Source organism: Pinus tabuliformis, chromosome 1_2 (genome assembly GCF_031772625.1).
Source record: "Pinus tabuliformis cultivar Carrire ecotype Pingquan chromosome 1_2, CPIR1, whole genome shotgun sequence".
NCBI lineage: Eukaryota > Viridiplantae > Streptophyta > Pinopsida > Pinales > Pinaceae > Pinus > Pinus tabuliformis.
Window position 1 is genome coordinate 101,555,050 of NC_142298.1, and position 144,179 is coordinate 101,699,228.

General features: G+C 38.0%; 1 protein-coding gene and 1 pseudogene across 1 annotated transcript; both read right to left on the reverse strand.

Moving 5' to 3' along the window:
- Positions 1 to 28,219: 28,219 nt before the first annotated feature.
- Positions 28,220 to 105,534, reverse strand: LOC149204690 (glutathione S-transferase U17-like; annotated as a pseudogene).
- A 24,920-nt stretch (positions 105,535 to 130,454) lies between these two features.
- On the reverse strand, positions 130,455 to 131,305 carry LOC149204691 (glutathione S-transferase U17-like). The gene is made up of 2 exons (XM_089393351.1): positions 130,967 to 131,305; positions 130,455 to 130,835 (listed from the first exon to the last, which is right to left on the reverse strand). The coding sequence occupies exons 1-2, from the start codon at positions 131,303 to 131,305 to the stop codon at positions 130,455 to 130,457; spliced, it is 720 nt and encodes a 239-aa protein (XP_089249477.1).
- Positions 131,306 to 144,179: the final 12,874 nt, after the last annotated feature.

A 144,179-nucleotide genomic window follows, 5' to 3' on the forward strand; every position in this document is an offset into this window, starting at 1 on the left:
CCTGCATAGCGCTGACCAACGTCACTTTCTTTATATTTTCATCCGTAACTCCTTGCGCTTCCCATATAGCTTTTATCACAAACCAAAACGGGTTTGTATCTTCACTTCCTACTCCCTTTAACACTGGTATCTTTATTGCGCTTACCATATTTACTCACGGTGGTGGCGGAGGTGGTATGGGTGAAGATAGGGGTGAAAACAATGAAACTGGCAGCGGTGTGGGAGGGGGTGGTATGCACAGAATCCTCTGCCTTATCAAATTGATCACACTTCTTGGTGAGACCTTCGGGAGCTCTTCTTTGCCCCCTCACAGAGGTGAAATCAAGGGGCTAGTTTCTAGCTCTACACTACCTTCGCTTCTGTAGGTTCTCCCATTTCGCGTAGCCCCAAACATCAATTTATTCGCATAACCCACTTTTCACACAGTAGCATTTTAATCCAAGTGTCCAAATATTTAACGTACTTACCTCGCTGTCCTTTGAGAAAGCGTTTTTCTGCCTCGCTATAGCTCACTGATGTATCCACCGCAAACTTTGTGATGAATCCTCCTATAATTCGATTGAGTTGGTGATCAACAACCATGTGATCTTATCCTCTAATGTTTCCAATCTGCGGACCAATTCTGGATTCCACACAATAGGTCTATCAAGCTTGTGCCTTCCTTGGCTATCCTCTAGCTTCGCGATCCACTCGTATAGCTCAGTAGGGAAGGATGCAAAGAAAATTTCGTGGATCTCTATGTATAACTAGCAGTCTAACCACTCTTCTTTTGATAGTCTCGGATTCTTGTTTTCCTGCTCCACCAACTCGTGACTCTTTCTATCCAACCAATCTTCAATTCCTTTCTTTTTTGGATTCCAGTGATACGACATCAGACATCTCTATGTAGTTCCTAGTCCGAGCAACAAAACCATTTTTTGGCTTATTGGGGCCTGACCGAGGTTCAGAGTTAATTTAGCAAAACAAATCCCTGTACTACTGGCCATTTCGGTAACAGTCCGCCGAGTGCAAACGGAGGTCTCACCCGAAGCAGTATGGGGGGGTACTGGAACCAGGTTTCTGCACCCTAGAGATGTCTGAGGGGTTGATTTGGTCCAACTGCTAGTCCCTACATGCAGGTTGCTTCCCGTACTTCCCTGGCCTTTGTGCCCTGATAGATTCGCCTTCTCGTAGCCCTAACCAGGGGCTGTGGGGCTTCTGCACAGTTGGAGCAGCATTATGTACTATTTCCCTAAGTCGCACTTGAGATCTTACTTATCTTCTTAGACCCGTAGTATCTTCGCATAAACAAAAGCCTTATGTTATATTTATTTATACATTACATGCATATAAGTTCGCACAATAAATAAACAGTAAACTTACAAATTACACCCAATAATACATATGGAAGGAAACGACATACAGAAATATGATAACTTATGTTTATTAATTCTTTCCACGGTTACAAATTCGACCTGCCCTACGCACTCAACTGTAGACTACTAGGCCTCTGCACACATAGCTACAGAGCCTTCTCCTACTCTATGACCCAAGACACACTTTACACTTCGATTCAAGCTCTTAGACTCATCATGATTTTATCCTTAACTTTGCTATTTGCTATCTTCTACACTTAGAGCCTCGCTCTATTTATACAATCCCACGGTCCGCAGACCATGGGTAGGTCTATCAAGCCGACATTACATTACAAAAACAAGGGTGGACAACCCTGTGACTCTATTATGACTTCGTGCTTCGCGCCCATAAATTGCAGAGTCTTTACAATGGACTTGGTCAAAACATGGGATTTAAGCCCCAAAACATGTCGTGGGGAGATTCCATGCCCAACAGAAGGTGTAGGTGTATGTGGTGGAAGTGGAGGTGGAGGTGGAGGTGGAGGTAAAGGCGTAGGTGTGTGCGGGGGAGGTGGAGGTGGAGGTAAAGGCATAGGTGTATGCGGTGGAGGTGGAAGTGGAGGTGGAGTGGGTGGATGAGGCATTCGCGGGATACCCTGACTTACCAACTACAACACACTTCACGGTGTATTTAGAATAGTTCCTTCATCATTTCTTGAAGAGGATCCCAATAGCGGACTATATTTAGAGCATGATTCTTGGTTCCTTCTGAAGGGTTTTCTGCTTCACGTAGTCCCAAACATCAAGGTAATGACATAACCTTTTTTTTCACACAAAAAAATCATAATCCAAGTTTTCAGAGATTTTAAATACATATGTCATAGTCCCTTAAAGGGCCTACACTATTCTTCTCTATAAATGATGGTGGTATCAATCGCTAACTCAGTGAAAAATCCTCCTATGATACGATCAATCTAGTGATCAAAAACCTGCCGCAATGTTATTTTCTGAAGCTTCCAAGAGCCTCGCCACCTCTAGAGTCCACACAATACGGCCAACACGTATCCAAGTACCCTGATTGTCCACTAATTTAGACAGTCACTCATGCAGTTCATAGGGAGGAAACGAAAAAAGGTTTTGGTTTCATTTGGGTACAGGTATCTATTTAACCACTATTTCTTGGATAATCACAGATTTCTGTTCTCCTGATCTGCGAACGCGTGTTCCTTTCTATTGAGCCACTTTTCCATTTACCTCTTAGTAGGGAACCACTTATTCTACATCACACATTCCTTAGATAGATCCTGGTCACAACAACGAAACCTTTGTTGGCTAGATGGGGCCTAACCTAGGTTGATCTTTAACTATGCCAACCAACAAAACCCTAATTGTTGGCCCTTTTGGAAACAACCTGCATAGCGCATGTTGCACTCTCACCCAAAGCAGTATTGGGGGATGCTACAACCAAATTTCTACATCTAGAGGCCTGTGTGATGGTTTCCTGAAGTTCTTATAGCCTCGATATGCCTTTGTGTAGATCTAACCCTTCCAATGGACAACTACTGCAAATCTAACTAAATGTCCTTCAGATCTTTGCGAAGGTACTTAATTGTACTTATCATGCATAAATATTACAGATCTACCAGTTCCACACAATAAATAAGCATTAATTCATATGAAATAGATTACAGAGTGAAGATATATAAACTTAGCAGAAGTAAATAAAAGAACACAAATGCATCAATTTTGGCCCAAAACAATCTTTATTAAGTATAAACATTCAGATACAGACTATTTATCCCTATGCACCTAGCTATAGGGTCCTGCACACTCAACTACAGACTTACCAAGGTCTCCGTGCATTCAGCTGCAAGATCCTTCCCTTTTTTCCCAAGTACAGGAAACATACCTTTCCTTCCTTATAACCTTGCCCTTACAATGATTCTTCACAAAAATTTATCTTATAGACTTGCTAGGACTCAAATACTTATCGCATTTTCTTTACAATACCATGGTCTGTCGACCATGGGCGGGTCTCAAAACATCTCTATCACCTACCCACCTAAGGGACTAAATCCCCTTTGACTCTACTTAACTTCACGCTCCGCTTTCCACATTTTGTGGAGACATTACCTTTGCTACGAAAATATATTACAAAAATGACTCAAAACTCGACAAAACTGACACCAGGGACCCCATCCCAGCATGAGTCACAACACTGATCATTATACGTTTTTTTTCTCAGACATAGTTTTTGATCTATAAATTGCCATAGATATTCCACTAGACAGTTCGTCACAACAGATATGATAATATTATATTAAAAATATGAGATTCTACACTCTTACAATTTTATTTAAATTATAGATCTGTAGATTTTACTGTAATTAGTACATGCATGTAAAAGGAACTTAAGAATAAAAGTAGAGAAAGACAATAATCTCACACACACATAAGACACAAGATATGTTCCCTGGGAAACCATTTCGGGAGAAAACCCAACTGGAAGGTGAGGTCGCTTCGCTCTCTTTCTCTGTCTGGAAATATGGTTGCAAGTATGTCAAAGAAGTAACACATGTGGCCCAGGGGCTACTAGAGTGCATAGATCCTCTCGGTATTCTCTACCTCCTATCTCTCCTATCTATCATTTCTCATCTATGGAAAAAAATTCTCTTGAAAGAATGGAATGTCTCCTCCTCCTAGTGGCCCAATTATAACACAACCCGATAGCCTATTAGTGGTTAAGTTTGACTACATAAACTCTTAACTAGAGTTACAAAATAGAATCTTCTAGAGCCTTATACAATGTAATCACGTGGCTAGCTCCTTTTCCATGAATAATTGGGGCTGACATGGCATCCCCCCCCCAAAGTATAGGTGTGAAAAAAAGAAGGTCAACTTATGAGTGGCATAACTTTTGCATACGCACTCCAATTGAGGCACTTCTTGTGTTGTTATAAAGATATGTGTGTGTAAAATAGTGTGAAAATGTGTTTTACTTGATAAACAATGCTTTACCCCCAAAAAACATTGTTTGATGCCTCAAAATTGTCGTGGAAGGTCTTAGACCCAGTTTCTCCAAACTGGGTCCTGCCGGTAAAAATAGTCCTGTGAGCTAATTCCTCCACTTTTTCCACTCCAAATGCATCGAGATGAATTAAAAACAATATAATGTTCCAATTCATATCACACCTCCCCATTTTGGGAGGATTTTGGTCCCCTAAATCTTTTACTAAATGAGGTGAGGAAATTTTTCCTCCACCTTCTCTCTGAGGTACCATTTAGCTTTGCTTGGAAGTTGTCCCTTCAACCTAATCTACCAAAGGTCATGCTACCCTTGTCTTGTAGTTATGGACCTCCTATGAAAAACTGTATCTTCAGTCATTTTTTCCTAAGCATATGTTGTCAAATCCTCCACAGAAGGTAGGACTTGTTCCTCTTCCTGATATAGCATGGAAGGCTCATAGAGTTTCAAATTCTCTACATTCACAACTGAGTAAATGTGCATATATGGTGGTAAAATAAGTCGATAAGAATTATCACCCACCTTTTCCAATATCTCAAAGGGACCATAACTTAGAGCCTTCATTTTCTTACTAGGCCCCTGTAGCCTCTCCTTGTTCAATTGTACCAATACTCTGTCTCCTACCTTGAATGATTTATCTGTTTTATATGTTGATCATGCCTGACCTTATACTTCTCCTGCAACTTCTACAATTTTTCTTGTACCTGTAGATGGATGATCTTCTCTATAAAAAAATTCAACCCACAAAGCATCTTCTGTAAGATCTTCCCTCACTCATCCTTGCTACACATATGTAATATCCAAAGGTGATGGTGGAAAATATAGAAAACAAGTCTCAAATGGGAAGTTTCCTGTAGAAGTGTGGACTGTTCTGTTATAATAATCTTGTATATATACCATGTTTTCATCCCAAGTATTTGGATGCTTATGGTTTTATCCCCTTGAAATTTGCACCAAATTCATGTTGACTACTTCTGTCTACCCATTTGTATATGGATGGAATGTTGTAGATATTTTCAACTGTGTGTCCATCTTCTCCCAAAATGTATTCTAGAATGCACTAAGAAAACTTGTGTCCCTATCTGAAATGATGCTCCTTGGTATCCCAAAGTGCACCCAAACCTATCCAAAGAACAAGTTTTTTGTTTCTTGTCCACTAGTGGTCTTTTTATAGGGCATCAAAACACACATCTTGTTAAACCTGTTAGCTACCATGAACTGGTAGTCATGTCCCTTCCTGAGTGTTGGTAAACCTCCCACAAAGTTCATGGAAATTGTTACCCAAGGATCAGTAGGTAGAGTTAATGGATGATATAGAACCTGTTTCATATTGCTAGGCTTATTGGTATAACAAAGTATGAATCCTCGTATGAACCTATCTACCTAATATTACATCTTGGGCTAATACACATACCTCTGCAATTTAGCCATGGTCTTTCCTACAACAAAGTGCGCTGCAACCTTGGAGGTGTGAGCCTCTCTAATCAGTTGCAAATGATCAGCTTTAGGAACACATACCTTATCCAGCCTCCACAGCAACCCATCTTGGATATGGTAGCCAATGGTGTTGTCACCCTCGTGTACATGACTTTGACTCTACAACTACTAATACACCTCCTTGAAGTCCTCATCTTTTGAATATGCCTCTCTATATGCATCATGGGTGAATGGCTCCATGTGCATAAGAGTCCCCATAGTTGTAATATTTGATGTAGGTGGCCTTGAAAGCATATCAACCAACTATTTTGTGTTTCCCTTCTTATACTTGATCATTAAATGAAACTATTGTAAAAACCCCATCCACTTGTAATGCCTGGTTTGTTGTAGGTTACTCCCAGCGTGCAAGTACTGTAATGACTGGCGATCTATGTGGATTATTTTCTCCTTTCCCATCAGATAGTGCTTCCACTTCTTCATAGCTTGCACCATGGCATACAGATCCTTATCATAGTTAGGGTAGTTAAGAGCTGCCTTATGAAATACTTTAGAATGGTAGAAAATGTGCCTTCCTCCCTGCATTAATATAGGTCCCATATCATACTCACTCCCATCTCTCTCCATTTCAAAGGGTCACTGCAAGTTTGGTAATGCCAGAACTGGTGCTTGACTGATCTTCTGCTTCAGCTCCTCCAAAGCCTTTTGTCGACTTCTTCCTCACTGAAAAGTCTTTCCACTTGCTGTTATGGCGTGGAGCGGTGTTTCTACGGCTGAAAATGAGTCTATGAATTTCCTTAGGTACTTTGTTGCCCCAATGAAACTCATAACCTCATAAAAATTAGTAGGCACTAGCCATTTCACAATGACCTCCATCTTGGAAGGATCTATCTTCAACTCTCCTACACCAATCACATAGCCCAGATACACCAAAGACTGCTACAGAAACTCACACTTCTTGAGATTTTCTAGCAGCTGGTGCTTCTTCAATGTTTCCAACACCTATGTCAAGTGTGAAATATGATCCTCCCAGGTAGCACTATATACTAGTATATCATCCAGATAGACAATAACAAATGAATCTATAAAAGGGCACAATATATCATTCATTAATCTCATAAACATAGCTCGTGCATTACATTGGCCAAATGCATAACTAACCACTCATATAAACATTTCCTGGTTTTGAAGGTGAAATTCCATGTATCTTCTTCCTTGAATCGAATGTGGTGATATCCAAACTTCAAGTTCATCTTGGTGAAATGCTTTGCTTGATGCAACTCATCTAACATATCGTCTATCTCGGGTAGGGGGTATTTGTTCTTGAGCATGATTTTATTCAACGCCCTATAATCTATACACATCCACCAAGTCACATCCTTCTTTGGCACAATGATGATGGGTGACCCAAATGGTGATGTACTTGGTTGAATGACACCATGTTCCAACAGTTTCTGCAACTATCTCTTCACCTCACTTGCTTCTATAATAGACTTCTTGTACAACCCAATAGTTGGCAATGGGGAGTCTAGCAATAAATGGATCTTATACTCCACTTCTCTCTTAGGTGGTAACCCTTTTAGGTGGTAACCCTTTAGGTTCTTGGAACACATCATTGTATTTATGTAAAAACTCCTATAATTGTTGTTTATGTTTCTTAGTACACCCCTCCAGGGATGCCTTGACTCTTATTGATTCCTCTTTAGAATGAATTTCTCTTAAAAACAATAAAACATACTCCTTGCTGGAACTCATAAATTTTCTTGGCTTGGTTGGCAATTACTAGTGAAATGTTTTACTTTCCTTTGTGTTCATTGATGATGAACAATTTTCCATCCTTGATGAGCTAGTATTGGTTAGATCTCCTCATAAATATTGCAACACACATGTAAATGTATGGACTCCCAAACACGACTCTAGATACATCAAGGGGAACCACATCCAAATCTACTTCATCAATAAAATCAACACTGATAGGAAATCTAATTTTCCACTATTTTGTTACCTTATGTTGGCATTATGGCACAGGTTTGGAGCTATGGCACAGGTGTTGTCCTTGATGGCAACTCTCTCTGGTGACAGATCTCAGTTCAGGCTTTCAGAATGAAGGAAAAGACATATACACATGTTCACCTAGACTAAGGCACATATACACACGTGTTAGACGTTACAAAGGCGCGTATGTGTATACACGAACTTTCACGCAAGTAAAAGCGCGTATATGTTGCATAACTTACTTTTGGTCTGTGGTAGTTAGTCCTTGGTATTTGAACCTATGGTTTTGGACCATGGTATCTCGGCAGAAGTGTTGATCCCAAGTATTGGGTTCATGGTATTGTTTTATTATGGTTTTGGACCGTGGTATTGTGAAAGGCCTAAGACTATAAAAGGGGAAGGAGATCATTTGGCAAAAGGATCATCTGAATTAATCGAATATCTAATAAGTGCTAGATCTGAAATATTGGTGATTATGGTTATGGTGTAGATATGAATCTGAATGAAGGAGGAACCTTAGCGCAAAGAGAAGGATAAGTTATATTGATGGGTCATATTCTTTTGGCTTGAATGATAGTATCTTTGTATGATTTTGATCTGTTATATGTGGCGCATGCTTGATCTATAATAATCTGGGTTAATTAGTGTCTAAATATTTGAAAGAGTGAATTATCCTTTATAGATCTGTACACAGGTTCAGTGAAGCGAAGGCGCTTATACACGCTGGTTCAGTGAATAAAAACAACGTATATGCAGGTTTCTCCAAACACAGAAGCGTATGCACGCAGGTTTTAGATTATTGAAGTAGCGTATATCTTTTGAGTTGTGATCTAGCTGCCTCTGTTTATTTCTGCAGTGTTCTGGGTTCAGAATTGGTGTGTGGTTACAGTACAACGGTCATAGAAGTGTTTATTTTGATTCAGTTCTAATTGGTGAAAAGGAGATTGCTTGATGCAGAAATTCTTGATGATTGATTGATGTTCATGGATCCAGTCTGCAAATTTATGAAACGTGGTCCTTGGAAGAAAGAGAAGTTTGTAGCCTTCTGTAGGCCAGCACCTACATACTAGTATCTTGGCTAGTGCAAGAGCTAAGGGGGTTGTAGCTCCCTTGCAGGAGAAGCTGGAAAACGAGAGAGGGTTGTAGCTCTCTGCAGGTTGCAGCCTGCGTACTAGTAAAGGACTGCACCAGTACATTGTAAAAATAAGTTTCTAATTAAAATAAGATAGAGACGAATTGCAGCAGGTGGTTTTCACCCACATTGGGTTTCCACCTTATATCTTGTGTGTGATTGTCTTTTGCTCTATTTTACTATTTCTGGTTACTGGTAATTTGATTCTGATACACAGATTAACAATCAACCTTTGATAGATAAAGTAAATTATAAGTTTGCATTGTATATGCAGGTTTCCTTCTACATAGTTGCGTATATACGCGAGTTAAATTAACTGAAGTAGCGTATATTATCTGGATTTGAAAAAGGGAATATTTGACTTGATAATACTGATTCACCCCCCCCCTCCCCTCCCCCCTCTAAGTATTATTTCCAACAATTGGTATCAGAGCAGGTCCTTCTGAAGAAGCTTGATCACTTGAAGGAAGATCCATCATCATGAGAAACTACGATAGAGAAGTGTCTATCAGGCCACCGATTTTTGATGGGACAAACTTCATATATTAGAAGGTAAGAGTTACTTCCTATCTTCAATCTCTTGGTACAGAAGTTTGGGATATCATAGATACAGGGTACACTTTTCCATCAGCAACTCCTACAGATCCTGCTGAGAAGAAGAAATATGAAACAAATGCAAAGGCTGTCAATACCCTATTAGGATGTCTATCTCAATCAGAATTCGTCAAGGTTATGCAGTATAAATCTGCAAAAGAAATATGGGACAAGATTGTTCTGAGCTATGAAGGAGATGAACAGGTAAAACGAGCAAAACTTCAAACTCTCAGAATCCAGTATGAAAATCTTAGAATGCACAGTGATGAAAGTGTGGCTAACTATTTCCTACGTGTAGATGAGATTGTTAATTGTATGAAAAATTTGGGTGAAGAAATAAAAGAGGCTATTGTGGTTGAAAAGGTCTTAAGATCTTTGTCCCCTAGGTTTGAATCTAAAGTTTCTGCAATAGAAGAAAAAGAGAATCTACGAAACCTTACCATGTCTCAGCTGCACGGAATTCTAACTGCTTATGAAATGAGGAAAGGAGGACCATCAGACAGGAGAGAAGCTGCCTTCAGGTCTTCAGGCAAAGGAGATTACTATGAGTCAGGACACATGTCAGAAGAAGAGGAGGAATCAAATTTTTTCAAGAACCTTCAATGGGGTGCTGGAAGATTCAGAGGTAAGTTACCTTTCAAATGCTTTGCTTGTGGAAGAGTCAGTCACTATGCTGCCAAATGTCCTCATAAGGATAAGATTGACAAGGGGAAGGAACCTGTTAGATGGAACAAGAAACAGAATGCAAATAAGAAAAGCTATTACACTCATGAAGATAGTGATGGACTTTCAAATAGTGATGAAGATGAACGAGGTAATAATTATAAAATTTTAATGGCTTTTGAAGATGATGATTACATGGATGCTATAGATGAAGAAGGTCTTTATGAAGAGATTTCTAAACTCAAAATTTGTTTAGAAGAGAAAAATGTGATTATTGATTCTCTGCAATGTCAACTGGCTGAAAGGGAAAAACATCATGAAAAATTGGAATGTGAAATTTTGGGGCTTAGAAGAGAGATTGAGAAAACTAAAGCTCTTAATCTTAGATTTGTTAAAGGTTCTGAAACTCTAGATGAGATTATCAATGTGCAGCGTTCCCCACTAATCAAGACAGGTCTAGGATACAATGAAGAAGCATCTCAAGTGTAGAAACCATCCACATCAAAATGTTATCTTGATGCAGCAAGGAGGAATGAGCAAAAGCCCAATGGAGATCACTAGGTAAAACAAGGATGATTTACATCAAGAATAAACAAAGACTACCAGGTAAATAAGGGGCAATCCATCTTAAGGATGAACAAAAGCTACAACCAGTCACAGGTAAAATCTTCTCAATTTGCCTCAAGAATGGATGACAATAGAAACTACAATCATTTGGGTGGTAGATTTGATAATCGCAGGAGTTTCTTCAATGGCCAATGTTTCTCTTGCCATAACTTTGGCCACAAAGCAGCTCAATGTGTTTCCTATAAGACAATCATGACTAGAGAAGCTCAAAAACAAAGAAGTATGACTGGAATCACGAAAAGGACCTATAATAACTTTTCCGCCCTTGAAAATTAAATTGAATGTTCTATTTGTAATAACTTCGGTCATGAAGATTCTGAATGCAGGAGAAGGTTTCGGAAGACAACTCAGAAGGAACAAACCTCAAGTACCAGAACATGGAGAATGAAGGAACCGCAACCAGAAAGATGTGGGATAGCTTTATATGCAGAAGGACAGGAAATCAATGGTACATTGACAGTGGATGTTCGAAGCATATGACAGGTGATAAGGAAAAACTTCAATCATGCAGTGCTTTAGAAAAGGGAAAGAAAGTTTCTTTTGGAAATGATACCCCTGCAGTCATAAAAGGAAAAGGCACTGTTCAGTTGAAAGAAAAAGTAAAAACTGGAAATGTTTTGTATGTTGATGGCTTGAAGCATAATCTACTGAGTGTTAGTCAGATGTGCAATCAAGGAATTGAGGTAATATTTCGATCAAATGGATGTAGTGTTCATGATCTTGATACAGGAAAAATAGTGATCAAAGTCATAAGAACTCCAAATAATTTATACATATTTGAAGAAGGACAACAACAATGCTATTTGAGCAAAAATGATGAACACTGGTTATGGAACCAGAGGTTGGGGCATCTAAGCTTTTCACAGATAAGGAAAGCATGCAAGTACCAGGCAGTTCGTGGTCTTCCAGACATCAGAATTCCAGACAATACAATATGCAAATCATGTCAGTTTGGTAAGCAAACCAGAACTAACTTCCCTGAGAAGGAAGGATCAGCTAGCAGGCCTCTTGAACTAGTCCATAAAGATGTATGTGGTCCATATAGGAAAAGGTCACCTCGAGGAGAAGAATACTTTATATTATTCATTGACGACTTCTCCAGGATGGTTTGGATAGGACTTATGAAGCACAAAGACGAAGCCTTCGAAAAATTCAAATCTTTCAAAGCCTTGGTTGAAAACAAATCAGATCACAAAATCAAGTGCCTCAGGTTTGATAGAGGTGGGGAGTTTACCTCAAATGAATTTTTCTATTTTTGTGAAGAACATGGAATAAGAAGGGAATTCTCTACAGCAAGGACTCCTCAGCAAAATGGAGTAGTGGAAAGGATGAACAGAATGGTTCAACAAATGGCTCGTGCTATGCTTGATGAGTTTGGAACTCCCGCAACCTTCTGGGGTGAAGCTGCATTTGCTGCGATTGTTATTCTCAACAAAACAAATGTCCAGGTGAACAGAACTGAAACTCCTCATGAGCTCTGGTATGGTGAGACTCCTTCGGTAAAACATTTCAAAATATTTGGAAGCAAATGCTATATTAAGAATAATGATGAACATCTTGGAAAGTTTGAACCTAGAGCAGATGAAGGCATTCTCCTTGGTTATTCTCCCCACAACAAAGCATATAAGTGTTACAATAAAAGACTTGGAAGAATTGTTGGCAACATTGATGTAGTGGTTGATGAAGAAGGAAACATTCCTAGGCAAGTAAATTATGAAAATATCGAAGAAGATGAAGACCATAATCAAATCAGACCGATGATGAAGAAGAACCTCAAGAGGCACCAAAAGAACAGATAAGGATAGAAGAGAAGACTCCATCCAGGTACGTTAAAAATAATCATCCAGAATCTCAAATTTTGGGGCAAAAAGAGGCAGGTGTACAAACACGAAGAACAATTGCAGAAGCCTAAAGCTATTTGGCATTGCTCTCCTCCACTGAACCACAAAATGTAAAAGAGGCATGCAAAGATGAATGTTGGGTCAAGGCAATGGATGAAGAAATTGAGCATATTGAAAAGAATAACACTTGAGAGTTGGTTCCTAGACCAAAAGATAAGAATGTCATAGGGACAAAATGGATCTTCAAAAATAAGTTGAATGAAAATGGGGAAGTGATTAGAAACAAGGCCAAACTTTTCTATAAAGGGTATGCTCAACAAGAAGGAATAGGCTTTGAAGAAACTTTTGCTCCCGTTGGTAGACTTGAGGCCATCCGAATGTTCCTTGCTCTCTCAAGATTTCAGAAGTTCAAAGTATTTCAAATGGACGTGAAATCAACCTTTCTGAATGGAGACTTAGAAGAAGTGTACATTGAGCAACCAGATGGTTTTATTCTTGGGAATGATCCAAATCTTGTTTGCAGACTAAAAAAGGCTCTCTATGGTCTTAAACAAGCTCCAAGGGCTTGGTACTACCATTTGGACAAATATCTTCAACAACAAGGTTTTTCAAAAGGATCAGCAGATAGCAATCTTTATATAAAAATTTAAAATGACAAATTGCTAATACTTGTTGTGTATGTAGATGATATTATCTTTGGCAGCAATGAAGAAGCTATGAGTCAAAGATTTGCCTTAGTGATGTAGAAAGAATTCGAAATGTCCTTGCTTGGAGAACTGACATATTTTCTTAGATTGCAAATCCAACAAAATGAAGGCGGTATCTTTTTGTATCAAACCAAGTATCTCAAGCAGATCTTGAAGAAATATGGCATGGAAGATGCAAAACCAGTATGTACCCCTATGGTTACAGGATGCAGCCTCAGTGCAAATGATGAATCAGTAGCAGTGCATCAACCAACCTATAGATCCATGATTGGAATTCTACTTTATTTGACAGGTACCTGAACAGACATCATGCATGCAGTGGGAATAGTTGGAAGATTTTAGGCAAATCCAAAGGAAACTCATCTTCAGGCATTGAAGAGAATTTTCAAGTATCTTCAAGGAACTCAAAACTATGGCTTATGGTATCCTAGAGATACAGATCTCACTCTTCATGCTTATACAGATGCAGATTGGGCTGGAAGCGTGGATGACAAAAAGAGCACAAGTGGTGGTGCATTCTTTATGGGTTCCAGATTAGTATCCTAGTTCAGCAAGAAACAGAGTTCGATTGCGTTATCTACAGCTGAAGCGGAATATGTGGCTGCAACATCTTGCTGCACTCAACTCCTTTGGATGATGCATACCTTGCAGGATTTTCAAATCACTTGTACACCGCCTATCTCCATCTTATGTGATAATACAAGTGCAATTAGCATTTCAAAGAACCGAGTCATGCATTCAAAGACCAAGCACATACCGATCAAGTATCACTTTCTCCGGGAACAAGTGTTGGAACAAAAGGTCAAATTGGAGTATGTTCCTTCTAAGGAACAAGTTGCTAATATTGTCACCAAACCACTGCCCAGGGAAACTTTTGAATACCTCAGACAGAAGCTGGGAGTAGTTGATGCATCATCTTGCTGTTAAATATTGTCTGTTCAGAGAAAATGGGTGTACGCGAGTTTCCTGAGGAGGATCCGCGTACATACACCGTTTTGTGTAGAGACTGTCATGTATATGGAGGCTTGATGGATTTCAGTAGGGATAGGCTCTGGTTGAAGATAGTCTGATATGGGTTTGACAGAGACCATCTGGCATAGGTTCAGGGGGAGCTAATAAACTTCTAATGATGCATTGTTGGCATTATCTTTGAAGCTTTTGGTTCTAGTACATAGCTGTTGTTGGTTTCAGGTGGAACAAAGGCAGAAGGAGAACAGAAGGAAATCTTGGTTGCTGATCTGAATGGTGATTGACAGATGTTGCTGCTATCAGTTATTGGTGACTTTCATAAGTCTTGCTCTAGATATTTCGTCTCTATGTCATGTATCTCTTTTATGGTGTCAAAGTCATGTAATGGCCTATTTTGGTTTCCCCACTATGCTTGGGATGAATATGTAATGTACTTGGTTGTCATATGTAAATTTCTGATGTATCCCCACTTGGTTGGGTGATGGATGTATGTATTGAGTCTTTTTGTGATAGGAAGGTCTTTTATGATGCATAAGTCATGGTTTTTCTTGAAGAACACCTTTTTGCAGATCTTGCCTACAGTCACGGGGAGCATGGTCAGCTCAGTAGGGCTGAAATTTCAGCATGTACTTAGGGGGAGCACAACCCTTTGCCCTTGATGACAAAGGGGGAGAATGACTTTGAGAATCTTGGGGTTGCCATCAAGTCCAAAGGGGGAGATTGTTGGCATTATGGCACATGTTTGGAGCTATGGCACAAGTGTTGTCCTTGATGGCAACTCTCTCTGGTGACAGATCTCAATTTAGGCTTTCAGAATGAAGGAAAATACATATACGCATGTTCACGTAGACTAAGGCACGTAGACACATGTGTTAGACATTACAAAGGCACGTATGCGTATACATGCACTTTCACGCAAGGAAAAGCACGTATATGTTGGAGAACTTACTTTTGGTCTGTGGTAGTTAGTCCTTGGTATTTGAACCTATGGTTTTGGACCATGGTATCTCGGTAGAAGTGTTGATCCCAAGTATTGGGTCCATGGTATTGTTTTATTATGGTTTTGGACCGTGGTATTGTGAAAGGCCTAAGACTATAAAAGGGGAAGGAGATCATTTGGCAAAGGATCATCTGAATTAATTGAATATCTAATAAGTGCTAGCTCTGAAATATTGGTGATTAGGGTTATGGTGCAGATCTGAATCTAAATGAAGGAGGAACCTTAGCGCAAAGAGAAGGATAAGTTCTATTGATGGGTCATAATATTTTGGCTTGAATGATAGTATCTTTGTATGATTTTGATCTGTTATATGTGGCGCATGCTTGATTTATAATAATCTGGGTTAATTAGTGTCTGAATATTTGAAAGAGTGAATTATCCTTTATAGATCTGTATGCAGGTTCAGTGAAGCGAAGGCGCGTATACACGCTGGTTCAGTGAATAAAAACAGCGTATACGCAGGTTTCTCCAAACACAGAAGCATATGCACGCATGTTTTAGATTATTGAATTAGCGTACATCTTTTGAGTTGTGATCTAGCTGCCTCTGTTTATTGTTGCAGTATTCTGGGTTCAGAATTGGTGTGTGGTTACAGTACAGCGGTCAGAGAAGTGTTTATTTTGATTCAGTTCTAATTGGTGAAAAGGAGATTGTTTGATGCAGAAATTTTTGATGATTGATTGATGTTCATGGATCCAGTCTGAAAATTTATGAAACGTGGTCCCTGGAAGAAAGAGAAGTTTGTAGCCTTCTGTAGGCCAGCACCTACGTACTAGTATCTTGGCTAGTGCAAGAGCTAAGGGGGTTGTAGCTCCCTTCTAGGAGAAGCTGGAAAACGAGAGAGGGTTGTAGCTCTTTGGAGGTTGCAGCCTGAATACTGGTAAAGGACTGCACTAGTACATTGTAAAAAGAAGTTTCTAATTAAAAGAAGATAGAGACAAATTGTAGTAGGTGGTTTTCACCCACATTGGGTTTCCACCTTATATCTTGTGTTCTTGTGTGTGATTGTCTTTTTCTCTCTTTTACTGTTTCTAGTTACTAGTTATTTGATTCTGATACACAGATTAACAATCAACATCTGATAGATAAAGTAAATTATAAGTTTGCATTGTATACATGGGTTTCCTTCTACATAGTTGCATATATACGTGGGTTTAATTAACTGAAGTAGCGTATATTATCTGGATTTGAAAAAGGGAATATTTGACTTGATAATACTGATTCACCCCCCTAGTATTATTTCCAACACCTTCAGCTCTACATCCTTATTTGCCCATCCCGATGGATATGCATTTGGTTGATCACAAAATTCCAACTCTAACTTCTTGACCAGATTTTCTTCATGATATTAGCCTGTAATCTTGAGTCAAACAGAGCATCAATCTTTGTTTTCTTGACCTATACCATTATATGGAAGAGTTTGGTCATTTATTTCTCTTCCTATTGCTGAAACTACTCAGATTCACCTCCTTCCACGTTGATGTACAAACGATATTCTCATTCACGTCCAAGATGCTTTCAACTTGGTTGCTCAAATTAGAGGCCATGAGATTCTTCTTCTTATTCTCTTTCTTCTTGTTCTTTTGGTTTAGCTCTGGATGCAACTTCCAACACTTCTCCTTTGTATAGCCATCAATGTTACATTGGTTGCAGTGGCTTCTAAGATCTTTGCACTAGTTTGTTGTGGTTGCCATCTTTTTATATATTTCCCCCTTTTTACTTCTTTTTCCCCTCCTTAGAATCTTAATGTTTCTCCTTCTGCTTCAAGCCACTTGATTGCGCTCTTTTCAGTCCTATGTTCTCTAGGTATTGTGCCTATACACAAGCCTCGTACATTGATTTGGGATTGAACAACATCACTTTCTCACGCAGATGGAGGTGCATAACCCTCAAATACTTGAAGAGTACATCTAGTTTCTTTGGAGGGACACCTAGCATTATAGCCATCTTTCTAAATTATTTGGTGTACTCCCAAACGGTTTGGCTCGGCTTTTACCTGAAGTAATTTCACTGGATCCACTGGTCCTCTACATTTCGAATGGGATAAAAATTTGAATTAATGAGGGTTTTGAAATCCTCCCACTTAGTCACTGGACTTTCTCCCTCCAACCTCTGGGTTTACATGTGGCTCTCCCACAAAGTCAGTGCATGGGCATCCAATTTTAGCCACACGAATGAGATCTTCTTCCCTTCCTTGATATGATGGAAACTGAAATAAACTTCTAGTTGTTGCAACTAATGGTTCAACTTCATAGCGTCGATATCACCAGGGTATGACTTGATATCAAATTTTTCTTCCACTTTAAACAAGGATTTATTCATGGCACTCAAACTGGGTTGACATTTTTCAGGTTCTTTCTTCAGCTGGTTCTCCGTGTCTTCTCGATATCCTGACTCCCCATTCTCATTTTTCCTCTACACTCGAACCCCCATCTTCATAAAATATTCCCATATTATTTCTTAGGGCCTCTATGAGGAGGTTTAAATTGTGGTTTATATCCAAACCTTGTTGTTCTAGCCACGAAAACAACACCTCTAAAGGATCACGAGGTTCATTACAAATTTGTTTCCCATGATTAGGGTTTTATTATATTTGGCCACACCGATGTAGATTCCTACAATATCCATAAAATACCCAAAGAAACCTAGCTCTGATACTAGATGATCTGTAAACTGGCATGGATATTCCATTGGACAATTCGTCACAACAGATCTGATAATATTATATTTAAAATCTCAAATTCTACACTTAGAGTTCTATTTAATTTCTAAATTTGTAGATTTTAACGTAATTAGTGCATGCATGTAAAAGGAAATTAAGAAGAAAAGTAGAGAACATAAAATAATCTCACACACATATAAGATGCAAGATATTCTCTTTGGGAAACCCTCTCGGGAGAAAACCCAGATGGAAGGTGAGGTCGCTTCGCTCTCTTTCTCTGTATGGAAATATGGTTGCATGTACAAAGAAGTAATTCTTGTGGCCTATGGGATGCTATAGTGCAAAACTCCTCTCTATTTGCTCTACCTCCTATCTCTCCTAACTGTCTTTTCTCAGCTATGGAACAAAATTCTCTCGAAAGAATGGAATGCTTCTTCCTCCTAGTGGCTCGGTTATAACACAACTTGATAGCCTACTAGTGGTTATGTTTGACTACATCAACACTTAACTAGAGTTACAAAATAGACTCTTCTAATGTCTTATACATCATAATCATGTGGCTAGCCCATTTTCCATGAATAATGGGGGCTTACATGGCATCCCCTTGAACTATAGGTGTGAAAACATGAAGGTCAACTTATGAGTGGCATAACTTTTGCATATGGACTCTAATCGACGCGCTTCTTGCATGGTTTGAAAGGTCTATGTGTCTATAATAGCATGAAAAGGATCACACTAAAGAATAAAATTTTACCCCCAAAAAACATTTTTGATTCCTCAAAAATCTCCTTGAAGGTTTCAAACCCCGTTTCGTAAAACTAGGTCGCGCCGGTAAAAATTGTCCCCTGAGCTGATTCCTCCACATTTTCCATTCCAAATGCATTGAGATGGACTAAAAAAATATATTGATCGAATTTGGATCAGTTTTTGTCCCCTTAGATGTGATTACTATTTCCCTAGTTTGTTAATATTTCTATTTCTTTAGGGTAATGAATATCTTAAGCCTTCTTTCGATATGATGGTTGGACAAGGAAATTTCCTAACACTTACCATAGGGGGTTTTTTAATAAAAAATCATTATCGGGATTCTAAAGTTCCTTAATTTTTTCAATTTCCCTGATTTTGTAAGAAATATATAACATTACTCATGATGCATTCCATCTATATCACCACTTCAGGAGCTTTCCTTCACTTCTAATTTCCAATGACTACGTTCTTTTTGAAAATATAATTTTTGGAGACAAAATTAGTGAACTAAAAAGGTATTTATAATAATACTTCTAACACCATCCCTAACTCTAAGGAGTTGATATGCCACCCCATTCACTAAGTAATATTTTATGATTACCAAGAATCATAACAAGCAAAGTGAAAATCAAACAGAGGATAAGAGGTCTCATCACGAGCCAAACTAGCATGACCATAGGATCTAGTAGAGTGACATTACCACTTCTGGTCACGAAACCAACGTAATGGCCTTTGTTCTTCGGGTCAAAGGGAAAGAGGTATCATCAAGAGCCAACTTTTTCACCTCATTAGCTCCGTGAATGGCATTGTTATTATCTAGTTACCGCAATTACCTTATGTAGATGTTTCATAAAAAAAAGGCTTATAATGCTTTCCTAGTAAATGGGATAATGGCATCTCAATGGGTTAAAAGGAAACCGTGTTGAGGTGATGGACGCCTGCTGGTAGCAGAGGACATGCATGTGGTATTAAAGTAAATTTAAATATTACAATTTAAGTTGGCTATTTTGTCTCCTCAAAATTAATAAAGGAAGATCGCTAGATTTATTACGGAACTTAATAAAACCCTCATAGAAAAATGGTGATGTTGGTTGATCATGAGAAACTAATTATAATCGTGCATATCAGGGATAATTTTTTTTTGGAAATTTAGTATTCTCATCGATTTATTTTCTTTTTCTCTCTAACAAATCTCCTTAGGGGACTATTGTTTCCACCCTTATATCATTCCTAAAAATATCTGCATGCCATTTACTTCGTTACCATACCACCTATTTTTTAGGTAAAATTGGCTCAGGATAGAGTCAAGGTTGACTAGGTTAAATAGTGATGGTTTTGGGGCACATGGTGTTGTGCACTCATAGTATTCTACCCATGGTATTATATGTAATGGAGCTTATAAAACGCTGGAAGGACTTCATTGTAATGCAAGGCCTGGAGGTGAGTGATGAAGGCTCACTTGGCTGAATTGGCCAGGGTGTTGGCCAAGGATAATGAAATTTAATTATGGTTGGGTTTTTCCCCGGATTTGGGGTTTTCCCGGATAAACATTTGTGTTTATGTGTTTATGGTTATTGCTGGTTATTTTTATATTTATTCCTCTCAGTAATTCTCTGTAATTATTTATGTTATGCAGTAAATATCTTAACACTATTATAATAATTAGCCTCATCATTAGACCTCATAATTAATAAATGGATTAATGATTGTCTCACGTGCCATAAGTATCCCTCATCCTCCATTTTTATTTCTGACGGTTATCACTATGCACCTAATTGATACCACCTTACCTCTTAACCGTGCCAAATCTGCCAACCTATTAAAAGATTTATTGATAACCATGGGCGTCCTTCAACTCTATTAGGGGGGTTAGGAGGAACTGATACATGATTTGTTATCCAAATTTCAAAAAATATCATTCCATGTTATTGTTTCTAAGTCCATATATTTTGTGCAGTATTACTATATTTTAAATTATGTTGTTTCCAATTGCAAAATTGCTTCTTCTTAAACAAAAGACAATGGGTGGCAATTGGGTATGTGATGAACCCATTTAGTTACATGCCACAGAATAAGCGTGCGACATTTTTGTTTAACCACGATGGTTAGAATATTTCAGACGATTACACGGCTTTGATAACAAAATAGCATGGGAATTGACATAGAATTTTGATAATTATGTAGGAATGGTAAAAAACATAAAAGCACGTCCCATGATCTGATGCCCTCAATATTATTATAAATACGACTATGAATTATCAAAGGTAGGTAAGTATGTGGCATTTTAGGAACACAAATGTAGGAATTCAAACATAGAGAAGAGGAGTCTTATGAAGCTTACTCCTTAACTTCCTTGCATCCTAGTCATTTGTTTACTTGAGGTCATGCAAAAAGGTCAGTTGTGGGGTGATGTTGGGCCTCATAATTTTTATAATTTCCATACCTTATTTCTTAATGCTTGTATTATTTTCCTAAGTCTTTCCTGCATTTACGTCATGATAATCTAGGTAATATCGATTCTATAATAATTTAATGTATTTCTATTATTCTATTTCCTTTATGAACTGACTTGATCACAAAAGCGGTATTTACTCACGTTTGGATGCCTATTTTGAACAAGAATATATTGATGAGATGGAACTTGATGTTGTTCCTTGGATTGAACATAGAAAATTGGATAGTTTGATGTTGTTGATTTTGTTTGGAGTAAATCGGTTAAATATAAGCTTTTGACTTGGTAATCTAGAAATATTAGGATTTCTTGTAACCTAAAAAATAGATTTCTTGTTCTTATCTTCTACAGTCATAGGATAAAAACTAGGAATTGATCCTTGAGAGAGGTTGTTTAACTGTAATATCTTTGACATAAGTTGTGAACCTGAGAATACATTGATTGTAATTGATCCTCTGTAATTCAACGAAATATTTTATCATTCAAAGTTAATATATTGTGTTGATTTCTTTTACAAGACAATTCAATTCGAGTGATTTGGGCTCAATCCTTGAGGCAAAAATGTCTTCATATGTATAATTAAATATTCATTCTTTTCTTTCACATCAACTGCTTTTTTTTGTAATCGTTTTCAATTTATAATTTCCATTTGGTTAAGTAATTTTCAGATCACATGTTCTATTATAAATAGAAATTACAGTTGTTACAGAGTGGATTTTCTTTATCTCGTTCAATTGGGATTATTGTTACTTCATTGTTGTTTCTTGGAAATTATCATAGGAATATTATTTTTGTGCTTGAATACCTTACTGTAGTGCTATTTTCCCATTTTATAGTTGTTGTTCCTTAGGTAATAGCTCAATGTTTAATAGTCTTTATTTGTTGTTTCCTAGAAAAAGTATTTAGGATCATATGCTTTGAATGGTTTGGTTTAGTTGGAAGCATAAGTTCTTAATTTTTTTATGGATTCTTTCTTTTATCGTTGAAGGTTCTCTTTCTAGTAGGGTAATAGTAAATAGTTATACCAACATTTCTCTTGCATAAACATTTTCAATAACCTTGAAATAGAAATACAAGACCTTGGGTTGAAAATATAATGTGCAATGGTTATTTTGTCCTTTGAAGGACAATTAATTGGATCAATAGTCCCCAACACCTCTATGAAATGTGAGATGTGCTCCTCCTAGCTAGAACTGTATACCAATATATCATCTAAACAAACAATAGCAAATGAATCTATAAATGGTGCAATATATGATTCATTAACCTCATAAACGCAGTTGGTCAATGCATAGGTCATATGGCACGAATAACAAATCATGCAAACCTTTCTTCATTTTGAAGGTGGTCTTCTAGGTATACTCTTCTCTGAATTGAACCTAGTGATATCCAGAATTTAAGTCTACCTTGGTGAAGTTTTTTGCTTGCTACAACTGATCCAACTAATCATCTATTCTAGGTAGGGGTACATGTTCTTAAGTGTGATTTTGTTGAATGCCCTATAACCAATAAAATTCCTCCAAGTCCCCCTTTTTTTTGGCATAATGATGATGGGTGACCCACAAGGATGATGTACTTAGTGGAATGACACCCTGTTCTAGTAGTTCTCCACATTCTCACCTCACTTTCTTCTATACCAGGTTGCTTGTAAAACACAATTTTTGGGAATGGGGAGTCCAAAATAGTTGGATCTCATATTCTACTTTGCTCTTGGGTGATAACCCTCTAGGATCCCGAAGTACATATGTGTATTCTTGTAGAAATTCTTCTAGTTGCTATCTTTGTTTCTTAGTACGCTGCTCTAGGGACACCTTGCTTCTTACTAACACTTCTATAGACTGGCTTTCTCTTAAAAACATTAAAACCTACTTCCTACTATAACAACTAATCAGTTTCTTAGATTGGTTGGAACTTACGAGTGAAATTTTTTACTTGTTTTTGTGCGTGTTGATGGTGAATGATTTTCCATCCTCTATGAGTTAGTATTGGTTGGCTCTTCACATGAAGATTAGATCATGCATATACATATATGTAATTCCAAACACCATTACACATACATTAAGGGAAATTACATCTAGTTCTACTTTATCAATAAAATCAATTCTCATAGCAAATCTAATTTTGTACTATTTTTTAACATTTAACTTTGCATCCTTATTTACCCAACAAAATGGATATGGCCATGGATGATCTCAAGATTTGAATACTTATTTCTTGACAAGCTCTGCTCCAATTAAATTCACTAATGATCCTGAGCCAAATTAAATATCAATCTTTGTCTTTTTGACTTGTATATTTATGTGGAAGAGTTTACCAATTTCTCTCTCTTCCTCTTGCTAAAGGGTACTAAGATTCACCTCCTTTTGCACTGATGTATATACAATATTCTCATCCACATCCAATATTCTTTCAACTTGGTTTTTTGAATCAATGGCCATGAGATTCTTCTTCTTATTTTATTTCATTTTATTTTTGGAGTTAAGCATTGGATGCAACATCCAACACTTTTCCTCTATATGGCCATCAATGTTGCAGTGGTTTTAGTGGTTGTTGGGATATTTTCATTAGTGTGTTGTGGATATCATATTTTTATCTCTTCCCCATTAACATTTCTTCCTCCACTCCTTATATGTTCCCTGTCGCTCCTTCTACTCTAATCCACTTGATTGTCCTTTCTCGAGACCTATGTTCTCTAGGTATTATGCCTATATGCAAACCACATCTACCGATATGGGCTTGAACATCATGAGATGATTCCACTGATAGTTATGTACACTTGCCAAATTCTTGAGGAGTATATCTAGGTTCATTGGGGAGGTATCTAGCATTATGGACATCTTTTTAAACTCTGTAGTGTACTCCTTTACACTACTTGCCTACTTATGCCTAAAGTAATTCCACCAAATCCACTAGTCCTCTGCATAACCAATAAGGTAAAATTATGATGAGGGTTTTAAAGTCCATATCTCCCTCTAAGTTCAATATCCCCATGTGTTTATCCAACTAGTTCAGAGCATGGCCCTCTAATTTCAATTGCAAAAATGAAATCTTTTGTTCTCACTCAATATGTTGAACACTAAAATACACTTCTAATTATTGAAACCATTTATTTAGATTGAAAGCATTGATATCACCTTGATAAAGCTTGATATTGACCTTCACTTCCATTTTGAATAGGGAATCTAAATGGTTCATAGCACTCAAACTGGGTTGACCTCTTTTGGGTCCCTTTTTTGGCTAGTTCTTTGTTTATTCTCAATATCTTGATCTCCCCTCTAATATGTCCTCTGCATTAGAACCCCCATCTTCTATGAATAGCTTCAGCTACTTTTTGAGCGTTGACATGAGGATATTCATATTGTGTCTTATATCTACAACTTGTGCTTCCAACTGTGAAAACCTTTCCTTTATAAGATCATGACAGTTATTCATTGATTCGTCAATCATGACTAGTTTTTTCTGAATTATGGGTTGATATAGATCCCTTGATAATATCCGAAATATACCTAAATAATCCTACTTTGATGCCAATATCATCCATAAACTGTCATGGATATTCCACTCAACAATTTTTCACAACAAATTTGATAAAAATATATTTAAAAATATGAAACCTTGCACTATTATGGTTTTATTTATCTTTAGATATCTGGATTTGTAGAATACTATTATTTGTGTATGTATTCAATTAAAATGATCCATAAAATAGACACCGGTGAAATAAAATCTCAAAAACCATGAGTGTGCACAAGATATAACCTAGGATGTCCTTTTGGGAGAAACCCCAGCTGGAAGACACTTCGACAAATCCTTGTGATTAGCTCCCTTGTTTCCTCCCTTTTTTGCTTCCAAGGACTATTTTAGTCTATTTTTATACAGTTTTTTGAAAAAGTCAGTGTTATTTATCGAGATGGTACAATTTAGTAAATAACAGTGTCATAAATATCGACAAAAGTAGCACCGAAAATAGCACCAAAAATAACGCCAAAAATAACACTAGAAATTAGCATTGGAAGTAGCATCATAAATAGCTTTGGAAATAGCGCCATGAATTTTCCCAGAAATAACACTAGTGATCGCATTGAGTTTAGCTCCTTTTTTTGCACCTACATTACCTCCTTGGTTAGCTCCCTATTTAGCATCAATAATTTTCATTTTCAAGGTGTTTTTTGCACAAAAAAAATTGGCTTTTATTGGCTTTTACCACCATTTTTAAAGAATGTTGAAAATTTACTCCGAAAAAAAAAGTCTTGATGCAACATCAACACTTTTTGTTTTTGAGCTGCCTTTTCATGTTTTTGGGTTTTTTTTTTTGCTAGAGTTGTTGTTTTGAGGTAATAGTTCAAGTTTCATCAGTAACTTTGTTTTTATTTTTTGTGCACCCTTTTTTTTTTAATGGGATTTAGCCCACATCGAACAAGTAAAAAACTTTGTTTGTGTTTATATATATCAATACATGGTAAACATGTCAATAGGTTGTGCACAATTGTGGGCTTCTCCCTTGGTTTGTGCATTCTATGTTGGCTTTTATTTGGCTGGTGACTTTGGTTGATGGGCTTCGATGATATGTATAACATATATGGTATAGAACATAACTTGGAGATTGGGTCACGGGCTCAATATTTAAATAAAAATTACACCCTTGTTATGACACCGCAACCACGAAGATGTTGAAAAATAAAACTTTGACTAAATTTTTGCCAATAAGCCCAAGAGGCTTATGAAAACCAATTTTTTTAACAAATTTTATAAAACTTGTTATATGCCCAAGAATCTAGCTAGTAAACAAATTGACAAATTTTGAAGAATTTTGTAACATTTTAAAGGGCCCAAAAGATGTTACAACACTCCCTTTGGTCATTGATGGGTTAAGACAAATAGATTGTAGGGTCCCCTTGGGGGTGACAAATCCATGATAGAGATACAATTTTGTAGCATAATACAAAATTCAAAATTTTGAGACTGGTGTCAACACTAAGGTGTCTAGGCCAATATTCCAAACTCTTATATTAATTCCAGCACATAGTCTCTCATTCTCCCAAATTTTCACAACACATGGAAATGTACCCCCTTTTATTCTTGGCAACCCTAAGTTCCATGTTTTTGAGTTGTAACCTCTCGTACTCTTTTCTCTAACATTTTCTACAATAGTGATATATTTTATTAATTAGTTTTTATTTATGTATTACACTGTAATCTAAATGGCATTTTATCGTCATAGGCTCTGCAACCCAAATATATAACATAAAATTAAAACCAAAACATATCAGTTTAGTGGCATAAGCATCACATACACATTTACATTTACAACTTTTGGATCAACCTGGGGGTATTATAAACAAAGAGACCATGCTTGAGTTTAGAAAATAAACTGAGACTAGGTGCAATCCTATAAAGTCAAAGACTAATTGGTTGGATATGCTGTAAACTTTAACTTTTATGGACTAATTCATGGGGCATTAATGTGGACATGCAATGAAATAATGTACTGACATATATGTTTTAAGTTTTTGGTTGTGACAAGATTGTAATAGTGGACATGGTACATGTAAAATGTAGTGGAACCAACACAATACAAACATCTTAAGTCCTATATTTATAGAGACGAATTAGGTAACCTCAATAAATTTTATTAGTACTAATTTGTTTCATTGCTTAATAATCATTTAGTATGATATAAATCTGAATAATACAAAATAATTTAAAAATACAAATTATAATATAAATAATTTTATTTATTTATTTTTTATGTAAATTAATTTAAATTCTAAGAATATTATTAAGTTATTAAAACTTTTCACAAGCACTACCACCACTATCATCATGCTCATTCTTATGGTTATAGTTGATGTGATTGTCTTCATTATTATCATCATTATACTCTTCATCATCATTATTACCACCACCATCATCATCATTATTACCATCATTATACTCTTCATCATCATTATTACCACGACCATCATCATCACTATTACGATCATTATCATCTTCATCATCATTATTGCCATCATTATCCTCCTCCTCATCATCATTACCACCACCATCATCATCATATTTTAGAACCTTTTATATCTTAAAAATACAATACACACATAAATACATTTAAAATTAAATCTATAAATAATATTAAATAATTAAAAATAGCATAGTCTAAACAAGCTATGATTTTGCTAAGGAAAAGAATGGTTTTCCCAACACAATTTTAATCTAGTGGATTTTTTTGGGAAATACAGGTTATGGCTCTCAAGTTTTAGATTTAGGCACTACAAGTTTCAGATTTAGCTGCTACAGGGGTTCTTGAGAGTTTTTTATTTTTTGAAAAAAAAATCACTGGATTCTAACTAGAAATTTTCTTTCTAGGCGAAATTGTCATCTTCTTAGACAAATCCAAAAATTTATGTATTTTTTTATTTTATTTAATACTTAATCTCACTTATAAATCATAAATAAGGTGTATTCTAAGTTATAGAGGAAATGGTCTCTTTTTAGGGCATTTTCTCTAGTTAATTTTAACCAAAAATTGACAAATGTTTAAAAACTTGAGTTTAGGTTGTTTAATCCAATGCCCCATGGGTTCTTCAAGTGTTGAGTGTATTTATGCTTTAAAAAATCTTAATGTGTTAAAAATCACAATCTTTCTTGAAATTCTCGTGAAAAAACTATTTTATCTATAAATGAAACTATGCCCCATAAATAACATACATTGAATAGAGGAATGCTAGGTATAATATCGGTGAGATTCACCAAAACATTATTCACACTAATTAACATAAAACAGCTATACTTCAAAACAGCTATACTTCAAGACCAGTTGAATAAAATGACAAAGACTACAAATAGCACGCCTCTTAAATATAATCTCTGTGTCTGTCCTCAGTTTATAAGGTCGGCTAATTAACGTAAAACATCTAGTCTTCATTCAAGATTTCAGGAGCTAAATCTCACCCAATTAATAAAATCTATCAATAATACCCATCTTAAATATAATCTATCTCTCTGTCCGTCCTCATTTTATAAGGAGGGCATGGTTTGCCCTAATTAGCAGTAGATGGAGATATCATACTGGTTGTCCGAGCGGATGAATATTCCGCGTGCTTGAAGGGATCGGGCATCACTTCTTTCACACCATCGGATTTGCAGAATCGGTCCATCCATGCGTTCAACAACGGCATTTTCTTTGGATGTATTAAAATGGTTACAGTAGCCTTCTCGACGCCATTTAATAAAACGTCGACGTACCACCCAACGCGATGTCAATCAAGCCGATCTCATCTCCTCCAAAATCCGCTTTTCCTGCGAAGCAGCGGTTGGTTCGCAGAGCTTCCTCTATCAAAAGAAAGTTTGTAACACTATCTTCCACTGCTTTCTGTAGCTGCTCGCCTTGGCCAAAGAGAGCTGCTCGCAGACATGGAAAAAGCTGAGCGCACGCACAACAATTATGAGGATATTGGTGACGAAATATTAAAAACAAAATTGGAAATTTGGAAGACCATGTCACGAGATATCGGATCAGCTCAATAATAAGGTTTGCCTTGGTGATATAAAAAAGAAATATTTAATAATAATAGTTAGATTTTAAATTGTTGAATGAGAATTTTTTGAAAAGCTATTTATTTTTACACAAATTATCATATGGAATCTCTATTGATTTGAATTTAATTAGTAGAATATATTTGTTAAAAATATGAATTATTAATTATTAATTTTATTGGAAAGATACCTTGGTATCAGAAACAAAAAGGTTTTGAATTTTTTTTTAAATGAAGATTTGGTAAAATTAGAAATAAAATACATATTAAATTTATAAAAAGGAGATAAAGAAAAAACAAATATAAAATATAATGATGAAAAAATTGAAAAATAAATTATATTTATTAATTTGAATTATTTAAAAAATGGATAATACGAACTTGCTAAAAACATTGAATAATATGAAATAAAAGAAGATTTATTATGAAGTCAATATGAAATAATATGAAATTACAGCTTTATGCTTTAATAAACATTATTTTTATTAATAATTACTCTTGATCGGGTGGATTAGTTTTCTTATCAATATATTTATTACTATTAAATTATTTAATAATTTTAAGTCTAATAAAAAGTTATAAATTAAATAAAGTATTCTAACTAATTTCCAACGGTTTATCAGCGATTTTGAAACATGATGCATCTTTCTTATTTATACATGAAGATGTATGATTTTCTCACCTTAACTGTTGTGGGGAAAAATGCCTATGCAGGACGATCCTATCCACTTAAGGTGTGACAGTGCCTTAGCAACAAACAGAAACAGCTATTCTAGTATTCTTCCTTTATGAATTAAGAATGAAGAGAGATGGATGGACTAACCGGTGTCTTCCGTTTGTCCCTCGATCCGGTTTCTCTTCTCTTTGAGAGTTCCCAGCTACTTGCCTTCTCGCTCGCCCAGCTTCAACAGGTTCCTGCAAAATCACAAGAAGGGAACACTACACAAAGACATAGATTCATATTCATAACTAGTTTAGGATTAGAAATAAACTAAACATACTAATGCAATCATACATCAAAGATACATCAGTATATAGGAGAAACCAAGATAGCTTTATTGATGAATAACAAGGTTCAGGAAGAGATACAACCAAGAGAGTTCCAATCCAGCATCTACCTCCCAACGAATGAAATCCTTTCTTCACCTCCATTCAAAGCATTAAGCACCCAATGATTCCAATCTCAAACAAACAGCAATTCTTTGCAATAACAAAATTTCAGCCTCTGAATTGATCCTGGATTGACTTGTTTTTGAGCAGTTTCTGGTGGAGAACTTCTGTGAATTGCTGTGGTTTGTTAGCCTTGTTCCTCTAGGGGTAGGAACAACATGTTTAGGGACTTTGGATCCCTTGGATTATGGACATTTCATGCTTATAGCTGTAAGGCACAAAAATGTCTATAACAGTTGCCCCCTAAAGTATGAGGCCGTTTATCGGGTGAAATGCTTTATTAGGAGGATCCGAAGTTCTTTCAATGCTGGGAGGAGACCTGTAATACAATACAATACAATACATTATTTTCATACTTTTTTCACGATCTAGCTGAGGCGGGCATTCCCATGCTCAGCTTTATAAATTCATTTTCATGTACATATAACAGACAATCGTCTGATGATAGACTGATGATTCTGATAGAGCCATCATCCTTTTGGTAAGATGATTATCTGTGCTGTAAAGCTGTACATTTCTATGTCTTTATTTTCTGAATATATATTGCAGCCCGGATGGATGAAACTAGATCTGGGGTCTTCAATCTCGTCCGATCTTCACTCTAAGTACAAGTCGATCCATGTGAGAATTGCTCTGAAGTCGAACATGGAAAGACATCGCTTGATTACCAGTCAATGATGTAAACTGTTAACAAGCGCGAGAGGAATCACCGATAATGAAGATGACCCTCAAGGTACTGCAGTACAATTCACGTGGTGTGAATAGAGGACTTGGTGTCGAACACCACGCAAAATCTTTCGGTCGAAGGTCATTGATGTGTACCTGTCGCCGGTAGTGAGAAACTTGCCATTGAGGCATGCAAGCTTCAAAGTACTGAAGGGGGTGTTCCTAGATCAACTTCTTGGATAATGAGCTGATGTCGACAAGAAGTGATCCGTCAAAGGAGGGCCTTAATGAATCCCACATCAATGACACGGAACGGAGCTAATGATTTTGATGGAGGTGAAAACAATCTGATGACATATGATTCAGGGTGACAGTCATGAAAGAGTATAATGTATGGTAGTGGATGGGACACAGGTGACTTCTCTGAACGACTTCTTTTGAACATATGGCGACACTTATGTGATGGATCGGTAGCATTACCCCAAATATGGATGGTATGGCAAGACCATGGTGATGTGACCGGTGAATGAAACAACCCAACCCGATTGTGGTACGGAGGAAAAGTGTCATGTTCAAGAGCGACTTGCTACCATCAAAGTTTTCTTGAGTTTCTCCCAATTTTTCCCCAGTCATTGCTGACCAGTACCTCTTTATTTTTGTCAAGCTTGAGGAGGATAACATATGCTTGTTCTATAAGTTGCCCTTCGGGCAAGCCCATCGCTATGTTTTAACGAGCCTAGCGATAGTGAAACTCGTTCTCGTCTAAAGACAAGTTTTTCGCTATTTCATGCATTTAACGAGTCTAACGACAAGGATAACTCGGTCCTTTTCATCTTTAAAGAGTCTGAAAAGGTACATAAAGTTAACTCCAAAAGTCCTTTTTCGTCATCTAATCCCTTAAGTCTGGAAAAGTATAAAACAATATAGAAGGGATGGATTTTCGATATCTTTAACGAGCCGAATAAAACAAGCGCTCGATCTTTTTGTGCAATAATCCCTCAGGTCCAAAAAGATTAAAATCTAGAGGAGGGATAGCTCTTTCGGTCACTTTATCGAGCTGGAAGGCCAAAACTCGGAAATCTTTTCATATTTCACGAGTCAGATGAAAAGAGCTTAAAGAAGACTCGTCTTTTGAGGAACGAGTGATAAAAAGGGTAGCAGCTGATTCCAGGGAAGGATTGGAATTTCCAAATCATGGCAGTTTCACAAGGATGGCTAGTGAAATCACTCTTCGCAGCTGTTCCTCAAAATGGGTAAACAATCATATGGAGGTGAATGATCGACCAATGGAAAAGTGGAGGTGATGGACAAACACGACCAAGGCTTTAATGGCTGATGATATTACATTCACGGTGGTTATTTACTGGAATAGTTCATTTTTTAACGAGCTTAAATGCGGGTGGAAACATTTGCTCGATCTTATGTTTATTTTTTAACGAGCATGAACTATGCGCTAAAACTGCTCGGATCTTGCGTTTATTTTTTAACGAGCATGAACTGTGTGCTAAAACTGCTCGATTAATCCAGTCATATGATAAGAATGTCTCATTAAGATTCTATTTTTTATGGAGCTTCATCTTACAAAGCTTTGCTCCGCATCCTTTCTTTATAAAAGTTAGGAAACGACTAATCCAAAAAACAGATAAATAACCGTTCTTTTCTTGCACTCCAAAAGGTTTGCATGCCCCCAGGCATAAAACAGAGTTTCAAGGTTACCCCTACTTCATCTTCCGCCAAAACATTTGTTTTACCGAGAGAGGCCTACCTCTTACAGGTTATCCAAAGATTGTTCTATTTGCACCCCAAACAAAACACTTCTTCAGCGATGTCTACCGAAATAGACAAAGGTGAGCGCCAAACACATAACTTTGACAAGAGAATCTTATTCTAGAATAACCCCTCTTCCAACCACGGACGGGGTACAGACTAGTCATATTCTCCCACGGAAACCTACTCTATACCCAAAGTTTTCCTGCCGAAGCAGACCAGGACGCATGCTCCCTGGGTTCCAGTCATATCCTTCCGGATTACTCGCGCTCATCGGGAGGACGGACTATGGGTTGAGACATTTCTTGAGCGAAGAGACCATTTAGGGATGGTATATGACTATTTGCGATGCGTGATCCGGGGAATGAAAGTTGATCCATGAGCTTGACCATTCTTCCTTCGTGCGGAAAACACATTACTCTAAAGAGTGAGGAGACGATGGCTCCCATGCAATATATATAGTCTCGTCCAAGGAGTAGGTTATAATCCAAGGGTCCTTGAATGACCATCATGTTCATTTGAACGGTCTTCCCTTTCAATGTGATAGGCACATTGGGGAGGATCCCTAAAGGTCGACTGGTTCCTTTATCGAAGCCTGCTAGATTTCTCATTTCAGGCAAAAGCGCTGACAAACCAAGCGCTTTCCAAGCAATAGAGGAAAGGATACTCACAGATGCCCCCTCATCAATGATGGTGCCAGCCATTACCATTCTGTATATTTGAACGATAATTCTGAATGGTATGCTTGCTGGTAAGCGGGGTCTGCCTAGTTGATTCCAGTCAAAGGATACAACTAGGTTTCTTGATGGTGGGACCGAATATACGGCCGGGTATGACTCTGACGAAGTTCGTTCCTGCGATAAAGGAATGGGCAAATTGCTCCCTTGTTCGTCGGAGTCTGTGTTGATGAAGAGAATTTGGATGGTGTCGTCTTTATTCTCTTCTGTGATGGTATCATTCGAAGATAGAACCTCTAAAGGCAAGACTAGGTCAACTGCCGCTTCGACCTTTTGACTTTCGTCAGGCATGGATTCGGACGGTTCATCCTCAATGATAGGTGCTTTGGCTGACCACCTGAGTGGGCCAGCCGGGTTCTCATCTGGTGAAGGACTTGGCAGGAGTTTTTGATATCCAGGAGGAAGTAGCGCTGGTAAAACCGGGCGATCTTCCAAAACTCTTTTAGCCTCATCTAAGAAGGGACAACAGTGGATGGCATGGTCGCCTTCACATAGTTTGCAGGGAAATCTAGCTTTCCCTCTCTGTCCTGTGGCTTCACTTTCACTAGTTGACGGTGTGCTGTCGACATGGCTATCAGAGGTTGACGCCACCGAATTGTGCAGGCGGGGAGACCAGTCCCTTAGTATTCGAGGGATGCAAGGACAATCTCTATGAAAGTGGTCTCCCTTGCATATGACACATGGCGATTTAGGCCTGGTCAGTGCGGTGTGTGGATTTTCGTTATATGCCATTCGTTTGCCCCCAGTCGCTTTTGGCTCCTTCTTCTTTTTCTCTTTCTTCTTCTTTTCCTTCTTCTCCTTAGGAGCTTGGCTTTTAGCTTTGCCAGCTCCATCACGCGAAGAGGAAGGAGGAGAGGAAGAGTTAGAGGAAGTGGAAGGCTGGTGGGCAACTCTAGACCGATCTAACTGCTGATTCGATTGTTCAGGAGTAGTGGTGTTTTGAACAACATTATTTGAGAAGAGCCAGACAGGCAAGCCGATTGTCAGTCCTGGAAGCGACAATGTGGCCATATGGGGCGCTCCAACGTCTCCCCAAGAGGAGAAGGGACTAGGACTTCCACCAAGGGGAATTCCTTGGTTGGAGGGCTCCATTTTCCCAACTGAAAGATCAACGCGGGAATAAGGGTGATTTATTATTCCGTTAAAATAAATTTTAATGATGCTTTAGACACAACTTGTTTTTTCAATTTTAAAGAGTTGAGAAAAAACAAAAGATGACTCTAGTCGCCTTCGATGTTTTAACGAGCCCGAAGTGACAAATGCTCGGATGGACTTTTTCTGTTATAGAGTCTGAAAAAGGCCAAAAGGAACTACTCTGGAGATCTAGGTAGAGGGTGTGCCAAATCAATCACAAAACTGCAGAATACGTTTTACGGTACGGCAGTCAATCTTCCCGAATGCTGTGTTCAGTGCATTGCGATCAGTAGGGCGGTCGACACGGCTTCCTAAGGATAAAGGTTTTAAGCCTATAGGGGTCTCCCAATATATACGCGACGGTACGTGGGAGCACAATCTGTACTGGCACTTTTGGTCCCTCAGGAGGAATCACCCAACCATCAGCGAGGCCAACAGATACCAGGTTTTACGACGCTGGAACACGTCTCTAGCCTAGACCTCTATGTTGTGCGTTATGTTACAAAGCGTTATTAAGTTCATTCAGTTTATTTTATGTTGATCTTTCTTAGAAGTTTGCCTTTTGAGGTTCACCACGAGATGTAGATACAACTCCTAAATGCAATCTAAAAGATGATAAGCAAATTTTATCTCTTTTTCAACAATGAAAATCCTAGCTACAAAGGGAAAAGAAAGATACCATCTTTTCTCAAAGAGCAATCAACACACTCTAAATGCACTTTTCCTAAATCAAGCATGCAAACTATCAAGATGCAAATGCACAATGCAGGTGTTTGTTTTCCGCTCTCTTAATATTGATGCCTAAAAAGAAAGATTTTTGTACAACTTTGAATTTGCTTTTAAATGACAAATACAAACAAGTTTACTTTTTCGAAATCAGAAAGGGTAGAAGAGAATACAACACTTTACGACTTTCGAAATGAACACTTGTTTCGACACTTAAAAGAGACAAACTCAAACCAAAAACAAAAGTAAACGTATAATTAACTGCAAACAGCCAATGAACTCTCTCCTAAGATCACAATCAACAGATCTGAATCAAGGGCTACAGGATGACTATTTCACTCTTGCAAAGGAAAACTGTAAATGACGCCACAAGCACATAAAAACACTCACAGTCTTTTTGTACAAAAGGAGGCGGAATTTAAGCAGAGAAAAGGAGTTATCAGACAGGTACCTATGCTAGTTACAAGCTGTAGAAATCAGAGATCAAAACAAGGCAAAACAGAGCAGAGAACCCCAGCTGCACAAGGGCTAAGCTGGATCAGCGCACCTGTATAATAGAGAAACTGAATTGCAACGCAGGTAGCCTTCACGGGAATTGCGTTGAAATGCAGAGTCTCTTCACAGAGCCTGCGCTGGAGCAGAAACGAGAGTTCTTCTCTGGGTTCTGGGTCACGGTTTGCTGATTAATCTACGGTTTCATGCCAAATAAAAGCAACAAGCAAGGTACAATCAAAGGGATGATTTGAAGGAGGGCTAAGATCTATCACAAAGGATCATCAAATCATTTGTGAGTCCATTGTTCAGATCATAGACAAATCCAGTGATTGGATCAAAGCAGCAGCTGTCTACTTTGCATCTGAAAATAGTAGATGCAGTTTGATTGCTGCTCTTGAGTCTATGAAACAAACAATGATAGAGACACAAATAAAATGACTAAACAGATCTCCCCAGTGGAGTCGCCAATTTGTTGTGGAGAAAAATGCCTATGCAGGACGATCCTATCCACCTAAGGTGTGACAGTGCCTTAGCAACAAACAGAAACAGCTATTCTAGTATTCTTCCTTTATGAATTAAGAATGAAGAGAGATGGATGGACTAACAGGTGTCTTCCGTTTGTCCATCGATCTGGTTTCTCTTCTCTTTGAGAGTTCCCAGCTACTTGCCTTCTCGCTCGCCCAGCTTCAACAGGTTCCTGCAAAATCACAAGAAGGGAACACTACACAAAGACATAGATTCAAATTCATAACTAGTTCAGGATTAGAAATAAACTAAACATACTAATGCAATCATACATCAAAGATACATCAGTATATAGGAGAAACCAAGATAGCTTTATTGATGAATAACAAGGTTCAGGAGGAGATACAACCAAGAGAGTTCCAATCCAGCATCTACCTCCCAGCGAATGAAATCCTTTCTTCACCTCCCTTCAAAGCATTAAGCACCCAATGATTCCAATCTCAAACCAACAACAATTCTTTGCAATAACAAAATTCCAGCCTCTGAATTGATCCTGAATTGACTTGTTTTTGAGCAGTTTCTGGTGGAGAACTTCTGTGAATTGCTATGGTTTGTTAGCCTTGTTCCTCTAGGGGTAGGAACAACATGTTTAGGGACTTTGGATCCCTTGGATTATGGACATTTCATGCTTATAGCTGTAAGGCATAAAAATGTCTATAACATTAACATTTATCTACCAAAGAAGATGTTGGAAAAAGTGAAGAAGTGATTTTCAAAAATATAAATAAAATTATATTTTCAATTTAAAATAAAACAAGCCTAATATAGTAACCAGTCCTACCCCCTTAGTTTAAATATAGCTAAATTACATTAAAAATATTGAATTCAAATGACTATTAAGGTTTACAATTCCATCAATTTGAGTTTTAGTGATCGTAAAGTCCTATTAAAGAGCAAGGCCTTGATTTCAATGCCTATACAAACACAGCTTTAAAAAACTATAATATGTTATACTTGTATTTACTTTTGAACTACATTAGTTGTCCAAATCAAAATTGTGTGTGCAAGTAAAAAATTATATATCTTATTTCTTAAAATTTGAAATAAAATATTCAATAATTTTTTTAAATATAATTATTAGATTATAAAAATACGTATATTTTATTTTTAAAATTTGAATTTATATTTAAAAAAATAATAATCACACTAATTTATTATTTAGTTTATAAAAATTACTATATTTTAATTTATTAAAATTTGAATTTAAATTTAACCCCAATAAAATTATATATATATATAATATTAAAATTATAATTAAAATATTTAATTATAATTATTAGTTAATAAAAAATATTGATATGATCATAATGAGGACATCGTATTAATAAAAGGTAATGATTACAATATCAATGTTTACCATGTATTGTGCAATAAGATGTTCTAACTTTAAGCCAATAATAACAGAGATAAATACTAATAATTATTTGTAGAAAATAGAAAATTTATTTATATAGTTAAACTTTGTTAAATCAAACTAAATTTAGTATATTTGAGCTAACTAATTAAAGGTCAATGCAATACCATACAGAAGGATAATAAGTAAATTTTTATTTAAGGTTAAAAATATACTAATAATGTCACCTGAATTAAAATTTTCAAAAGAGAACCCAAAAAATTTGGACGGAAAAGAATAGTCCACTCCAACACATGACTAAGGGGACACTAACTATAGGCATAATTCCAAAAGATGCTATAATGTCAACAAAGAGTGAATACATATTATATCTTGGGAAGGAAAATTTAATGCAATATATGAAAACATAGAATATAAATGTTTAGAAAGTCAAAATAAGGAAGAAAACAAATGATTAGAATTAAATTTTCAATTTAAAATAAAACAAGTGTTACATAGTAGCTCATTAGTTTAAATATAATTAAATTAGAGTTAAATATAATAAATTATGGATTTGAGACTTTTGCAATCTGCATTTTGTGTGATTATGTCTTTCGGATCCATCGCATTTTGTTGTTTTATGTATCGACGTTTCGAACCATCCTCTGTGGTTCATCATCAAGATTAGATATGTGAAGAAGTCAAAGAAATCATTTTCTGACTTCTTCACATATCTAATCCTGATGATGAACCACAGAGGATGGTTTGAAACGTCGATACATAAAACAACAAAATGCGATGGATCTGGAAGACATAATCACATATAATAAATGAGCTAAGTTTGTTTAAGGTTAAAGACCAATTTCTCCAATATTTACTTTTTAATACATTTATATTAATTTCAAATAAATATATATTTGGTAAAATAGTTTGATTAAATAAACATTTTTCTCTATAGGGAGATTAGATTATTATTTTAATTGTTTTATAAATTTCACAAATTCTTTGCATTCCATGAAATGTATTGTTGTATACTACAATAAGAAACACATTTTTTCCCACACTCCATCAACAATACTCTTGTAAAAAATGAAAATGAAATTGTAAATCAACTACCAATTATGAGATGAAACTGTTGTTCTAACTTTCAAATATAAAACCTCATTATAATGGGCAACACAAAATATTTAATTACACTAAAAAATTGTATCATCATATAATAAAAGTAGGTATACTATGTTAAAGCTAAAACAATTGCTTAATTCAAAATAATATATAATAATAAATCCTGAGAAAGTATATGGTTCCTCTAGATTTCACACCTATACTTTCCTCACATGCCATGTTGATAAGAGATGATGAGAGGGGTGTCTGAGTTCTTCAAGCTTCCCGTTGATAGTCCTCTCATTATTACCCATGAAAATAATGGCAAGAGTTATCCAGCATGTTACGCGACAGTTATTGCATAGGGGTTGTATATGTCCACCGTTGGATAATCTACTTGCTTAAATCCAACTATGGGCATATAAAACCCCGGCGCATTAACTATCACGCGACATGCTAAATAAGTCTTGCGTGAAAATAATGGCTTTGCTCATCGTACTAAACATAGTTGCAAACCAATAATCCGATCGAAATCGAAATAAGACTCAACCCATCTAAATGAATCAAAGCCTAGATAAATAGAATTTTTAAATTTTGAATAGATAAATAGAATTTTTAAATTTTGAAAAATATTTTTATTTTTTTCTAAAGTCGACTTCACAAATTCTTTGTCTAATTTTTGGTTAATAGTAAAATAATTTATTGGTCAATGCATAACAAATAGCTTGCATAACAAATAACTTATACCCTCGTGCGATAGGGATAATAAGTATAATTTGATTTTATTTAATGTTAGAAGTATACTAATAATGTCACCCGCATTAAAAATTTCAAAAGAGAACCAAGAATTTTGAAAGGAAGAGAAGAGTCCACTCCAAGACATGACTAAGAGGCCACTACATATGCATAATTCCTATGTTATAATGTCAACAAAAAATGAATACATATGATATCTAGGGAAGGAAGATTTAATGTAACATACGAAACCAGAGGATATGAATGTTTACAAAGTCAAAATGAGAGAAGAATGTGTTTTGCAAACACGTGAGCGAAAACACAAACCACAAGCCGAGGCACCATAAGTCGCGAAGCCAGAACAATGAAGCCAGGAGACATTAGAAGTTTCCTATGATATACCTTGAACCACCACCCATCCAAATGAAGATTTGAATGTTTTCCAAGGCATAATAAAGGTAAAACCACGTGTTGGCTATTGTTGCCTGCTTTACACCAATTTTTCTAATACGACTGATGGATTATGGAATGGGACTATGAACCCTTTAAATGTTTCCATCATAGGACTATGGAACATTGCATATATATCGACGGTTAAGCTCCTGCCAAAGCCAAAAATGAAGGCACAAATGAGTAGACCTATTAAAGTAGTATGAAGGCACAAATGAGTGGACCTATTATACATGACAATCAATTCAGTAGATGGACTATTAAATGTAAAGCAAGCCAGCCAACCAAGGAGTGCATATCATTGGTGAAAATGACCGACATAGCTACCTGATAATAACATATTTATACATGGAGAAAGATTAACATTATTGCTTCCTACAAACAAAGACATATCTAAGGGACAACTCCATCAAGACATATCTAAGGGACAACTCCATCGCCGACTCACATTGTGCTTTGCCATATCTAAGGGACGACTCCATCAAGACATATCTAAGGGACAACTCCATCGTCGACTGACATTGTGCTTTGCCATCCGCGTGAGGTCATCTGAATCATAATTCACAACCATCATTAGTCTGCAAGGTGAATAGTATAACCACCCTAGGTCTGTAAATCACTCACATAAGGATTTAACAAGTTGTATGTTTTCTCAAGCGAAAACTTTTGGCAGGTCAGGTGGCATGTGATTCCAAATTGTTCCATCATGGTAATGACATATAGCTGGAACCATCACCTGTCATGGGGAATTATTTAAAGTAATTAAAAATATAAATTAAATATTAATACATTAGTATCAAATAAAATCAATAACATGATTAGAAGTACATGCAGGTTGTTGAGTGAGATTTGTTGAGATTGTGAATAGAACTCTAAGCACAAATAACCAATGTATATATATCTTAATTCTTGATTTATCAATTTTAAAGGTGCTAAACACATTTTTAGTAAAATTTGATGAAAAGTTTGCACCAATTTTATTTTGTGGATGTTTCATAGATCTGGAATTAAGATGAATCTAAGATGATTTAATTTATATAAATAAAATGTAAAAATTAAAACGATATAATGTTCATATTTAAATATATGGTTCAAATATGATATCATGTATTCTAAAGGAAATTTTATTCCTACCTTAAAAATTTGTTGCACAGGTTTAATAAGGTGTAATTGAAATTTGAAAAGAATACAACACAATTCAAATGTCGTAGTTTTATATGGATTATGTGTTAGCTATAATTTTGTATTTTCTAATATTTACATCGAAGGTGTTCCCTCTACTAGGTTGGGCTGGAAAAAAATTGTTCGTGTTAGCCAATCCCAACGTCCCATTTTTTTCCTTCTTCGTCGAGTGAAAATCTAATAGGTGGAAAGGGTTCTGAAGCATTTTTTCTTTTTCGCCAGCCCCTTCACCTAGTATATTGTTCAAGTCTCATTTAATTTTTTGGAGGCAGCGACAATGATGAATAGGAGTTCCAATAATGGTTGGTCATGAAACAAAGATGTGCTTGTATTAGCGATCCTACTTTCTTGAAACAAACTACCTATTGCTACATAAAGGAAAGAATGAACATCCTCTTTGCACGTGAGTTGTTCCTACTAGTCAAATATCGAACCCACAAAAGGAGAGAAAGAAGAGTTTCTTCTAAAATACTATTCCAATTCAAAACATAGGTCGCATATACAAAGAGTCCTACCCAAACAAAGCCAGTACAAGATGATGATTCATTCTAAAATCTGATTTCAGGTAGAAGTCAAGTTATCTAATTGGCACACCCTAACCCATCAAAGGGATTCAATGATCCAAAATGAATCCAAAAAAAAAACCCTCTAAGTCTTCAAAAATAAAAAACTATCGCAAAAGGATGAACTTATAAAAATAGCGAATTACACTATCGGGCCTGAAAAACATGAAGAAACAGTGAAAAGCAGAGTTTATCGGAGGCTTGAACAACGATGCACAGGAGCCGTCGGATCTGGCCGATCATGGCAAGCAGAGGCTATCGGCGGAAATCATGTGAAAGTTGTGATAGCGATCAGCGCAGGTCAGCGAGGACTGTCGATCAAGCGTTGATCCAGATTTAAACAGGAACGCAACAAATTACAGAGATAACCATATACACAAAGATGCAGCGGAAATAATACTTCATTTCATTAATGGAAAATACTGAAATATGCTTACAATCAGAAATGGAAATAAACCAGCTAGGGCGATGGTAGCTTATCTCTGAGAAGAGATGTGATGGCTACATGCCTCTGAACTGTGTTACAATGAGGCTCGAAGGCCTATTTATTGTTGAGAAACAATGAAAAACCCTTAACATTCCAAAACCTAACGCTAGGAGATGAAACGCCAAATTGTGGGCCCCGTTTGGGGTAAATTGGTACATCAACTTCCCGGGGTCGTAACTTTGGCATATGATCTCCGTTTGACGCGTACAATAGCTCATTAGAAAGATCTATCCGAGCACTAATGGACCCATGTTACCCCCGGATTCCCCAAAAAACGTCGTTTAGGGCCTCAAAACGGCTCCAGAAGTTCAGGACCCGAAAAACTGCTAAAAATAGTAAGTTGTGCTACAATTAAGGAAACTGAAAATGCTGAGAAAGACAATGGTGGGGGTCTAGGTGGACTTGGCAGGTGGCCACCAATATCCACCTGGATCATTCCTCCCCCCTTAGGAAGCAATGGTCTCCATTGCGTTGAGCTCCTCCATGAGATGAGGAAACTTCTGCTGAACTTGTTCCCTGGTGAGCCACTTGCCCTGCTGAAGGAGTTGGCCTGCTTTGACAACTCGATACAGTTGGATATTCTGTTGACGAGTCTTCTTGATCTGTGTGTCCATGATCTGATCAGTTGCAGCTTGTTCCATGCAATCTGGATTTAATTCTGTGGGTTTGAGCTGTTCTGCAATGTCGGATGTGTCTAGCAATGGTGGAAAGTATGGTCGAAGGCGGTCCACATTGAACACTGGGTGTAGGCCAAGGAATGGGGGAATGCTGAGCTCAAATGCATTGTCTCCCACAGCCTTAGTAATGGTGTAAGGACCATATCGGAGTGGTCTCAATTTCCGATAGGCTCCAGTAAGGCGTTCCTTTTGCAAATGCAACCAGACTTTGTCGCCCACCTAAAACTTGTGTGGCACCTGATGTTGATCATGTCGCTGCTTGTACTTGGCATTTGATTTCTCAAGAATGTCATGGACCTGCTGGCGAATATGTTGGATGCGCTCAATGAAGCTGGTGGCCTTATCTGTTTCAGACTGGACATGAGCTGAATTCATGTGAGTAGCTGCAAGTGGCATGTCCACATCAATGGGGCATAGTGGCTGGAATCCCAAACCCACCTGAAAAGGGCTATGGCCAGTGGAGCTGTGAAGAGCTCGGTTGTAGCTGTGCTGAACATAGGGGAGGCTCTCGTCCCATGTGCGTGGATGCTTTGAGTTATACATGCGCAGAATGTGCACAATCATCCTATTGACAACCTCTGTCTGGCCATCAGTTTGAGGATGGAAGGCTGTGGACTTGTGAGTTTGGTGTCCAGCATTGACCAGAGACTGGACCAAAATGTGCTGAGAAACCGACTGTCCCGATCTTAGATGATAGACTGTGGGATCCCAAAGTGCACCCACACTCGTTCAAAGAAGAGTTTAGCAGTGGCTTCTGCTGTGATATTCTTCTTGCAGGCCACAATAATGGCCATCTTCGAGAACCTGTCGACGACCACAAAAACACAGTCATTTCCATGCTTAGTGGAAGGAAGGCCTGACATGTAATCCATGGAGATGGATTCCCAAGGTCGACTAGGGGTAGGCAACGGGGTATAGAGGCCATGCTTCTTAATGGTCGGTTTGGCAATGGCACAGGCAGTACATGATCGGATGTACTTCCCAACATCCTGTCGAAGATTCGGCCAATAGAAATAATTTTGCAGTACTGCCACCGTTTTCTCGACCCCGAAATGCCCAGCAACCCGACTGTAGTGTGCTTCCCAAATCATCTTGGCACGCTCGCTTGAAGGAACACAAAGGTGACCGAGGTGGCATAATAGGGCATCCTGGAGGTGAAAATCTGCAACATGCCGACCCTCCAAGAGTGTCTGGTAGGTGTGGCCGAATTCTGGGTCGCTTTTGTAGAGAAGTGGCCAATCAGAAGTCTCGTGCCCACAAGAGTTGAGCACGGTGGATAGCGCCATGATCGGTGGTCGACTGAGGCAATCTGCAACATTATTGGTGCTGCCCTTTTTATACTTGATATTCAAGTGAAACTGTTGCAGGTATGTAGACCACTTCTGATGGCGATCATTCTGCAATTTCCCTTGGGTTTGTATGAACTGCAGGGGTCGGTGGTCTGTGTGGATGACCGTTTCCTTCCCCAAAATGTAATACTTCCATTGTCGGCAAGCCTGTACAATGGAATACATCTCTTTATCATAAGTGGGGTACTTCCGGACTGTGTCTGAAAGTGTTTCACTGTGATATGCCACTGGATGTCCATGTTGAGGGACTGCCCCAATAGCATAGTCAGAGGCATCTGTCTCGACCTCAAATGGTTGTTGTAAATTTGGTAACGCGAGCACTGGTGCCGTGTAGAGGCAATCCTTCAACTCCCTGAATGCCTTCTGTTGAGATTCAGACCAAAAGAATTTTGCTTTCGCCCCTCCCTTGGTGACTTGACTCAAGGGCCAAGAAATATGAGAAAACCCCAACACAAACCTGCGGTAGAAGTTGGCAAGACCTAGAAAGCTGCGGAGCTCTATTAGAGTGGTTGGAGAGGGCCAATCCCGAATGACTTGGACCTTGGCTGGATCGACATGCACCCCCTGTTCATCAATGATGTATCCCAGATACTGAACCTGGGTCATGCCAAAAGTGCATTTCTCCAAATTGGCACATAACTTGTGTTGCCGCAGTGTTTGGAGAACCTGTCGGATGTGGTGGAGGTGCTCTTTCCAACTCTGGCTGAAGATCAGAATGTCATCCAAGTATACTACTACAAAGGAGTTGGTGAATGGCCGCAAGATGTCATCCATTAGCCTCATAAAGGTTGCAGGAGCATTCGTCAATCCGAAAGGCAGACCAACCATTCGAAGATGCCCTCCTTGGATTTGAAGGCAGTCTTCCACACATCGGAGGGTTCGATTGGTACCTGGTGATATCTTGACTTCAGATTGATCTTGCTGAAATATTTCGCCCCCTTTAGTTGGTCTAGGAGGCCATCAATCTGCGGGATCGGGTACCTATTACGGACAGTGATCTTGTTCAGCGCCCGATAGTCAATACAGAGTCTCCACGTCCCATCCTTCTTCTGTACCAACACGATCGGGCTCCCACAGGGCGATGAACTCGGACGGATGTGACCTTTCTGCAAGAGCTCCTGAATCTGCCTCTTGATTTCATTGTTCTCCAGAACGGAGCGCTGATAAATTGGTCCATTGGGCAGCGGCGCACCTGGGGTTAGATCGATGGAGTGCTTGACTTGACAGTGCAGAGGAACCCCTGCCGGGGAGGTGAAGATGTCCTCGTACTCCTCCGCAATCTTGTCCATCTGTAGTTGTCGTGCAGAGGGACCCCGTTTGGAGGCCGCGGCCACTATCTTCTTCTTTCCTTGAGAGCGTATCATCAGGAAAACAAATTTCCTGGTTTTGGAAATGATCTTACTGCATTGTTTTGCAGTAATCAAAGAGATGGCGGCAGGTGGTGCTACCTCTGGTATCCTGAACAACTTATTTCCCAATGTAATAATAACAGCACGGGGCCTTGATTCATACATAGCATGTCTCTTCCACAAGTATGGTTGTCCTAGTAATACAACACAAACTTCAAGGGGAGCAATGTCACACAATACCTCATCCGTGAAGGGCTTGATGTTGTATGGAAGGCGACACTGCTGGCTCACGCGAAGATATCGTCCTTGGTGAAGCCACCTAATGGTGTATGGTTGTGGATGTGCTGTGGTCGGTAAGCCCAACCGCTTCACAACCTCTGCCGAAATGAGGTTCTTTTGACTCCCGCTATCAATAATGAACTGTATCGGGGAGCCCTTTACCCACATCTGGGAGTGGAAGAGACGCTCCTCCTCCTCTGGATCTTCGGGTTCATTTTTCTGGATCTTTGCGGTAGCAACAGTGGCGCTGGGATCCGCATCAATGATCTGCTTCCCTTTTTCATACCCCTTATCGGGTTCTGACTCAGAGTCGGAACATGCATCTGATTCTGAAACCTTTAGCTCGGCCACCATTGACTGCTTGGCCCGACACTCACTTGTGTTGTGAGTGGAGCTCTTATGGAACTCGCACCATTTTCCAGTGTCCTTTCTCGGCTTCGCGGCGCTATTCTTTGCTTGCAGCTTCGGCTGGTTGTCTTGGGCTGTCTCGCCTTGGCTTTGTCCTTTGTTCTGTGGTTTAGGGGCACCTTTCCCCTGCTTTGGATTCGCAGATCCAAAGTCTCGCTTCTTTTTTTTAAACTTATGTTCGACCTTGACGACATATCGGTACGCTGCGCCGAGCGAGGGGATGTTTAGGAATTGTATTTCTTCCTGGATGTACTTGTGCAGGCAGCCACGGTATTTGAGTATCAAGTGTTGCTCCGAATCCTTGATACCCAACTTTGTGCGAAGGGTATGGAAAAGATTGGTGAACTCCGGCACGTCTTGGTCCCTTCCCTGCCGCAGCATGGTCCACTTTATGTATTCATCCTCATAGCTTCCGACAGGGTAGTACTGCTCCTTGACGGCATCCCGGAACGAATCCCTGGTGGGTGCGGCTGAAAATAGTGAGTCAATACTTTCATCCTTCTGCTCGCAGTAGGTTTCCCACGAGTCCTTGACGTGGGGGGCGGCTTTGAGAAGAGCAAAAACAATCTTTTCCTGACTCGAAAATTCATGAACAGAAAAATAACCCTCTAGCAGATTTAACCATTTATCTACGGCATCTACGTCTATCTGACCCTCGAATATGGGGATTTCAAAATTAACTTGTACCTTAAAGGGTGTGGTGTTTCCAGAGTAGCTGCTGGAAGCTGATGCGTCACTTTTGGGTAGCAGCTGAAGGATCTGGGCAAAGCTGTCCATCATCGCGTTCCGTTGTCGCTCGAGGGCTTCTTCGAGCAAGATTTTGATGGGATCTCCTGCCCCCTCGTCTTTCTTCTCGTCCGCCATGGGAGTCCGTCGGGATTTGCGAGGCTGGTCTTGCAAAGGTTCAACCAGTTCAAGCCCTAACTCCTTATATCCCGACCTTGTTGGGGACATGCAAAGAAAAACAGAGAAAAAGCAGACCGCTCTGATACCACTGATCCGGATTTAAACAGGAACGCCACAAATTACAGAGATAACCATATACACAAAGATGCAGTGGAAATAATACTTCATTTCATTAATGGAAAATACTGAAATATGCTTACAATCAGAAATGGAAATAAACCAGCTAGGGCGATGGTAGCTTATCTCTGAGAAGAGATGTGATGGCTACATGCCTCTGAATTGTGTTACAATGAGGCTCGAAGGCCTATTTATTGTTGAGAAACAATGAAAAACCCTTAACATTCCAAAACCTAACCCTAGGAGATGAAACGCCAAACTGTGGGCCCCGTTTGGGGTAAATTGGTACATCAACTTCCCGGGGTCGTAACTTTGGCATATGATCTTCGTTTGACGCGTACAATAGCTCATTAGAAAGATCTATCCGAGCACTATCATTGTTGGAACGGGCAACATCGGTCCCATTCCATGGACCCATGTTGCCCCCGGATTCCCCAAAAAACGTCGTTTAGGGCCTCAAAACGGCTTCGGAAGTTCAGGACCCGAAAAACTGCTAAAAATAGTAAGTTGTGCTACAATTAAGGAAACTTAAAATGCTGAGAAAGACAATGGTGGGGGTCCAGGTGGACTTGGCAGGTGGCCACCAATATCCACCTGGATCAAGCGTGTAGATCGACGGCCCAGGTTAACTCGTAATATCACATTGGCAAAATACAAAGGAGCACTTACCAAAGGCCCAGGGACTATGTGATGTGCGATTGTGATATTGCAATATCGCATCAGAGCAATGCAAAGGAGCGGGGCCGATACAAATGCAACTGCGATGGCCGGACCCGATAGGATTATGGATGAAATTTCATATGTTTTGAGTTCTGGAAAACGGGTTTTTCTGTGTATTTCACATTTTCGTTAAATAAACAAAATCCAAAGGAAACGTGCCTGTGCGATGAATCTGGACCTAAAAGGGTCTGTAGATGCAACTGTATACTATTTAAAGTCTGCCATAAAGCCCTTCATTGATATTTTAGTGTTTTAATGTATTTTAAAAAACCAAAGGAAAACCACGGCACATGGGCACTTGCGACTTGTGATAGAGATTAAAGGCGGACCCGATAAGAGTCTAGGGTGGATTCAATGATTTTTGAAGTTCGATAGAAAGCGTTTTTGTGGGTTTTTCTCATGTTTTAGTGTATTTCTCTGTGTAAACAGAGAATGACTATTCTGGGGATTTCAAAGGTGTTGATGGTCCATTTCGTTACAAAACAAGTGGCCACCATATCCAAAGATGTTTAACAGTGATTGTTTAATTCTTAGAGGGAATTTTGGTGGACAGAGGCCAAGAGCCAGAGAGTCGAAAAGAGGAAACGAACAAACAACGTCAATTGGCTTAAAAGCCATGGAATGATAGAGATAGAAGCAGGTAGTGCTGAGATGGAGCAAAGACAAAGACAAAGAGTGAGAGGGAGAGTCTGTGTACTCAGAGAAGCTTGAGGGATTCAAGAAAACTCCTAATGTTTTGTATCTGTTGTGTTGAGACTCAATTTGAGTTCACATTTTGTAAAACTCTGATCTTGAAGGCATAATAGACAGGTCACCACTAAAGGCTAGACCAGGAGATGTAGCCCAAGAGTTTTGGGTGAACTCCATACTAAACTTGATGTGTTATGTGTGTTTTTCTATTATGTTTCTCTAACTGCTCATTGTCTATATTATTCGCAATCTTATTGATCCGTTGCACTAAGTAATATAGGCAATTCCATGCACTTGAGTCTGTAATACCTTAAAAGTAATCTAAGATCTCATTTTCAGATCAAGTGGTATCAGAGCTTTAGGTTTGCTTAGGTTAGACAAGCTTGTGCTAGATTGTTGAATGCTAACTAGGTCAAAGCTCAAACTAGGAAAAGGAGAACCTGTTGAGGCTGATCTAGAAATGGGAAGAGTCTATCCTAGGAGGAAAATGGTAGAACAAGTCCCATTGGAATCAGAATCTTAGTTCATGGACAGTTTCATGACCATGAGAGCCACGGTGGAAGAGATGTATCGAGAATTCAAGAAAAGTTGAGGTGAAAGTACTTCAACCCCAAAACAAGACAAGGGAGCAAAGGAACCTTCTCTAGATGTCCCAAAGGGCAAAGGGAAAGGGGAAAATATTCCTCCATCATCTCCTCCACCACCACCTCCATCATCCTCATCTCCTAGCCCTAAAAAGAAAAAGAAGAAATCATATTTGATTAAATTAGATGTAAAGTTTGATTTGCCAATCTATGATGGAGAATTAAATGCAGAAAATCTAGATAACTGGATTAGACAGATTGATGTATATTGCAGGGTGTAGAACATTGATTCAGAAAGGAGAAAAATTTAGTTGGCTAGCCTTCGCCTTGGAGGAACTGCACTAGTGTAGTGGGGAGGCAGGACACAAGGTGATTTGAAGAAACATGGTAAAATTCTTTCTACCTGGAATGAATTTGTTTTTGCCATTAAAAGAAAATTCTATCCACTAGCTTATATGCAGCAAGAAATGATGAGTTGGAAAACTCTTCGCCAATTAAAGGGCCAAAGTGTACAAAGCTATACCAAGGAATTTAGAAAAAGAGCTTTAACTCTAGACATTTCTTTAGACTCACTTGAAACTTTATTGAATTATATAGGTGGTCTGCATAGCTATTTGAGGCACACCATTCTCATGTTTAACCCCACTAGCCTAGATGATGTATCAGTTTAGGCTACACATCTAGAGGCTAGAGGCAAGAATGTGAATATAGAGATTAGGGGATCTTCAAACCCTCTGTAAGCAAGAACAAGGAAAAGAAGAAGCTGAAATGAAAAGAGAGGAAGGCAAATGTTGTACAAAAAGACAAAACTTCATGCACCCACTGCAAGAAGGATGGGCACAATGATGAACACTGCTGGTCTTTGCATCCGGAGCTGAAACCCAAGAAGTTGGGTGGTAAGAAGAAGAAGACTGCTGCTGCTATTCAGAAAGACTTGGGGTTAGACTCAGGTGATGAAACAACAATCACAACTACATGTATAAATGGTAAAAATTCTAAAGCATCTACAAGTAATTCTGCACAACCTATTGATAATGAAGATAATGAGAGGAAAAGACACCAGCTTTTTAATATTAGATTTATTTCCAAGCATCAAAAGATTTATACTTTATTTAATAGTGGATCACAAGTAAACTTGATTTGTGAAGCAATTGTAAAGAAATTGGGATTACTAACAACACCTCACAAGAAGCCATATCCATTAGGTTGGGTATGCGATAAAGCAAAGCTACAAGTGACTAGACAATGTAACCTTATGTTTGCTATTGGGTCAACATTTGTAGATGACGTTGAGTTAGATATAGTTCCCTTCGATATATGTGGTATTGTTTTAGGAAGTCCTTACTTGTATGATAGAAAAGCCATTTTCTATAGAGCTGAAAATAAGTATCGACTCACTAATGATGGAATAGAATATATTGTAAGAGCTCATAAACTCAAAAATAATTACTCTCTCATAAACTCAGGGTAGATGAAAAGAATTGTAAATTCATGCAAACAATTTTTACTAATGGTTGTAAAGGAAAATAACCCTAATAAAACCAATGTATTTGAGGGCTGTGATGCTAAAAAGAAAGTTGATTTAGATAAAGTTGTTTCAGAATATGATATCCTATCTCAAGAACCTAAATGTCTGCCACCCAAAAGGGAAATAGTACATGATATTCATTTGCAGCAAGAAGCTCCATTACCTAACATCGGAATGTACAGGTTATCCGCTTTAGAGAATGCAGAGATCAAGAACTAGGTACAAGAGCTACTCGAGAAAGGGTTCGTAAGACCAAGCACATCACCATGTAGATCTCCAATTGTGTTGGTGAGGAATAAAGATGGTTTGTGGAGGATGTGCATTGATTATAGAGCACTGAATAAAATAACGATCAAGAATCACTATCCTCTTCCTCACATTGATGATCTATTAGATCAACTGAAAGAAGCAGTTTACTTTTCCAAGTTGGACTTGTGTAGTGGCTATCATCGGGTCAGAGTAGCAGAACAAGATGCATGGAAGACTGCTTTCAAAACAAAGAAAGGGCTATATGAATGGCTGGTTATGCCTTTTGGCTTAACTAATGCTCCTGCTACTTTCATGAGAGTTATGAATGATGTACTCAGGCCTTTTATTGATGATTTTGTAATTGTATAATTAGATGAAATTCTTATTTTCAGTAAAACATGGGAAGAACATTTGAAGCATGTGAAGCAGAATTCAGATGTTTTAGAAAGAGAAAATCTCTATGTGAAGTTATCAAAATGTGAATTTGGAAAAACATCTTTAAATTATTTGGGTCATATTGTAGGGGGTGGTGAATTGAAGATAGATCGCTCTAAGGTTGAAGTCATTGTAAACTGGCCTAAAGCCAAATCTGCTACAGAAGTTAGGAGCTTCCTAGGAGCACCACAATATTGGAGAAAGTTTATTACTAACTTTTCCGTGATTACAGCTCCCTTACATACTTTAACAATATTGAATAAAGTGTTTTAGTGGGGAGGCAAGCAGCAGAAAGCCTTCGACACCTTAAAAGAAAAAATTAGTACAGTGCCAGTACTAGCACTGCCAGATCTTCAACGACCATTTGAGATTGAAATAAATGCCAGTGACTATGCCATGGGAGCAGTGTTGATGCAACATGGTAAACCCATATACTATCATTCTGAGAAATTTAATTCTGCAGTGGTTAATTATCCCACATATGATAAAGAATTGTATGCATTAGTACAGAGTGTGAAAAAGTGGAAACATTACATAATGGGCAAAGAAACAATTATACATATAGATCATCAATGAATTCAATATTTGCACTCACAAACTAAATTGCAGCAATCAAGACACTATAGGTGGATGGATTTTCTACAGCAGTTTCATCTTGTCATCAGATATAGGAAGGGCATACACAATAAGGTTGCAAATATGCTATCAAGACCAATCATAAATGCATCTACTATACTTAAGCATAACTCAGTAATGCATGAAAGCTACATTGGACAATATGCTCAAGATGTAGATTTTAAAGATGTATATGCAACTTTAAGTCATGGAAAACAAGTAGAAGAATTGGATTGTTATGTTAACGACCAACTCTTGTATCATTTCAGAAAGTTATGCATTCCACAAATTGAAATCTTGAGTTAACATAATCTGAGAAGCACATACTTCTCTTATATCAGGTCATTTTGGTGTAAGTAAAACAGTTGCACAGCTGCAAAGGTTCTGTTATTGGCCGAGAATGCATGAAACAGTTTCTAGATATATTAAAGGGTGTACTATGTGTGCTAAAAGCAAACCCAGCAATAGAAAATTAGTCTTGTACACTCCACTTCCAGTTCCTTATTGTACTTGGGAAAGTGTTTCCATGGACTTTATTGGGGAATTGCCAAAATCTAGAAAAGGTCATGACTATTTATATGTTATTGTGGACACGTTCAACAAAATGTGTATTTTAATACCTTGTAACAAGAAGATTACAACTGAACAAACAACGAAGTTGTTATTTCAGCATTTATGGATTCATTTTAGGTTACCCACTTCCATTGTATCTGATCGAGATTCCCGATTTGTTGGGATGTTTTGGTCAAGTCTGTGGGAATTGATGGACACCAGACTAAAGAAGAGCACAACCTTTCATCCACAAACAGATGGCCAAACAGAGGTGGCCAACAGGACAGTGATCTAGTTGCTCAAGGGCTATTGCAGCAAGCATCCCAATATTTGGGATGAACATTGTGTTATGCGCAACATGCTTACAACCATGCCAAGCACTCTTCTACACAGAGATCTCCTTTTGAGACTTGTTTTGGTTTTACACCAAAGTATCCCTTGGATTTTGTCTTTGGAAAAGACATAGCCATTGATGGACACAGTGATGTGGACAAAGCAACCAAGTCCATTGAACAGATCCAAGAAATTCACCAGGCAGTACAGGAAAAACTGGAAAGAAGCTAGGCCAAGTACAACGCAAGGTATGAAATGCATCAAATTGAGCATAGCTTCCAAGTTGGTGATCAAGTCTTGTTGTACATTAGCAAGGACAAAATGCAAGGTGAAGGTAAGAAACTAAAGCCAATAAGTATGGGCCTTTCAAGATACTTGAGAAAATTGGTGAAAACTCTTTTCACCTTGATTTTCCAGCTTACATGGACATCTATTCAGTGGTTAATGCAGAAAACTTGAGACTGTTTGAACCTTCATTGATTGAAGATCCTGAAGAGCAAAGTCAGTTTCCTTCTATTGATGATTTGTTGCCTGAATATCTTAATGATTTTAAGGAAGACACAGTTTTGGACAAGAAGTTGAGAACTACGTGCAGAGGGGATCTTGAGTACCTCAGAATCGGACTCAAAGGTTCAAAACCAAGCAGTGCATGATGGATAGAGATTGGACAAGTGAGGAAGTTGTATCCTCACTTGATCGATGCTTAAAAGCCAACTTTTGGTGGTCCAAAATCTTTTTCAATGGGAAGGTGTGATCCAAAATGGATCCAAAAAAAAAGAACCCTCTAAGTCTTCAAAATCAAAAACTATCGCAAAAGGATGAACTTATAAAAATGGCGAATTACACTATCGGGCCTGAAAAACATGAAGAAATAGTGAAAAACGGAGTTTATTGGAGGCTTGAACGACGATGCATAGGAGCCGTCAAATATGGCCGATCAACGGTCCAGATTTGATCGGCATATCGCCATCGGAGTGGCAAGCGGAGGTTATCGGAGGCAATCATGTGAAAGTTGTGACAGTAATCAGCACGAGTCAACGAGGATCATTGATCAAGCGCACAGATCGACGGCCCAAGTTAACTCACAATATCGCATTGGAAAAATACAATGGAGTTCTTACCAAAGGCCCGAGGCCTATGCAATGTGCGACTGTGATATTGCAATATCACATCGGAGCAATGCAAAGGAGCGGGGCTGATACAAATGCGACTACGATGGGTGCACCCGATAGGATTATGGATGAAATTTCATATGTTTTGAGTTCTAGAAAACGGGTTTTTCTGTGTATTTCACATTTTCGTTAAATAAAAAGAATGCAAAGGAAACACGCCCGATGCGATGAATCTAGACCTGAAAGGGTTTATAGATGCAGATGTATACTATTTGAAGTCCGCCATAAAGCCCTTCGTCAGGATTTCAGTGTTTTAATGTATTTTGCAAATACAAAGGAAAACCATGGCACATGGGCACTTGCGACTTGTGATAGTGATTAAAGGCGGACCCGATAAGAGTCTAGGGTGGATTCAATGATTTTTTAAGTCTGATAGAAAGAGTTTTTGCAGATTTTTCCCGTGTTTTAGTGTATTTCTCTGTGTAAACAGAGAACAACTATTCTAGGGATTTCAAAGGTGCCAATGGTCCATTCTGTTACAAAACAGGTGGCCACCATACCCAAAGACGTTTAACAGTGATTGTTTAATGCTCAGAGGCAATTTGGGTAGATAGAGGCTGGGAGCTAGAGAGCCCAGAAAAGGAAATGATCAGACAACACCGATTGGCTTAAAAGCCACGTAATGATAGAGACAGAAACAGGCAGTGCTGAGACAAAGCAAATACAAAGACAGAGAGTGAGAGGGAGAGTTTGTGTATTCAGAGAGGCTTCAGGGATTCAAGCAAAATCCTTATGTTTTGTATCTGTTGTGTTGAGACTCAATTTGAGCTCACATTTTGTAAAACTTTGCTTTTGAAGACATAATAGAGAGGTTACCACTAAAGGATGGACCAGGAGACGTAGCCCAAGAGTTTTGGGTGAACTCCATATTAAACTTGTTGTGTTATGTGTGTTTGTCTATTATGTTTCTCTAACTATTCATTGTCTATATTATTTGCAATCTTATCGATCCGTTGCACTAAGTAATATAGGAAAATCCATGCACATGAGTCTATAATACCTTAAAAGTAATCTAAGATCTCATTTTCAAATCATTCAAAGGGTTGCTTTCATGCTCTGTTATCAATAACATGAAGCTCCAACTAGATTTCCCACTACTTGTTTAGCGAGTCCTGCTTCCCTACCTCGAAAGATCATTACACGCCAATGTGTCTTGATGAGTGATGTGCATTCCAATAAATATTTTGTTGATGTTTATTTCATCCACTTACGCAACCCAAATAATTGCATATTTGGTAGAGGACATTAAATTCATTCATTGGTGCTATATATACATATCAAAAATTTGGTAAAATAATGTGTACTAATCTAAAGGCCATTTATACGAAAGCATCACAATAGGAAACCGAAAAAAAATGTACCATCACAACAAGAAAACAATTGTTTTTTAATAGGAAAGCCATTGAAATTGACAATGAAAAACCACATAACTCGTAGAAGGAAACACACATGCATCATTGATATTACGCTCCCAACATACCTATGAAAAAAATGGTTACCTGTAAAAAAAACCTATAAAATTGGTGCAAATAAGTCAAAAAATGATCCGAAAGGGAATGGAACTATGAAAAGGTCGTACCCATGAACACACCTCTACACATAAGCTAGTTTCTTGCAAAAGAATGGAAAACTGGTCTCATTGAAAAATTATCCTAAAGGGAATTCAACTCTACAAGAATCATACCCTTTTTTGAGATAAATATCCAACACTTTAAACAAGATATAAGCTTCAAGAGTTACTCCCCGTCACCAACTTTGGGCATTTAATTTGAAAATCATATGAAAGCTAAATTCACAAGATCAAGGAAAACCCTCCAACACACATTCTTTAGGAACTTCTAAATTCTTAGTAAAGTTTGAATAGAACTCCAACTAACAAGAAGAAATACTAATTATTTTCTTTTTAAGTTAAAATCTCGTTCAAAAAGCATTAGAGATCAGATAACATTAACCACAAGTTGCACAAGAATTTTCTTTTGGATCATAATTTACTCATAAACCTAAGAATGCAATTTTCTCTTCCAATCTACCACACCTTAAGGAAAACAATGTTATATTTAATTATTTTCACTCTCAACTACATCATTTCCATGGATAACGTTCCTTCCAGCCTCTACAACAATGTCACTGCCAATAGTTATGGGTTCAAATGTTGTAGGATTTGTAGCTCCAATGATTTTCCTACTAGTTGAAACAACACCTTTCCCCTCCCAAACCATAGCTACAATAGGGCCAGATTATGTGCTCTACTAATCCAAAAAAAAGGTCTTTGAATAAAAATCCTTATAGTGTTTCTGTGTAAATTATCTCTCTACAACCACCATCTTCAGACCTTTCAAAATAAATCCTTTCTTCTCAAACCTATATATAATTTCTCCCACCACTCCACGTTGCATGATGTCAAGCTTGATCATAATGAATCTTTGCTCCATAATGAATATGCGAAGAGTTAAAACAATAAGAAAGTACTAGGATTCTCGTCACGGACAAGGATATAGTTCACATTGACAAGCAATTAGAATGCTACAAGATCAGACCTAGGAGAACTAACTGGGATAATTTGATGAACTAATTAATGACTCTAACAAAAATTTTGGGAAATTATAATGAAATGACACCTAAATAAGGGGATTTCTGACATGTCATCTGTATCTTGCGTGTCTAAGGAATGTAGTCTATCAAAAAATAAAAAATGTGTCACTTTGCAGTATAATGTGGAAAAATCTTACTATGCCAAGGTTGTGTTATGGTTGGTTTTGGAATGATCAAACCAAGATTGTGATACATAAAAATGTATGTGTTGCTTGTCTTCCCTTCCCTTCTAATGGATCTACCCTAATGGATTGAATTGATCTAATTATTCCCATTTAGGTAACACCTTAGAGTTTACTCGGAAGGGAAGTAATAGGATAGTTAGAGGATCTCCTTAGTTGGGATGGACTGTTGGTTGTACAACATTTTCATTATTTATTCTTCTGTCTAAAGGAAGAATGTGGAAATATAATCTCACTTGCATTTGACCTAAATGGCTTCGCTTAATGATAAATCCCCATCACCTCGTGCCCATCCCCTACTTTCCATGCTAGTGATTTGTTAACTAATCCTTCGGGATTATGTTTGTATAATAGTAATTAGTTGATAGCTTTAATTTTTTATTAATAACTTATCGAGACAAAATTGTCTCGTACCTACCTTATATTTGTTTATATGAAATTTTCATCATGAATTCAACCGATTTCCATTATGGAGTTTATTCACGAGCTTGTCTATAGTGGTATCAGAGCATCGATGAAGTTATAAACTCCAGACTTGCTTTTTATAAGTTTGTTTTTACTGAGGAGGTGTTTTTTGAAGTCCCAAGAATTGGAGCTTTGAAGTCTAATAGGAGATCCCACCACAAGGTACTAGACGATTCAGAAAAATTTATTGGTTGTGGTGTTTGTTGTAAGGTGCCTATATACTATTTATCTAGATGAATCACATAAAAAGTTATGCCCAAAAGTGATGCAAACTCTTGTTCCTTCTTTCACCTTCTCTCTTAAATTATGGTTTTCTATCTACAAATTGTAATACCAAAAAAAATATGATGCATTAAATTGTTTGCTTAATCGATGAATAAAAGTTGTATGGAAGGTTTTTTTGGACTTTGTGGCATTTACGCTCACCAACCTAGCCTCTCCTTGGAATCATTTCCAATTTCTTTCTACATTGAATTTAAATCCTCTCTTCCATTTATTTTTTGTACTGAATTATTAATTATTTATGGCACACCCGGTTGAAATGAGTGATAGATTACCTAGATTATATGCAACATGTGTGTGTGTGTTGTCGTTCGGTTCATTATTCAAGAAGTCGATGCCACAAGGATGCGAAGTCATTAATATGGGTGGACCAAGTCTCAACATTTAACCTCACCAGCAACTGGTCGAAACATTTTTTAGGTCTTATACATTTTGGATATATACCTTCTCTGTGCCAACAAAATCAGTGTGTCTTTTGTAGAAATTCCCACTGTAGATCAACATATTATGCAATATACTAAAACAAAATAGAAGATCTACTTCTACAACAAAACTTTGCAGAAGCTTAATCAAATATGAGCAAGATCAAATAGAACACATATAACTGAGAACGAGAATTCAATCATACATGAAAACATAAGAATAACCCGAGGAAAGCCTCAGCCTAAAACCCTAATCTCTGTATTGTCATACAGGTGGAAATATGTTCAGATTACAAAAATAATAATCTCTCATGCTATCTTTCTCTCTCTGCAAGCAACCAATACTGCTCACAAATTGAATAGACACAAGATATACCTACCCACAGCCCTCCAAGTCTCCTATTTCCTTGCGTTGTTTCTCCTTGGGTCCAATGCTGCCACCTGTGTGAATTCACCTCTCACACAACTCACCAAACTTAGAAGTAACTGTGCAATCCTAAAGGAGATGAATTCCTTCTGCATGCAAGAGATATTCGTAATGGAATATTCCTGCAACTAACAGTACATTGTCCCTCCATCTGATCTCAACTGGGTCTCTGACTAAACTGACATGCATGAGTTATTTATGAGAGAATATTCAGTTATCTGAAGTGCAGCAGTTACATGCATGCATGCATTAACTACCTGAACTCACAATTAGTTCAACAAACTATTTGAACTAATATAACTAGACTTAACTCAGTTAACTGAGCTAACTAATTACAACTCAAATTACAACTCATCCTTATCTCTTTAACTGATGGATAAATTCCTCAATCAATGAAGAAACTGTTGCATGTCTTCATATAGACTTCATGTTTGATTTTCTACAACTAATTGACTCAAGATGAATTAATTAATTATTTTACAAACAACTGGTAAGATCAAATTCAAATTTTACTTCTCTATTTTAGTTCAGGGACTAAAATAGGAAGGTATCCCAAAATTCTATTTATAGCAGTGCTAAATTTAGCACTTCTATATTTAGCATTTCTTGTTGCTATTTTCAACACTCCCTCTCAACAAGAAAGGGATTATCAGTAACCCCAATCCTGTCTCTGTGGAGCTCGAACTTGAATTTTCACAATGACTTCATCAAAATATCTGCATCCTGTTCCTTGGTCGAAACATACAACAACAACATAATCCTCTTGAGCACACAGTCTCGAAGATGGTAATACAGGATATCAATTTGCTTGGACCTGTCATGAAAAACTGGATTCTCAGAGAGTTTGATACAACCTTGATTATCACAGTAGATCATGGTTGGATCCATCCTATGACCAAACAATACCAATAGAATCTTCTACATCCAAATGGCCTCACATGCAGCCTGACTAGCAACCATGTATTCAGCCTCTGCTGAGATAAGTGCAACTGATATCTGTTTCCTACTGTACCATGAAACTGTAGCTGAACCAAGGTTGGAGATTCCTCCAGAAGTGCTCTTCCAGTTTGATGGACTCCCTGCCCAATCCACATTTGTGAAGCCCTAAAGCTTCACTCCCTCTTTCCCTCTGTAACACAATCCGAACTGAGATGTGCCTCTAAGGAATCTCAGCACATGCTTCACTACCTTCCAAAACAGCTTGGTAGGCTGAACCATAGCTTGACTCAACTGGTTCACCACAAAGCATAATTCGGGTTGTGTGTTCACCGGATACATAAGTGAACCCACCAGCTGCTGATAAATAGTTGCAGCTACTACCTCACCTGAAGTAGCATCCTCCTTCCTCCAGTTCCCAACTAGAGGAGTCTTCATGGGCTTGCACTTCTCCATGTGAAAGCGCCTGAGTATCTCATTGTTATACTTTCCTTGAGACAAAAATATTTCACCATCTTTCTGCCACACCTCCATGCTTAGAAAGTAGGGCATAAGACCCATGTCTTTCATTTCAAACTCTCTTGCAAGGCCCTCCTTGCAAGACTGGATCAACTAATCATCACCTGTCAAAATCAGATCATCAACATAAAGAACAATGATCAATGGCTTAACTTCTACCATGATGTGGTAAAGGTTCACATTTGCTTCACTCTTGTTGAAGCCCAACCCGGTGAAATAGCTGTCGATCCTGGTGTACCAAGCACGGGGTGCTTGCTTCAGCCCATATGTTATAGACATTTTTGGGCACTACAACCCCAAGCATCAAATGTCCATAAACCAAGGGCTTCTAAGTCCCTAAAAGTGTTGTTCTAACCCCTAAAGGAACAAGGTCAGCAGATTACAACTTCTCCCTGAAGTTCTCCGTAAAAAACTGCTCAGAATTGGTCAAAACAGGATCATTTCAGCTGCTCCACTGGCTAAGTGCGTTGCATCTCACCTAAGTACACTGTGTGGGTGCGTTGCATTTCAAAAATCCCTTCTATGGGGTACGATGGGCGAGAAATGACAAATGGAAGTGTCATTCCACGAGGTGGAGAGGCAATGGAAGCTTCCAGAAACTTCTCCTGTGACACTTGCCTCTCTGAATTCGACCAAGGATGAGTAAGAGATCATCAATCTCCAAGTGGAAGCAAGAACTATCAGAGGGAAGACACTAATCAAATCATAAGCTGACTCATCTCCATTACAGATATCTATATATGGATCCCTCATCCCAGAGATCCAGAGGCTGGAATTTTGCATATTGTAAGGAATTGTTGTTGGTTTCTTGAGACAAACATCAGATTGTTGGGTGATCTAAGCTCTGTATGAGGTGAAGAGGGGCTTCCTTGCTGAGAGGTTGATGTTGGGTTAGAATAACTGGTTGTAACTCCTCTTGGCTCTTTCTTGTTTATCAATAAAAGCTATTCTAGTTTTCCTCCATACTCTTGTGTCATTGATGTTTGTTGCATTTGTATGGTCAATTTACATCTGATCCTAGATTGTTTATGATTATAGATCCATGTATTTGTATACTGCTATGCTACTGTGATCTTACAGGTACTTTGTGAAGCTGGGCGTGCAAGGGAACAAGTAGCGAAAGACTATCAAGGAAGGGAGGAATCAAATCAGGAGATTAGCGCAAGACAAAGGTTGGTCTTCTTGTTCCTATCTATCTATAATTCATAAAGGAAAAACGAAAGTAGCTTTACTCTATTTGTTTCTAAGGCAGTTGTCACACCTTAGTGGGATAAGCAGTTCTGAGTAGACACTTTTCCCTGTAACAAAATGGCGACTCCGCTGGGGACGAATTAGTTTGTTTTTTTATCTTCTTGTTGTCTATTTCATAAACTTACAGGTAGCATTCGAACTGCATTTGCCATAGCAAATGAAAAGTAGATAAATTCTAATTCCGTCCATCTACGGGATCTGTTTATGATTTAAACAAGTGATTCACAAACTCTCTGATTGCCCTTGTGATAGCTCTTAGATCCTCCTTAGATCTACCCCTGATTGTTGCATTACTGATTACCTTTTGCTCGGCCAAAACCCATGAACTGAACTGCAAACTGTGGCCCAGGACCTGAACAGAGTCTCGTTTCTGGCCCAACTCAAGTACTGTTCAGAGAATCTGAACTTCAACGCACTTCCCAAGTGGAGAAGGTGTGGTGCATTTCAAATTCCCTGTGTTATAGGTGCGCTGATCAGACTAGGCTTTGTGAAGTTTTGGTTTCTGTTATTCAATCTTTCCAGTTCTATTCCTGAATTTTGCTGCCTGTGATTAGTATATGTCTGTTTGAAACCCCTTTTCCTTGCTGTTATTCCGCCTCCTTTGTACAAAAGAACTATAAATGTTTTTGTGTGTTTGTTGGGTCATTTTCAGTTCTCCTCTGCAAAAGTAACATAATCGTACTGTTGTCCTTTGATTTGAAACTGTCGCAAGTGTCGATTTCGATCATAGGAAAGAGTTTGATTGTTGTTGATGGTCAATTATCCTGTTACTATTGTTTTTGGTCTAAATTTGTAATTTTTCTATTGTCAAAAACAAGTATTCATTTCAAAATCGTAAGGTGTTGTGATCGTCTCCATTTTTTATTTTGAAAGGAAACTTGTTGATATTTGTCGCTTGAAAAGAAATTCAGATTTGTGCATCAACTTTCTTCTTATCATTCATATACTAAGAAAGTCGAAAACAAATACATGCATGTGCATTTGCATATAGACAGTCTGATTGGTTTGATTTAGGAAAGTGAATTTAGAGTGTGCTCTTTGCTCTTTGTGAAAAGATTCTGTCTTTCTTTCCTTAGTAGCTAGGATTTTCATTGCGCAAAGAAGATAAAAAGATTGTTTATCATCTTGGATTGCATTTTAGGAATTACATCTACATCTCGCAGTGAACCTGAAAGGCAAACTTCATAAACAATATCAACTATAAAATAAATTCAATGAATCTAACAATGCTTTGGAACTTAACGCACAACATTTAGAAGTCTAGGCTAGAGACGTATTTCGGCGTCGCAAAGCCTGGTAACTGTTGTTCTCACTGATGGTTGGGTGATTCCTCCACTTTGAGACGATAAGTGCCAGTACGGACTTGTGCTCCCACGTACCGTCAAGTATATTTTGGGAGACCACAATAGGCTTAATCCTTTATCCATAAGAAGCCGTGTCTGCCGCCTTATTTATCGCAATGCACTGAACACAGCATTCGGGAAGATTGACTGCCGTACCGTAAAAAGTATTCTGCAGTTTTGCGATTGGTTTGGTAATCCCTCTACCTATATTTCCAGAGTAGTCCCTTTCATTCCTTTTCAGACTCTTTAACAGAAAAGGTCCATCTGAGCACTTGTCACTTTAGGCTCATTAAAAATCGAAGGAGACTAGAGTCACCTTTTGTTTTTTCTCAACTCTTAAAAATTGAAAAAACAAGTTGTGTCAAAGCGTCTAAAATTTATTTTAAACGGAATATTCATTACCCTTTCCTACGTTGATCTTGGGTTGAGAAAATGGAATCCACCAACCAAGGAATTCCCTTTGGAGGAAATCCTAGTCCCTTCTCCTCTTGGGGAGATGTTGGTGCACCCCATATGGCCACATTGTCGCTTCCAGGACTGACAATTGGCTTGCCTGTATGGCTCTTCTCAACCTCTGTCGTTCAGAACACCACAATTCTTGAACAATCGAATCAGCAACTAGACGAGTCTAGAGTTACCCACCAACCTTCTACTTCCTCTAATTCTTCCTCTCCTCCTTCCTCTTCGCTTGATGGGGCTGGTAAAGCCAAAAGTCAAGTACCCGAGAAGAAGAAGGAAAAGAAGAAGAAAGAGAAGAAGAAGAAGGAGCCAAAAGCGAATGGGGGCAAACGAGCATCGTCTAGCGAAAATCCACACACTGCACCGACCAGGCCTAAATCGCCATGTGTCATTTTCAAAGGAGACCACTATCACAGAGGTTGTCCTTGCATCCCTCGGATCTTAAGGGACTGGTCTCCTCGTTTGCACAACCCGGTGTCGTCAACCTCTGATGATCATGTTGAAAACACACCGTCGATTAGTGAAAGTGAAGCCCCAGGACAAAAAGGAAAATATAGATTTCCTTGTGAACTGTGCGAAGGCGATCATGCCGTCCACCATTGTCCCTTCTTAGACGAGGCTAAAAGAGTTTTGGACGATCGTCCGGTTTCACCGTTGCGACTTCCTCCTGGATATAAAAACTCTTGCCGAGTCCGTCACTAGTTGAAAATCTGGCTGGCCTGCTCAAGTGGTCGGCTGAAGCATCTATCATTGAAGATAAACCATCTGAACCCATACCAGACGAAAGTCAAAAGGTCGAGGCGGCAGTTGACCCAGTCTTGCCTTCAGAGGTTCCATATTCATATGATATAGCCACCAAAGAGAATAAGGATGACACCGTCCAAATTCTTTTCATAAGCACAGACTCCAATGAACATGGGGCCAATTTACCCGTTCCTTTACTGCAGGAAGGAAGTTCGTCAGGGTCATACCCGGCCGTCTATTCGGTCCCACCTCCAAGCAACCTAGTTGTCTCCTTTGATTGGAATCAACTAGGCAGACCCCGTTTACCAGCTAGTGTACCATTCTGAATCATTGTTCAAATATATAGAATGGTTATGGCTGGTACCATCATAGATGAAGGGGCTTCTGTGAGTATCCTTTCCTCGACTGCTTGGAAAGCGCTTGGTTCGCCATCGCTTTTTCCTGAGATGAGAAATCTAACAGGCTTTGATAAAGGAACCAGTCGACCGTTAGGGATCCTTCCCAATGTGCCCATAACATTGAGGGGGAAAAATGTTCAAATGAACGTAATGGTAGTTCAAGGACCCCTGGATTATAATCTACTCCTTGGATGAGACTATATTTATTGCATGGGAGCGATTGTCTCCTCACTCTTTAGAGTAATGTGTTTTCCGCACGAAGGAAGAGTGGTCAAGCTCGTAGACCAGCTTTCATTCCCCAGTTCACGCATAGCAAATAGTCATATACCATCCCTGAATGGTATTTTCACACAAGAAATGTCTCAATCGCCAGTCTGCCCACCCGATGAGCGCGAGTGATTCGGGGGGACATGACTGAAACCCAGGGGGCATGCACCTTGGTCTGCTTCGGCAGGAAAAATTCAGGTATAGGGTAGGTTTCCGCGAGAGATATATGACTGGTCTGTACTCTCATCCGTGATTGGAAGAGGGAGTTATTCTGGAACAAGATTCTCTTGTCAAAGTTACGTGAGTGGAGTAGCCTCCTCCACTCACATTTGTCTATTTCGGTAGACATCGCCGAAGAAGTGTTTTGTTTGCGCTGTGAATAGAACAATCTCTGGGTAGCCTGAAAGAGGTATACCTTTCCTGATAAAACAAATGTTTTGTCAGTTTGAACAAAAGGTGGCCTTGAAACTTAATTTTATACCTGGGGGCATGCAAACCTTTTGACATGCAAGCAAAGAGCGATCATTTATCTATTTTTTGGATTGGTCATTTCCTAACTTACATAAAGAAAGGATGTGGGGCAAAACTCTAAAAATTGCCGTTTTAAATGGGACATTCTTATTACACGACTGGATTAATCGAGCAGTGTTACCGCAAGGTTCAAGCTCGTTAAAAAATAAACCCGCATCGAGCAGTTTTAGCGCATAGTTCAAGCTCGTTAAAAAATAAACATAAGCCATGAGAAAATGTTTCCCCTCGCGTTTAAGCTCATTAAAAAATGAACTATTCCCCGGTAAATAACCATCGTGAATGTAGTACTTCAGCCATTAAATCCTTGGTTGTGTTTGCACCGTCACCTCCACTTTTGCATTGGCCGATCATTTACCACCATTTGATCGTTTACCCCTTTTGGGGAATAGCTGCGAAGAGTGATCTCACTAGCCATCCTTGTAACACTGCCATGATTGGAAAATTCCAAACCTTACCAGGAATCAGTTACTACCCATTTTATCACTCGTTCCTCAAAAGATGAGTCTCCTTTAATCTCTTTTCAACTGACTCGTAAAATATGAAAAGATTGCCAAGCCATTGGCCTCTCCAGCTTGTTAAAGGGACTGGAAGTGCCATCCCTCCTCTAAATTTTAATCTTTTTGGACCTGAGGGATTATTACACAAAAAGATCGAGCGCTTGTTTTGTTCGGCTCATTAAAAGTATCGAAAATTCATCCCTTCTGTATTTTTTTGTACTTTTTCAGACTTAAGGGATTAGATGAAAAAAAAGGAATTTTGGAGTTTCCTTTACGTTCCTTTTCAGACTCTCTAAAATTGAAAAGGACCGAGTTATCTTTGTCGTTAAACTCGTTAAAATTTTAATAGCGACAAACTTGTCTATAGATGAGAACAAGTTTCACTATCGCTAGGCTCGTTAAAACATAGAGATGGGTTTGCCTGAAGGGAGAATTATAGAACAAGCATATGTTATCCTCCTCAAGCTTGATAAAAATAAAGAGGTACTGGTCAGCAATGACTGGGGAAAAATTGGGAAGAAAACTTGAAGAAACTTTGTTGGTAGCAAGTCGCTCTTGAACATGACACTTTCACTCCACATCCAAGTCGGGTTGGGTTGTTTCATTCACCGGTCACATCACCATGGTCCCATCATACCATCCACATTTGGGGTTAATGCTACCAATCCATCACGTCAGTGTCACCGATATGTTCAAGAGAAGTCATTCAGAGAATTCACCTGTGTCTCACCAACTACAATACATTTATACTCCATTCTTTCATGACCGCCACCCTGAACCTTGTATCACCAGATCGTTTTCACCTCCATTAAAATCATTTTCTCCGTTCCGTGTCATTGATGTGGGATTCATTAAGGCCCTCCTATGATGGATCACTTCTTGTCGACATCAGCTCATTATCCAAGAAGTTGATCTAGGAACACCCCATTCAGTACTTTGAAGCTTGCATGCCTCAATGGCAAGTTTCTCACTTCCGGCGACAGGTTTACATCAATGACCTTCGACCGAAAGATTTTGCGTGGTGTTCGACGCCAAGTAATTTATTCACACCACGTGAATTGTACTGCAGTACCTTGAGGGTCATTATCATTATCGGTGATTCCTCTCGCGCTTGTTAATAGCTTATATCATTGGCTGGTAATCAAGCGATGTCTTTCGATGTTCGACTTCAGAACATTTCTCACATGGATAGACTTGTACTTTGAGTGAAGATCGAACAATATTGAAGACCCTGGATCTAGTTTCATCCATCTGGGCTGCGATATAAATTCAGGGAAATAAAAACATCAAATGTACATCATTGCTGCACAGATAATCATCTAATCAAAGGGATGATGGCTCTATCAGAATCATCAGTCTACACTCAGACGATTGTCTGTCCTATGTACATGAAAATGAATTTATAAAGCTGAGCATGGGAATGCCCGCCTCAGCTAGATCATGAAAATATTATGAAGATAATGTATTGTATTGTATCTTATTACAGGTCTCCTCCCAGCTTGAAAGAACTTTGGATCCTCATAATAAAGCATTTCACCCGACATCAAAAGATTAACGACCTCATGCTTTAGGGGACAACTGTTATAGACATTTTTGGGCACTACAACCCCAATCATCAAATGTCCATAAACCAAGGGCTCCTAAGTCCCTAAAAGTGTTGTTCTAACCCCTAAAGGAACAAGGTCAGCAGATTACAGCTTCTCCCAGAAGTTCTCCATGAAAAACTGCTCAGAATTGGTCAAAACAGGATCATTTCAGCTGCTCCACTGGCTAAGTGCGTTGCATCACACCTAACTACACTATGTGGGTGCGTTGCATTTCAAAAATCCCTTCTATGGGGTGTGATGGGCGAGAAATGACAAATGGCAGTGTCATTCTGCGAGGTGGAGAGGCAATGGAAGCTTCCAGAAATTTCTCCTGTGACACTTGCCTCTCTGAATTCGACCAAGGATGAGTAAGAGATCATCAATCTCCAAGTGGAAGCAAGAACTATCAGAGCGAAGACACTAATCAAATCATGAGATGACTCATCTCCGTTATAGATATATATATATATGGATCCCTCATCCTAGAGATCCAGAGGCTGGAATTTTGCATATTGTAAGGAATTGCTATTGGTTTCTTGAGACAAATATCAGATTGTTGGGTGATCTAAGCTTTGTATGAGGTGAAGAGGCGATTCCTTGCTGAGAGGTTGATGCTGGGTCAGAACAACTGGTTGTAACTCCTCTTGGCTCTTTCTTGTTTATCAATAAAAGCTATTCTAGTTTTCCTCCATACTCTTGTGTCATTGATGTTTGTTGAATTTGTATGGTCAATTTACATCTGATCCTAGATTGTTTATGATTATAGATCCATGTATTTGTATACTGCTATGCTACTGTGATCTTACAGGTACTTTGTGAAGCTGGGCGTGCAAGGGAACAAGTAGCGAAAGACTATCAAGGAAGAGAGGAATCAAATCAGGAGATTAGCGCAAGACAGAGGTTGGTCTTCTTGTTCCTCTCTATCTATAATTCATAAAGGAAAAACGAAAGTAGCTTTACTCTGTTTGTTTCTAAGGCAGCTGTCACACCTTAGTGGGATAAGCAGTTCTGAGTAGACACTTTTCCCTGTAACACCATACAAAGCCCTCTTGATTCGGCACACATGCGACTCACAATCGAAGGTCTCAAAACCCTCTGGCTGCTCAATGTACACCTCCTCCTCAATCTTCCCATTGAGGAATGTTGTCTTCATGTCCATCTGATGGATCTTCCAACCCATCTGAGCTGATAGTGCCAACATCAATCAGATAGATGAGTACCTTGCTACAGGTGCAAAGGTCTCATCGTTGTTGATCCCCTAGACCTGTGAGAAACCATGGGCAACAAAACTTCCCTTATGTTTCTCAATACTGCCATCAGTTCCCTGCTTTACCTTTTAAAGCCATCTAGAACCCACCACTGACTTACCTTGAGGACTTGGGACAACATCCCACACACTATTCTGAATGATAGAGTTGTACTCCTATACCATTGCATCAAACCAGACTGGTTGCTGCACTGCCTCCTCGAATGAAGAAGGCTCAGACTCTACACAATCCCCAACCAAGTCCATGTAACCAATGTACTGCTCAGGCGACCTCCTCTATCTGCACCGAGAAGATGATTGTCCCACATTCTCCTAAGCATCTAGCATCAACCTGTTAGCTTCCCTTGAGTGTTTCTGCCCATCTCTGGAAGTCTCACCATGAGTGGATGTCTCCACTCCCATATCCTCTGCATGCGGCTACTCTGCATCAATCTAAGGCTCCTCCTCCTTAGGAACTGAAAGTTCCTCCTTTGCATGCAACTTGAGGTCCCTCTTAAGTGATACTCGCATGGTTTTCTGCTTGTCGAAATTCAGATCCCTGCATACCTGTTATGAAATCAGCTCAAGAAAAGATAGAAAAGATAGATCAACGCCTTAGAATTCAGCCTCTTCGAGGGGGCAACCTCCTTTACATTACATAAATGAACAATTCTTGGATGATACAAATGAAAAGACCTCCTTTCTATATATAGGTGTCTAAGGGGTCATAACATAATCAGAGCCGACATAACAATAATATTGTAAGGGCACAATAATAACAATAGTGGGCTTCTATGTGGCACAATAACAATAATATGGGCACTACATGGGTACATCAATATAATAAGTGGGTTGTACTAATAACAATAAGGGGTTACACTAGTAGTATAGGGGCCTAACATGCCCCTCTCCTTCAAAAAGCGTTGTCCTCAATGCTTGAGTAGTTCTTGATGCTTCTGTATAAAATTCTTATCCTCCCATGTGGAATCTTCAGCGGGTAAGTTATTCCACTTGATGAGATACTCTGAAATTGATCGATTTCGTAGCTGTCAAGTTCTTGTTTCTATGACTACTTCAAGTTCCAATATGATTTTTCCTTCCTCTTCAATTTCTGGTAATATTGTTTGAATTGGGATCTTTTGTAACTTTTGAATAAGTTGCCACACTTCTTCGTCCTTCTTCCATTCATCCCTTTCTTCTTTTATCCAATCAGGTTGGATAATAGAAATAGCACAAAACAATGCTTCCGCAGCCTCATCCTTGAAGAGTCTTCCCATTTGGTAAGATCGCCATTTTTTAAGTGCATGCAGTATTTTCAACATTTCCTTCTCATAATTAGCTTGCTTAAGATGTAGCAGTTAAAATACCCAATCACCTACATCAAAACATTTTTCACTACGATGTTGATCTACCAGTTGTTTCATTTGATTTTGCACTAAAGTGGCGTTATCCTTTAAAAGTTGGAGAACTTTTGTGGATGCTCGATGTGATATTTCTCTGCTTGAACCTTTTTCTTCTTGATATATCCTTCTATCTCTAGAGTTTGAGGAGTGGTAATTTCTTCCAATCCTTTACAAGATATGGTCGGATTCATTTCTTGATGCTTGATGTGATCTTTCACTTCTTGAACATTTTTCTTCTTTATATGTCCTTCTATCTTGATAGTTTGAGGAGTGGTAATTTCGACCAATGAATTAGAAGATATGGTTGGATTCATTTCTTTTTTCTCAATGTGATCTTTCACTTCTTGCACCTTTTTCTTCTTGGTATGTCCTTCTATCTTGAGAGTTTGAGGAGTGGTAATTCTTGCCAATGCTTTACAAGATATGGTCTGGTTCATTTCTTCTTTCTCTGGGGTGGGGTCCTGGTGTATATCATCTTCTTTTGATGTTTCTTGATCCTTTTCTTCCTCCTCTTCATATTCTATGTAAAATAATTTCTTCTCGGCAAACTTATGATCTTTAGTGCATTTGCTATCACAATTGTAACAAAGCCCTTTTTCTCTTTTTTCTTCCAAATGTTGTGGTGTAACCCTTGTAGGTTGTGGAAGGTTGGGAGAAACAACACTTCCATATTTATAGTTGTGAGGGGTATGCTTCCTGGTTTCCATAATTTTTCTTTCCAGTATGTCACAGAGCCCTTTTACTCTTTCCAATTGTTGTGGTGTTACTCTAAAGAAGGTGTTTCTCTTTGTATCCTCATAATGTGCTATCATTTCCTCTGTGAAAACTGACCACGTAACAAGTTTTTTACGAGAACAAAGCCCTTCATACCATAAAAATTGATCCGGTTCTAAATATGAAGATGCAATACATACCTTTTGTAACAGTGGTACACCATGTAGATCAAAATATTGCTCCATTTGAAGTATCCAATTTACCGGATCCTTGCCATCAAACTTCCTCATCTTGCTTTTTCTTGATTTGAGGAGCTCGATCTTGAAACGACTTTAACTCTGTACTTTCAGATCTTTAAGTTCTAAAATTGTGACCTATAGTAGCCCTCCGTGTCCTCTTTCCAATGCCACTAGTATGATCCAAATTGGATTCTCCAAGAAAGAGTTATGCACAATCTCCCAAGATGACCTGATTATAGACTAGTTTAGTAGAGCGAACTTGTACGACACGCCATGAATCACTGTTTCGACCTTTGGATATGAAAAATACATACAAGAAACTAAAGTCCGTCCTCTTTCTATCAATCCAATCCCCAGAGAGAAAGTTATGATGATTTTTCCCAGGTGACCTGTTTGGAATGTAATTCAGGAGTTTGCAAAAAGACCAACTTCCTCAAATCCTATCTCCGCAAATATAATGCAAAAATCTCTGAAATTTGGATCCGAGGTTCAACGCGATTTCTTCTAAAATGGGGTTTTTTTGCAACTTCTGGAACGTTGCAGAAAAAAAGGTTATAGCGAAAATTCCACGATGACTTGTTTTGAGTAGCGAAAACCTAGAATACAAAGCTCTGATACCAAATGTTATGAAACCAGCTCAAGAAAAGATAGAAAAGATAGATCAACGCCTTAGAATTCAACCTCTTCGAGGGGGAAACCTCCTTTAAATTACATAAATGAACAATTCTTGGATGATACAAATGAAAAGACCTCCTTTCTATATATAGGTGTCTAAGGGGTCATAACATAATCAGAGCCGACATAACAATATTAATGTAAGGGCACAATAATAACAATAGTGGGCTTCTATGTGGCACAATAACAACAATATGGGCACTACATGGGTACATCAATATAATAAGTGGGTTGTACTAGTAACAATAAGGGGTTACACTAGTAGTATAGTGGCCTAACAATACCACTATCCTATGACTTGTTGGCAGGTACACGCGATAGTTGTGGGATGTATCCATGTACCCCACAAGTATCCTCAACTCAGCTGTTGGATCTAGCTTCTTCCAGGCATCTTTGGTCACATGACAATAAATTGATGATCCAAAGATTTGAAAGTGACTCACATCTAGTCGCTTCCCAGGAAAGGCCTCCATAGGTGTCTTCATTCCCAGTATATGGTGCGAGCTTCTGTTTTGCAAGTATACTGTTGTATTGCATGCCTTAGCCCACAAATGCAGTGGTAGGCTTTGGTCATGTGATCTGAAAATGAAGAGCTTAAATTACTTTTAAGGTATTACAGACTCATGTGCATGGATTTTCCTTTATTACTTAGTGCAATGTATTGATAAGATTGCGAATAATACAAATAATTGAGCAGTTAGATAAAAATAATAGACAACACACATAACACAACAAATTTAATATGGAGTTCACCCAAAACTCTTGGGCTACATCTCTTGGTCCATCCTTCAATGGTGGCCTCTCTATTATGTCTTCAAGGGTAGAGTTTTACAAAGTGTGAGCTCAAATTGAGTCTCAACACATCATATGCAAACAATAAGAGTTTTGCTTGAATCCCTCAAGCCTCTTTGAGTACACAGACTCTTTCTTTCACTCTCCATCTCTGTTTTCTTTTCTGTCTCAATACTGCCTCCTCTCTGTCTTCTGTCTTCTGTGGTTTTAAAGCTAATCGACGTTGTCTATTCATTTCCTCTTATTGGGCTCTCTGGTTCCCTGCCTCTGTCCGCTCAAATAGCCCTTCTGAGCATTAGAAATCATGGCATAACGTCTTCAGAGGAGGTGGCCACCTGTTTTGCAAAGGAAGGGACCATAGGACCTTTGAAATCCCCAAAAATAGTGTTCTTTGTTTTCACAGAGAAACACTGTAAAACACAGGAAAATTCACCAATCTCCCATTTTTTGGACTTCAAAAATCCTTAAACCCACTCTATACTTCTATCGGGTCCACTTGTAATCACTTATCACATGTCACAAGTGCCCATTCCATGGTTTCCCCTTGTATTTAGAAAAATACATTAAATCACTGAAAATATTGCAAAATGACTTTATGGCAGACTTGAAATATTTACAAAGTGGCATTTACAAACCCTTTCGGGTCTGGTTTCATCGCATCGGCCCTTCCCTTCGTATATGTTTATTAAATGAAATACATAGCAAAACACCTTTTTACAGAACTGAAAATATTTTAAACTTGGTCCATAATCCCATTGGGTCCAGCCATCGCGTCGCATATATATGTATGGCCCCGCTCCTTGTAATGATCTGATGAAATACTGTGATTGCGACTTGTCACAATCGCATATCGCATAGACCCTCGGGCGATTTGGTAATCACTCCTCTGTATTTTCCGACTGCGATATCACGTGTTAACCTGGGCCGTCAATCTGCACGCTTGATCGACGGTCCTCATTGACCCACGCTGATCGTGATCGCAACTGTCATGTGATAGCCCTCGATTGCCTCTGCTTGCCACCCCTGATTGCGATATGCCAATCGTATCTAGACCGTTGATTGGCCAGATCCGACGGCTCCTGTGCATTGTTCCTTTGATCGTCGATAAGCCCGTTTTCCACTATTTCTTCATATTTTTGGGTGCCAATAGTGTTATCCATCATTTCTAGGAGCCCTTCTTTTGTGATAATTTCAATCTTTTAGAAGATTTTAAAGATTTAGAGGGTTTCTGGATCCATTTGTGATCACAACTTCCCACTGAAAAAACTTTTGGATCACCAAAAGTTGGTTGTCAAGCATTGATCGAGTAAGGATATAGCTTCCTCACTTGTCCAATTTCCATCCATCATGCAATGCTTGGTTTTGAACCTTTCAGTCCAATTCTGAGGTACTCAATATCCCCTCTACGCGTAGTTCTCACCTTCCTGTCTAGAACTGTATCTTCCTGCAACTCATTGAGATATTCAGGCAACAGATCATCAATAGAAGGCAACTGACTTTCCTCTTCGGGATCTTCAATTAATGAAGGTTCAAACAGTCACAAATTTTCTGCATTTACCACTGAATAGTTGTGCATGTAAGTAGGCAAATCAAGGTGAAAGTCGTTCTCACCAATTTTCTCAAGTATCTTGAGAGGCCCATACCTTATTGGCTTCATCTTCTTTCCTTCACCCTGCATTCTGTCTTTGCTGATACATAGCCAGACTTGATCACCAACTTGGAAGCTATGCTCCATCCGATGCTTATCATGCCTTGCCTTGTACTTGGCCTGGCTCTTTTCTAGCTGTTCCTGCACTGCCTAGTGAATTTCTTAGATCTGTTTAATGAAATTGGTTGCTTTGTCCACATCACTATGCCCATCAACTGATATGTCTTTTCCAAAGACAAAATCCAAGGGAGACTTTGGTGTGAAACCAAAACAAGTCTCCAAAGGAGATCTTTGTGTAGAAGAGTGTTTAGCACGGTTGTAATCATGTTTCACATAACACAAATGTTCATCCCAAAGCTTGGGATGCTTGCTGCAATAGCCCCTGAGCAACTGGATCAATGTCCTGTTGACCACCTCTGTTTGGCCATCTATTTGTGGATGAAAGGTTGTGCTTTTCTTCAATCTGGTGTCCATCAACTCCCACAAACTTGACCAAAACTTCTCAACAAATTGGGAATCTCGATCAGATACAATGGAAGTGGGTAACCCAAAATGAACGCAGACATACTGAAAGAACAGATTCGTTGTTTGTTCAGTTGTAATCTGCTTGTTACAAGGTATTAAAATACACATTTTCCTAAACCTGTCCACAATAACATACAAATAGTCATGACCTTTTCTAGATTTTGGCAATCCCCCAACAAAGTCCATGGAATCACTTTCCCAAGGACGAGAAGGAACTGGAAGTGGAGTATACAAGCCTAATTTTCTATTGCTGGGCTTGCTTTTAGCACACATGGTACACCCTTTAATATATCTAGAAACTATTTCATGCATTCTTGGTCAATAGTAGAATCTTTGCAGCTGTGAAACTATTTTACTCACACCAAAATGACCTGATATAAGAGAAGTATGTGCTTCCTGAATTATGTTAACTCTTTCAGTTTATGGAATGCATAACTTTCCCAAATGATACAAGAGTTGGTCCTTAACATAATAATCCAATTCTTCTACTTGTTTTCCGTGACTTAAAGTTGCATATACATCTTTAAAATCTATATCTTGAGCATATTGTTCAATGTAGCTTTCATGCATTACTGAGTTATGCTTAAGTATAGCAGATGCATTTATGATTGGTTTGGACAACATATCTACAACTTTATTGTGTATACCTTTCTTATATCTGATGACAAGATGAAACTACTGTAGAAAATCCATCCACCTATAGTGTCTTGATTGCTGCAATTTAGTTTGTGAGTTCAAATAGTGAAGTGGTTGATGATCAATATGGATGATTGTTTTGTTCATCCATTAAGTAATGTTTCCACTTTTTCACACTCTGTACTAATGCATACAATTCTTTATCATATTTGGGATAATTAACTACTGCATAATTAAATGTCTCAGAATGATAGCATATGGGTTTACCATGTTGCATCAACACTGCTCCCATGGAATAGCCACTGGCATCTGTTTCAATCTCAAATGGTCGTTGAAGATTTGGCAATGCTAGTGCTGGTGCTGTGCTAATTTTTTCTTTCAAGGTGTTCAAGGATTTCTGCTGTTTTCCTCCCCACTGAAACACCTTATTCAATCCTGTTAAAGCATGTAAGGGAGCTGCAACCAAAGAAAAGTTAGCAATAAACTTTCTCCAATATTGTGCTGCTCCTAGGAAGCTCCTAAATTCTGGAGGAGATTTGGGTTTAGGCAAGTTCACAATGACTTCAACCATAGAGGCATCTATCTTCAACTCACCACCCCCTACAATATGACCCAACTAATTTAAAGATGTTTTCCCAAATTCACATTTTGATAACTTAACATAGATATTTTCTCTTTTCAAAACATCTAAAGTCTGCTTTACATGCTTCAAATGTTCTTCCCATGTTTTACTGAAAACAAGAATGCCATCTAGATATACAATTACAAAATCATCAATAAAAGGCCTCAGTACATCATTCATAACTCTCATGAAAGTGGCAGGAGCATTAGTTAAGCCAAAAGGCATAACCAGCCATTCATACAACCCTTGCTTTGTTTTGAAAGTAGTCTTCCATGTATCTTGTTCTGCTACTCTGACCTGATGATAGCCACTACGCACGTCCAACTTGGAAAAGTAAACTGCTTCTTTCAACTGATCCAATAGGTCATCAGTGCGAGGAAGGGGATAGCGATTCTTGATCGTTATTTTATTCAGTGCTCTGTAATCAATGCACATCCTCCATGAACCATCTCTCTTTCTCACCAACACGATTGGAGATCTGCATGGTGATGTGCTTGTTCTTATGAACCCTTTGTTGAGCAGCTCCTGTACCTGCTTCTTGATCTCTGCATTCTCTAAAGCGGATAACCTGTACATTACGATGTTAGGTAATGGAGCATCTTGCTGCAAATGAATATCATGTACAATTTCCCTTTTGGGTGGCAGACCTTTAGGTTCTTGAAATAGGATATCATATTCTGAAACAGCTTTTTCTAAATCAGCTTTCTGTTTAGCATCACAACCCTCAAATACATGTGTTTTATCAGTGTTATTTTCCTTTACAACCATTAGTAAAAATTGCTTGCATGAATTTACAATTCTTTTCATCTGCCCTGAGTTTATGAGAGTAATTATTTTTGAGCTTACGAGCTCTTACAATATATTCTATTCCATCTTTGGTGAGTTGATACTTATTTTCAGCTCTATAGAAAATGGCTTTTCTATCATACAAGTAAGGACTTCCTAAAACAATACCACATATATCCAAGGGAATTATATCTAACTCAACCTCATCTAAAAACATTGACCCAATAGCAAACCTAAGTTTACATTGTCTAGTCACTTGTAGCTTTGCTTTATCACATACCCAACCTAATGGATATGGCTTCTTGTGAGGTGTGGTTAGTAATCCCAACTTCTTTACAATTTCTTCAGAAATGAAGTTTACTTGTGATCCACTATCAAATAAAGTATCAATCTTTTGATGCTTGGAAATAACTCTAATATGAAAAAGTTCATGTCTTTTCCTCTCATTTTCTTCATTACCAATAGTTGGTGCAGAATTACTAGTAGATGCTTCAGAATTTTTACCGTTTATACATGTGGCTATGACTGTTGTTTCATCACCTGAGTCTGACCCTAAGTCTTTCTGAATACCAGCAACAATCTTCTTCTTCTTATCACCAAAATTCTTGGGTTTTAGTTCCGGATACAAAGATTAGCAATGTGCATCATCATGTCCATCCTTCTTGCAGTGAGTGCATGAAGGTTTGTCTTTCTGTACAACATTTTCCTTCCTCTCTTTCCATTTCTGTTTCTTCTTTTCCTTGTTCTTGCTTGTAGTGTGTTTTTATGATCCCCCAATCTCTGGGTTCACATTCTTGCCTCTAGCCTCTAGATGTGTAGCCTGAACTGATACCTCATCTATGCTAGTAGGGTTAAACATGAGAATGGTGTGCCTCAAATAGCTATGTATACCACCTATATACTTAAGCAAAGTTTCAGGTGAGTCTAGAGAAATGCCTAGAATTAAAGGTCTTTTTCTAAATTCCTGGGTATAGCTTTGTACACTTTTCCCCTTTAATTGGCAAAGATTTTTCCAACTCATCACTTCTTAATGCATAAAAGCTAGTGGATAGAATCGTTTTTTAATGGCAGAAACAAATTCACTCCAGGTAGAAAGAATTTTACCATGCTTCTTCAAATCAGCTTGTGTCCTGCCTTCCCACCACACTGTTGGGTGCTAAAAAGTGTCTTTTAAAACTCCTAATTGCCTCACATTAATTATCAACATGGGCAAGTCTTTTTGTTTGAAGAGTGTACACAATATGTGTAAGCTATAAATCTAGAGAGTAATTCTTTTGAAGTTGAACTATAAAACTTGATACAAGAGTAACTAGATGCAATCATAAATCTCAAGCTGTAACTTTTAAAGGAAATAATACATCTAAGCATCAGGACTTAATCTCAATAAAAACCATAATCAAATCTGAAGCAAGCAATTCAACTGAAAATAGCATCAACCGAGAGCATAGTAGCATTAATCAATCTCTTCTAGTTGATTCTATCTAAATCACACTTAATCTCAATTAAGCAATTCAGATGGAAATGATGTCAACCGAGAGTTTAGTAGTATTAACCAATCTCTTTCAGCTAATTCTATAATAACCACACTCTTATCGTAATCAACAAGATTCAATGCCTTAACCGATAATCAATTTAATCTACAGTAAGCGTAAATGGAATCAAATGACAAAGCTGCAAAGTACATAAGGTCAACATAAAGGAAAGTAAACTAGCTGCAATACAGGAAATTAGAAAATAGCAAACAAGATAAAGAAGCAGAGAATGGAAAAACATAAAACCAATTAAGCTTGCATGAATTAGAAAGATATAACACAAAGGATAATAGTTTGATCGACCAGAGGCCAGGCCCTTAGCCACTAGTGAATACTGCTGAGCTACTTCAGAGAATACGAATGAACTGCAATGTAAATTATGTATTAACCATTGAATTCAATCCTCATTACAATATGGTCTCCTTCAGAATCACATTCTGTATATTGAAATTACAATTGAGGTCCCAAGAAAAAAGCTAAATCTCTCCATTAGCCCCTCTCCTCCTATCCTATCCTATCCTATCTATCTCTAATAATCTATATCCCTCTTTGATCTCTGTTCTCATTTAAATACACAGAGAGCAGAGAGAAGTTACAACAGATATGATTACAAAATGATTCCCATAACAAAATTGGATTGTTCACAACAAATTGATCAGCAAGATCATATCTAAAATATCTTTCCATCAGCATTCAACAGGAATAGGTCGAATTTGGTATTGCAACTAAGATAATTTGGAAACCTGCCGCAACAGCGAACCTGAGAAAATGGTCTTTAGATAACCTTCCGTTTCTCTTAATAAGGACCAAAATTTTGTAAAAATGCTCATCACAAAACTAATATGGTATGTTCTGAACAAAACCCATGTTTCAGATTTTCCATATTCTTCTCCATTTGCCTGAAACGTCCAATGCAAAACTGTCACTTCTTATTCCAGCGAATTTCTGAGTTGGCATATTTAATGATGAGCTGGAGATCAAATCTGCAATTTGGAAAATATATTAGAGGCTAAAATGGTGAGTGATGTTACAACAAATTTATTAATAAACCATCATTGGTAAAATCATGTATAATAATCATCAATTTATTAAAAATAAAGGAGAAGAAATAATATTTATCCATAAGAGCATAAATAATTATAAAATGGAATTATATGATAAATCATGATAAATGACGTGATAAAGAAGGGTAGAAATGGATGAAATAGGTGTTAGAAAGTGATAATAAGAATGACATATTGGCAGCGCAACACACACTAGGGCAGTTCCACCAAGGCGAAGGCTGGCCAACTGAATTTTTATCCTTTCTGAATAAATGTTCTACACCCTGCAATATACATCAATCTGTCTAATGCAATTATCTAGCTTTTTTGCATTTAATTCTCCATCATATATTGGCAAATAAAATTTTACATATAATTTAATCACATAAGTCTTCTTCTTTTTCTTCCCATCAGGGCTAACATATGAGGATGATGGAGGAGAGGATAGAGGAGATGATGGAGAAGGATTTTCCCCTTTTCCTTTGCCCTCTAGGGCATCTAGAGAAGGTTCTTCTGCTCCTTTATCTTGTTTGGAGGTTGAAGTACTTTCACCTTGACCTTTCTTGAATTCCTGATACATCTCTTCTAACATGGCTCTCATGGTCATGAAACTTTCCATGAATTAAGATTCTGATTCCAAATGTGTTTCTCCTGCCATGCTTCTCCTTGGATAGACTCTTCCAATTTCTGGGTTAGCCTGAACCAGTTCTCCTTCTCCTAATTTGGGCTTTGACCTAGTTATCATTCAACAATCCAGCACAAGCTTGTCTAGTCTTAGCAAACCTAAATCTCTCATACCACTTGATCTGAAAATGAAGATCTTAGATTACTTTTAAGGTATTATAGACTCATGTGCATGGATTTTCCTTTATTACTTAGTGCAATGGATCGATAATATTGCTAATAATGCAGACAATTGAGCTGTTAGATAAACATAATAGACAACACACATAACATAGCAAATTTAGTATGGAGTTCACCCAAAACTCTTGGGCTACATCTCGTAGTCCAGACTTTAGTGGTGGCCTCTCTATTATGTCTTCAAGAGTAGAGTTTTACAAAGTGTGAGATCAAATTGAGTCTCAATACATCAAATGCAAAGAACAGGAGTTTTCCTTGAATCCCTCAAGCCTCTCTGAGTACACAGACTCTTTCTTTCACTCTCTGTCTCTATTTTTTTCCCTCTGTCTCAATACTTCCTTCTCTCTATCTTCTATCTTCTGTGGCTTTAAAGCCAATCGGCATTGTCTATTCATTTCCTATTCTTAGGCTCTCTGGCTCCTGGCCTCTGTCTGCTCGAATCTCCCTTCTGAGCGTTAGCAATCATGACATAACGTCTTCAGGGGAGGTGGCCACCTGTTCTGCAACGTAAGGGACCATCGGGCTTTTGAAATCCAAAAAAATAGCGTTCTTTGTTTTCACAGAGAAACACTGTAAAACACAGGAAAATTCACTAATCTATTGTTTTTCGGACTTCAAAAATCCTTAAATCTACTCTATACTTCTATCGGGTCCGCCTGTAATCGCTTATTGCTTGTTGCAAGTTCCCGTTCCGTGGTTTCCCTTTGTATTTATAAAAATACATTAAAACACTAAAAATTTCGCAAAACGGCTTTATGGACTTGAAATATTTATGAAGTGGCATTTACAAAACCTTTCAGGTCTGGTTTCATTGCATCAGCGCTTCCCTTCGTATTTCATTTATTAAACGAAATACGTGAAATACATAGCAAAACACCTTTTTACAGAATTGAAAATATTTTAAACTTGGTCCATAATCCCGTCGGGTCCGGCCATCACATCGCATATATATGTATGGCCCCACTCCTTGTAATGCTCCGACGTGATACTATGATTGCGACTTGTCATAATTACATATCGCATAGACCCCTGGGCCATTTGGTAAGCACTCCTTTGTATTTTTCGATTGTGATATCACATGTTAACCTGGGTCGTCGACCTACGTGCTTGATCGACATTCCTCGTTGACCTGCGCTGATCGCGATCACAACTGTCATGTGATAGCTCCTGATTGCCTCCACTTTCCATAGCCAATTGGGATATGCCGATCGGATCTGGACCGTTGATCGGCCAGATCTGACGGCTCTTGTGAATTGTTCCTTTGACTGCCAATAAGCTTGTTTTCCACTATTTCTTCATATTTTTGGGTTCCGATAGTGTTATCCGCCATTTCTGGGAGTTCTTCTTTTGCAATCGAGCTGCTCCCACAATCGATCTCTTCTTCCTTTCGGCCACCCCATTCTGCTGTGGGTTATGGGGTGCCGTCAACTCTCATTTAATTCCTTCTATAGCATAGAAGTCCTTAAACTATTGGGAGACATACTCTCCACCATTTTCGCTATGCAAGGCTTTTATTTTATTTCCAGATTCTTTATCTACCAAGACTTTAAACTCATAAAACCTCAAGAGGTTATGATCCTTCTTTTGCATAAAGTAGATCCAGCATCTACGAGAAAAGTCATCAATAAAAATAACATAGTACCTTTGTTTAGTGGTGGAGGTTGTAGAGAAAGGTTCACAAACATCTAAGTGAGCTCGCTCTAGGATTGCTCCAGCTCTACTGTCTCGATCCAGAAAGGAGGATTTCGCATACTTACGCAAGGTACAACCTTTGCATGTATTCATCTACTCCAGTTTTCCCTTGGGAAGTCTGCTAGAAATCTGCTACATGATTTTCAGGGCTCCATGGTGCAAGTGGCCCAATATTCTATGCCATAGCTCGCCAACATCTTGGCTCTACACTATCTCATCTTTGGAATGCAATGCAACACAGTCGTCTACCTCCAACTTGTAGAGATTCTTTACTCGAATCCTGATTTGCTTGGTTTGTCCAGTATCAATATGCCTCACGAATACCTTTCCTTTACTAAAGACTACATCATAGGCTTTATCTTCTAGCATAGCGACAGACACGAGATTTTTCTTCAGACCTGGTACATATTTTACATCAGTCAGGGTGAGAGGAGCTCCATGCTCCCTCTGAAACACAACCGTACCTTCACCCGAAACACGATACTTTCCATCATCGCCCATCCCGATCCACATCTGGAGATCTTTCTCCTCCAAGGTACTAAAAAGATTCTTGTTGCCTGACATGTGGAATGAAGCTCCACTATCCAGGTACCACACACATCCCACCATCGATGAAACCATGCATGCGATAAGAGAGAAATCCAACTCAAACTGTGAGGCCAGTGCCTCACCATCAAAACCCTTCGAGGATCCCTTCTTAAATTTCTTCTGTGGATAATTCGTAGCATAATGGCCCACTTCATGACAATGAAAGCATCACACTTTCGATTTCTCGAACTTCTTCCCACCATGGGAAGAACTGGATTTGGAATGGGATGCCTTCCTTTCCCTTTCCTCACCTTACTCACTAACGCTAGATTTTCCTCATCATCTAGCTTTGATGAGGATCCATCTCTGGTGCTTCTTCTTACCTCCTCCTACATCTTATTCGACCAAAGTTGTTCCCAATCTGAAAATTTTTCTCTTCCATTAACCGAGTCTTGGTAGCTATGCCAGCTCTTAGGAAGACTGGGGAGTGCAAGACTCACCATGTCATCATCGGCTGTCATGATCCCTATATTTCCAAGCTCATCCCTGCAGGTGGTGAGCTCATTCAGATATGTAGAGATCATGTCACCCTTTTCACACTCGATTTTCCGAAGCTTGTCTTTCAGCATCAGCTTCCTCTGATCGCTGCTATTCTGATATAGATCTTTCAATGTTTTCCACATCGAAAACAATCTCTCCTTCCCATGGAGGTGTTATCACTCAAAAGTTTTCCCTTGAAGTTATCAAAAGAAGATATCATCGGAGGTAACCACAAACCAATCTTTTAGGCTTAGGTTCTAGCCAACCTAAGTCCATAGATGGCTCTCTCTTTATGATTTCGCTTTGTTTTTATCAGATTTTAGGCTAGCTTAGTGTTCAGGGAGTTCTGGTTTTTTATTAAAGGTTGGGTGGTGGAATTCTTAGAGCAGATGGATAGAGCTAGGTCTTCAAGCCATTGGGCTGTGGAGTCAATCAATGGATAGCATGACTAGACCATATCAATAAAGGGAATGTTCACAGGGTAGGCTAGCAAAGAAAAAGGCAAATATTCATGTCTAATGGATGAAATGGTTCTAACCAGGGTGAAAGGGTAGCTAAGAATCCTTGGACCGAGATCAGAATGAAGAAAAGAAGGTGATCATGAACAAAGGGCAATTAAGAATCCTTTGCTATAGACCAAGGGAGAAACTACAGAAACTAAGGAGCAATTAAGAATTCCCTAACTAAGATAGTTTAACAGAAAACGTTCAGAATGTAAAATAGTTAAGACAGAGTGCATTCATGCAATTTCTGAAATATCATTCCATGTTATATGTTTAGATTTTAGATAAACAAACAATACTATGAAGAAACATAAGAGAAACAATAGTAAACATGAGAGAATACTTATTTGTATTTCACTTTACACAAGAATCCTATAAAATATCTGATCTTTATTCCTTGATCCAGCAAGCCAATCCAGTCATTGATACAATAGAATTTTGATTTGAGAGAAAAAGTCTATAGAAATGTCTTGGAATCCACCCTACATACTTCGAAATGTGAAGTATTTATACAAAAAATAATTACAAAATATCTCATAACAGTTTGAGATTTAATCTAGGAAATAAAATATCTTCATGCATGAAGATAGAGACAGATGTGAAACTGCTTCTTGTTGTCCCTTTTATTGTGGTGTTGCTGGTTGTTTCTGTTGAGTTTTAAGCCCTTTAAGCTGGCTGATGGTTGTGGTATTTCCACGCTGGAGTCTTCTTTACTTTGATCTTTCACTGATACTCTTTGACTCTGTTACTCTTTGACCCTGCTTATCTGTCTTTCACTTGTTTCACCTGGCTGCCTTCAGATTTACTGTGGTAACTTTCTGATGTAAAACGTTTTTCAAAGTAAAACTATCATTTTTTCCCACCATTCTACTTTAGGCAATCTCACCTTTAACATTCTCCTATAAATTTTGTCTCCCTTTGTGTATTTTGCAAAATTGGGCTTTGTGAGAAACAAATGTTTCACCTCATGTTCTAAGAAAAAGAGGTTCTCTAATGTACCATCCAATACTTTTCTAGTAGGAAAAGCTTTAATACCTGAAGAGTTGGCTTGTTCTTTGGCCAACCTCCTTAGTTTATCACTATATTCCAGTTGGGTCATAAGTTTATCATTAATGACCATAGGACTGGGAAGGCCTCTGACCCTCTAAATTTGAAATTTGGCCATAAACTTGTCAATGACCACTTGCATGTTGTGGCACTTTCCTTCTAAGTTGAGCATAAGGTTTCTTTTTTAAAGAACCTTTTTAATCTCTAGGATGGCTTTAGTCCTATCCTCTACACCAAGCTCATGGAGCTCATACATGTTCTTATTGTTTAATAGGTGGATGAGTCGATTTGCATCCTCAGGTTGGTCTCCTAACTCTTCCCTTACTTTCTGGATAGCCTTAGTGGCTACCTTCACCAATTCAGTTTGCTCAAATATAACTTGAATTGATAGCCAAATATCATTGAAAGATTCAATGACATTGGCCCAAAGAATTTCTTTATTCTGTCCTAGTGGCTTCTGCAGTGTTAAATCTTTCTCTAAGACTTTGATTTTCTCACCCATCCTTAGGGATTTCTGTGTTTCTTCTCTTTACTGAATTTGGGCAAGTTTACAGTCAGTTTCTAAACTTGCCACTTTCTCCTTTAATATTTTGAGCTCTGTAGCTTGGATGGACATTTCCTCCATAGCCTTTACCAGTTCTGTTGTTTTTTCAGTTGAAGTGCCTGCTGCTATAGTGGATTCAGTTTTAATTGGTAGTGTTGTGGTAGGTGGATCTGTTGGTGCCAATGATGCTACCAATGTGGAGGGAATTGTTGTTGTTAACGTGGGAATGGCAGTTGTGGAAGTTGTTGCCAGGTCACTTTGCTTGCACTGAATCAAAATGTCCAACTCCTTGTCTCTTTCTTTAACCTGATCATTTAGCTTTAGGACTAGGTCCATCATCTCTTCATGTCCTTTTTGTGCTTCTAGGACTTCCATTGTTTGAGGGTGATGTAGCTGAGGAATTTTGAGCTACTTCTTTAGTGGAGCAATGTCATCATTCTTATTTTTCATTAGCTACTCTGTTGCTTTCACATCCTTGGGATCATGTGCCAATCCTATCACTAAGTCCCCTAAGGACTTGATTCTTGTATCTTTGGGCTGTGAAGAGGCCTTCTCCAACTGGAACTGAGCTGACATATTATTTAAATATTTCTACAGTTGGTGAGCTGCTATGGCTTTCCCTGTCAGTGTAGAATAAATCATTTCACCTGTTTGTTTATGTAGCTCAATCTGGTCAATGAGATGAATATCCCTTGCCAATACTTCAAAATCCACTCTTTTGAAATCTGTTGTTGTCCTTGGTTGCTGAGCGGTCGACTTGATGAAGGTCATTTGCATCTTCCCCTATTTTACATCATAGGCTGACATAAGCCTTGTTTGATTGGTAGGGGTCATTTTCAAGTACTATGCATAGGTCTGGGCTTTCAACCTCTCATTTCTGGCCTTTATCTCTTTGTAACTCTCTTTGATGTCTTCATCTTTATTTGCTCGCATTCTGAAAGAGGATACCTCAACACTTTGTTGCCTTTCCAAAATTTGAGTGTGTGATGTGGAAGGTTCTAGGATTCCTCCAAATGGAGTGGCATGCCCGCTCCCATCTCTTTCTGTGTTGGTAACCTCAGTTGTCTGTTCTATATATTCCTGTTCAGAAATAGGATTTATTCTTTGTCTTTTAGCCTGGCTTATCTGTGCATAGGCTTGAGATGTTGTTCTTCCTGAAGGAGTAGCCCCTTCCCTGTTTCTCTTGAGATTTTTCTCCTCATTTAGAGGAGTCTGTAAGACTGGGGGGGTGCTCATGGTGGCCTCTGGCCTGTCTCTTTTCTCTGTTTGTTCTAGTATATCCGATTGGTCTGGTGCTTCTAATTCTTCTTGTGCCTGTGACTCTTCTTGTCCCTGTGATTCTCCTTGAACCTGTGATTCTCCTTGAACCTATGATTCTCCTAGCACTTGCAGGAAAGAACCCTCATCAATAAGTTTCTCTAGATCAATTAAAGTGTTTTCCATAGTAACTTCAGTGCTATCCTTGTCTTCTAAAGTGTTTTCCACCCATTCTAGTTAGTTGGCATACTTTTCTATTTCATGGATACGGTGATGAATGTAGTGAGTCATCATGTTTTTCTGTCTTTTGTTGCAGATGAAGTCCAAGGGATCATACCTCCATATGAAGCTCTATTTTAGATTTAACCTTTGAAGGATTTCGTTTGCCTCCTTTCCAGCTTCTCGGCTATTACAAATAAAGGGGCCTAATTGCTCTTTGATTTTGAGCTGGGCCTTCTTTGTGGCTCTGACAAAGTGTACCTCATCTGAATTGATTATCTTCCTATTGTACTCCAGACCAAATAACCGCATTGGGAGGTATTTGGGTAGTTTATATGGGCCAACTCACAGCCACAAATTCTAATCACAATGTGGTTTTGGTACAAGTACCAATCCACCACTTTGGATTGTTTTCAGAGTTGCAGGATCCTTCTTATATCTGAATTGATTCTTGGAGGAGGGCTTCCTATCAACATTTTCATAATGGGATGTAAAAATAGGTCTATGAAGTCTATATATGAATATGGGGAGTCATATTTATGGGTCAATGGAGTCTAGAAAATCACTGACATAGGGTGACCTGTTGTGTCAAGCTTCTAAAGAGTAAATGGGAACTTATCAGCTTGGTAGTATACAAAGAGGTGATACAAAATAGAGGAGTACTTGAAGACTCATTCATTACTCATCCTAAGGAACTGGTCATGCATCCTATCAGCTATAAACTTGGCATAATCATAAATAACAGCAGGAGGTTGTCATGGAGTGTATATGGACATGAAAGCCAAGATAATCGCATCTGCATACTCACTGGTGGTATAACCTAGGAAACTGGACATCATTGCTACAATGTCTTGGCCAAATGGGGAAAATATGGTATACACATATGGAGGAGGATCTTTGGGAGTATACTTCTCTTCTACAATGTAGGTTTGGATTATTTGGGCTAGTCTTGCAGAACTAAGCTTGGGAAATAAGTCCAATAGATCTCCAATGGAGAGGGGAGTCAAGTTTTGGCCAGGTTGAAGTTGCAGCATCTCATTTATTGATTCAGCAGTGATGGTGAAAAGTACAGTCTGGTTAGGGGACATCACTGCTCTTTGGCTAGGGATATAGTTTGCATGGCAGTAATGGACAATTTCTGGGAAAATGTGAACTTTAGGGAATTGGTACTTGGGCAAATTGGACTCCCAAAAACCAATTTTATCAACATGGTTCAGGTATTGGTCTCTATATTGGCAATGGTGTTTGAGAGGGGATTCATGGACAGAGGTGTCTTTTATCTGGAAATATTTTTCTGCCAAGGGAAGATGGTCTAAGTCTAGAGGAGGAGTGGAAATAGGTCTCACATCCATGGCAATTGGGGCAGCCATTCTCAGTTCTTGTGGATTTGAGAATGGGGGAGATGATTTTCGGTTTTTTAGGGCAAAGGTGGTTGAGTCAGAGTAAGCTTAAGTCACTTGAGTTTCTTTAATTAATATTTTACTTTAACTAACAAACTCACTAACTGGTTCTGAAATTGAGAGGTTTTCCAGTGAATTATGGATTAAATACTTGGAATTAGGGAGAACTAGATGTGAACAGGTCAGCTGGCAACTGCGAACGGTTGAAAAGGTTCTGAGTTGGCCAGAGAGCAAACTGGGTGTTTTGTGGCGTCTTTAGGGTGAAATTGGACGTAGGTTGACAACTTCGACATTCGCAAGTGTGTGCATGGAGCTTTTGAGTTGAAAAAACGATAAAACAAATGATTTGGGGATTTTTTGGCTTTATGAGAAAAAAGTCAATTTTGGCGGGTACAGGTGAATAATGGTCGTTTGTCATGTAGCGGGGTGAATAGTGACTTTTTGGTGCATAGCGGACGGGCGGTAAGTGGTTTCCATGCATCGCTTTTGGGCGCTCGGTGGTATTGGCGGGAGGGCGCCTGATTCCATTCATTGAGCGACATGTAGCCTCGGGGGTCCAGCAGGAAACAACTCTTTTCGGGCGGGTAATGTTCAAACATCGAGACCCGTCCGAAATGGATGTGGGCCGTTCGATGTGATGGGGAGATATCATGAAGTAATCGGGCAGTGGAGTTGCACGGAGGGTAGTGGGGGGGCCCGATAGTTAATTAAGTATGGAAGAGTTAAGTTAATGAGGGATTAAGGCGGGGTTGAGGTGTTGGCGTCATTAAGGGAGGGATTAATTGGATTTTAGACTAACTTAATCGTGGATTGATTAGTTAGTGGGTTTGGGTAGAAAATCATAGTTTATATAAGTAAACTAGGGTAGGGTTAATTAACATTGCGGGAGTTAAATATATACGGGAAATGGATTTTTGTTTGGGATTTAATAAATAAATTAATAATTAGTAAAATGAGCGGAAAGGGGCACAATACCCTAAGTTTTTGATATTTCATGCTTTTAATGCTTTTCCGGTAATAACATAAAAACTTAGGATATAGTGTTTTTGCGAGTTTTTGATATGAAAATGAGTTATGTGAGGGAATAAACACTTTTTCCTAGGTAAAAGTAATTTAACCTTAGGAAAGAGTATTATTTAGGTAAAATGAATGAACTGAAGGGGGGAATGAATGTTTATGAGGGGGTTTTAGTACTTATTGCCTATAATTCATTGAGCCAAGGTCAGGTCCCTACAAAAGTCAGAGAAATGCTCCGAGCCTCTTTGACTTAAGGTTTTTAAGTACTTTGAACTTTATTATGGGAAATTAGTTAAATCAAAGGTGAAATGAATGAGGGAAATTAAGTAATTGACTTTGATATCCATCTGTATATTTGGGTGCCCATTCACATTTGGAACTTTTATGATGAAAAATATGATACACATGCTTTTGTCTAATCAATCATCATAATTCTGCAACCTTTCTACTACTTACCCATCTACTCATCCTACCATTTTTACTTCTCTTTATTAGGGTGCATTTGAGCTAGCAAACCCTTATCAAACATTTTTCTTTCTATTTACAATAGTAAACTGATTAATTCTAACCTTATTACATCCAAGGGCTCAGATTAAACAGTTGAGCTTCTTTATTTACTCTACCTATCTACTTATCTGCCAAGGTTACACTGTTTGGCCAGATTTTTATTCTTTACCTATAGACATGAAATTGAAACATGAAATAGCCAAGTTTAAACATTTTGACTATCATGGATTGTGGAAAAGATTACAAATTGCACACAATCATTTATTATGCACAAAAGGTAAATAGTAGTGGCCTTTTGGCTTGCTCACTTTCATGGTCTTTTTCTTTTCTTTTTTTTCTCGGCAATACTAACTACTTTGTATTAATATGTACAGGTAAACTTTTACATCAAACAGACTAGCTGCCCAGGGCCAACTGTGGCTCCTTGGGTGGCGATATCAAACTTATATTTTTTGCCTCGCAGGGCACTAGTTCCAGATAGCTTGAAAAACATGACTCTGAGATTTTCCAGAATGACTTCAAAACAGCCCACGCAGGGGCATTCCAAAAAGACGCATATCCCAAACAAACTATAGAGACCGATAACATTACCGAGAACCGACAAGAAACAGGCAAAGACATAAAGCTTAGACCAGACATTAGACTCCGGACCCAGTGCAACTGTGGAAGCCGCGAGCCAGACTTAAGGACCTAAAGGAAATAGACTATGATGCAGAACGAAAACTTGAAATTAGCCAGCACCCTGACCCCAGCCTGAGAAAAGGAAGCAAAAACGAAGGAGTGCCGCTGGGAACTACTCCTCTAGTTCTTCTTCCACGAATCTGCTCCAACCTTGTCCCTCTGGAACCCTTTCCCACATAGCCATGGGATTCTGCGCGGGAGCTGGCAGCTCGGATTCTTGAAGTTGGGAGGGGGGTTGAGGCAACTCTCTTCTTGAATTTCTCGCTGCATTGGAGGGCTCCCCCATTGGGCGCTTTCCCCTCTCGCTTGCTGAACTATCCTCCGCAGGAACCAATGATGAACTTTCTTCATTTTCCTCAGGGATTTTGGTAAAAAGCACAGAGATGTGGGCATTAACACCTGCATTGTCTCTGGAGCTACCCAGCGTAAAGGTGACTGAGCCAAATGCTGGGAGTATGGTCTCACCCTCAATAGAGCTGCCCACTTCCAGAAATTGACCAGCTGAGAGTGGGGTGACTCCCGCCCTTCGATAACAGTAGCAACAGCAACAATGATGATGAATGTCAGCTGCAGGAGGACGAGAGGATTCTCCACATCCTGGGCCTCTTCTGCTAGGCATCCTCTCACGCGGCCGCACCATGGTATCCTCCAATTCCTTTTCCTGAACCAGAGCAGTGGAGGGCCGACAGTGGCTATGGTCCCTTCCCGTAGCTTGCTGCATCCAAAATGGGTATGAATCGAATTTAACTGAGCGAAGACAGAGCCCAGAAAACACAAGAATGGCGCGGACCTCACCCAATCTTTCAATAACCAGATCGTGGTATTGGCACTCAGAATTCTGAGAATTCTTCCTGTCGCTCTGAGCTCTCTTACCCACCGATTCAGCATATTTAAGCTCCTGAACATTCCCTCTGAAATGACCTTCATTAAATGCGTCTTGCAGGATTGCCATCACCTCCCGCAGCTCCATTAAGATCGCCCTTATGCCTCTCGCGTCTTGAAGGATCGGCGGCTTGAGGCAATAAAGGCTCATGCTCATCACGTGTCAGCCCATGCCAGGCATGTGGCCTCTCGTGGACAGGCTCGATGACACCCGCATCCGGGGATGGTCTTTTTCTTTTCTTGAGGTTCATATTTTTCATCTTTTTTTTGACCTTTTTGTTCTTTTTGTACTTTGATTTTTTTTTTAGGACATACCCTCTTTACATTTTTTTTTTTTGAATATGGGAAACATTTGCAGAAAGAAAAGGTATGTACATATTATAGGTTTAATCTCATCCATTCAAAAATTACGACTCGTATTGGTATAGGAACCTAACAGGAGCCTCGAGACAATGTGGTCTCGAACTCCCTCCAGGAGGATTCTCCTTGCTCTAGCCACACATTTCTTCCATTCCGCCAATTTTGTAGCATCAGCCACTGCTGGCTTGGGGACTCCTTGATCAATGAAGTCCTTTAGACCGTTTTCCTCTAATACTGCTTCCATGCGATCCTTTCAGGCTATATAATTCAAGCTGCCATCAAGGGAATACTCGAGTCTTAAACAGTTGAATGTCATTGGTGAAATTGAGATGGGATAAGAACTTGATTTCTATATTTAGGAACCTCAAACTTCAAACTTCTCCCTTATTGTATACTGTTTTTCACTTTGATCACCTTCGCTCTGATACCATGTAGAAATTCCCACTGTAGATCAATAGATTATGCAATATACTAAATCAAAATATAAGATCTACTTCTACAACAAACTTTGTGGAAGGTTAATCGAATAAGAGAAAGATCAAATAAAACACATATAAATGAGAACAAGAATTCAATCACACATGAACACAGAAGAATAACCCGGGGAAAGCCTCAACCTAAAACCCCAATCTCTGTATTATCATACAAGTGGAAATATGTTCAGATTACAAAAAGAATCAACTCTCAAGCTATCCTACTCTCTCTACAATCAACCAATACTACTCACATACTAAATAGACACAAGATATGCCTGCCCTCAGCCCTCCAAACCTCCTATTTCCTTGCGCAGTTTCTCCTGGGGTCCAATGCTGCCACCTGTGTGAATTCACCTCTCACACAACTCACCAAACTCAGAAGTAACTGCGCAATCCTGAAGGAGATGAATTCCTTCTGCATGCAAGAGATATTCACAATGGAATATTCCTGCAACTGATAGTATATTGTCCCTTCATCTGATCTCAACTGGGTCTCTGACTAAACTGACATGCATGAGTTATTTATGAGAGAATATTCAGTTATCTGAAGTGCAGCAGTTACATGCATGCATGCATTAACTAACTGAACTCACAATTAGTTCAACAAACTATTTGAACTAATCTAACTAGACTTAACTCAGTTAACTGAGCTAGCTAATTAAAACTAAAATTACAACTCATCCTTATCTCTTTAACTGATGGATAAATTCCTTAATCAATGGAGAAAATGATGCATGTCTTCACATAGACTTCATGTTTGATTTTCAACAACTAATTAACTCAAGATGAATTAATTAATTATTTTACAAATAGCTACTAAGATCAAATTCGAATTTTACTTCTCTATTTTAGTTCAGGGACTAACTAAAATAGGAAGGTATCCCGAAATGCTATTTATAGCAGTGCTAAATTTAGCATTTCTTGTTGCTATTTTCAACATTTTTCGTAAGTAGCGGCAAGAATGACGCCACCACCAACAAACAAACTAAAGAGATAAGGGGAATTCCATGCTAAATGAAGGGCATTAAACCTCTGGAAAAGTTATGCGGTGTGCCATGGTGATGACGCGAGAAATCGCCTTGGAATTTTGGCAGAAGGATTGACCTACAAAAGTAAGAGACATCACTAGTATAAGAGAGGCGACTTCATCTTTATTGAAATTTATTTGTGGTAAATTTGAGTAAAATGATATTTGTGATTTCCTTGTTTTATTTTTTTCACTGAGCATTTAAATTGGCAAGAGAATTTTAATAAAGTTTCATTGCTTTGTGGTCAATTTGAAATTAGTTAAACAAACAAAAATAAATGTGGTCGGACCTGTGAACTCTAGTAGACTACGGTCCGATCTGATGAATATAGCACTATTCATTTCCACTTGAAGGTATTCACCTATTTTTTTGGGTGATGCAAGAATTTTATAGTATTGTTATTGGTGAAGCTAGAATTTTAAGGATGTTGTATATGAGAAATTTGCATGCATTCTACCACAAAAATTAAATTCTTTGCATAAATTAATAAATGAGAATGGAATTTGACGTACAAGGTATCATTTTTTTTAATGGAACTAAGCATGTGAAATTAGTGGTGTGGTTACTTCTAGATAACAACAAATATGAATTCTTTAATCTCTATAGTGGGTGTAATTCTCAGTGGAAAGCATATATATTTTTTTTCTAAGTTAGGCTAATTCTAGTACTAAAAAAATATTGGACACTGAGGCCTAAGCCTTTGCCTATACATGCCTGAGTAATGGAAAAAAATAGCAGAGATAAAGTATGAACTTCCCATCATGGGAAACCAGTCCGAATCAAAAAACGATTTCAAAAATTTAACTTGCCGCCCACGCAGGGGAAACCAGCAACTGCGCACAGTCTTTTATCAGTTGTTCAAGGTGAAATAGAAACCAACCAAGGAACCTAAAACCATCAGTTTTTCCGGAACCCCCATTAAAGAAAATAGAAAGCAAAATTCCAAAAACCTGAGAAAAAGTAGACACGTGGCAGGTTATGTGGCAAACACGTGGTGGGCTGTGTGGCAAAAACTTGGCAAGCAATGAGGTTGACTAGGAGCGATATGGAGACGACAGGTGTTCCTCCATGATGAAGCACCTGTAATCCTCCATGTCGACACCTGCCTATTGCAAGGCCTCCGTGTTGCCTGCCTGCTGCACCGAATGTTCCTCCTCGATGAAACAACAATAAGGGTCTGTGACTTCTTCTTTATGCTGGTCCTGGTCTGCCTCCTTCCTTGTTTGTCCCGTCTCCTTCCTTGTTCGCCACTTCCCTGCTCCATGGGTGCTTGTCTGAGCCATGTCTAGTTCTTCTCTGGTGTGGCCACCACCTTCAGTGCTTTGTTCCTCAATTGGTCTAGTGCGACAACATCTTCAGTGGCCTATTCCTCAATTGCTTGCTTCGTCTCGTGAAAGAAAATGGAGATAGTGGTGGTGATGATGGACCTGTTCATGGATGAACAAAAGGTGAATTGGGTAGACTAGAGATGCGGTTGTGAATGGGATGGAGTGCCTCTGGGAGGCGAAGCAGAAATGGAAGGAATGCCATTGGGAGGCAAGGCAGGGGGTGTCGAATGGAGGCGGTAGATTGAGAGCAACCTCTTCCACTACGGGTGTTTGGGTAGCACCCAGTAGTCTGCTGGGCCAGAGAGGAAGTGGAATTAGAAACTGGAGAATGATGGGGATGAGTCAGGCTTCCTCTGCTTCCGCCCTTGTGACTGTGCATACGATGACGCGTTCTTGGCATGTTGGCTCCAGAATTTTGATAATTTCTTCTGAGATTAGGCTCAGAGTGATGCAGAGGCTGAGTAGAATTTACAGGTTGCTCAGAGGAGGGACTATCCATAGAGGCCGAGCAAAAGACGAAATGGCAAGCCAGGCTCTGTGTGAAGTGAATTCCCGTGCCTAAATCAATACACCAGAGGAGGTGGTAGCGTCTCCCGGTGGTAGTGCGAGAGCTGGGTGCTGCAGCGGCTTGAAGGAAAAGGCATTGTAGTGGCAGAGGATGAAAAACAGGTGCAGTGCTAAGATTATCACTGGAATTCATATTTGCGTAGATCCGAGGTGGGTGGTTGCTTACAGGTTGGAGATGGCACCCCCTTAAATGCCATTTATGGCTATTGTTAATGCCAGTTTTAGACTAGTGTGCCAGACTACGGAAGGTCGTGTGGGCTAGCCACATGATATTTCGTTCAACCACCACTTCATTGTCCTTGTTGAGCACCCGTATATGGGAAATGTGTTTCCTTGTGCACTAGGTCAATGCATGCTTGTAATTGATCTTGGTCATGTAACATATTGATTGTTCCAGATTGTAGGACCTGATCATGTTCAACTCCTATGTTTGCCAAAAGATCAACGACCTTGTTGTTTTCTCTTTTGACGTGAATGAAGGTGGTAGATCATCTGTTTTTCATCCATTGCTCTACTAGTTCGAGTCTGGTCACTAGTCTCTAACTGGTAGCGACTCTTGAAGCTATGGTTCCCAGTTGTATTTGGGTAACCATGTGTATCAGAATTTGCGAGTCCCCTTATATTATAATAGGATGAAAATTATGTTTATGTGCTAAGTTCATACCTTTCCATAGTCCTTCCAGTTCTATAGAATTATTTGTGTCCCATCCAATTGAAGCAAAGTACATTAGCAGAGGTCAGCCTTCGTGATCTCTGAAAATTCCACCATGTCCTGCTTTGCCTGGGTTTCCTTTTGAGGCCCCATCAAAGTTTAGTTTGATCACATTTGTTGGATGGGGAATCCAATGTGATGGCTGCTTGTTGATCGTGCTTGCTTTGCTGGGATCAATTTGAACTTGTGGGAGCTTTAATTTCTAGCTGTCCCATATACTCTGTTCCGGTGCCTGGGTGGGAAAGTCCTCAACACTCCACTATTGGAGGGCTAGGTTTTCTTGAATATTTTGACATAAATTGGTCCAGATGATCTCCAAAGTAGTGCTTTGATTTTTGAAAATTATTTTGTTTCTTTCCTTCCAAATTGTTTAGGAAAGGAAGCCCGAGAGAATTGTCCATAGTGCATTTAGAAGTTTTCTTTTATTTGGAATAGCGATCCAATTAAAAATGGTGCCCCTGATATCCCCTAAGATTTTGCAAGGTCGTTGACATCTGAAGGTGAGTTTTTCCCATAATTGGTTAGCCATGTCGCAGGAGTCCATGAGGTGTTGTATAGTTTCTCCTTGTTTTTGACAATTAGGACAATAAGAGGGTCCCTGGAATCCTCTTTCAATTAAATTATCCCAAGTGAGAATTCTTCGATGATAGAGAAACCAAGTAAAAGTAGAGATTTTGGGCAATATTCCTGTAGTCCATAGACAATTTCAAGCAGGATCAACTGGTTCCTGTGTTTGGAGCATCAGCTTATATGCTTCTTTTGTTGTGTAAGTTCCCCTAGGAGTGTAACCCCATCTCAGAACATCTTTTCCATTGGTACATCTGATTTTCCTACTGGTGAGTTCTTTGTGTAGATCCGTGTTATAGGCTTCAGTTGCATGCTATATTATCTTTTCAATAGGTTTCCATTGCCTAAAGCCTTGATTGGTACTTTGAGTCCAGTATTCTCCTACCTGGTTAGTCTGGTTGATGTTATTTACATCGTGATTTATAAAGGGAAGAATTTCTGAAATTTTTGGCTTCTGTTGCCATGAATCCATCCAAAAACACACAATTCGCCCCTTGCATATCTCCCAAAAGTTGTGCTTTTGTATTAGCTCTCTATGTTGTTTTGTTGCATTCCAGATTAGAGATCCCGTGTCTGTGGTGGTGATTCTAATCAACTCTTCCTGTGGATGATTTTTCACATATTTTGCATTCCATATTTGGGCCCATGGCTTCTGTGTATTTGAAACCCACTGCCACCATATTCGTGCTCCCATTAAAGTGTTACTGTGTTGTGGCTCTCGTAGTCCTAGACCCCCTTGCTTTTTTGGTGTGCAAACCATGACCCATTTACGGTTTTGCCCTATGGAGCCCCATAAAAAGTTGCGTTGCAAAATTTTGATCTTTTTGAGTGCCCATTTCGGTGCCACAAGAACTGAGATGAGATAGAGAGGCATGGATTGTAAAACTACCTTTATCAGAATGAGCCAGCTGGCCATGTTTAGAGTTCTGTAGGTCCAGGACGATAGGTGGCTTTCAATTTTCTAAATGAGTTGTTGCCAAGAGGCACGATTTAAGGTTGAGTCAATCAGTGGAGAGCACAAATATTTAGATGGAAGTTTAGCTTGTGAGAATCCTATGATTCTGGTAATTATTCTTTGAGTGGAAAGAGGAGTGTGGAAAAGAAAAATTGAGATTTAGCAGTATTAATGGTGGTTCCTGAGGCCATTGAAAAGGTTTCTAGTATAGCTTTGAAGGCACGGGCTTCACTAACAGAAGGATGTCTGAACAGCATATTGTCATCAACAAATTATTGATGAGTTATAGCAGGGGTTCCATGGGCAGAGATGCCTCTGAGGTCATGAGATTGAGCAACATTCTTTATAAGGTGACCCAGACCTTCTGCCACAATAATAAAGAGAAGGGGGATAAAGGGTCCTGTTGATGAATTCCTCTAGAAGGGGAGTAGGGTTTGGAGGGGATTCCATTAACAAGGATGGAGCAAATGGGGGAGGATATGATATTCATAAGCCATCTAACCCAGGTCGGTAAAAAGTCGAAGGCAGTAAGCAATTGTTTTATATAAGACCAACTTAGTTTGTCAAAAGCTTTAGAGAGATCGATTTTAAGAAACATACTTGCATGTTTATTGCTTTTTAATGAATGAATTATTTCATGAGTCAATATGATGCCATCCAAGATTTGACATCATTCAACATAGCCGGACTATTCTGGCGAAATGAGAAGAGGGAGAAGTGGTTTAAGGCGATTGGCAATGACTATCAAAATGATTTTGTAAATGACATTGCATAAAGCAATGGGCCTGAACTTCTCCGGAGTACTCGGCTAATCTTCTTTGGGAATGAGAGCTATGAATGTTGCACTGAGGGAAGGAAGTAGCCAATGCATAGCTCGTGATTCTTCTACCACTTTCCAGACTTTCTCTTTGATTAAATCCCAAAAGTGATGGTAGAAGTTAGAGGTGAAGCCATCAGGTCCTAGAGCCTTCCCATCTTTCAGCTGATCTGAAGCTGTTTCTACTTCCGTCGTAGTTACCGGTCGCAGCAAGAGATGATTGTGCTCTTCTGTTATAATTCTAGGAATTTGTTGGAGTATTTTGTTTATTGCAGGTTGTCTATCTGTAGGTGGCTCTTGATGTATAGTTTGAAAGTGATTAGTGAGCTCTCTCTGAATATCTTTCTATTTCTCCATTCTCTCTCCCTGTGGATTTTGAATATGCAAAATGGTATTATTCATTCTTCTTTGGATAGTTGTGCAATGAAAGAATTTGGTATTTCTTTCCACTTCTTTTAGCCATCTGATTCTTGACTTTAGTTTCTAGAGCATTTCCTCTTGTTTCCTTCTTTCTTCCAATTGTGTGAGAAGAGCTTGTTCTTGACTTGCTAAAGTCTCAATTCTCTCCTGTAATGATCTTCTGCTGTAGCTCTTTCATACTTTGCTCGAGCACTTTTTGGCCTTGAATGATATTACCGAATGTGGTGTGATTCTAGTACTTGATTTTCCTTTTGATATGCTTCAGCCTCTGTTGGAATTTGTACATAGTTGAACCGCTAAAGAGGATAAAGCTCTCCCAAGCTAATTTGACCATACTTTTGAAATCAGGGTGAGTGAGCCAAAAGTTTCAAATCTAAAGGGTTTCCTATTTGAATTTCCAGGACCCGTCCATTGCAGGGAAATGGGCCAACGATTGAGCCTGCAATGGGGAGTATTGAGGCAGAAATATCACCTTCTAGATGTACTGAGTTATTGGAGATGAGGAATCTGTCCAACCTGGATGTGATTTGTTGAGAGCCCGACCTTTTATTATTCCATGTGAAAAGACCATTATCAAATGGTAAATCAATTAGCCAATTATTTTGAATGTATTCTTTGAAGCTACTGCTTTCACTGTCTAGTTTCCTTCTACCTCCTTGTTTTTCCTCCAGCCAAGTGATCATATTGAAGTCACTGCCTGTGATCCATAATGGATATGTTCTTGTGGAATTGAGAGTTTCCAGTGATTTTAGCAACATATTCTTTTGCAGAGTATCTTGTGGGAAGTATACATTTGTCAAGTGACCATGTATATTGGTTCCGATGATGTGAAAAATGGCTTCGATGAAATGATGAGAAGCATGGAAGTCTGTAAGGGAGATGTGCTACATGTTCTAGGCTATTGCAAGCCCCCCCAAAGCTCTTGTAGCATCTACTGTGACAGCTTGGCATCCCGACCAGGCTTTGGATAACATGGAAGCTAAGGTGCTAGTATTACATTTTGTTTCTTGCATGAATAAAATATGTGGTCTTTCATGCTGTATCATGTTCTTTATCATCCTGTATTTCCCGGGACAATTAAGTCCTCGAACATTCCATGAGATGAGCTTCATGGTTGACCGGTAGGTAAGGATCTGTAGTATTTAGTCAACTTGGAGCACCTTCCGAACTCCACTAGCATTTCCCCAATGAGGATGGTGCGTTGTAAATCTATCTTTCTGCCTCTTTTCTTCCCATCTTTGGTAATGTGTTTCCCATCCCAGCTGCTTCCTTGTTGTATGCCTAGTGTGCTGTGTTGGTGCACTCTTGATAGTACTACTTCTATATTTTCAAGTTGCTTATCTTGTATTTTGTCAAACTCTTTCTTGTTGCATGCTTGTTCTAGACTAAAAATGTCTAGGTCTCCTAGATCAAAGCTTTCAAGTTATTCTTCCATGTGACTTTGTTGACTACTCTCATCCATGTGGTGGGCTGTGTTGAGTGGATCTGTCAGCAAGTTGTCAATGTCCATTCCTTTTTCGGACCATAGGGCTTTGTTGTGATCTTGAAGGGGGATAGGTTGCAAGGTTGTTGGTTGCGGATCTAAGTTATTCGCTAATGATGGTTGACTATCATCATTAGGAGTAGGTGCAACAAAAAGTTTGGTGGATGGCGTGGAAGTTGTCTTAGCTATATTGGAAGGATTTGATTCTCGCATATCTAGGTTTGACAGAAGGTCAAAATTGTTTCTGGAGGATGGTGCATCAGAGGATGGTTTTACATTTTTTGGTGCTATAGAGGGGTTTTTTGTTATGCTTCTTTCTATTAGCAACTTTGGTAAATGCTTCCGCATCAAATTTTCCCCCATGGTCTGTGGATTTAGGAGGGGCATTTATAGGACAATCACGGCATAAATGTCCATGGGCGTGGCCTTTCCTGCATCTAAAGGGAACATGTCCATAATCTATGGGTTGAATCCATTCAAAGTCATCGTGAAGGAGACTTACCGAATCTGTGAGTGCCTTGTCGAGTTTCATGTAAACACAGATGCGAGCGTATGAGGTGTACTGACAAAGCTTTGTTTCCTCTGCAATCTTTATGAATTCTCCTAGCCCATTGCAAATAGCTTTAAGTGATTATTTATCCCAATATTCCAGAGCTAAGGAATACATGCAAATCTAGACTAGTGCCCAGTTGAAGTCTTCCTTGTCTGGATTGAATCTTTCTATCCAGTCTTGTAGATATAGAACATTGAAAAAGTAAGGTCCTCCATCTAGAACATGATTTCTATCTTCAATGCAGTTGAAGATGGCTGTAAAAAAACCTTTGGGGCCTAGCTGTAGGGTTACATGTCTCTTGGGCTTCCACTTTGAGGTTATCCATCCTTGCAGAGCTTTTTTGGTAGGCCAGTAACCTATAAATTTTCCTATCAGTGCATGGTCTTTCATATATTGTATTTGTGCATTGATTTGATGACTGGGTAAGTCAATCTTGGGTCGTTCCGCTGCAATGGACTTGCAAGTGGATGATGATGCCTTCTTTGGTTCTTCGGGTGTTGCAGGGTTGTTTTCTTTTTTCAGTGTTCAGATCTACTGGTTCATTCTTATCCTGCTGCTATGCAGGCTGTACTGGTGGCTGTTCTGCTCTTCCAGTTGAGGGATGTTCATTTTCTTCCCTATGAGGCCTACTTACATTGTTGCAGCCTGTGGGGGGAGGCCCTATGGCATCCCCCATCGTGATGTTCATTGGTTGTTTCTACCAATTCAGCTAGACCTGCGCTGGTAGCAGTGCTGCTTGATTCAGAGTCAACTTTCTCTGTCTCTGCGCCATCTAAGGGTTTTTTAGAAACCTCAGTCCGTCATTTTCCTCTGCTCACGAGCTCACGCCTCTAGTGGAAAGCATAATTACCAGAAATGGTTATGGAAAATTAAAAATATTATTTTTAACGATTTATGGGAAGGTATTTGCGAATGAAAGGATGAAAATGAACCAGAAAATCTTAAAGGCGAAAAGAAACTTGCAATGTGGAGGAATAAGGATAAAAATTCATATGCATTGATTTTTGCTTCAATAACAGAAGAGATAAGTTGCAATATACTTTCTAGCACCACAACATTTGAAGCATTGAATAAGTTAAAAGAACTTTATGACTCTCATTTAAAGCTGGAAATGATAAAACACACTGTTAAAAGTTATATATGAGGTAAGCTAGGTCACAGTGCCCCAAATTGTCACACTCCTTGGGAAGAGATTAATTAGAAGAAAGAACTAGACCGTGAGAAACAACAACCTCTTGACAAAGGAAAAATACTTGAGTCCACCGACTATATTATTACACATTGTAATTTCAATATGAATGATGTCTTTAGCACTACTTTATCTAATAGGAAAGATAGTTGGATTTTTGATATTAGAGGCACTTTCCATATAACCTTTAGAAGATATTTTTTGAAACATTCAATGATAATATTAATGTAGTTTACTTTTTTTATAAATCACAAGTAAAACCTCCATGAATTGGATCTAATCGATTAAAAATATCATGACTTGTTGATTATATTTTACATGATGTCCTTTACATTCCTCAATTTCACAAAAAATTGATGTATCTCATACATATCAAGCACCAAGGGAATTCTATGCATATCATCTTCTACATTCAATTCTACTCATTTGGTTCAACAAAGTGATACTGTGTCTTCCAGTTTGTTGTGGCATGCTCGTTTTGTTCATACAAATTATGATAACATCGAGATTATAAGACAACAAGGCATTAAAGTGCTTCCTATTGGTCCAAGAATTCTTACTCTGTGTGACGCTTGTATTTTAGGCAAGCACAGTAACCATCATTTTCATAACTCCACTTCTAGAGCTTCCAAAAAATTAGGTCTCAAACATTCTGATTTAAGTGGACCTATGTCTGTTCCATCTGCCAATGGTAAGAAATATATGTTGACTTTTATGGATGACTACTTGAGGGTGTTTTTGGTTTATCTGTTGAAAAAGAAGCCACAAGTTTTTGAAACTTTTGAAAATTTGCATTTACCAATTAAAAATGAAATTCAACTTAACATTGGCACTCTATGATCTGATAATGGTAGTGAATACACATCTCATGCTTTTGACAAGTATTTGCACGACAATGGCATTGAACATCAAACTACAATTCCTTATAGTCTGTAGCAAAATGGTGTTGTAGAACGTATGAATAGAACTTTGCTAAACATAATGAGATCAATAATGTTTTTTAAGAATGTTAAGTTGATGTTCTGGGGAGAAGCAGTACTTTGTGTAGCCTATATTCACAATTGTTGTCGTTATTTTGTCATCAATAATGAGTCTTCTTATGAAATATGGTATAAATTGATTTCCTATAATTCAACATTTTAGAGTTTTTTGTTCTCTATGCTATGCATTGGTTCCCAAACATCAGCGCAACAAATTGGGTGCCAGGAGTCATAAATGTATTTTCTTGGGACATTTAGTACTTCAAAAGCTTACAGGTTATATGATGATGAGAACAACAAATTTATTTTATTACGATATGTATTTTTTCTTGAATCTTCTAAAGATGCTTCCACTATTGATAGACAACTCAATCATTTAGGTATATTTTCTTCCAAGAAGTTTTATTATGAATCAGACAATGACCTTCCACATTTTGAAGGGGGGATTCCTATTCTAGACCAGTCTATGGAATTTCCTACTATAAATATGCCATCTTTAACACTAGATAATGATAATGTTTATATTGAAGAGAAATTGGATGATAGTAATGTTTCTGCAGGATTAGAAATTTCTCTTGGAGAACTTGTTCTTGAGCTTGTTTTTCAAGACGAGAAATCACCACAACAGTCTCTATGAAGATGAATTCGCATCAAGACATTGCCAAGAAAGTATTATGATTTTGATATAGGGAGTTCTTCTAAACATAATAGAGGAAATGAAGGAGATATTACCTCAAGTTTAGGAAACATATCTCACAATTTTCAATTCAATTTCTTTGTTGTTGATGAACCAAATACTTTTGAAGAATTTGTTGGTCGTGATGAATGGAAAGATGCAATTTAGAGGGAACATGATGCCCTCATAAAGAATGGCACTTGGAGGCTGGCGGATTTTCCTGTTGTCACCAAACCCATTGGTTGTAAGTGTGTTTATAAAATCAAGTATGAGGATGATGTTTCGCTTGATAAGTAAAAAGAAAGGCTTGTAGCGAAGGGGTATGCACAAAACAAAGGTGTTGATTATACATAAACGTTTGATCCTACAACTAAATGGGTCACCATTAGAACTTTGTTTTCTCTTGCAACTCAGAAGGGATGGGAAATACACCATATGGATGTTAAAACAACCTTTTTGAATGGAGATTTCAAGGGGGATGTTTATAGGTTTCAACCAGATGGTTTTTGTGTCAAAGGAAAAGAACAGAAAGTATGTAAATTGGTGAAATATTTGTATGGTTTGAAATAAGCATCTCTTGCATGGTATGAAAAGTTAAGTGAACATCTTCTCAAATTGAATTATAATTTTTTTGACCTAGATGATGCAACTCTTTTTGTCAAGAAATTTGAGAGATCTGTTGTATATCTAGTTGCCTATATTGATGATTTGATGATCACAGGGATCAATGCTAATTATATAGCATATGTTAAAAGGAAGCTACAAAATAGTTTTGATATGACAAATTTGGGTTTTCTTCATTACTATTTAGGAATTGAAGTTGATAAAAAAGTCAAACATATTTTTATTTCTTAGAAAACGTATATTGTATAGTTATTGAATAAGTTTGGAATGCACTATTGTAATCTCGTTTCTACTCCAATGGAGTAGAACTAAAACTTACTTCAAATGAAGGAAGTGCATTTGAAGATCCAACAAAGTACAAGTAGCTCGTTGGAAGTTTGAATTTTCTAACTAGTACCTATCCTGACATAGATTTTGTTGTAAGAATACTTTCCAGGTTTAGGCATTAACCCTATGAAGCTCACTGGATCGCAACAAAACAAGTGCTCAAGTATTTGGAAGACAATGAGTCATATGACATTAAATATTCCAAGGTTTTAGACTTCCATCTAACTAGTTATTCAGATTATGATTTTGATGGAGATAAGGAGCATGGGGTCTTTACTTCTGGTTATTTGATGAATCTTTGATCAACAAATAATAGTTGTAGACCACGAAAGGAATTTGTTCATTCTAGCACTGAAGCTGAATATGTTACGATAGCTCAAGTTACAAAAGAAATAATTTTCCTTTAAAAAATACTTGAAGATTTACAAGAGAAACAAAAGTTTTCGACTCCTTATTCATTGATAATTCTTCTGCAATTCAATTGGCCAAGAATCACAAATTTCATGATCGAAGAAAACATATCAACACCAAATATCACTTGATTTGACTTTATGTGGAGGCCAAAGTCACTCATATACATTTTCCTACTTCAAAGTAGATGACATATACCTTTACCAAAGCACTCAGACGTGAATAATTTGAAAAGTTCATAATGTTACTTGCCATGTCAGATGTCCCTTCGGATTAAGGGGAGAATTTGAACTAATCCTTCGGTATTATGTTTGTATAATAGTAATTAATTACTAGTTTTTATTTTTCTGTTAAAAGTTATTGAGACAAAATTGTCTCGACCTTACATTTATAGAAATGAAGTTTTCATCATGAATGCAATAAATTTTCATTGTGGAGTTTATTCATGGGCCTATCTACACGATTTACTAGTTTTTCCTACCCCTTAGACCCTACTATTGAGTAAAGTAAGAGTGAGTTGCTACTTCTTAGTTGGTTGTGCGCCATTGCTTTATTAGTTTCTCTTTGTGTAACTTGCTTAGATACTATTTGTAAAATCCTCGTCAGATAATTGAGGATAGCTGATTGTTCCAACTCAACTCTTTGTTTATTGTATTTTTAAGTGATCTTCTCTATTTCAATATGACACACATAATCTAAGAAATTTATGATATATGTATTATGTTCTTGTATTAAGAAATTTATTTTATATTTATTTCACAACCTTGTTATCTTCATTAAATTTGAAGAGTTTAATGATCATTATTTAAGATAGATTATTTAAGAACCTACCTCTAGCCATGAACTGAACTTTGTTTATTGTGAGATTGAACTTCCAAATCTTCTATTCCTTCAACCTGTGATAATTTACACATAACCAAGTTATAAATTAAATTCAATGCCCTTTGAAACCGTTAATCCACATTGAAAAGCATACTCATTCGCACGAAACCCCACGAAGCCAAAAGCTGAACCTGAGCATAAACAAAGGCAATCTAATATAACAATCATCATACATGGCTTCCCCTAACTGGGAGGAGGTGCTGTATAACTTCCAGCTGCTTGGCCGGATTGGGCATCACCTCTTTCACTCCATTGGCCGTACAGAATCGGTTCATCCATGCGCGTAACATCGGCACCTTCTCCACATCTATTAAAACGGTATCTGTAGCTTTCTCGAGGCTTTTGGCAAACGCTAACATACTGCCCAGTGCGATGTCAACCCAGCCTATCTCATCTCCTCCAAAATACTGTTTTCCTGAGAAGCAACCGTTCGTTCGCAGAGCATCCTCTATCAAAAGAAAGCTTGCCACCGATTCTTCCGCTGCTTTATGTTGCTGCTCTCCCTGGTCAAATAAAACTCCTCTCAGACATTGAACGAGCTGAGGCCACACATAATAAGCATGAGTTTGTTACAAAATAGAAAAAAAGGTAAGGGAGACTCTCAAAAGAGAAGTGGATGCTGATGATTATTATGAAGCATCTGAATCACCTTGTCGTCTATGAAGGCAGTCCAGAAGCGGGCAATGGCTCGATCATATGGATCTTTGGGCAAGAGCTTTGGCGCATTCTTGTCCCATACCTCCTCGATGTACTGCACAATGATCATGGATTCACAAACAGGCTTTCCATTGTGGATATGCACTGGAATCTTCTTGTGAACAGGGTTTGATTGCAGCAGCAGCTCGCTCTTATTTTGCATATTCTTTTCGATTAACTCATAGTGGATGCCTTTGAGAGACAACGCTATGCAAACCCTGAGGACGAATGGACTTTCCCTGTAACCTAAAACTTTCACTTGCCCCCTTTCTCCACAGGCCTTCTTCGCCATCGCACTGAAAATGTATTGTAATGCAAGGTTTTTTTTTGCCTCAGAATTGCATCTATACATGTTATGATGCTACCCAAACCCCGTAAATATATAGCCTCCCCAGGAGCGCTAGTTGCTCCACCAAGGTGTCGACTTTCAATGAAAGCTAGTTGCTATCCAAGTCTGAATAAAAAAATGTCAGAACATAATTTATATGGGGGAGACGTAATGCATGATGTGGGCAGCTGATTTAAATTATAAAGCAAAACCTAAAGTATACAGCGGAAACGTAACGCATGATCTAACGTACACACCCCGAAACCATATTTTTTGAACGCTTTCCTCTAATTAAGGCATGATCTAATATACACACCCGGAAACATTTTTATTTGAACCTTTTTATCGAATTACAGGTATTGGTCATATGTCTTTTTAATAGAATTGGAAACATAAATTGTTATTAAATAGTAAATTTTAATTCTTTAGAAAAAAATAATTAAAAGTACAAGTAAATTTAATATTCTGATTTTTTTATAAAACATTACATTGATATTCCAAAAAAACTGTCGAAAAATGACAAAAACGCGGTCACACTACTGCATTTTAAATGGCTTTCACAGTTACTATTGTCTGAGAGGCTGTCAGTACGTCACGTTGTCTATGTCCTGTGCCACGAGCACTATCTAGAATCGATTTGACCAACTTACATGTGTATAAGTGTATTTGATCCGGTAGTTTTACGAGGTCATCAAATACTCTGAAAAAATATTGGAAATTTTCGGATGTGCTCCATAAAATTTGGTAGAATATTTTTTAAATATGAGTTATTGGTGTTAAGTTTCGGGATTTTGATTTGTGATGATATTAAATCTTTTTTTTTTATCATCAATAAAACTATTCAGACACTTTCATGGTCAGATTGAAAAAAATTAGTTTTGAAAAAAAATAATTACTCCAGTTTTGGTAGTATTGAGAGCTTAAATTCGTCCAATAATTATTCTAATTTTCGTAGTATTGAAGTTTAAATAATATTGAAAGTTTGCATAATATTAAATAGTTTAAGTTTGATACTAATGAAGGTTTTAAAAAGGTAAAATTTGGTTGCAAAACAATAAATAGTTATGTATGGTCATGATGGGACAATTCATAGTGGTATGGGTAGCAATTGAGAGTGGAATAACTACCGGGAAAAGAAAAATTCGAAACATAACGATAATGAATTAAAGGGTAAATTTTTATTCCCAAATATTTTAAGAACATTGTCAACGGCACTATGCATTTAAGACAAATGGGAATGTGAGTGACACGAGTTTTCCTAGTGGTTCATAAGATTGTCCGTAGGTATGGGCAGCGCCTAACGAGCCATATATAGGGTATTAAATGCCCTTGAAGATGCACGGGACATAACCCGTTAACACACGAATTGCGAAATTCGCCACTAAATAAAAAAAGGCAATTCGTGTGTTAGCGGGCTATGTCCCGTGCATCTTCAAGGGCATTTAATACCCTATATATGGCTCGTTAGGCGCTGCCGTATGTATGCTTATTGACTTAGATTTTCGATTCAACATGAAATTAATATGGTGAGCGTACCAATTGGTGTTTAAGGTGGAATAGAAATGGATAAGAAAGCATAAAGTTGGAAAGGAATGGGAATTTTTTTTTTTTTGGAAAATAGCAATGTAATGGGATAATGATGAAGATTCCATTATAAAAATAGCAATGTAATGGGATAATGATGAAGATTCCATTATAAAGGTTATTGAACAAAATTTTAAATGAACTTATATGGTCAATAAGGAATGATGCTATATTAAAGATAGCGAAGGAAAAGTTAGTGAAACATGTTTTAGATATGAAACATATGTAAACATACAATATGAATGCTTAAAAAATAAGTGTGTAGAAAGAAAAATCGTCCAAGAAGCCTATGTTGCAGTAGTGGTTATAATTGCAATTGGAGAAGATATTGACAATGTAAAAAAAAAAAAAAAAAAGAGGCTTTAATGTTTAGAATGACATTATTAAAACACGAGACACAACTTAAAAGTAGATGAACATTTTAGCAAATGGCCATCTTGAAAACACAATGCAAGCTTGGAGGTAATCATTATAATATTTGACAAAACCCAAATGGATATAGAGTGTGTTTCCTTCCAAAGAGGAATCAAGTAAATATGTTAAAACATTGTATGGTTAGATTTTGCTAAATATGTTAAAACATTGTATGGTTAGATTTTACTTTGGAGATTATATAAAGGTGTTATGTAGCGTATTATCTATGGATGCATGTGACTTTGTAATTAACAGAGATTAATAGTGTAAGGTAATGTGATGAAACATATAGTAATGAATTTTGAAATTATGAAACACCTCAATAATAAAAGGTAGTTGATCAAGGTTAAGTCAATCACATTACACTCCTAGTTGTAAATAAGCATAAGAATAAGAATGACAATTTGCATACATTGTCTACTTATTTCAACTCAACAATCTAACGTATTTAAGGATTTGATCCATATATGTGAATTGTAATATTGCTTGTGATAAGTATCACGCCTCTTTACATTGGATTTTCTTTCTAATCCTTTGGTTATATTCTTACTATAAATATGCTCTTCTTATATGTGACTTTGGTGGTGTATTTGATAGATAACACTATTATTAAAATAAATGGGTGTAGTTTAGTTTGGCTCTAAGTTACTTATACATGTTTCAATGAGCTTATTCTTTGAGCTATTAGTAATAATTATTTTAGTGATTTATTTGATTGAAGTAAATTTACTTTGAAAGATAAGAAATCCATTATAATCTTTGAATCAACATTATAATACCCCACCATTATTGATAGATTGTCAATGTGGTTATTTTTAATGACATGATTACTTTTATTGATTATGAAAGGTTCTTCTTGTTATTGTCTTATTTTTTGGCGAAATCACTTTAAAACCCAACATTTTGGGGTATTCTATAAGTAGATAATACCAATAAATACATCCAAAAATGGTTATTGGGGGAATCCTAGAAATAAAGATATTAGTAAATTTCATTTGAACCAAAAAGAAAATAAAAAAGATGAATACTAGCCAGAGTTTGAATAGTGAGCAGGGATTGGGGATACCTTTAAACATTCAGAACAAAATGTTCATATAGATTTCACTGATGGGACCAAGTTCTAACATGCAATAGATTTGAAGAGGGAACGCATGCAAGAAGAAAAGGATGACAACAATGAGTTGTTGGGGAAATCCACTAAACTTTGAATGGATCCACAAAACAAGCATTCTGATACATAATTCTTGTATAAGGAGTTTGTAAAGGAATCTAAGATATGTGGGAAAAAAATGTAATATATATCAAAAGAATCACTAAGATGATCTATCAAAATTTTGTACTCTTGATTGTATGAGGTCTAAAAATGATCATTTTTTCACCCCTCCAAACCTATTGGGAAGCTCAAAAGCATAATAATTCATTAATCCGGTGGATCACATTCTAAGGTACCATAAGGAACACCATGATAAATTGATATAATATAAGTAATGAGAAGTTACACTCTAAATATTTAGATTGTTATGACGCAAACACATTGAAAATGATAAAAGGTAAATCAATAAAATACAATGATCTGGTGCTTCTTCTTATCTCCTCTTGCATCTTATTCGACCAAAGTCGTTCCCAATCTGAAAATTTTTCTCTTCCATTAACCGAGTCTTGGTAGCTATGCCAGCTCTTAGGAAGACCGAGGAGTGCAAGACTCACCATGTCATCATCGGCTGTCGTGATCCCTACATTTCCAAGCTCATCCCTGCAGGTGGTGAGCTCGTTCAGATATGTAGAGATCGTGTCGCCCTTTTCACACTCGATTTTCCAAAGCTTGTCTTTCAGCGTCGGCTTCCTTTGATCGCTACTATTCTGATATAGATCTTTCAATGTTTTCCACATCGAAAATAATATCTCCTTCCCATGGAGGTGTTATCACTCAAAAGTTTTCCCTTGAAGTTATCAAAAGAAGGAATCATCCGAGGTAACCACAAACCAATCTTTTAGGCTTAGGTTCTAGCCAACCTAAGTCCAGAGATGGTTCTCTCTTTATGATTTAGCTTTGTTTTTATCAGATTTTAGGCTAGCTTAGTGTTCAGGGAGTTCTGGTTTTTGATTAAAGGTTGGGTGGTGGAATTCTTAGAGCAAATGGATAGAGCTAGGTCTTCAAGCCATTGGGCTATGGAGTCAATCAATGGATAGCATGACTAGACCATATCAATAAAGGGAATGTTCACAAGGTAGGCTAGCAAAGCAAAAGGCAAATCTTCATGTCTAATGGATGAAATGGTTCTAACCAGGGTGAAAGGGCAGCTAAGAATCCTTGGACCGAGATCAGAATGAAGAAAAGAAGGTGATCATGAACAAAGGGCAATTAAGAATCCTTTGCTATAGACCAAGGGAGAAACTACAGAAGCTAAGGAGAAATTAAGAATTCCCTAACTAAGATAGTTTAGCAAAAAACATTCAGAATGTAAAATAGTCAAGACAGAGTGCATTCAAGCAATTTTTGAAATATCATTCCATGTTATACATTTAGATTTTAGATAAACAAACAAGATTATGAAGAAACATAAGAGAAACAATAGTAAACATGAGAGAATACTTATTTGTATTTCACTTTACACAAGAATCCTATAAAATATCTGATCTTTATTCCTTGATCCAGCAAGCCAATCCATTCATTGATACAATAGAATTTTGATTTGAGAGAAAAAGTCTATAGAAATGTCTTGGAATCCACCCTGCATACTTCGAAATGTGAAGTATTTATACAAAAAATAATTACAAAATATCTCATAACAGTTTGAGATTTAATCTAGGAAATAAAATATCTTCATGCATGAAGATAGAGACAGATGTGAAACTGCTTCTTGTTGTCCCTTTTATTGTGGTGTTGTTGGTTGTTTCTGTTGAGTTTTAAGCCCTTTAAGTTGGCTGATGGTTGTGGTATTTCCACGTTGGAGTCTTCTTTACTTTGATATTTCACTGATACTCTTTGACTCTGTTACTCTTTGACCCTGCTTATCTGTCTTTTACTTGTTTCACCTGATTACCTTCAGATTTACTGTGGTAACTTTTTGATGTAAAACTTTTTTCAAAGTAAAGCTGTCATTTTTTCCCACCATTCTGCTTTAGGCAATCTCACCTTTAACATTCTCCTATAAATTTCGTCTCCCTCTGTGTATTTTGCAAAATTGGGCTTTGTGAGAAACAAATGTTTCACCTCATGTTCTAAGAAAAAGAGGTTCTCTAATGTATCATAGAGTAATTTTCTAGTAGGAAAAGCTTTAATGCCTGAAGAGTTGGCTTGTTCTTTGGCCAACCTCCTTAGTTTATCACTATATTCTAGTTGGGTCATAAGTTTATCATTAATGACCATAGGACTGGGAAGGCCTTTGACCCTTTAAATTTGAAATTTGGCCATAAACCTGTCAATGACCACTTGTATGTTGTGGCACTTTCCTTCTAAGTTGAGCATAAGGTTTCTTTTTTAAAGAACCTTTTTAATCTCTAGGATGGCTTCAGTCCTATCCTCTACACCAAGATCATGGAGCTCATACATGTTCTTATTGTTTAGGAGGTGGATGAGTCGATTTGCATCCTCAGGTTGGTCTCCTAACTCTTCCCTTACTTTCTGGATAGCCTTAGTGGCTACCTTCACCAATTCAGTTTGCTCAAATATAACTTTAATTGATGGCCAAATGTCATTGAAAGATTCAATGATATTGGCCCAAAGAATTTCTTTAGTCTGTCCTAGTGGCTTCTGCAGCGTTAAATCTTTCTCTAGGACTTTGATTTTCTCACCCATCCTTAGGGATTTCTGTGTTTCTTCTCTCTACTGAATTTGGGCAAGTTTACAGTCAATTTCTAAACTTGCCACTTTCTCCTTTAATCTTTTGAGCTCTGTAGCTTGGATGGACATTTCCTCCATAGCCTTTACCAGTTCTATTGTTTTTTCAGTTGAAGTGCCTGCTGCTGTAGTGGATTCAGTTGTAATTGGTAGTGTCGTGGTAGGTGGATCTGTTGGTGTCAATGATGCTGCCAATGTGGAAGGAACTGTTGTTGTCAATGTGGGAATGGCAGTTGTGGAAGTTGTTGCCAGGTCACTTTGCTTGCACTGAATCAAAATGTCCAACTCCTTCTCCCTTTCTTTAAGCTGATCATTTAGCTTTAGGACTAGGTCCATCATCTCTTCATGTCCTTTTTGTGCTTCTAGGACTTCCATTGTTTGAGGATGATGTAGCTGAGGAATTTTGAGCTACTTCTTTAGTGGAGAAACGTCATCATTCTTATTTTTCATTAGCTGCTCTGTTGCTTTCACATCCTTGGGATCATGTGCCAATCCTATCGCTATGTCCTCTAAGGACTTGATTCTTGTATCTTTGGGTTGTGAAGAGGCCTTCTCCAACTGGAACTGAGCTGACATATTATTTAAAGATTTCTACAGTTGGTGGGCTGCTATGGCTCTTCTTGTCAGTGTAGAATAAATCATTTCACCTGTTTGTTTATGTAGCTCAATCTGGTCAATGAGACGAATATCGCTTGCCAATACTTCAAAATCCACTCTTTTGAAATCTGTTGTTGTCCTTGGTTGCTGAGTGGTCGGCTTGATGAAGGTCATTTGCATCTTCCCCTCTTTTACATCATAGGCTGACATAAGCCTTGTTTGATTGGTAGGGGTCATTTTCAAGTACTGTGCATAGGTCTGGGCTTTCAACCTCTCATTTTTGGCCTTTATCTCTTTGTAACTCTCTTTGATGTCTTCATCTTTATCTGCTCGCATTATGAAAGAGGATACCTCAACACTTTGTCGCCTTTCCAAAATCTGAGTGTGTGATGTGGAAGGTTCTAGGATGCCTCCAGATGGAGTGGCATGCTCGCTCCCATCTCTTTTTTTGTTGGTAACCTCGGTTGTCTGTTCTATATATTCCTGGTCAGAAATAGGATTTATTCTTTGTCTTTTAGCTTGGCTTGTCTGTGCATAGGCTTGAGATGTTGTTCTTCCTGAAGGAGTGGCCCCTTCCCTGTTTCTCTTGAGGTTTTTCTCCTCATTTAGAGGAGTCTGTAAGACTAGGGGGGTGCTCATGGTGGCCTCTGGCCTGTCTGTTTTCTTTGATTGTTCTAGTATATCTGATTGGTCTGGTGCTTCTAATTCTTCTTGTGCCTGTGACTCTTCTTGTCCCTGTGATTCTCCTTGAACCTATGATTCTCCTTGAAACTATGATTCTCCTAGCACCTGCAGGAAAGAACCCTCATCAATATGTTTCTCTAGATCAATTAAAGTGTTTTCCATAGTAACTTCAGTGCTATCCTTGTCTTCTAAAGTGTTTTCCACCCATTCTAGTTGGTTGGCATACTTTTCTATTTCATGGATACAGTGATGAATGTAGGGAGTCATCATGTTTTTCTGTCTTCTGTTGCAGATGAAGTCCAAGGGATCATACCTCCATATGAAGCTTTGTTTTAGATTTAACCTTTGAAGGATTTCGTTTGCCTCCTTTCCAGCTTCTCAGCTATTAAAAATAAAGGGGCCTAATTGGTCTTTGATTCTGAGCTGGGCCTTCTTTGTGGCTCTGACAAAGTGTACCTCATCTGAATTGATTATCTGCCTATAGTACTCCAGACCAAATAACCTCATTGGGAGGTATTTGGGTAGTTTATATGGGGCCAGCTCACAGCCACAAATTCTAATCATAGTGTGGTTTTGGTACAAGTACCAATCCACCACTTTGGATTGTTTTGAGAGTTGCAGGATCCTTCTTATATCTGAACTGATTCTTGGAGGAGGGCTTCCTATCAGCATTTTCATAATGAGATGTAAAAATAGGTCTATGAAGTCTGTATATGAATATGGGGATTCATATTTATGGGTCAATGGAGTCTAGAAAATCAATGACATAGGGTGACCTTTTGTGTCAAGCTTCTGAAGAGTAAATGGGAACTTATCAGCTTGGTAGTATAGAAAGAGGTGATACAAAACAGAGGAGTACTTGAAGACTCACTCATTACTCATCCTAAGGAACTGGTCATGCATCCTATCAGCTATAAACTTGGCATAATCATAAATAACAGCAAGAGGTTGTCCTGGAGTGTATATGGACATGGAAGCCAAGATAATCTCATCTGCATACTCACTGGTGGTATAACCTAGGACACTGGATATCATTGCTACAATGTCCTTGCCAAATGGGGAAAATATGGTATACACATATGGAGGAGGATCTTTGGGAGTATACTTCTCTTCTACAATGTAGGTTTGGATTATTTGGGCTAGTCTTGTAGAACTAAGCTTGGGAAATAAGTCCAATAGATCTCCAATGGAGAGGGGAGTCAAGTTTTGGCTAGGTTGAAGTTGCAACATCTCATTTATTGATTCAGCAGTGATGGTGAAAAGCACAGTTTGGTTAGGGGACATCACTGCTCGTTGGCTGGGGATATATTTTGCATGGTAGTAATGGACAATTTCTGGGAAAATGTGAACTTATGGAATTGGTACTTGGGCAAATTGGACTCCCAAAAACCAATTTTATCAACATGGTTCAGGTATTGGTCTCTATATCGGCAATGGAGTTTGAGAGGGGATTCATGGACAGAGGTGTCCTTTATCTGGAAATATTTGTCTGCCAAGGGGAGATGGTCTAAGTCTAGATGAGGAGTGGAAATAGGTCTCACATCCATGGCAATTGGGGCAGCCATTCTCAGTTCTTGTGGATTTGAGAATGGGGGAGGTGATTTTCAGTTTTTTAGGGCAAAGGTGATTGAGTCAGAGTAAGCTTAAGTCACTTGAGTTTCTTTAATTAATTTTTTACTTTAACTAACAAACTCAGTAACTGGTTCTGAAATTGAGAGGTTTTCCAGTGAATTATGGCTTAAATACCTGGAATTAGGGAGAACTAGCTCTGAACAGGTCAGCTGGCAACTGCGAACGGTTGAAAAGGTTCTGAGTAGGCTAGAGAGCAAACTGGGTGTTTTGTGGCGTCTTTAGGGTGAAATTGGACGTAGGTTGACAACTTCGACATTTGCAGGTGTGTGCATGGAGCTTTTGAGTTGAAAAAACAATAAAACAAATGATTTGGGGATTTTTTGGCTTTATGCGCAAAAAGTCAATTTTGGCGGGTACAGGTGAATAATGGTCGTTTGTCACATAGCGGGGTGAATAGTGACTTTTTGGTGCATAGCGGACGAGCGGTAAGTGGTTTCCATGCATCGATTTTGGGCGATCGGTGGTATTGGGGGGAGGCCGCCTGATTCCATTCATTGAGCGACATGTAGCCTCGGGGGTCCAACAGGAAACAACTCTTTTTGGGCGGGTAATGTTCGGACATCGGGGCCCGTCTAAAATGGATGTGGGTCGTCCGATGTGACGGGGAGAGATCATGCGATGATCGGGCAGTGGAGTTGCACGGAGGGTAGTGGGGGCGCCCGACGGTTAATTAAGTGCGGAAGATTTAAGTTAATGAGGGATTAAGGCGAGTTAAGGTGTCGGGGTCATTAAGGGAGGGATTAATTGGATTTTAGACTAACTTAATCGCGGATTGATTAGTTAGTGGGTTTGGGTAGAAAATCATAGTTTATATAATTAAACTAGGGTAGGGTTACTTAATATTGCGGGAGTTAAATATATGCGGGAAATGGATCTTTGTTTGGGATTTAATAAATAAATTAATAATTAGTAAAATGAGCGGAAAGGGGCACAATACCATAAGTTTTTGATATTTCATGCTTTTAATGCTTTTCCAGTAATAACATAGAAACTTAGGATATAGTGTTTTTGCGAGTTTTTGATATGAAAATGAGTTATGTGAGGGAATAAACACGTTTTCCTAGGTAAAAGTAATTTAACCTTAGGAAAGAGTATTATTTAGGTAAAATAAATGAACTAAAGGGGGGAATGAATGTTTATGAGGGGGTTTTAGTACTTATTGCCTATAAGTCATTGAGCCAAGGTCCGGTCCCTCCAAAAGTCAGAGAAATGCTCTCAGCCTCTTTGACTTAGGGTTTTTAAGTACTTTGAACTTTATTATGGGAAATTAGTTAAATCAAAGGTGAAATGAATGAGGGAAATTAAGTAATTGACTTTGATATCCATCTGCATATTTGAGTGCCCATTCACATTTGGAACTTTTATGATGAAAAATATGATACACATGCTTTTGTCTAATCAATCATCATAATTCTGCAACCTTTCTACTACTTACGCATTTACTCATCCTACCATTTTTACTTCTCTTTATTAGGGTGCATTTGAGCTAGAAAACCATTATAAAACATTTTTCTTTCTCTTTACAATAGTAAACTGACTAATTCTAACCTTATTACATCCAAGGGCTCAGATTAAACAGTTGAGCTTCTTTATTTACTCTACCTATCTACTTATCTGCCAAGGTTACACTGTTTTGGCTAGATTTTTATTCTCTACCTATAGACATGAAATTAAAACATGAAATAGCCAAGTTTAAACATTTTGACTATCATGGATTGTGGAACAGATTACAAACTGCACAAAATCATTTATTATGCACAAAAGGTAAATAGTAGTGGCCTTTTGGCTTGCTCACTTTCATGGTCTTTTTCTTTTCTTGGGGTTCATATTTTTCATCTTTTTTTTACCTTTTTGTTCTTTTTGTCCTTTGATTATTTTTTTTAGGACATACCCTCTTTACATTTTTTTTTTTTGAATATGGGAAACATTTGCAGAAAGCAAAGGTATGTACATATTATAGGTTTAATCTCTGCCATTCAAAAATTACGACTCGTATTGGTATAGGAACCTAACAGGAGCCTTGAGACAATGTGGTCTCGAACTCCCTCTAGGAGGATTCTCCTTGCTCTAGCCACACATTTCTTCCATTCCGCCAATTTTGTAGCATCAACCACTACTGGCTTGGGGACTCCTTGATCAATGAAGTCCTTTAGACCATTATCCTCTAATACTGCTTCCATGCGATCCTTCCAGGCTATATAATTCAAGCTGCCATTAAGGGCATACTCAAGTCTTAAACTGTTGAATGTCATTGGTGAAATTGAGATGGGATAAGAACTCGATTTCTATATTCAGGAACCTCAAAATTCATACTTCTCCCTTCTTGTATTCTGTTTTTCGCTTTGATCACCTTTGCTTTGATACCATGTAGAAATTCCCACTATAGATCAACAGATTATGCAATATACTAAAGCAAAATATAAGATCTACTTCTACAACAAACTTTGTGGAAGCTTAATCGAATAAGAGAAAGATCAAATAGAACACATATAAATGAGAACGAGAATTCAATCACACATGAACACAGAAGAATAACCTGGGGAAAGCCTCAGCCTAAAACCCCAATCTATGTATTATCATACAAGTGGAAATTTGTTCAGATTACAAAAAGAATCAGCTCTCAGGATATCCTACTCTCTCTACAATCAACCAATATTACTCACAGACTAAATAGACACAATATATGCCTGCCCTCAGCCCTCCAAGCCTCCTATTTCCTTGTGCAGTTTCTCCTAGGGTCCAATGCTGCCACCTGTGTGAATTCACCTCTCACACAACTCACCAAACTCAGAAGTAACTGCGCAATCCTGAAGGAGATGAATTCCTTCTGCATGTAAGAGATATTCACAATGGAATATTCCTGCAACTGATAGTTTATTGTCCCTTCATCTGATCTCAATTGGGTCTCTTACTAAACTAACATGCATGTGTTATTTATGAGAGAATATTCAGTTATCTGAATTGCAGCAGTTACATGCATGCATGCATTAACTAACTGAACTCACAATTAGTTCAACAAACTATTTGAACTAATCTAACTAGACTTAACTCAGTTAATTGAGCTAACTAATTACAACTCATCCTTATCTCTTTAACTGATGGATAAATTCCTTAATCAATGGAGAAAATGATGCATGTCTTCACATAAATTTCATGTTTGATTTTCAACAACTAATTAACTCAAGATGAATTAATTAATTATTTTACAAACAGCTGCTAAGATCAAATTGGAATTTTACTTCTCTATTTTAGTTCAGGGACTAACTAAAATAGGAAGGTATCCCGAAATGCTATTTATAGCAGTGCTAAATTTAGCATTTCTTGTTGCTATTTTCAACATTTTTCGTTAGTAGCGGCCAGAAGGATGCCACCACCAACAAACAAACTAAAGAGATAAGGGGAATTCCATGCTAAATGAAGGGCATTAAACCTCTGGAAAAGTTATGCGGTGTGCCATGGTGATGATGCGAGAAATCGCCTTGGAATTTTGGCAGAAGGATTGACCTACGAAAGTAAGAGACATCACTAGTATAAGAGAGGCGACTTCATCTTTATTCAAATTTATTTGTGGTAAATTTGAGTAAAATGATATTTGTGATTTCCTTGTTTTATTTTTTTCACTGAGCATTTAAATTGGCAAGAGAATTTTAATAAAGTTTCATTGCTTTGTGGTCAATTTGAAATGAGTTAAACAAACAAAAACAAATGTGGTCGGACCTGTGAACTCTAGTAGACTACGGTCCGATTTGGTGAATATAGCACTATTCATTTCCACTTGAAGGTATTCACCTATTTTTTTGGGTGATGCAAGAATTTTACAGTATTGTTATTGGTGAAGCTAGAATTTTAAGGATGTTGTATATGAGAAATTTGCATGCATTCTACCACAAAAATTAAATTCTTTGCATAAATTAATAAATGAGAATGGAATTTGACGTACAAGGTATCATTTTTTTTAATGGAACTAAGCATGTGAAATTAGTGGTGTGGCTACTTCTAGATAACAACAAATATGAATTCTTTAATCTCTATAGTGGGTGTCATTCTCAGTGGAAAGCATATATATATATATATATATATATATATATATATATATATATATATATATATATATATATATATAGATATATATATATATTTTTTTTTTTTTTTTTTTCTAAGTTAGGCTAATTCTATTACTGAAAAAATATTGTACACTGAGGCCTAAGCCTTTGCCTATCCATGCCTGAGTAATGGAAAAAAACAGCAGAGACAAAGTCTGGACTGCCCATAATGGGAAACCAGTCCGAATCAAAAAACGATTTCAAAAATTTAACTTGCTGCCCACGCAGGGGAAACCAGCAATTGCGCACAGTTTTTTATCAGTTGTTCAAGGTGAAATAGAAACCAACCAAGGAACCTAAAACCATCAGTTTTTCCAGAACCCCCATTAAAGAAACTAGAAAGCAAAATTCCAAAAACCTGAGAAAAGTAGACACGTGGCAGGTTATGTGGCAAACACGTGGTGGGTTGTGTGGCAAACACTTGGCAAGCAATGTGGTTGACTAGGAGCGAGGCAGAGATGACGGGTGTTCCTCCACGATGAAGCACCTATAATCCTCCATGTTGACACCTGCCTGTTGCGAGGCCTCTGTGTTGCCTTCTTGTTGCGCCGAATGTTCCTCCTCAATGAAACAACAATAAGGGTTTGTGACTTCTTCTTTATGCTGGTCTTGGTCTGCCTCCTTCCTCGTTTGTCCTATCTCCTTCTTTGTTCACCACTTCCCTGCTCCATGGGTGCTTGTCTGAGCCATGTCTAGTTCTTCTCTGGTGTGGCCACCACCTTCAGTGGTCTGCTCCTCAATTGCTCTAGTGCGACCACCACCTTCAGTGGCCTATCCCTCAATTGCTTGCTCCGTCTCGTGAAAGAAAATGGAGATAGTGGTGGTGATGATGGGCCTATTCATGGATGAACGAAAGGTGAATTGGGCAGACTAGAGATGCAGCTGTGAATGGGATGGAGTGCCTCTGGGAGACAAAGCAGAAATGGAAGGAATTCCACTGGGAGGCGAGGTAGGGGGCGTTGAATGGAGGCGGTAGATTGAGAGAAGCCTCTTCCACTATGGGTGTTTGGGTAGCACCCAGTAGTCTGCTGGGCCAGAGAGGAAGTGGAATCAGAAACTGGAGAATGATGGGGATGAGTCAGGCTTCCTCTACTTCTGCCCCTGCGACTGTGCATACGATGACGCGTTCTTGGCATGTTGGCTCTAGAAGTTTGATAATTTCTTCCGGGATTAGGCTCAGAGTGATGCAGAGGCTCAGTAGAATTTACAGGCTGCTCAGAGGAGGGACTAGTGGCAGAGGCCGAGTGAAAGATGAAATGGCAAGCCAGGCTCTGCGTGAAGTGAATACCCGTGCCTAAATCAATACACCGGAGGAGGTGGCAGTGCGAGAGCTGGGTGTTGCAGCGGCTTGAAGGCAGAGGCATTGCAGTGGCAGAGGATGACAAATAGGTGCAGTGGTAAGATTATCACTGGAATTCATATTTGCGTAGAGCCGAGGTGGGTGGTTGCTTACAGGTTGGAGACGGCACCCCCTTAAATGCCATTTATGGCTATTGTTAATGCCAGTTTTAGACTAGTGTGCCAGACTATAGAAGGTCGTGTGGGCTAGCCACATGCTGTTTCGTTCGACCACCACTTCATTGTCCTTGTTGAGCACCCGCATCCGGGAAATGTGTTTCCTTGTGCACCAGGTCAGTGCATGCTTGTAATTGAGCTTGGTCATGTAACATATTGATTATTCCAGATTGTAGGACCTGATCATGTTCAACTCCTATGTTTGCCAAAAGATCAACGACCTTGTTGTTTTCTCTTTTGACGTGAATGAAGGTGGTAGATCATCTTTTTTTCGTCCATTGCTCTACTAGTTCGAGTCTGGTCACTAGTCTCTAGCTGGTAGCGACTCTCGAAGCTGTGGTTCCCAGTTGTATTTGGGTAACCATGTGTATCAGAATTTGGGAGTCCCCTTATATTATAATAGGATGAAAATTATGTTGATGTGCTAAGTTCATACCTTTCCACAGTCCTTCCAGTTCTGTAGAATTATTTGTGTCCCATCCAATTGAAGCAAAGTATATTAGCAGAGGTCAGCCTTCGTGATCTTTGAAAATTCCACCATGTCCTGCTTTGCCTGGGTTGCCTTTTGAGGCCCCATCAAAGTTTAGTTTGATCACATTTGTTGGAGGGGGACTCCAATGTGATGGTTGCTTGTTGATCGTGCTTGCTTTGTTGGGATCAATTTGAACCTATGGGAGCTTTAATTTCTAGTTGTCCCATATACTATGTTCCTGTGCCTGGGTGGGAAAGTCCTCAACACTCCACTATTGGAGGGCTAGGTTTTCTTGAATATTCTGACATAAATTGGTCCAGATGATCTCCAAAGTAGTGCTTTGATTTTTGAAAATTATTTTGTTTCTTTCCTTCCAAATTGTCTAGGAAAGGAAGCTCGGGAGAATTGTCCATAGTGCATTTAGAAGTTTTCTTTTATTTGGCACAGGGGTCCAATTAAAAATGGTGCCCCTGATATCCCCTAAGATTCTGCAAGGTCGTTGATATATGAAGGTGAGTTTTTCCCATAATTGGTTAGCCATGTAGCAGGAGTCCATGAGGTGTTGTATAGTTTCTCCTTGTTTTTGACAATTAGGACAATAAGAGGGTCCCTGGAATCCTCTTTTAATTAAATTATCCCAAGTGAGAATTCTTTGATGATAGAGCAACCAAGTAAAAGTAGAGATTTTGGGCCATATTCCTGTAGTCCATAGACAATTCCAAGCAGGATCAACTGGTTCCTATGTTTGGAGCATCAACTTATATGCTTCTTTTGTTGTGTAAGTTCCCCTAGGAGTGTAACCCCATCTCAGAACATCTTTTCCATTAGTACATCTGATTTTCCTGCTGGTGAGTTCTTTGTGTAGATCCGTGTTATAGGCTTCAGTTGCATGCTGTATTATCTGTTCAATAGGTTTCCATTGCCTAAAGCCTTGATTGGTACTTTGAGTCCAATATTGTGCTACCTGGTCAGTCTGGTTGATGTTATTTCCATCGTGATTTATAAAGGGAAGTATTTCTGCAATTTTTGGCCTCTGTTGCCATGAATCCATCCAAAAACACACAATTCGCCCCTCGCATATCTCCCAGAAGTTGTGCTTTTGTATTAGCTCTCTATGTTGTTTTGTTGCATTCCAGATTAGAGATCCCGTGTCTGTGGTGGTGATTCTAATAAGCTCTTCCTGTGGATGATTGTTCGCATATTTTGCATTCCATATTTGGGCCCATGGCTTTTGTGTATTTGAAACCCACTGCCACCATATTCGTGCTCCCATTAAAGTGTTACTGTGTTGTGGGTCTCGTAGTCCTAGACCCCATTGTTTTTTTGGTGTGCAGACCATGACCCATTTTACTAGCACCCATTTACAGTTTTGCCTTGTGGAGCCCCATAAAAAGTTGAGTTGCAAAATTTTGATCTTTTTGAGTGCCCATTTCGGTGCTACAAGAACTAGAAGAGATAGAGAGGCATGGATTGTAAAACTACCTTTATCAGAATGAGCTTGTTGTCCATGTTTAGAGTTCTGTAGGTCCAGGACGATAGGTGGCTTTTAAATTTTCTAAATGAGTTGTTGCCAAGAGGCATGCTTTAAGGTTGATTCGATCAGTGGAGAGCACAAATATTTAGATGGAAGTTTAGCTTGTGATAATCCTATGATTCTGGCAATTATTCTTTGAGTGGCAAGAGGAGTGTGGAAAAAAAAATTGAGATTTAGTAGTATTAATGGTGGTTCCTGAGGCCATTGAAAAGGTTTCTAGTAGAGCTTTGAAGGCATGGGCTTCACTAACAGAAGGATGTCTGAACAACATATTTTCATCAACAAATTGTTGATGAGTTATAGCAGGGGTTCCATGGGCAGAGATGCCTCTGAGGTCATGAGATTGAGCAACATTCTTTATAAGGTGACCCAGACCTTCTGCCATAATAATAAAGAGAAGGGGGATAAAGGGTCCCATTGACGAATTCCTCTGGAAGGGGAGTAGGGTTTGGAGGGGATTCCATTAACAAGGATGGAGCAAATGGGGGAGGATATGATATTCATAAGCCATCTAACCCAGGTCGGGCAAAAGTCGAAGGCAGTAAGCAATTATTTTATATAAGACCAACTTAGTTTGTTGAAAGCTTTAGAGAGATTGATTTTAAGAAACATACCTGCCTGTTTATTCCTTTTTAATGAATGAATTATTTCATGAGTCAATATGATGCCATCCAAGATTTGACATCCTTCAACATAGCCAGACTGTTCTGGCGAAATGAGAAGAGGGAGAAGTGGTTTGAGGCAATTGGCAATGACTTTCAAAATGATTTTGTAAATGAAATTGCACAAAGCAATGGGCCTGAACTTCTCCGGAGTACTCGGCTAATCTTCTTTGGGAATGAGAGCTATCAATGTTGCATTGAGAGAAGGAAGTAGCCAATGCATAGCTCGTGATTCTTCTACCACTTTCCAGACTTCCTCTTTGATTAAATCCCAAAAGTGATGGTAGAAGTTAGAGGTGAAGCCATCAGGTCCTGGAGCCTTCCCATCTTTCAGTTGATCTGAAGCTGTTTCTACTTCCATCATAGTTACCGGTCACAGCAAGAGCTGATTGTGCTCTTCTGTTATAATTCTAGGAATATGTTGGAGTATTTCGTTTATTGCAGGCTGTCTATCTGTAGGCGGCTCTTGATGTATTGTTTGAAAGTGATTAGTGAGCTCTCTCTCAATATCTTCCTGTTTCTCCATTCTCTCTCCCTGTGGATTTTGAATATGCGAAATGGTATTATTCATTCTTATTTGGATAGTTGTGCGATGAAAGAATTTGGTATTTATTTCCACTTCTTTTAGCCATCTGATTCTTGACTTTAGTTTCCAAAGCATTTCCTCTTGTTTCCTTATTTCTTCCAATTGTGTGAGAAGAGCTTGTTCTTGACTTGCTAAAGTCTCAGTTCTGCCTCCTGTAATGATCTTCTGTTGTAGCTCTTTCATACTTTGCTCGAGCACTTTTTGGCCTTGAAAGATATTACCGAATGTGGTGTGATTCCAGTACTTGATTTTCCTTTTGATATGCTTCAACCTCTGTTGGAATTTATACATAGTTGAACCGCTAAAGGGGATAAAGCTCTCCTAAGTTGATTTGACCATATTTTTGAAATCAGGGTGAGTGAGCCAAAAAGTTTCAAATCTAAAGGGTTTCCTATTTGAATTTCCAAGACCCGTCCATTGCAGGGAAATGGGCCAACGATTTGAGCCTGCAATGGGGAGTATTGAGGTGGAAATATCACCTTCTAGATGTACTGAGTTATCGGAGATGAGGAATCTGTCCAACCTGGATGTGATTTGTTGAGAGCCCGACCTTTTATTATTCCATGTGAAAAGATCATTATCAAATGGTAAATCAATTAGCCAATTATTTTGAATGTATTCTTTGAAACTACTGCTTTCACTGTCTAATTTCCTTCTACCTCCTTGTTTTTCCTCCAGCCAAGTGATCATATTGAAGTCACTGCCTGTGATCCATAGTGGATATGTTCTTGTGGAATTGAGAGCTTCCAACGATTTTAGCAACATATTCTTTTGCAGAGTATCTTGTGGGAAGTATACATTTGTCAAGTGACCATGTATATTGGTTCCGATGATGTGAAAAATGGCTTCGATGAAATGATGAGAAGCATGGAAGTCTGTAAGGGAGATGTGCTACATGTTCTAGGCTATTGCAAGCCCCCCCAAAGCTCCCGTAGCATCTACTGTGACAGTTTGGCATCCCGACTAGGCTTTGGATAAAATGGAAGCTAAGGTGCTAGTATTACATTTTGTTTCCTGCATGAAGAAAATATGTTGTCTTTCATGCTGTATCATGTTCTTTATCATCCTGTATTTCTCGGGACAATTAAGTCCTCGAACATTCCATGAGATGAGCTTCATGGTTGACCGGTAGGTAAGGATCTGTAGTATTTAGTCAACTTGGAGCACCTTCCAGACTCCACTAGCATTTCCCCAATGAGGATGGTGCGTTGTAAATCTATCTTTCAGCCTCTTTTCTTCCCATCTTTGGTAATGTGTTTCCCATCCCAGCTGCTTCCTTGTTGTATGCCTAGTGTGCTATGCTGGTGCACTCTTGATAGTACTACTTCTAGATTTTCAAGTTGCCTGTCCGGTATTTTGTCAAACTCTTTCTTGTTGCATGCTTGTTCTAGACTAAAAATGTCTAGGTCTCCTAGATCAAAGCTTTCAGGTTCTTCTTCCATGTGACTTTGTTGACTGCTCTCATCCATGTGGTGGGTTGTGTTGAGTGGATCTATCAACAAGTTGTCAATGTCCATTCCTTTTGTGGACCATAGGGCTTTGTTGTGATCTTGAAGGGGGATAGGTTGCAAGGTTGTTGGTTGCGGATCTGAGTTATTCGCTAATGATGGTTGAGTATCATCATTAGGAGTAGGTACAAAAAAAAATTTGGTGGATGGCGCGGAAGTTGTCTTAGCGATATTGGAAGGATTTGATTATGGCATATCTAGGTTTGACAGAAGGTCAAAATTGTTGCCGGAGGATGGTGCATCAGAGGATGGTTTTACATTTTTTGGTGTTGTAGGGGGTTTTTTGTTATGCTTCTTTCTATTAGCGACTTTGGTAAACCCTTCCGCATCAGATTTTCCCCCATGGTCTGTGGATTTAGGAGGGGCATTTATAGGACAATCACAGAATAAATGTCCATGGGTGTGGCATTTCCTGCATCTAAAGGGAACATTTTCATAATCTATGGGTTGAATCCATTCAAAGTCATCTTGAAGGAGACTTACCGAATCTGTGAGTGCCTTGTCGAGTTTCATGTAAACACAGATGTGAGCGTATGAGGTGTACCGACGAAGCTTTGTTTCCTCTGCAATCTTTATGAATTATCCTAGCCCATTGCCAATAGCTTTAAGTGATTCTTCATCCCAGTATTCCAGAGGTAAGGAATACATGCAAATCCAGACTAGTGCCTAGTTGAAATCTTCCTTGTTTGGATTGAATCTTTCTATCCAGTCTCGTAGATATAGACCCGCAACATTGAAAAAGTAAGGTCCTCCATCTAGAACATGATTTCTATCTTCAATGCAGTTGAAGATGGCTGTAAAAAAACCTTTGGGGCCTAGCTGTAGGGTTACATGTCCCTTGGGTTTCCACTTTGAGGTTATCCATCCTTGCAGAGCTTTTTTGGTAGGCCAGTAACCTATAGATTTTCCTATCAGTGCATGGTCTTTCATATATTGTATTTGTGCATTGATTCGATGACTGGGTAAGCCAATCTTGGGTCGTTCCACTGAAATGGGCTTACAAGTGGATGACGATGCCTTCTTTGGTTCTTCGGGTGCTGCAGGGTTGTTTTCTTTTTCCAGTTTTCAGATCTGTTGGTTCGTTCTTTTCCTGCTACTGTGCAGGCTGTACCGGTGGCTATTCTGCTCTTCCAGTTGAGGGCTGTTCATTTTCTTCCCTATGAGGCCTACTTACATTGTTGTGGCCTATCGGGGGAGGCCCTGCGGCCTCCCCCATCGTGACGTTCATTGGTTGTTTCTACCAATTCAGCCAGACCGGCGCTGGCAGCAGTGCTGCTTGATTCAGAGTCAACTTTCTCTGTCTCTACGCCATGTAAGGGTTTGTCAGAAACCTTAGTCTGTCATTTTCCTCTGCTCACGAGCTCACGCCTCTAGTGGAAAGCATAGTTACCAGAAATGGTTATGGAAAATTAAAAATATTATTTTTAACGATTTATGGGAAGGTATTTGCGAATGAAAGGATGAAAATGAACCAAAAAATCTTAAAGGCGAAAAGAAACTTGCAATGTGGAGGAATAAGGATAAAAATGCATATGCATTGATTTTTGCTTCAATAACAGAAGAGGTAAGTTGCAATATACTTTCTAGCACCACAACATTTGAAGCATTGAATAAGCTAAAAGAACTTTATGACTCTCATTTAAAGCTGGAAATGATAAAACACACTTTTAAAAGTTATAGATGAGGTAAGCTAGGTCATAGTGCCCCAAATTGTCACACTCCTTGGGAAAAGATTAATTAGAAGAAAGAATTAGACCGTGAGAAACAACAACCTCTTGACAAAGGAAAATACTTGAGTCCACCCACTATATTATTGCACATTGTAATTTTAATATGAATTATGTCTTTAGCACTACTTTATATAATAGGAAAGATACTTGGATTTTTGATATTGGAGGCACTTTCCATATAACCTTTAGAAGATATTTTTTGAAACATTCAATGATAATATTAATGTAGTTTACTTTGTTTATAAATCACAAGTAAAGCCTCCATTAATTGGATCTAATCGATTAAAAATATCATGACTTGTTGATTATATTTTACACGATGTCCTTTACATTCCTCAATTTCACAAAAAAATGATGTATCTCATACATATCAAGCACCAAGGGAATTTTATGCATATCATGTTCTACATTCAATTCTACTCATTTGGTTCAACAAAGTGATACTGTGTCTTCCAGTTTGTTGTGTCATGCTCATTTTGTTCATATAAATTATGATAACTTCGGGATTATGAGACAACAAGGCATTAAAGAGCTTCCTATTGTTCCAAAAAATCTTACTCTGTGTGATGCTTGTATTTTAGGCAAGCACAGTAAGCATCATTTTCATAACTCTACTTCTAGAGCTTCCAAAAAATTAGGTCTCATATATTCCGATTTATGTGGACCTATGTCTGTTCCATCTGTCAATGGTAAGAAATATATGTTGACTTTTATGGATGACTACTTGAGGGTGTTTTGGGTTTATCTATTGAAAAAGAAGCCACAAGTTTTTGAAACTTTTGAAAATTTTCATTTATGAATTAAAAATGAAACTCAACTTAACATTGGCACTCTACGATTTGATAATGGTGGTGAATACACATCTCATTTTTTTAAAAGTATTTGTAGGAAAATGGCATCAAACATCAAACTACAATTCCTTATAGTCTGTAGAAAAATGGTGTTGCAGAACGTATGAATAGAACTTTGGTAAACATGGTGAGATCAATAATGTTTTTTTAGAATGTTAAGTTGATGTTTTGGGGACAATAAATGCTTTGTGTAGCCTATATTCACAATTGTTGTCCTTATTTTGTCATCAATAATGATTCTTCTTATGAAATGTGGTATAATTGATTTGCTGTAATTCAACATTTTAGAGTTTTTTGTTCTATGCTATGCATTGGTTCCTAAACATCAGTACAACAAATTGGGTGCTAGGAGTCATAAATGTATTTTCTTGGGATATTTTACTACTTCAAAAGCTTACAGGTTATATGATGAGGAGAAAAACAAATTTATTCTATTACGAGATGTATTTTTCTTGAATCTGCTAAAGATGTTTCCACTATTGATAGACAAGTCAATCATTTAGGTAGATTTTCTTCGAAGAAATTTATTATGAATCAGATAATGATCTTCCACATTCTGAAGGGGGGATTCCTATTCTAGATCAGTCTATGGAATTTCCTGCAGTAAATATGCCATCTTTAACACTAGGTAATGATAATGTTTCTGCTAAAGAGAAATTGGATGATAGTAATGTTTCTACAGGATTAGAAATTTCTCTTGGAGAACTTGTTCTTGAGCCTGTTTTTCAAGACAAGAAATCACCACAACAATCTCTATGAAGGTGAACTCACATCAGGACATTGCCAAGAAAGTGTTATGATTTTGATATAGGGAATTATTCTAAACATAATAGAGGAAATCAAGGAGATATTACCTCAAGTTTAGGAAACACCTCTCATAATTTTAAATTTAATTTCTCTTTTGTTGATGAACCAAATATTTTTGAAGAATTTATTGGTAATGATGAATGGAAAGATGCAATGTAAAGGGAAGATGATGCCATCATAAAGAATGGCACTTGGAGGCTAGCAGATCTTCCTGTTGGTACCAAACCCATTGGTTGTAAGTGTGTTTATAAAATCAAGTATAAGGATGATGGTTCTCTTGATAAGTACAAAGAAAGACTTGTAGCGAAGGGGTATGCACAAAACCAAGGTGTTGATTATACAGAAACGTTTGCTACTACAGCTAAATGGGTCACCATTAGAACTTTGTTTTCTCTTGCAGCTCAGAAGGGATGTGAAATACACCATATGGATGTAAAAACAACCTTTTTGAATGGAGATTTGAAGGGGGATGCTTATAAGTTTCAACCAGAGGGTTTTTGTGTCAAAGGAAAAGAACAAAAAGTATGTAAATTGGTGAAATCTTTGTATGGTTTGAAACAAACATCTCTTGCATGGTATGAAAAGTTAACTGAACATCTTCTCAAATTGAATTATAAGTTTTTTGACCCAGATGATGCAACTCTCTTTGTCAAGAAATTTGAGAGATTTGTTCTATATCTAGTTGTCTATATTGATGATTTGATGATCACAGGGATCAATGATGATTATATATAATCTGTTAAAAGGAAGCTACAAAATATTTTTGATATGACAAATTTGGGTTTGCTTCATTACTATTTAGGAATTGAAGTTGATAAAAGAACCCAACATATTTTTATTTCTTAGAAAATGTATATTGTACAGTTATTGAATAAGTTTGGAATGCATGATTGTAATCTCGTTTCTACTCCAATGGAGTATAACTAAAACACACTTCAAATGAAGGAAGTGCATTTGAAGATCCAACAAAGTACACGTAGCTTGTTGGAAGTTTGAATTTTCTAACTACTACTTGTCGTGACATAGATTTTGTTGTAAGAATACTTTCTAGGTTTATGCATCAACCCTATGAAGCTCATTGGATTGCAACAAAACACGTGTTCAAGTATTTGGAAGACACTAAGTCATATGGAATCAAATATTTCAAGGTTTCAGACTTCCATCTAACTAGTTATTCATATTCTAATTTTGATGGAGATAAGGAGCATGGGGTCTCTAGTTTTGGTTATTTGTTGAATCTTTGATCATCAAATATTAGTTGTAGATCATGAAAGCAGTTTCTTCCTACTAATTCTAGCACTGAAGCGAATATGCTACGACAGCTCAAGCTACGAAAGAAATAATTTAGCTTCAAAAAGTACTTGAAGATTTGCAAAAGAAACAAAATTCTTCAACTCCTTATTCATTGGCAATTCTTCTGCAATTCAATTGGCCAAGAATCACAAATTTCATGATCGAAGCAAACACATCAACACCAAATATCACTTCATTTGACTTTATGTAAAGGCCAAAGTCACTCATCTGACAAATTGTACTACTTCAGAGTGGATCACATATATCTTTACCAAACCATTGGGATGTGAAAAGTATGAAAAGTTCATAATGTTACTTGCCATGTGAGATGTCCCTTCGGATTAAGGGGGGAATTTTAACTAATCCTTCGGGATTATGTTTGTATAATAGTAATTAGTTACTATTTTTTATTTTTTCGTTAATAAGTTATTGAGACAAAGTTGTTTCGACCTTAGATTTGTAGAAATGAATTTTCATTATGAATGCAATAAATTTTCATTGTGGAGTTTATTCATGGCCTATCTATACGATTTACTATTTTTTCCTAGTGTTTAGACCCTTCTACTATTAAGTAAAGAGTGAGTTTCTACTTCTTAGTTGGTTGTGCACCATTGCTTTATTAGTTTCTCTTTGCGTAACTTGCATGGATACTATTTGTAAAATCCTCGTCAAATAATTGAGGATAGCTTAGTGTTCCAACTCAACTCTTTGTTTATTGTATTTTTAAGCGATCTTATCTATTTCAATATGACACATGATCTAAGAAATTTGTCATATATGTATTATGTTCTTGTTTTGAGAAATTTATTTTATATTTATTACATTTTTGGGCTTTGAAAGTTCTTTCACAAGCTTGTTATCCTTATTAAATTTGAAAAGTTTAATGATCATTATTTGAGATAGATTATTTAAAAACCTTGAACATGACCTTGAGTAATGGGTTTTGTTTGTAGTGAGATGAACTTCCAAATCTTGTATTCCTCCAATGTGATAATTTACAAATAACCAAGTTATAAATTCAACGCATAAACAAAGGCAATATAATATAACTATTCTCATACATGGCTTCCCCTAACTGAGAGGAGGTTCTGAAGTTAATAGGGCTCTCCTAGCAGATATAACTTCCTGCTGCTTGGCCGGATTGGGCATCACTTCTTTCACTCCATTGGCCGTACAGAATCGGTCCATCCATGCGCGTAACAACGGCACCTTCTCCACATCTATTAAAACGGTATCTGTAGCTTTCTCGAGGCCTTTGAGAAACGGTAACATACTGCCCAGTGCGATGTCAACCCAGCCTATCTCATCTCCTCCAAAATACTGTTTTCCTGAGAAGCAGCCGTTCGTTCGCAGAGCATCCTCTATCGAAAGAAAGCTTGCCACCGATTCTTCCGCTGCTTTATGTTGCTGCTCTCCCTGGCCAAATAAGACTCCTCTCAGACATTGAAGGAGCTGAGGCCACACATAATAAGCATGAGTTTGCTACAAAATAGAAAAAAAGGTAATGGAGACTCTCAAAAATACAAATAAATGAGAAGGATGAGAAGTGGATGCTGATGATTATTATGAAGCATCTGAATCACCTTGTCGTCTATGAAGGCAGTCCAGAAGCGGGCAATGGCTCGATCATATGGATCTTTGGGCAAGAGCTTTGGCGCATTCTTGTCCCATACCTCCTCGATGTACTGCACAATAATCATGGATTCACAAACAGGCTTTCCATTGTGGATAAGCACTGGAATCTTCTTGTGAACAGGGTTTGATTGCAGCAGCAGCTCGCTCTTATTTTGCATATTCTCTTCGATTAACTCATAATGGATCCCTTTGAGAGACAACGCTATACAAACCCTGAGGACGAATGGACTTTCCCTCAAACCTAAAACTTTCACTTGCGCCCTTTCTCCACAGGCCTCCTCCGCCATCGCACTGAAAATGTATTGTAATGCAAGGTTTTCTTTGCCTCAGAATTGCATCTGTACATGTTATGCTACTACCCAAACCCCGTAAATATATAGCCTCCCCACGAGCGCTAGGTGCTCCACCAAGGTGTCCCGACTTTCAATGAAAGCTAGTTGCTATCCAAGTCTGAATAAAAAAATGTCAGAACATAATTTATATGGGGGAGACGTAATGCATGATGTGGCAGCTGATTTAAATTATAAAGCAAAACCTAAAGTATACAGCGGAAACGTAACGCATGATCTAACATACACACCCCGAAACAATATTTTTTGAACCCTTTCCTCTAATTAAGGCATGATCTAATATACACACCCGGAAACATTTTTATTTGAACCTTTTTATCGAATTACAGGTATTGGTCATATGTCTTTTTAATAGAAATGGAAACATAAACTGTTATTAAATAGTAAATTTTAATTCTTTAGAAAAAATACAAATTAAAAGTACAAGTAAATTTAATATTCTATTTTTTTATAAAACATTACATTTATACCATTTAAATAAATAAAACTTGATATTCCAAAAAAACTGTCGAAAAATGACAAAAACGCGGTGACACTACTGCATTTTAAATGGCTTTCACAGTTACTATTGTCTGAGAGGCTGTCAGTACGTCACGTTGTCTATGACCTGTGCCACGAGCACTATCTAGAATCGATTTGATCAACTTACATGTGTATAAGTGTATTTGATCCGGTAGTTTTACGAGGTCATCAAATACTCTGAAAAAATATTGGAAATTTTCGGATGTGTTCCATAAAATTTGGTAGAATATTTTTTAAATATGAGTTATTGCTGTTAAGTTTCGGGATTTTGAGTTGTGATGATATTAAATCTTTTTTCTTTTTTTATTATCAATAAAACTATTCAGACACTTTCATGGTCAGATTGAAAAAAATTAGTTTTGACGAAAATAATTACTCCAGTTTTGGTAGTATTGAGAGCTTAAATTCGTCCAATAATTATTCTAATTTTCGTAGTATTGAAGTTTGATTAATATTGAAAGTTGCACAATATTAAATAGTTTAAGTTTGATACTATTGAAGGTTTTAAAAAGGTAAAATTTGGTTGCACAACAATAGATAGTTATGTATGGTTATGATGGGACAATTCATAGTGGTATGGATAGCAATTGAAAGTGGAATAATTACCGGGAAAAGAAAAATTCGAAACATAATGATAATGAATTAAAGGGTAATTTTTTATTCCCAAATACTTTAAGAATATTGTCAACGGCACTATGTATTTAAGACAAATGGGAATGTGAGTGACACACGAGTTTAAGACAAAGACAAATGGGAATGTGAGTGACACACGAGTTTTCCTAGTTGTTCATAAGATTGTTCGTAGGTATGCTTAATAGTCCCTGTCATCTGGAAATGGCATGGACTATAGGAATTGGTTTTTAGTGATTTAGTATTACTTGGTCTTTTTTTGGCCTTCTTTTTTCTAAACTTTCTTAAACTTTCTTATTAACTTTCTTAAACTTTCTTATTTCATGTTGCTTATTTACCCTGTCATTGAACTTGATGGTCTTATTTGGCCTCTTCCCGAGGCGGAAGAACTTTCTTAAACTTTCTTATTAACTTTCTTAAACTTTCTTATTTCATGTTGCTTATTTACCCTGTCATTGAACTTGATGGTCTTATTTGGCCTCTTCCCGAGGCGGAAGAGGCTGGACTATAGGTTATTCGGTTTTAGGTTGTTCATTTTTTTTAAATGTTTTGGACTACCGAACTAATGTTAACATTAGTTTGTTTCAGTTGCCTGCAAATAGTTTGTTTGAGTTGCCTGCAGAGTTGCTTGTTATGGTTGCATGCTATGGTTGCAGTGGATTTTCTATGGTTGCAGTGGAGCGGCACCTTCAGGAACACGTTCAAGTACACGTGGATTCATGCATATTACAGACCACATGGCGGTTGCACAACATGTCTATCTATAGTTGTATTTCACAGATTCCGCCATCTGTGAGTGCATGTTTGTGCCGTGGCGCCTTGCAGTCCTGCATGAACATCGATCAACTTAAACAGTACCATGCCCACATGCTCAGAAAGAGGCTTCACCAAAACAGTGTTTTATACAACAAACTTGTGAGCATGTACGCCATGAATGGCAACATGGAGAATGCACGCTATGCCAGACAGGTATACTTTCACTGTTGTATTCAATACATGTGCTTCTCTGTTAGCTTTGCAAGAGGGAAAACTGATTCATGAACACATAATTAGAAGGGGATTTTAGCCTGTTACCGTTGTTCTTACCCATCGTTGTTTTGAAGTTAAGGAGCGTCGTTGTTCTTACCCGTCGTTGTTTTGAAGTTAAGGAGATGAACCCTCCACAACTTAAACAGTACCATGCCCACATGCTAGAAACATGGAGAATGCACGCTATGCCAGACATGTATACTTTCCCTGTTGTATTCAATGCCTATGCTTCTCTGTTAGCTTTGCAAGAGGGAAAACTGATTCGGGAAAACTGATTCATGAACATATAATTAGAAGGGGATTTCAGCCCGTTACCTTTTTTCTTACCTGTAGTTGTTTTGAAGTTAAGAAGAGGAACCCTCCAGACGCCGAATCTCCACATCTATCGGGAATAAACTGGGATGAATACACAGGCGGTGCTTGATACTGAAATTAGACCTCGCTAGCTAAACCTGGTCTACCTCGTCCTGCTATTAGGCTGGATCCTCGCTATTTGTTGCTTCCTGCAAAATTAGATTAGGCCGACTCATCATAGCATTGGTGGCCATAATAGCTCCTGTACATCTTTGTGGTTGCAAGTTGGTGCCTTCACAAGTTCTCCCTTAGCACCTGCGAGAACATCGAAACCACTCTGGGCTAGTAAGCTTCACAAGGCCTAGCCCTCAGGTTGTTCTTCCTGTCAGTCAGATCCCAGTCGAGTTTTAATGATAGATTCTCTCCCTCAGGTGGTTCTTCCTGTGGGTCCGATCCCAGAGATAGACTTTCCTGTAAAAAGATGAGGTAGGAATAAGGAAGAGCGAGTTGTTGGTAGCCACTTCCGGCTGGATTTCTGAACTGAGTCACATATGTTAGCTTTGATGCAACGTTAAGTGGCGTGGTTAGGGATTGCATGCTATGTAATGGAGACAAAGGACGAACAGGGGAGGCACTTGGCTCTCATGCGAGGGCCCACATAGTCCACTAACTTGGTTTTTTATTTTTTTTATTACACATTATATTTAAGTGATATATATTTAATTTATGACGTTGATGTTATTCATAAGAGCTATCTGATTAGTCAGAATTATTGTAAGGCTAGGAGAATAGAATGAATTGCTGGAGTCGGCTACAGAAATCTTGTATGGATTGATCCATGTCCATTATATTTTAACAAGCAAGGGAATGAATGCCATGGTCAGTAGTGTTGGAAGCATAGTGAATATTGTGTTGTCTAGGAGTTTATGCTGATTCATTGTTCAATCCTAGTATTCAATTTGATGTTTCTAGAATATTGATTTTGGAAGATGTCCAAGAGTTTACTGTTTAGGCAAAAATGTCTCCCAGTTGGCCAGTTTGACATTCCCAGTGTATAGACACCAATTTTGTATCATAGTCTGATATAAGAATTCACGCACTACATTCATATTATTATGTTCGCATGATGCGCGGGTTGTACGATTTTTTAGGGAAATTTATGTGTTTTGCTCTTTATTTACAGTTGTAGAAATCATCTGCCTTGTCGTAGCTTAATTGATTTTCACAGCTTTGTTTGATCACTTCTGTTTATGCCATAATAGCAAGGCTTTATGGTTGTTTTTCTTTTATGCCAAGTTGTTTTTCAGGGGATTAACTTTAATTTTGTTCGTCCTGTGGCCTAACAGCATTGGTCCAGATTTAGCTACCATTTACCATAAATTTATGGCCAACATATATGGACATTCGGACATGCTTTCCATTATCTTGAGAGCTGATTCTAACAACCTGCTATCTTACGAAATGCCCATGTCTCTTTCCCAGAAATTAAATATAGAATTTTCTTGTAAATATCATAAGTGTTATAAGAAACAATGGACTACCTCAGAGCTCTGTTGAAAGTGGTGACACTTTTATTTTATCCTTGGCATCTTGCAGTCGCAGTCAAAGTTGCAGACAATTCTTTTAAAAGCTTTCGAACTTACTATTTTTTATCCTTAGTTAAGGGTATAATCCACTACTTGCAACAAAGTGGGCTTGGTTTAGCATTTTTGGTGTGTATCATTTTTGTTTCCTCGGAAAAAAATTGCATTTCTATTGATAGGAAAATAAAGCATTATTTACATGCATATTCATTCTCAACCATCCAGCAGCTTGAAGGGTTGAGGAAACAAAAATTGCATTTATATTCATAGGAAAATAAATCATTTTGTACATGCATATTCATTCTCAACCATCCAACAGCTTGAAGGGCCTTACAAAAGAGCTCGGAAGGACTTGCCTTCAAAAAGAAGCAACAACAACAAAAAAGGCTCCAATTACAAGTCATAACAGAGTCATAGACCTATAATACCAACATCATGGTGCTGGCCAAATGTTCATATACAGAAAAGACTAGTGTCGTGTTCTTAAATTTTTCTTGAGACTTACTGTATCAAATTGCTATTACCATCAATTATGTTATCATGTTTCAACAATGCACATTTAATCTCTTGATCTCATGAACTTCCATATGAAATTAATAGATTGCGAATCCCCAAAGATGAGAGAAGCAATATGCACTTTTAAGCATTCGAGACCCTCTGATTCTTTTGAGTTATATTGGCGAGAAAATGTGATCAACCAACAGAATCAGAGTCCCCCTATTCACAAGCCAACACAGTGTTGAAACTGCTAAGACAAATGGCAAATGCCTGAAAAGCTGGGAAGGGATATTGCTAATCCATAGTGAACAGATCCTTTCCAACCTTTGGAAATTTCTTTACAAATGCAACTATCACTCATCCTTGAGAATTCAAACTCCAGCATTGAAGCTGCTCATGCCACCTTGGGGCTTTGTTCTTCAAGATCAATGTATCATATTTCAAGTTCCCACTATTGAGAGGCCCAGAAAAAGCACTACTTTCACTAAAGACTCACTTGGAGTGAAAGCAACGTAAAGATGTAAAGATGTTAGAGGCTCCACTAGAGTACTAGATGGATTTTCAACCGTTGAAGTGTTCATTCCTACTTCTATGGCTGATGCTGGGATAGAATGCATGGTACTTTGCATTCACCTTGGACCCCTTGTACTCAAACCATCCAATTCATAGGCAATCTGAGCAACGTTATAGCTACTAGCCTTTGGGTACAACAATCCTCAATCCTGTGTAGCCTTCATTCAATATAGCAGTTACAGTCCTCAATCCTGTGTAGCCTTCATTCAATATAGCAGTTTCCTTCATTCAATATAGCAGTTCATTCAATATAGCAGTTTTAATTGTTGCAGAAACCACAAATTACAACAGTTTTATTTTATGCATGTGAAGCATATTGTGTTTCCTAATACTTGACTACTATGATTTTGAGCTTATCAGCCTGCCTAGATTTCTTCTTTGTTTACTGGCATTTACCCTTGCAGCAGGTACCCATCAAGAAACATAGATCGTTGCCATTTGATTATGGGCTCACGTGCAGTAATGAGCTAAGTGGATTTGAGATCTTAACAGCCTTCTTTAAACCAGGAATTTTAAACCAGGAATATTGTGTTGCCATTGATATCAATGGAACCCAAGAAATTAAATTAATCATTATTTAGAAAGAAGATCCATTATCAATTCTGGGAATTCTTATAATGTGGAAAGCTTGAATATCAGTTGCGTGTTTAATTATCACAATAATAACACTATTTCTTTAAGCATAAAAATAACGATGAATCATGAATGTATCGAAGTAGCGTAGTGTGATTTGTACTGAGTTATAAAGACTGATATTCACTTTTATGAACAGATAACAGGTGTACTGGCCTTTTGCTAGATGCATCATCCTTTATGCACCCAAGGATTCTTTCAAGTTCAGTTTTGGATGATCACAGTGAGGGGAAAGGGACTTTGCCAAAGACTGTTAAACCAAAGGCTCCATTGATGTTTGATGGCCATCCACAAACACCAGGTGTTAATCACCCATCTTTTGCAAATGCTCTGTCCCATCAAAGTGCTGACAAGAAACTCCAGCTCTTGCAGAGCTCCAAGGCTTCCCCTGCCAACGTTCTCAGTCAAGGAATTCAACATTATACACAGAACCCAGCAAACCGTCTTACTAAGGCCTTAATTTTTTCTTTTCCACCAGGAGCAGGAATGAATATTGGCCTAGAAGTAGCAACAGATACACAGAATATTTTAGGAGTCCCTGACTCTGGCTGTGCTCTCTCTCTTCTGTCAACACAGTCATTGAGCTCAAGGGATCTAGGATCAGATTCATTAGATCTGGCCACTCGACCAGGTGCCACATTGGAACAGTGTATGCATGAGAATCATTCTCCAATGGATCAAATTTCACTGCAAGGAATGCAACATAATTTTCGTCTAACTAGAAGCTCCGAGTATTGTACAGGTCTCATCTCTAATGGATATCCTCTTTCTGGCATAAATTTTACTGAAAAGGTTCAAGTGGGAACACTTGCTCCTAATATTGGGGGTAATGGAAACTTTGAAACCTCTATGCATGGATTTCTGAAACGACAAAAATTTAGAAGTTCTAATGATGCAAGATTAAAAGATGTTCGACATACCATCGATTTAAGGAACAGGTCCTCACTGACACAGGGCAATGATTCACATGTTCCATCACTTTGTGACTTTCAAGCCATTGTTGTTCCAGCCGACTGTTGAGTAATATCTTTTCAAATCAAGTGTGCTAGTCTCTGGATGAGTTACTTTAGTTTGGAATGCTCCTGGGCAAGATGTTTGGCATTTGGCATTTTTTATTTATATATTTTTCTAGTGCTGTACAGAGCTCCTGTGAGAGGGAAAGTTTATTTAGGATCATGATCAGGATTCAATTTGACATATGGGAGGTTTTCTTTTTGTTTTCTTGGTCTTTTTAAATTATCTTTGCGAAATTTGTCTGCAATCAAGATGAACACTAAATCTGTCTGATTGGCTGATAAGATACCGTAATATTAATTGGGCAAATAATGGTAATCTATTGAAATTTTAGCACTGTTAATTGCTATGTTCTTTTTGGATGTTTCCTTAAAACAGAAATTCAACACATGGGTTTTGTTTCTTAATTCAGTTCTCAACGAAACCTTGGTTTTTGTAAGGTAGTTTTGGTTCCAGTTGATGCCCTATATAATGGGTTACTTTATATTGTTGTTTTTTAGCTCTAAAGAGACTTCCAGTTCTATAGCTCCAAAGAGACTTCCGGTTCTATAGCTCCAGAGAATGTTCCAAAGATTCTCTCCTTGTCAGTCTTCTTTCAGATCATCGGAATGTTCCAGAGATTTTCTCCTTGTCAGTCTTCTTTCAGATCATCGGGGGATAGAAGACAGAAGATTCTGGTTTTGGTCTGCAACTTTCTTCGCTGATATGCATAACAATTTGCAGCCAAAGTAGCAACGACTGCAACAAGCTAACATGACTGGATTTAAGATATCAACTTGTAACTAAAACATATTGGTTTTACTAGCTCTACAGGTAGACTACACTTCACATGAAAACTTGTTTGGTTGTTTGATTTGTTTTCTTATGCAATTAAGAACAACTTGACTTTGCTAACTTGTTTGGTTGTTTGGTTTGTTTTCTTATGCAGTTAAGAACAACTTGACTTTGCTATAGGACTCAGGCCTACTGAATTCTTGGCCTCTTCTGGTTCTAACTTCAATATGACTGGCCTTCAGATGGAGACCTGATTCACTCAATAGCAGTAGCAATGCTCCCACCATCAGAACATAGCCTTCAAGCTTCAATCAGGCAAAATCAATATTTTTCCTTCTGGTTAGAGCAGGTTAAACATAGCTTACTATTCTTTGGGAAAATCAATATTTTTCCTTCTGGTTAGAGCAGGTTAAAAATTGCTTACTATTCTTTGAATATCCACATAGGGCAGGGACTAGCTGCCCCGCAGCACCTCTTGTTGACTTAGATTTTCGATTCAACATGAAATTAATATGGTGAGCATACCAATTGGTGTTTAAGGTGGAATGGAAATGGATAAGAAAGCATAAAGTTTGAAAGGAATGGGAAAAATATTTTTTTAGAAAATAGCAATGTAATGGGATAATGATGAAGATTGCATTATAAAGGTTATTGAACAAAATTTTAAATGAATTTATATGGTCAATAAGGAATGATGCTATATTAAAGATAGCGAAGGAAAAGTTAGTGAAACATGTTTTAGATATGAAACATATGTAAACATACAATATGAATGCTTAAAAAATAATTGTGTAGAAAGAAAAATCGTCCAAGAAGCCTATGTTGCAGTAGTGGTTACAATTGCAATTGGAGAAGATATTGACAATGTACAAAAAAAAAAGAAAAGGAGAGGCTTTAATGTTTAGAATGACATTATTAAAACATGAGACACAACTTAAAAGTAGATGAACATTTTAGCAAATGGCCATCTTGAAGACACAATGCAAGCTTGGAGGTAAGCATTATAATATTTGACAAAACCCAAATGGATATAGAGTGTGTTTCCTTCCAAAGAGGAATCAAGTAAATATGTTAAAACATTGTATGGTTAGATTTTGCTAAATATGTTAAAACATTGTGTGGTTAGATTTTACTTTGGAGATTATATCAAGGTGATATGTAGCGTATTATCTATGGATGCATGTGACTTTGTAATTAACAGACATTAATAGTGTAAGGTAATGTGATGAAACATATAGTAATGAATTTTGAAATTATGAAACACCTCCATAATAAAAGGTAGTTGATCAAAGTTAAGTCAATCACATTACACTCCTAGTTGTAAATAAGCATAACAATAAGAATGACAATTTTCCTACATTGTCTACTTATTTCAACTCAACAATCTAATGTATTTAAGGATTTGATCCATATATGTGAATTGTAATATTTCTTGTGATAAGTATCACGCCTCTTTACATTGGATTTTATTTCTACTCCTTTGGTTATATTCTTACTATAAATATGCTCTTCTTATATGTGACTTTGGTGGTGTATTTGATATATAACACTATTATTAAAATAAATGGGTGTAGTTTAGTTTGGCTCTAGTTAGTTATACATGTTTCGATGAGCTTATTCTCTCAGCTATTAGTAATAATTATTTTAGTGATTTATTTGATTGAAGTAAATTTATTTTGAAAGATAAGAAATCCATTATAATCTTTGAATCAAAATTATAATACCCCACCATTATTGATAGATTGTCAATGAGGTTTATTTTTAATGACATGATTACTTTTATTGATTATGAAAGGTTCTTCTTGTTATTGTCTGTATTTTTTGGCGAATTCACTTTAAAACCCAACATTTTGGGGTATTCTATAAGTAGATAATACCACTAAATATATCCAAAAATGGTTATTGGGGGAATCCTAGAAATAAAGATATTAGTAAATTTCATTTGAACCAAAAATAAAATAAAAAATATGAATACTAGCCAGAGTTTGAATAGTGAGCAGGGATTAGGGATACCTTTAAACATTCAGAACAAAATGTTCATATAGATTTCACTGACGGGACCAAGTTCTAACATGCAATAGATTTGGAGAGCGAACGCATGCAAGGAGAAAAGGATGACAACAATGAGTTGTTGGGGAAATCCACTAAACTTTGAATGAATCCACGAAACAAACATTCTAATACATAATTCTTGTATAAGGAGTTTGTAAAGGAATCTATGATATGTGGGAAAAAAATGTAATATATATCAAAAGAATCACCAAGATGATCTATCAAAATTTGGTACTCTTGATTCTATGAGGTCTAAAAATGATCATTTTTTCACCCTCCAAACCTATTGGGAAGCTCAAAAGCATAATAATTCATTAATCCGGTGGATCACATTCTAAGGTACCATAAGGGATACCATGCTAAATTGATATAATATAAATAATGAGAAGTTACACTTTAAATATTTAGATTGTTATGATGCAAACACATTGAAAATGATAAAAGGTAAATCAATAAAATACAATTGTAGGGGGAGACCTCCATTATAAATAAATACAATGTATGAGACAAGATGCGATGATCCTATTATTAGGATTCCTTGGCGTATACATATAGGAGAGAATGGGTACAATTATAATGAAAGGGTACAAAGAAAGGTTCTAGCCTACATAATATTATAATAGTAGAAATTCAATATCTATGGCTTAATGAGGAATTTAATGGCATTAACATCATGCCCCTCCCATTCAAACAAGTTTTATGATCAAAACTGCTAATTATATGTTTTGTTTCATGAATGTATATTCTTCCCATGACACATTTTTGGAAGGTTCTTCGATTTGATGAGGAACTAACTAATTGCTTGATTCCTTAGCTTTTTAATGCTGGTTTGAAGGAATGTTTTCCTTATCAAATATTTAATAAATAGTTTAGATTGGGATCTTGTCATTAATTAGATTATTTATTTAAGAAACAGGGATTAAAATTGGATGCACGTGTGAAGTTGGAGGCAACTGCAATTTGTAAGCCATACTTACAATCCTCTACAACACCTTATTTGTAGCGGCCAAATACATGAGTGCTAATTGATTGTGTTTCTTTCCTTAGTTGAACAAGATTTGTTTATATGTTTATAGTCTCAAAATTACACAATCCCCCACATCAAATTCCCTTTCAAAGGGATGTTGATTTGGTGTCACAAAAATACCTAATGCCACACTTTAAATTATATTTTGTGGTATGACCAAGTTGTCCTCCAATAGCTTGAAAACCTATTGTTGATATCCTATGTGCTCCTATAGTGCTTCAAACTTTGCAATACTTTTCAAGGGTTATGTGATGGATGGAGGATAATATCCATAAAGCACCATAAACGCGGACATTTTTTATGAAGTATGAAATGATGTGTTGTACCAATTTTCTACCAATGAAAACCACTTGATTGGATATCTAATACTTACAATAATATTTGGGATTCCATTTAGCTTTTGGACTCTTTGCATGAATGTTGCTGCCACTGTACTTATTTTAAAAGGATGAGAAAGAGAGAAAAAATTGGCATACCATGTCAATCTATCTATCTAAACGTCATCGCATTTAACCCAGTTTAATTTTTGTAATTACAAAATGTGACAATATTCCCAACATAAGCATATGAACTATGGTTGGCTAATAGAATTTGTTTTAAACATTATGATTATTGACTAAAGGGGAGGAAAACCTTTTGGAACCCCAATGATGGAGGTTCTTTCAATGGAAAGCCATGAAACTATCCCGAAAGTTAAGTGTTAAAGTTAATGAGTTATCATTATTGAACCTGATGGAGCCACTTACACATAGTCATTTTATGAGATGTGATTGGAGATAATGGAGGAAAATATGGTTCCATTCTCCTTAGTGTATTGAAGAGACAAGTCTGTGGATGTTCAAATGTGAAAAAGGATCCTTGAAATAAATATATGAAGGCACAACTGATTTGGTGTTGGATTTTGTTGGTGTGATTTCATTGGTTGGTCCCCTAGCTATCAATCTCACTCTTATTGATTAAAGATAATCTAATTTCTCTCTCGAACTTAGTTTTTATTCCTTCTAAGAGCACTCAAATAATATTTCGAGCACATGGGAGTTGTTGGAAATTGTCAGTAGAAGATAGAGTAGTGTCTAAGTGTGAAGACCCAAATTAGGGTCCTCTAGCTAAAAATAAATTTGTCATCCAATTTCACAAGAAGGAAAATAACATGTTTATAACACAACAATTATTTGAAAATGGCGTGTACATTAAATTTGAGTTACAACATATTAAAAATGTAAGGAGTTTGATTTATATCAATTTATATAAATAAAACAACAACAAAAAATAATATTTGATCCATTGGCTTGGTTAGGATGCTCATGTTGGGGTTGCTCGATTGAATTTACCACCCATCCAAGTCTGAATGTTTATCTAACTTATTAACATAGGAAACTTGCATAGGTTCCTTAGCCCTCTAAGCCCAAGTCCAGCAATAGTTGTAGTGTGTCCAAGTTAGATCCAACACTCTCCAATAGAGGTCGAAGTCTACGTTCTCCCACTTTTGCCTCAATTCTCTCCCATCGCCTTCTTCGCATTCCCTCCAAAATAAAATCCTCCAATACCAAAATAAATACCAAGGATCCCTCTTCTCCTCTGTTAGGTTCCCATAATACTAGTGATTCCCCCATTAATATTGTAGTTGTATCCCTTATTAATATCGTTGTGCCCCTATTGTCCCCATATTGTTATTACTGTGCCCCGTAGAATCCCTCTATTGTTATTTTTGTGCCTTTATATTATTATTGTTAGGTCGGCTTGGTTATATTGTGACACCATAGACTCCTATATATAGAAAGGAGGTTTTGTCATTTGTATCATCCAAGAATTGTTCATTTATGTAATGTAAAGGAGGTTTCCCCCTCGAAGAGGTTGAATTCTAAGGCGTTGATCTATCTTTTCTATCTTTTTGTGAGCTCGTTTCATAACATTTGGTATCAGAGCTTTGGATTCTAGGGTTTCGCTGCTCCAAACAGGTAATCATGGCATTTGTGCTATAACCTTTTTTCTACGACGTTTCAGACGCTAAACAACAAACCCATTTGGGCTGAAATCGTTCTGAACCTCGAGTCTGAATTTTAGAGCTTTTCACACTATCTTTGCGGAGATATGATCTGAGGAAGTTGGCCTTTTTGTAGACTCCCAAATTACATTCCAAACAGGTGACCTGGGGAAAATCCTCATAACTTTTGTTTTAAGC

Bases quoted from the DNA above. Each gene is read 5' to 3' on its own strand.
- LOC149204691 (XM_089393351.1), bottom strand. From the start codon at position 131,305: ATGGCGGAGGAGGCCTGTGGAGAAAGGGCGCAAGTGAAAGTTTTAGGT. The intron at 130,836-130,966 runs GTGATTCAGATG...GTGTGGCCTCAG, and splicing joins CTGCCTTCATAGACGACAAG to CTCCTTCAATGTCTGAGAGG.